Below are 143,266 nucleotides of genomic sequence, written 5' to 3'. Positions count from 1 at the left end.
AGGTCACTGGACACACAGCATTCACAGATTTGCTGCTTCCAAAGAAGCAGATCCACCCTAGCTTGCCAGTTCCACCTCAGGTCACCGCTCCACTTAACTCACAGCACTGAGATACGTTTATAGTCAGACAAAGTAGAAGTGTGTTCAACAAAGGCCAGAGATTCAAGTGAGAGAAAGTTGAAATATTGGAAACGAATGGCTACATATGAAATAAAGCCATACCAGGCATTCTAGAGCCTAGACTTGATTAACAAGATACTCTCATGTCTTCTAGAGTACTGCTCACCTAAAGTCCTTGCAGTGCTTTTGAGCCAGGCTAGCTGTGACCAACCTTTCATGAGACAAGCCTGCTGTCAGTTTGCCTCCTGGGTAAGGAATCAGTGTATCTCTGTACTTCAAGGTATACTGGACCAATCCTTTGGCTTTATTCAGACACAGGCCATCCTCATGCTGCTTGTTTAGTTCTGTAACTTTCCTCGCTCGTAGATTAAGCAGTCTCTCAGTATGCAAACAGGCACACAGTGTGGGGCAGACAGTATCCAATACACAAGTGGCCAGCCAAGAAGATAGGTGTCTGTTACTGCCTACCCGAAAACACAGCTCCAAGGTGTGTCACCTCCAGGTGACCTGCCTTGACTCCAAGGCTTTCAGTGTAGATCCATAACTCCTGCAGTATGATCCATACAGACACCCCACACTGATGATGCCAAGCGGGGGACACTGGCTCTCAGTAGAGACCTCATATGCCATCCTTCGGTGAACCGTTATGCATCTATCCAACCCAGGCGATCCCAGTAAAACGCTTTGCTCCACCTGTGCCCTGTGCCACTCCATTCCATCTCGTCCATCGGTTTCCTTGACCCAGACCTCTCATTTCCCTCCACTCCACACTTCTGTGATCCCCCTCTGCAGTAGCCCTCCCCCAGAGCTGCCTCTCCTCTCACACTGACTATGGTCACTGCCTTCCTATGGCCTCCCCTAATCGCAGCTCGCCAGGCTCCATGGTGTGCACAATGCTGCTCGCCCTCTGCACACAGGCTGGTCTGAAAGCAGGACCCTTCCCCTCACTGCTATACTCAAACAGCCCCTTGATTCCCCATTCGTTTTGTGCCCTCCACATGCACCAGGACCGGACAGGAAAGGTTCTTTATCCTGTAACCATTCTCCTGAGCCGCTCAGGTCACCTCTTATCTTTGCTTTTACCATTCCACTAATGAGCCTTTATCTAAGAGACTCGTGTGGGCTGCACCAGCGCTGAGGCTGAATGAAACAGCTAGTGACTTACAGTCACATTTCTCAATGGCGCAATATGACCTGCACACTTCTCCCAGCAGGGAGGAGTCAGACACCACTTATCTGGTGTCTAAAGGAACTCCAACAACCTGAGCTAGTGCACAGCAAAGCCACTGCAGGAGCCTGGCTTAGGGATGATTTACTCCTGCAAGGAGCTGTGACTTTCTTTTATTTACACAGTTATGCTGCATATTACTCCACAAGGGCAGAGAAGTTGCTGAAGCTAAAATTCCTGTGTGCAAGGTGCTGAGCAGCCTCCACTCCCACTGGTATCAGTGGGAATGAAGGACACTGAGCACCTGGCAAGATTGGGCCTCCAGGCTCATAAAGTGGGATTTCCAAAGCATTTGTCATTGGCCTGTGAGGTCAGCAAGGATGTTACAAGTAGCTGGGTTTTGAGTAACAGTTATAGTAGGCAGGACACAGCCCACGGGTTACCAGCAGTGCTGGATGCCAGATGCCCACCCATCTAACTGGGTTACCATAACTGAGCCCTGGGTCCCCTTCTCTGCACCCTGTGGCTCCCACGTTCAGTTGTACAGCCTGGCCCAGCGGCAGGCTCGGAGGGAAGGAGTCAGTCTCTATTTGAAGGGGGTTGATAATACTGATCTTGTTTCCCTTCTTTCCCCTGAAGTCTGCTCCAGCAGGAGTTCTAAAACCCAGCCACACTCCCCACGGATTGGTTCCAGCCCAGCATCCAAAGGCCGCTGCAGGCAAGATTCCAAATGGAGTTAGGAATAAAATTATCCCACAATCAGCTTTATGATGGCCAGCTGGAATGGGCAGCACACAGGGCCCTGCTGCCTGCCAGGGCAAATGTCCCATGTGCTAACGAGTCAACTTCAATCCCCTCTCGTGCTGAAAACGCTTTCCCTGCTCTGGTTACAAATGACCCCTGAGATCCTCGTAACATGGTTACAGGCACAGCCCACACTTTCTTCCCCTTTGCTTCCTCTGCCCTCTGGGATCAGTTCATGGTTCCCCTTGTGCCAGCACCGCCCTGCGCTTCTAGCCGGCTCTGCACCCATTGACTCCCTGCATGAGCCCTTGCATGGCGGCATTGCTGGGTAAGGCAGGGGCATTCTGACATGGGGCTGGCGGTGGCCACTGCTGGTGCTAGGCCTTTCCGCCAGGGTGGAAAAAATCCCCCCAGCCGTCTCCTTCCCCTGGCGGCCGAACAAAAAGAAAAAAAATCCCAAATCAACAAACCAAAAAGCCAGCTGGCCAGTCAGCAGTATGGCGACCCTGGGAATTGGCATACAGGGCAACCATCCTGTTCCCTCCAAGGCCCTCCTCTCCCCCCGCCCTCCGTCACTCACTACCCCCTCTCTCGTGACTCACCTGCTACCTGCAGAGCCGGGCTGGAAGTAGCTGATGTGGAGCCTGCCCAATCAGGACTCAGCAGGGTGAGTCGATCTGCAAAGTGAGGGGCCAGGGCCGAGGCAACTGGGGCACGGTGGGGATCGGACCCTGTAGTGAGGGGCTGGGGCAATCGGGGCACAGCGTGGGCACCTACCTCTTGGAGCTGGTCTGGAAGCCAGCCACTGCTCTCTGTCACTTGGGTCACTTGCTGGTGGATTCTCTGCAGCTTGAGATCTTCAAACCACAGTTTTGAGGACTTCAATAACTCAATCATGTGTTAGGGGTTGTTATAAAAGTGTATGGGTAGGGTTCTGTGGCCTGCTTTGTGCAGGAGGTCAGACTAGATGATCATATTGGTCCCTTCTGACCTATGAGTCTATGAGTCTATAAAGCAGAGAGAAGCTCCATCCTGTGACTCCAGCCGCAGCTGCTCAGTGGTGGAAGCTGGTTACTGCAGCCAATCAGACTTTAGTGTCTGGTCAGTTGAACTGACTGGACGCTACCAGGTTCCCTTTTTGACTGGACGTTCCGGTTGAAAACCAGACACCTGGCAACCCTAGGTGCACAGTCAGGCTCCCTGTCCCCCTGTAGAATCAGCCAGGGCCTGAGGCGCCCCACGTGCGTACACGTGTGGGCGCTGGGCTCAGTCAGTCCCTTCCCCTGTGGATGGTCAATGTGCACACAGCAACAGAGGACACCCAATGAGCTTTCACAGACAGGAACACGCAGACAGGAAAGCACAAATTGTCAGGGGGCTCTGGGGAGGATGGAGCACCTGAAACAACTCAGCTCGTATTTGGACATTGCCTAGATTTCACATCCCTCTGCCCCCTACAGGCTGTGGCACAGCCCGATTGGTTCCAACGTGTACCAGCTTATGATCTTCCACGTTTAGCACTCACACCACATCGGTGCATTACTGTTATTACTGATCTCTATGCCAGCGGCCCCTAGCGACCCCTACTGAGATCAGGGCCCCTTCGAGCTAAGCTCTGTACAGACAAGTAGGAAGAGATGATCCACTTAATAATCTTTCCAAATGTTGTTTGTACCATTAGCTAACTATTGTAAAGTGGTTTGGATAAAACCTTAATAATAATTAACTTTTTTTTGTTCTACAAATAAAAGCACAATTCATATTTTAATATCAGGAATCTTACCTTTCTAATGCGATGGATGTGCCCTCTCTCCCCTGACACGGCAGCCCCTTAGCTGGGGCTGGGAAGGAGGGAGGTCTCTCCCTCTCTCCCCTGCCGTGGCAGGCCCCGAGCTAGGGCTGGGGAGCAGGGCCGTCTCTCCCCAGCAGCCACAGCCCTGGAGCTGGGGAAAGTTGCCTCTTTCTCTGGCCACCACAGCCCTGCACCTCTCAAATTCCCCCCACCCCCTCTTCTCACCCCACTGCCCTCTCCCACCTACTCCCTACTCCCCCCAAGGCCACCACCTCATCTTACATGTGTATCTCCTCCAGGGTCCAGGCACCTAATTAGGTGGGTGGCCCTTCATTCTCTTGTGTGCGGCCACCCTGGCGCACACCTTAGAGGGAACTTTCCGTGGACCACCTGAATGAAGCTCGCAGACCACAGTTTAAGAACCTCTGTGGTAGATTCAGGCACTGAACCCAGCTGGCCGCAGCCCTAGTCTGGTGTTGTAGCCACAGGACCTGTAGCTGCCTCTCCTTGCCCCCTGAAAGACACACCCTGCAACCTGCCTAGCATTCAGCCTGCCCACTTAGCGCAGTCTCCTTCCTAGGGCTAGGCTCCAGCTCCCTCCAGCTTCTCTGTGCGTGCCATGCCCAATGCCCCTGCTACCCACCTGCAGTTTGCCTGACGGGTGTGCAGTTTGTCAGTTCTTGGTCTCTGGGCCTGAATTTTTACCCAGTCCCAGAGCTGCTGAGTGTGTGAATGAAAAAGAACCAGTGGTCCCCACATCACTCCTTGTCTTAATGAACGTTGCTAAGGCTTGGGCCGAGTGCCAGAGCTAGAGTGTATTGATGGGGACAGATATATAAATATAGGGCAGCACCCTGCATGGAGGTGTGTGTAAAGATTCACTCATGGGTGCAACATCTCTATTGGCTCCCAGATGGGCAGGGCATAAGCTGGGGCCTGTGGGAGTCTCTGAAGGTCCCATGGGAGCCAAGTGATTGTACAGTCATGGCTCAGCAGCCTCTCCAAGGAGGAATGAGTGATTTACACTCTGTCCCCAGGGGTGACCCATTGTTTCCTGATGACAGTAGCCACCACTGGGGCAACTCACCTAGCAGGAAGGTGCGACGCTCCCTGGCAATGAGATCTTCTCCTTGAATCTGTGAGCTGCTGCAACTTCCCTGAAGGAAAGTGAGAGCGGGCAGCAGCTGCTGCATGAGGGGAGCTGGTGCAGCATTGCTCATGGCAGGAGCCAGCTCTTGTTGGGCCTCCAGCCTAACCCCTGGTTCAATGATGCAGAAAGGCATTAATGGAGGTTGTGGGGCTCATGGGAAGTGAACCTCCCGGATTTGCCTGTTAGATTGTCTGTGAGCTGCTCCCAGTCCCATCACGTCCCCTCCCAGACAGATATGCCCCTGTCTCAGCCACAGGGACAGTTGCAGTGGCGGTGTAGCCATTCTGGTCCCAGAATATTGGAGAGAGAAGATGGGGAGATCATATCTTTTATTGGACCAGCTTCTTCAGACCTGCAGAAGAGCTGGGTGTGGCTCAAGATCTGGTCTCTCTCCTCAACAGAAGTTGGTCCAGTACAAGACATCACCTCCCTCACCTCATCTCTTTGGAGAGATTGTCAGACAGAGAAATAATTCTTTGCAAAACTGTGGCTCTCCGGCTTGACCCGCCAGCTAGGACTCTGGAGCCAGAGAGGCTTTGCTGGATGGAGCGCTGCCTATGCCGGCAACCTCCAGATGGGATAACGGCCTCTTGGGGGTTGGCAGAAGTCCCAGGATCAAGGAGTTATTTGCTCCCCCTTTGGGTTCTCAGCTGGGCCCTTCCACATCTCCCTCCTTATTTCCTTAGTTCTGTGCCCCACGCTCCTTCTTGGGTTCACCTCTGGAACCGGTAACCTGCCCCAGGCACACGCCCAGCAGAGACGCACTGAGTGCTCTCCCTCTTTTCCCACCCCCTGAACAAGTGCAGCTTTTCACTAAACTCCAGGGGCTTGCTGACAGCTTGCTGGGCTGAGGAGGCCAGAACTGCCAGCAATATCCCCACCCTGGTTCCCTCCGAGGGGTTCTGGGACATGACGCCTTTTTGTGGCTGAAGCCCCCCCAGCGTGCTGGCCTTGCACATCAGGCTCCTTGCTAGGACACCTGCTACATCCAGGTTTGCTAGCAGGAGCATAAAGCTGCTTGTGAAGAGCCTCCCACCTGGCAGGGCAAGTGCCCTCTGTGCCCTCTCGACATCCCCTTTCCACTACCAGAATGTTGTAAAGGGCTATCAGCATCAGTGAGAATCAGGCCTCCAATTTAATGGTGACCTGCAAACGGTACAAAGCACTGGTGCAGGCCCCTGGTTTGCTGTGGCTTGGTAGAGAAGAGAGGGGGGTTTAAGGGATCTGTTCCTGTTATTTTTTTATTTTAGAACTATCAGGACTATCCTGACACTCTCCCCTGCCTTTGCTGAAGGAATCTTTGGAAGGAGCTTTCCCAGCCCTCCACTGAAGCTGGGGGAGTATGTCTGAGTCTTTCACAAAGCGCTTTTCTCCCCGGCGATTGTCAGGAATTAGAATTAAGGAGCAAGTAGCAAGTTTTAAACTGTGTAACCCAGACAATCACTTATATCTCCTCCCAATTCATCACTTTCACTTCCTTGCTGCTTGTGATGTCACAGTTCCATCAGATTTCCGTTCCCCCGAGAGTCTGCCAGAAAAACAGGGGCGCTCAGCCCTGAATGTATTGTAAGGGTGAGCAGAACCCTCCACCCAACTTTGTATCATTAAACCCCTCCCTTCCAGCCTTCTCTCTTACCCTAACGTAGTAAGAGAGGGCCCCATCCATCCTCCCCTGCCTTTAACACATGCAGAGCCCATCTGAACTGCCCCCAGCCCATGTTTTATCGAAATGGAAAGGCAGCTTTTGTACGGAAAACTCCTGCTTTCCCTTTTTGTCCCCCTACCCCTGGGACTGAAACCATTTGCACTGTAATCCTGGGCTGCTAGGAGGGATCTGCTGATGAACCCAGCCCCTAATCTCCATTACACCCGCAGCGGGCTGCAGAATAGCTCAGGGAAGGTTAAATGATAAACAAATATGGCAGACATGGTAAGAATTTGGCACGTATCTGCAACAAAAGATGAACAACAGCAACTGTGACATTATCTTTATTCACTAAAAATAGCGTCCGGCAAAGTGTTAAAAAAAGCACATTGTGCTGGTTAACCTCTCCCCTGTCTGTTAAAGATCCTTCAAAGCCAGGCTGTGTGGCACTAGGATGCAGCGTCCCCTTTCAAGGGCCGCCAAGTGCTCAGACAATGGAAGTTCAATACAGTGTCGGCAACAATAGGGAAGGAATGAGTAGCTGTCACATGACTCTGCTTGTCTTAAACACCACAGCCTAATATATTCATGTGAGCTTTGCCACGTTCACCTGCCGCACACAAACAGCTACCCCGCAGCACATGTAGATAACCCCACTGACACCCCAGAAATGCCCCTGACACTGGTCACACACACAGAGCACAACAATATGAGCAAATAGTTCCCCAAAGACACTGCCAAGCTCTGCAAAGGCATCTGACGCGGGAGCTGACAGGTGTCTCTTGCTGGGCTGTGCTCCTGATTCCTTCTTTCAAACAGTGACACACACATGGCAGAGAATGCATTCCCCAGCCAAAACACCCAATAAAGGAAAATGCGTATACAGGCAAAAAGAAACAACCCCTGCTTATTCACCCTGCTGCAGGGGATAGATCCTGGCAACGGCCATTTCTCTGAGGGTTCAGCTAACACTGTTATATCATTGTACATTAAAGCAGAAGATATTTGGGCCTCTATGGATTTGGTAATAAATTCATTAGATTGATCACATAACTGATGACATCATGTTTGACTCCAGTTAAATAAAGCCAAAACAATTGTGCTATTTTTGCAGGAGAGGTTTCATATCAATCCACAGGGAGCCGGATCTTTGAGTGGCCAGTAATGCAAAAGACAAACAAAAGCTCCTGCATTCTGAACTTTCCTTTGTGTAAATACTAGCTTGATCGAGGGCACGAAAAGAAACCTATTGTCTCTAAGCTGCATTTCAATGTGAAATGTTCTTGTAAGGCCAGCAATCTTAAACCCCCAATGCATGTGCCTATTGTTTGAAGTGCAGGACAACAATTGGAGGGTGCTCTAATGAGCTAAAGATAGAATGGCAGCTGGTGCTGTCCATTTCCCAGTAACTGAGAATAAAACAATGCCCAAGTATTGTCTGCATTACTGGAGCAATGACATTGGAAACTCTGCCAAAGGAGCAGCTAAAAGATCAATGAAACCTGAGTTATTTATAAACGAGTCAGGTCATTTCTTCCCCAAAGTAATTTTATTTCCTTAGTCTTTTCCATCAGACCTCTTCTGTGACATTAAGAAACAGTGAGCACTGTGGCAAAGTATAAATAGAACGGAGAGGAAGAGAGAGAAAATGGGATTCTGACCAAACACAGAAAGCGTCTTTGCAAACCACAATTTTGTTCAGTGCCTTGTCACTTCCCGATACAGTCTGAGGAAGCTCCTGGCTACCTGCATTCCCACTGCAGGAAGTAGCTGACCATCGGAAATGTGGGCTCTCAGGAGTCTCCCCCAGTCTCTCCCATGCAGCCTGATCATCAGCACAGGGGTGCGGTCACACAGTGGTCAAGTGAGGTTCTAATCAAAGGTCAGAAAGAGAACAAATAACCTACCAGACTCTCAAAGGAGTGTGCCCCCAAGAAGTGACAATGCAGAGTGTGCTGTGCTGTCAAAGGAGCGTGGCTGCCTGCAGTCCTGGGCACTGATTCTCCTCTCATTTACACCAGTGAAACTTCAGGGAGTTACTCCTGACTGACACTAGCTCTCCTGGCTGCAATGATGTAGTCAAGGAAAAGCAATGAAACCCCTCATCCCAGCCATTCACCTCTGTGATTCCTTCCAGGCCAACCTGCAAGTTTCACCCAGCAGCTGAGGGCCGGGGGCATTATTTCTGAGTCACAGTGACTGCTGTAGTCTTGACTCACAGAGCAGTGGCTTCAGGTGTTCTCATTAACAATGGCATCTGGATAGCGGGGACCATGGCCCCCTGTCCCACAAGCCAGGGGACTGGTGAAACCCAGTGCCATGCCAGGACCTGATCCCATCTGAGCAGAAGGGAAAGGGCAAGCAAAAGGCCAGGCCACCATTGCCTAAATGCAATCCTGCGTGCGTCACTATTTCATGTACACCGATCCCAAGCGCTCAGCCAAGTCTGGCATGAGCGGGCGGGGAGGGCAGCAGCTGTGTCATTTGTGCCCATATGAGACTGCGCATGCAAAGCGACCCAGAGAGGCCACACTATGCAAATGTGTCCAGTGTGGGGGCATGTCCTAGAATGGGTGATCTCCCACAAGGGGCAGGACCACTATGCTCAAGCAGGCAGGAGTCAGGCATTACCTGCAGGCTATCTGCAGTGTGGGAAATGCCAAGGATTCTTCTCAGCCTTCACTGCTGGAGACATTCCCCACAGTGAGAACAGGAACAATAAAATAACTCAGGGTCTGCAAAGGTGCCCTAGACACCAAATGGAGCCATGAGATACCAGACAGATGTGCCTGGGCACCACGACATATTGACTGCAGCGTCTGTGTCAGGACCGGCTTTCCTCCCTCTCAGCCAGGGGCAGCTTCAGGCACCAGCACGCCAAGCATGTGCTTGGGGCGGCAAGCCACAGGGGGCTCTCTGCCAGTCACTGCGAGGGCAGCAGGCAGGTTGCCTTCAGCGGCTTGCCTGTGGAGGGTCCTCTGATCCCGCGGCTTTGGTGGACTCCCGCAGACATGCTGCCAAATCTGCAGGACCGGGGACCTCCCACAGGCAAGCTGCCGAAGGCAGCCTGCCTGCCATGCTTGGGGTGGCAAAACACCCTGCTCTCAGCCAGCGAGTTGTGAGTTCAAATCTCCACACCAGGACTGGGCTTGTGCCTAGCATGGCCCCTGATGTGCAGTGCGGGGAGAGCTAACCCTAGATCCTTGCTCCCTGTCTTTTGCTGGCTGTGCTGACATGAGTTAGGGATCCCTAGGAACAAGCCAGCACCCCTTTCAATGCAGCAGGTTCTGCTCCCTTGCCTGGTGTGAGCTATTGACATTTTCTGAGTGTCACAGAATGGCAGAAAAGCAGGGCTGGAAGGGACCTTGACAAGTCATCAAGGCCAGCCCCTGCACTGAGGCAGGACCAAACAGACCCAGACCATCCCTGGCAGGTATTTGTCAATGTTCTTAAAGACCCCCAGTGTGGGCATTCCACAGTCCCCCTTGGAAGCCTGTTCCAGAGCTTAGCTACCCCGAGAATTAGAAAGTTTTTCCTCATATCTCACCTCAATCTCCCTTGCTGCAGATTACGCCCGTTACTTCCTGTCCTGCTGTCAGTGGATGCAGGAGCACAGTTCTCTTTCTCACAGGTCCTACCAGAGCACTGGAGCATGCAGGTTGGGAGTGAAGACTCAGGGCCAAGAAATGTAAAGCCCTGCTCTGGGCAGAGGAAATAAAACACAAAGCCAAGCAGCTGTGCCCAGCCCAGCCCAGCCTTGACCTGGATTGTGTCTCTTTCCGGCTTCTCCATGGAGCTAAGTCCAAGAACCGCCTCAAGTGTTCAAGTGGGGACGGCACCAGGGTGGATCTCCCTGAAGGAACGGTCTCCAGCGGAGAAGTGTGTGAGAACCAGAGCGCTCCATCTGTACTTTGGGGAGCTGCAGGGTGCTGGGTCACTGGGGCTGGTGTGTTTGAGTGGCCCGAGCAGAGAAGAAGATGAGATACGAGAAAGAACAAAAAAGAAATGATGTCCCAGATGGCTGTGTGCAGTGAGAGGGGGAAGGCCTGGCCGTGAGGAGGGGAGTGCCAGTTTCCTCAGAGGTCTCCATGGTGCAGAGGAGACAATGCAATCTCTTTGGAACACAACTGATGCAAGAGTAGAAAAAGGCAGCAAGCCACAACTGTGATGAAGTCCTAACTATAGACTGGAGACAGCCGTGGTCTGGGCCTCAGGCATCTGTGGAGACCTGGGTGCTAATCTGAGCTCTGCCACTGCCTCTGTGTGTGACATGCCTCAGCATCTCCATCTGTATTATGGGGATAGCACTGTTTAAGAAGCTATTACTAGGTGAGATTAATTTGCCCCAAGATCCTGAAGCAGTGACACCAGGTCATATTATCAAGTCCACGTGGCAGCCCCCAGGCTCACTCCTGGGGGAACTGATTGTGTTTCCCACAGACAGGCAAACTGGATCCAAGGACTTGGGCTCAGCCTGATGGCATATGCTGCATGGCAGCATCTCTGAGCCCTTATTCCAGAGCTGGCTTGAGGCTGCTTACACTCTGGAATGGCCAGATGCAGCTGGGAGGACTCCCTGCTCTGGAGCCTGTGTCTTGCCCGGTCACTTATTGAATAATACACGTGACATGACCTAGGCCAGGCGGCTGCAGCTCTAGGTGTGGCCCTTGGATGCACCCCACCTCCTACTTCCTCACTCAGCACAAGCCCCCGCCTCTTTGTATTCTTACCTGCCCACTCCCACCTGGGTCTGGGCACTTCCTGGGGCGCTGGTGCTGCAGGCAAACATAAAGGCAGGATACTGAGTCAGGAAATCAAGGGCCAATAAGCAGGATCAGCCGTGGGGGTGGGGTCAGCCCAGCCCAAGAGCCCCACTGAAGTGCTTTTTGGGGGTGATGTCACAACTGGCTCGACCAGCGGGCTGTTTAACCAGAGCAGGGGCTGAACAAAGACTACCTCTGTGCCCCACTCAGTAGCCCAGCATTGGCATTGCATGCATGATAATCTACAACAACTGTATGTTTTACATGGATGACACCCGGCTGCACTCCTGGAATCTGACACGTGCTGCTATTCAAAATAACTTTGGAGAATGGAGACCTTAGAATAACTGCGGGTCTTCAGAACAACAGTAGCCCCAGCCGCAAGTGTCTGCGGCACAGGCCTTAATTACACTGTCCAGACAGGAGTTTAAGGTGCTTAGCTGCCGTTCCCCAATGAACAAGCGAGGAGCGTTAGCGGCTCGCTTTCATTCTGTATCAGGTTCCTAAAGTAAAGTTGATTGACCCCTGGCCTGAACTTCCCAATCTCCCCCTGATCCCTGGGTGTCTAGCCCAGAGGCAAGGCTTTTCTCCTCATCTAGTCTACTTGAATTAAACACAGTGTAGAAAGGAGAATTCCTTTAGCCCAGTTTAGAGTCCACTGAGAAAATCACACGGGCTAGAGCTGGACCAGAACCTGAGCATCACTGGTTCTGGCCAAAGACTGAGATTAGACCTGCTGCACTATGGGGTAGCTGTCCTAGAAACAGGAAAAAAGTCTCTTCAAACAAGAGACTTGTTTGCATGGCCCAGAATTCTCTTTAGTAAATAGACACCGTCAGCTTGGAATATCATCAGTTATTTAGAAACTGACTTGCACCTGCCTTCGGGTCCCCCTGCTGAGCTTTGGGGTTTCACGAGCACAGTCCTGTATTTTTAAAAATGTTTCCTGCCTCCTGTGCTATGTGACTGCCCCGCCCAAAATTCACCCCAGGAGAATCTGCCTGGCTGTAGGGGAAGTGGTGACGCTGATCATACACCCAGTGCTGACCAAAGCACAGAGTAGCTGGAAAAACCAGAGTAATATAGTCTCTTCCCTCATCTCTCTGAGATATAGCACCAGATCCTCTGCAGGTGCAATTCAAAGCAGCTCCATTTCAGTCATCTTGTAACAGGAGCCAGTAACAAACATTTCAGACAAATGTGATTTTTAAATTCAATTTAACTTCACAATTTCATTCCCTTTGGAAAATGTCTCATGAAACCAACATTTGGCAAACTCCCCCTCCCCCATAAAAATTTCACAAACCCCAAACATGCCTGGCTTCCCCTGCCTAATAGTCACCTTCTGGGATGCGTGGCTTAGCGGCATCAGCTTTTAATGTCTCACAGAATTTCTCTTCCATGTGTTTTTCCTGCCTGTTAAAACTAGGACATTTTCAAGGGCCTCGGTTTTACAGTGGAGGATCATTTGTGCACCTACATTTATGTGTGCAATTAGCATGTTGATGTTTGCAAACTTTGTGCATGTGCATGTGTAAATGGAGGCATGCACGTGAGCATACAAAAAATGCAAACGGACCTTGGGCTTCTCTTCTTTTACAAACCCAGCCCTTACTGCGAGGCCCTCTGGGCCTATGGGGGCTAGCGCTGGGCATGTTTCTGCACTTCATGCTTGAACTGCTTCGTGCTTGACAGTAAAATTAACTATTTAATGAAACAACCCCTCATTCTATTTAGCCAGGGTCTGGAGGTGAGGGTGCTGCTCATGCACTCAGTGCTGTTGCCATGGGAATACCAAGGGCAAGAACAACGTGGGTTTATTACTATTATTCTGCACTCTTCGCAGCACCTAGGGGCCCCACTTAGGATCTGGGCCCCATTGTCCTGGCTCTTATTCAAGCATGATACCCAAGCTATACAGCAAGACAGTTCCTGTCCTCAAGAGCTTACACTTTAATTGATGTAGCACTTCTCCCCTCCCTGCACACCCCCCAGACATCATGAAGCTTTATAAAGTTAACCCATGAATATACATACAATATATGGATCTCTTCTCTCATGACCGAAATGCAGCCACCTCTGGGGTGAGAAGCGGCAGCTAATTAACAGCACACACCACTACCACCTCACACCAGCTAGGATAAGAAAGAAAGGCAATTGCATTCTGCCAGAGTTTGACCTGGGCAGGACTCCAGGGGTAGCACCCCCACAACACTTCTCTGGGAAGTGCCGTGAGATTTGTAATGACCACAGGTGATCTTCAGTTTTACATTTCACCTCTGACAGCACATGCCCCTTTGGCCCTATGCGGAGGCATTGCACCCCACACCTCAGAGGGCCAGGACCTCTTTCCAAGTCCTCAGCACTGTTTCCTACAGCACCAGCTGGCTGGCATCAAAGGACTGTCCCCAACCAACCTTGCTTGGTTTGGGAGCACTGATAGTCTCAGCATCCATGCTGGTGGGCCTGACCGTTCTGCACAAAAATCTTTTATAATCAAGAACTTGGGGCTGATTCTCCTCTCACTCTGTCGTAAATCAGGCATAACTCTGTTGATGTCAATGGAGTGACACCAGCTGGGAAGATCCAAGCCCCTTATCTCTTACTTTCCCTCTGCCCCAGTTCCCATGGTCAGAAGGGGCAGGGATTATGCAAGGTGTATGAACAGAGCAGCCCCTGGACCTGGCTGCATTCCAGGCACTGGCACCTGTCATGCTGTGTTCCTGGAAGGCGGGATTGTGTTTAGGTGCACGTGGGTTTCCTAGAAACCACTGGCCAAGGTTTTGGGGGGCATTAGGGTTTTTCTTTTTTTTTGCAAGAATCCCACCTCCACCATCGCAGCTGCACATTAGCTGGGTCATGATTCAGCCGGCTTGTTGTCAGCCTGGCGCAGCGTTGGGGAGCTAGTGCAGGAATATGTCACCCCAGCCTTGTCTCCCTTGAAGTAGGTACTCTTACTAAATGGAAATATGCCTGATATAGCCCCACTGCAGATTGGGTCTATCTAATCAGCAGCCTTAGCACTTGCTTGCAACGCATTTCATGGCAGCTGATAGCAGCGACATGTTAAGTGTGGGGCTCTTCAGAGAACTGCCGGACGCTTACAGTCATTCTCCTTCCTGCCGCTAATCAGAGATGTCTAATAGGAACTATTTCTCCAGCAGGGATTCGGGAAGCTAGCACTGGCTCAAGGATGTCCTGGGGATTTCACAGGAGAGGTCGTTCTTAATCCCAACAAATGTCAAAGTCTCTCAGACACTAACTCTCCCAGAGGGATCGAAACCTATTTCTGGGCACGTGGCAGCTTAGCCGATGGGAAAACATCTTGTTGAGCAGGGGCCTATCTGGTCTCCTGGCCACTGCCCAGTGAAGCGCTCACTGAGGCTGGCCTCTTGTGGGAGGAGAGGATTGTGGGTCTGGTCATGTTCTGGAAGGAGAGGCCTGTTTGCTCCTTGGGAAGGGGGGGGGGTGAGGGGAAATAGCCCTGTACCATCCCAGTCACTCTACTTCCATCATCATGAACCACAGGCTTAAGCCAGGTGCCAAGCAGCTCCTGGGGGATGGAGGGCCTGTCAGCCAAGATGTAGGGACACCAGACCCTCTGAGGAGAGTCAGGAGAGGTGAGTGAGAAGCAACTACTGTCTCTGGACAGGCTGCTCATCCCAGGGACAAGCCACAATATCACAAGTTCCTCTCCCTCCAGACCTGGAATCAACGTGCCGGATTTCCTTCTGCATTGCCCCACTGTCACTCCACTGCTTTCAGTGACATTGCACCAGGATAAAATGAGAATGCTGCAGCGTCAGCTGCTTCTTTCCCTTCTGACTCCTGCTTCAGCCCTCCCCCCCACAGCCTCAGTGGCAGACCCCTACAAGCCCTCACCCTCCGTGGGCTGCGGGTCAGGCCCTTGATTTTTTAACAAATCCATTTTCACCCTGGAGAGGGAAGAATATTAACTGATGATTGGCTAAAGCAGAGATTCTGTGCTTCAGACCATGCAAAGTGACTAATAATTAATCTTTCGCTCTTTTCATAGACTTCAAGCAGGGGAAACTGAGGCATGGAAACACAAAGTAACTTGCCAAGGTCACTCAACACACTAGTGGCAGAGCCAGGAACAGACCTCAGGTTTCCTGATGCCTAGTGCCAAACGCTAGCCAGTTGGCCACATTGCCTACCTAGAAAGAGGGCTGGACACTCTCCCAGCCAAAACCAGAACGGTGAAGCCACTCTTGGCTAGGGAAGGTAGATTCTTCTTAGTGTGAGCAAACTCTCAAGCGAACAGGTTATTTTAGGTTCCATCGCAGACACCTGGAAGGTGAAAATACCCAGAAAACTTAGGCCATGACTTTTTTTCCACCTCCACTGGGTATATTCTGGTACCAGCAGAGGCCATATATGTATTAGAAAAGCCACTAGCGGTAAAGTCCAGCAAGTGGAAATGGTTATCATTACTAGACCTGCCCATGTCCCAAGTCTGTCCTGCTATCCAGCGGGGCTGAGATCCCAGGATGCAGAACCTGAAGGCTTGGCAATACTCGACTCAAAGCCCCAGTCATAACAGAAGGTGTAAATGAGGAAGCAAATATTTCCCAAAGGTTCAGTGGTAATGCTGCCTGTGCCACGGGGACATTGGGAATACAACCAAAGCCGGCACAGGAGGAAAATAGCATGGAAGAGTTGCAGGATGTGTATGCGAGAGAGAGACAGAAAGACGGGATAGAAGCACTATGTGGGGAATGAGAGCGACAGCATAAGAAAAAGTGATAAGAAAAGAATCTCACACTGAAGAGTCTGAGATGTATTTTCTTTGTGTCCGATTATTAGAGTGCCTTCTGGAGTCTTAGACAGGAGTGTTTGGAGAAGGGGGAGAGAGCTGATAAACGTGCAGTCTATAGATTAATTAAAAAAAAGTCAGTTTCAGTGTGCCTCTTAGCAGACTACAATGGAGGGAGACCAAGAGGAACAGGTCACCTCTGGGATCAAACACCCCACCATATCCAGGCAAGTTATGGGTCTGCTGCCACCAGGCATAGTCCCCTGAGTAGCTTTCTCAGGGGGGTGCACTTGGTGGCCGCAGTGAGTTCTGCAGTGCATTCAGCGGCAAATCAGCCTTACTCCAGTGAGTCCTGGCCTTGGGTTGGGCAAAGTCTGGGCACGGCCCCTGCCACACACGCTCGTAGCCATAAACTCTGGGTTAAAAGAGGTCTGAGTGGGCAGTTCTGCTGGCATTTGCTGCTTGGGAGGCTGCTGCTGTTTGTTGTGCATGTGTCTGGGTCAGGGCCCATGTGCTCATGGACACACGTGGGTAAAAACATCTTGGTATCAGGCAAGAAGTGAAGCTGCTTTGCAAACAATGCCCATCCTCTGACTTGCCAGAAGATGTGTCTGAGTGACAGATGGTGAACAGCAGCCACTGGAGCAGCTGGATTTGCACCCCTGAGTTTTTATGACTGGGGCTAGATTACAAAGAGTGCTGCTTTTCAGGGTTGGCTTTAGGAAGTGCAGGGCCTAATCTGAATATCCGGCGGCGGTCTGGGTCTTCGGCGGCACTTCAGCGGTGGGGGGTCCTTCACTTGCTCCGTGGCACTGAAGGACCCCTCGCCACCGAAATGCCACCGAAGACCCAGACCACCGCCGGGTGAGTAAAAAAAATTAAAAAATTAAAAATGTGCCTAAGGTACGGGGCCCAATTCCGGGGAATCGGGAGAAACAGCCTAAAGCCAGTCCTGCTGCTCTTTGACAGATGGCAATGTCCATGGGCTACCATGGCTATTGCAGAAGGGCCTGGCTTTCAAGGAGCAGGTACGTTTCTCATGTGCTAGTACACACTGGTGGAAACATGCCTGTTCTGGCTTCCTTCTTAAACACCCCAAACCAAAGGTGCTAAAACCAGCCCAGCCCCCTGAAATGCTAAAGGCTGCCCTGCTGACAGCCCAGCAGTGTCTGTATGCCCCCACTCCCCAGCAGTGCAGTGGGCCAGCCTGCCAGCAGACATCCAAGTGTGTGGGCAGCCCAGCAGGGGCCATGTTTCACTGCCAGATCCAGAAACAGACTCTGGCCTGTTCTGAGTTTGGGATCAAATCTAGCAGACAGATGTAGCTCCAGCACTGTGGGTCAAGAAGCCCCATGGTGCAGGGAGAAGCAGACCTGACGGACTGTATCCCTATCTCCATGGCTCAGGGGATGCCAGACTTGGGGAACTGGATCATAAGAAAGGCCATATGGGTCAGACCAACGGTCCGTCTAAGTCCAGTATCTTGTCTCTAACAGTGATCAGTGCCAGATGCTGTTGGAGGTTTAGAGATGTTCAGAGCATGGGATTGCATCCATGACCCTCTTGGCTTATAGCCACTGATGGACCTGTCCTCCATGAATTTATCTAATTCTTTTTTTATACCTTTGGCCTTCACAGCATCCCCTGGCAATGAGTTCCACAGGTTGACTGTGTGTTGTGTGAAAAAATACTTCCTTATATTTGGTTTAAACCTGCTACCTATTAATTATATCGGGTGACCCCTGGTTCTTGTGTTGTGTGAAGGGGTAAGTAACACTTCCTTGTTCACCTTCTCCACACCATTCATGATTTTATAGACCTCTGTCATATCCCTCTTTAATCCTCTCTTTTCTAAGCTGAACAGCCCCAGTCTTTTTCATCCTCCTAGTACGGAAGTTGTTCTATACTCCTAATCATTTTTATTGCCCTTCTTTGCACCTTTTCCAATTCTAATATATCTTTTTTGAGACGGGGTGACTAGAACTGCATGAATTTATACAGAGATATTATGATATTTTCTGTCTTATCTATCCCTTTCCTAACATTCTGTTTGCATTTTTGGCTGCCAATGCACATTGAATGGATGCTTTCAAAGAACTATCCAAAATGACTCCAAGATCTCTTTCTTGAGTGGTAACAGCTAATTTAGACCCCATCATTTTGTATGTATTGTTGGGATTATTTTTTCCAATATGCATTACTTTGAACTTAACAACATTGAATTTCACCTGCCATTTTGTCACTCAGTTTTGTGACATCACTTTGTAACTTTTCAATCAGCGTTGGACTCAACTATTTTGAGTCATTTTGTGTGGTCTGCAAATTGTGCCACCCTACGGTTCACCCCCTTTTCTAGATCATTTGTGAATATGTTGATCATCACAGGTCCCTGTACACTATTATGTATCCCACTATATACCTTTCTCCACTCTGAAAAATGGACCATTTATTTCTACCCTTTGTTTCCTGTTTTTTAACCAGTTACTGATCCATGAGAGGACCTTCCCTCTTATTCCATGACTGCTGAGTGAGGGATCTTGTCAAAAGCCTTCTGAAAGCCCAAGTACACTATATCCACAGGATCACCCTTGTTCAGATGCTTAACTCCCTGAAAGAATCCTAATAGATTGGTGAGGCATGATTTCCCTTTACAAAAGGCATGCCAACTCTTCTCCAACATATCATGTTTACCTATGTGTCTGATGATTTTGTTCTTTTGTTATAGTTCAGATTATGCTTACCGGCCTGTAATTGCCAGGATCACTTCTAGAGCTGGTACAGGGTCTGATTTAAACTATAGGTTACATACTAAAGTTAGTAGTTCTGCAATTTCATATTTGAGCTCCTTCAAGAACTCTTGGGTGATGCCATCTGGTCCTGGTGCCTTATTATGGTCTAATTTGATCTGTTTGTTCCAAAACCCGCTCTAACTGATACCTCAGTCTGGGACAGTTCCTCAGATTTGTTATCTAACAAGAATGGCCCAGGTGTGGGGATCTCCCTCCACATCTGCAGTGAAGACTGATGCAAAGAATTCATGCATCTTCTCTGCCATATCCTTGTATTCCTTTTTTTTTAGCACCTTGATCATTCAATGGTCCCACTGAATTGTTTGGGCGACTTCCTGCTTCTGATGTACTTACTTTTTTTTCCGTTAATTTGTGTGCCCTTAGCTAGCTTCTCTTCAAATTCTTTCTCGGCCTGCTTTATTATACTTTTACACTTGATTTACCAGCATTCATGCTCCTTTCTATTTTCCTCACTAGGATTTGACTTCTAATTATTAAAGGATTCCATTTTGCCTCTGCTGTTTAGCCAAGATGGCATTTTTTTGATCCTCTTTTTGTCTTTCTTTTTATTTAGGGTATACATTTAGTTTGAGCCTCTGTTATGGTGTTTTTAAATAGTTCCCATACAGCTTGCAGGCATTTCACTCTTGTGACTGTTCCTTTTAATTTCCATTTAACTAGCTTCCTCATTTTTGTGTAGTTCCCGTTTTGAAGTTAAACACTACCATGGTGGGTTTCTTTAGTATTTTTCCCCCTGAAAGGATGTTAAATTTAATTACATTAAGGTTACTGTTGCCAAGCAGTTCAGCTCTAGTATCCTCTTGGACCTCCTGTGCGCCACTTAGAACTAAATCCAGAATTGCCTCTCCCCTGGTGGGTTCCAGGACTAGCTTCTCCAAGAAGCAGTTGTTTATGGTGTCTAGAAATTTTATCTCTGCATCACACCCTGAGCGGACACTTACCCAGTCAATATGAGAATAGTTAAAATCACCCATTATTATTGAGGTTTTGCTTTTGTAGCTGTCAGGATCCTAACAAGGACAGTTCTTGGGACCAAGCATCAGAGCAGGATCAGACCTGAGGCTAGAAGTAGCAGCGAAGTTTGTAGTCAGGTTCCAGGCCAGAGTCAATACCAAGGGTCTGAGTCAGGGTCTGGAGGCAAAGTCCAACTCAAGCCAAGGTCAAAGCCAGGGGCAGAAATGGTCATAGCAGCTACACGAGAGCCACACTGGACACTTCCTGGAATGCCCCTTGGGTTTATATAGGGCAGGGGGCCAATCAGGGGTCATGAGGCTGCTGCCTGTCAGACCCCTTGAGGCAGGGCTTCCCATGGTCTGTGTCCACAGTGGGTTGTGGGCTGTAAAATACAAGTTGGTTACAGTGACAGCATATAGCTATTAACTGCCTAGTAGCTTTACAAGTCTGGGGCTCTAGATCTGCTCTATAGCTGCTCTAATCTCCTTTAGTATGTCACTGTTACCAGCGTAGGAGTGGTTGGTGATATATTCCTACTGCTGTTCTCTTATTATTCAAGCATGGAATTTCTGTCCCTAGAGATTCTATGGTATGGTTTGTTCTATCTAAGATTTTTGCCTTATTTGACTCTGTGCTGTTTTAGCACATGGTGCCACTCCCCCACTAGTACAAACTACTCTGCCCTTCCTGTATATTTCGTACCCTGGTATTAAGTGTGTCTGAATGATTATCCTCATTCCGCCAAGTTTCCATGATGCCTGTTATGTCAATATCCTCATTTCATAACAGGCACTCTAGTTCACCCATCATAGTATTTCGATTTCTAGATTTGTATATAAGCATTTGTACGTTTTGTCAATATTCAGTTGCTTCCTTCATGTGTTATATTTAAATAGGATGCTTTTATGTTTGACTGTTCCTCACTGGCTCCTACCTGTACTTTACTAGTTTCTTTCCTATCCTCTTTACTAGGATATAGACTTCCTCCTCTAAGAAATTCATCCCTAAGGGACGTCTGCACGCAGACCATGTGCTCTCCATACCTGTTGGCTTTCCCCCGGCCCTTAGTTTAAAAAATCCTCTGCAAACATGAGTGGAAGGTGAATCTTGGGCTCGGGGAGGCTAGCCCCCAGCGCGGCCCACCCCTTCTGCCTGAGGCCCCACTTCCCTTTCACTGCTGGAGCCCAAAGCCCCCACCATCCCTGGCAGCTCTAGCGCCCCCGGCCCCGAAACACCCCCTCCTGAGCCCTGGAGCTCTAGGCAGGCGGGTGGCATTGCCCCCGCACAAGTCATGGAGTGCTGGGCAGGCAGGTGGTGTGGCGTTTCACTCCAGCCGTGGAGCACCGGGTTGGTGGCACGGCCCCAGGGCCGGAGTGCTGGGCAGGCGGGTGGCATGGTCCCCCCTCCCCAGCCCCAGAGTGCTGGGCAGGCGGTGTGCCCTTTGGCCGTGGAGCACTAGGCGGGTGGGCAGTGTGAGCACTGAGTCCAGCTGCCCAGAGTCCCTGGCCACAGGCTGGTCCCGGCCCCAACCCGGGACTCTGACCATGGGGGAAGAGGCACAGACTGCTGGGAAGCAGGAGGAGGCCTGGGAGCAGAGCATGGGCTGGACCATATAAGGCTATTTGGGGAGGCACAGCCCTCCTGCACCCTGGCCTTTGATACCTGCTGCCCAAGTCTATAAACTTTTTAATTTTACATGCCAGCAATCTGGTTCCATTTTGGTTTAGATTGAGGCCATCATTCCTGCATAGGCTGCTCCGTTTCCAAAAGGTTTCCCAGTTCTTAATAAATCTAAACTCTTCCTCACTATACCGTTGTCTCATCCACGGAGTGAGATCCTGCAGTTCTGTCTGTCTAACTGGCCCTGAGCGTGGAACTGGAAACATTTCAGAGACTGCTACCATGGAGACCCTGAACTTCAGTCTCTTACCTAGCAGCCTAAATTTCACCTCCAGGATCTCTCTCCTACATTTCCCTGTGTCACTGGTACCTACACATACCACAACCACTGGCTCCTCCCAAGTACTCCACATAAGTCTGTCTAGATGTCTTGTGAGATCTGCAGCCTTCTCACCCGGCAAGCCATTCTCCTGATCATCACAACTCCCAGTTCTCTTTATCTCTAATAACCAAATTCCCTATTACTATTACCTGGCTCTTCCTCATCACAGGGATCCCTAAACTGGGGTAGTGGATCCCAATGCCCCATAGCCCAGGGGGATCCCAGACCTCAGCTACTGGTCAGGACCAGCCCTATTATCTCCGTTTGATATGTTTTTCAGGAAGTGCAGTGACTGAGCTGCACTCGTCTATGCAGCTACCCTGTTGCATGTTAAATGTCAAATCTTTGTTTGTTATACGACCACCCAGGCAGCGTCAGGATTGGGACAGCTTCAGTGTTATCAGTTAGACTTGGCCACACAGGACAATCCCAGATCCCAAGACCCCTCTGATATCTGGGACAGTTTGGCTCCAGAAGTCCAGTCGGATTTCACAGCTGGCCGGCATACCTCCAAAGGACTGAGCCAACTCACTGGAGCCCATCACGATCGATGGTTCACAACTGGGTACAGATTTGGAGGCTACAGCCCATCTGCACTGCAGACAGTATCTGGGCACATGGTGCTTTCATTCAACTGGCCTCACTGACGTCCGTGGGGTTGCTACGGTGCAATGGGAGATTTGGTTAATTTTTCTTTAAAATATCACTGAAGGCAACTCTGCTCCAGTAGGAGAAAAGGCTCTCGGGTGTCTAACACTGAGTGTCAAACGTTCCAGAGTCAATTACCTTCCCAGGAACCAACCCGAGCCCTGTGAGAAGAAGGAAAGAGCTAAACCTACTGCTCCAGACGTGTACTCCTTCCTCAGTTCTATGCCCATGGAAATCAGTGAAAGCTGGGCCCAGGGAAAGGCAGAGGGAAAGCCAAGGAAAGAGCTCGGGGCGAGTGTGGCTTTGAGATCAGTGTGGGAGCGGTTGTGCCCACCCAGGCAGTGCTTCTCCTGGCACTGAGGAGTGTGGCGAGACACAGACAATGTCAGGTGAAGGCAGAGGAGAGAGAGAGAGACCTTGCACCTCTGCTCCATGCTGCTCCTCTGCAGATCAGCAAGGCATAGGTTGGCTTGGAGAGCTGTGCTGACTCCCAAGCCTGGAGCCTCCCTCTGCCTTTGTGCTTGCCTGACAATACAGGAGTAAAAATAACCAGCCCGCATTTGCAGTGAGATAAAAGAGAGGTTTGCCTTTTGTGTCTTTCTGGGCAGGAGGAAAGCAGCACCAATGGAGCTGCGTGGATGGGACACATGGGAATTTCTGACATATCTCTTCCCACACTGACCTTGACAGACACAATATAAAGGGGCTTCCCAGCACACCCACAGCCATTCAGTCCTATATCCAAGGTTGGTAATAAAGAGCATGTCTGTGTGCATGCGTCTCTGCGCTACTGACCCGCTTCCCCGCCAGCGGAACAGGACCGGGTACTAACTGGGGGGTGCAGGGAGGGTGGGTCAGAGCAGCCTGACTCTGAGATAGATGGGGCATAGGAAAGAGCATATTTAATGAGGTCTGGGAAATCTGGGAAGTTCCTGGTACCGGCGCTTGTTACAATGTTTGTATCGATGCGGGGTTTCTTAGCTCTGTTGCATGGTATTGTATTGTATGGAGGATAGGAAATAATGCCACAGTATCACTTGTCAGCGCAGCTGCTGTGGCAGCCATCGAGAAGGCACCAGGGAGCTGTCAGGGGTTAATGCTCTCACCCTTTTTTTTCCAGTTCTCCACTCCAATATTTACTTTGGAGCAGGGACCTTTGTATTCTTATGGGGTTTGCAAAAGTGGCACCTGCCTCAGTGGGGCTACAGAACAGGAATTGCGCTGCCAGAGGTGATTGTGAAAAGTCGGCTTCTCTCTGCCGCCTTGGCTGCTGATGGAAATCCACATGTGCAGTGAATAGATTTCAGCAGACTAGGGATCGAAGCTCAGTTTCCACCCACTAAGAGAAACAGCTGAGATGTGCATGCAATATAGATGGCAGGAGTACAGTGTGGTTAGCAGTTACATTGGCAGATCTGGGGCTGTTTATCACTGCTCTTATTCTCCTGGGCCCTCTTAAGTTCATGGCGTATTTGAAAATTGTATCTGCCCTCTGTAAGCAGCCTGTGGATTGGCAATGTCTCTCTGGACTGACTCCTTGTCTCTACTTTCCCCCCTTTTCAGGGCTCACAGGTCTTTGGCTTCTTCTTTCTTTGCTGCTGCCCAGTCTTCTCCCTCCCGGCAGGCAAGATGGCTATGATGGACATGAGCGAGTTTGGGGAAGCTGCTGACTTCCTCCGGAAGAGCTACACAGAGCAGCTCAAGCTTCAAACGATCCCCTTCGATGGTAAGATCAGCAGCACCTTTGAGCCTGGCACATGCTCATCACATGGGCTCTAATGTCCATGGCCTGGTTTGCAGAGTATTCCCAGCTCCATTCCCCATGCTGTGGACCCTGGTAGAGTTTTGTAGCATCATTTTGTCCCATGTGTCTCACACACTCCTGCAGCAGTGTAATCCCCCCACTTGCACCCTGCTCTTGTGCTCACTGGTAATAAATCAGAGGACCAGAATAACTCAGCGTTAGTGAAAGGCGGCAGCTGCTTTTGGCAGTCACCGTGGCTCTCAGTGTGGAGGGTAACAAGGTGGCTGTTTATCTGTGCCAAGGTAAAGTGCCCAGAAGGACTGAGGGAGCCAGCAGTGCCTGTTCCACAGAAACAGATCTCAGCAAAGCCCTCCTCCCGTTTCACTTTGGTGATGAACAGGGATCATCATAGATTTGGGTGACAGATTCTTCACATTATCCTTCCACTCGTTCCATTATCATATCCCATTGCCATTGCTGCACACCTAGAGTGTGCCTGGGATAAAAAAGCCCTGGGATTGTGCCAGGATACATTTGGGAGGTCTAATAAATAAATCAGGGGAAGGGGCAAATTTTGTATTCCCTAAACTGTGTGTTCCACATATCTCCCCAAAAATGCAGCAAACAACAGACCAAAATCAATCTTAGCATTAATTGGGGAAAATTAAACAAGCATCCAGCATGAAAACTCCCAGGAAATCCTTGTCAAATGACCACAAACACTGGAAGGAAAAAACAAACGTCCCTTAATATTGCTAGATTGTGTTCTTACTGCTCTCTGAAGCTAGTGACAAGAGCAAACAGTTCTCTTCACTTCAGACTGAGTTTTCTTCTCTTTTCTTTTGGACCTGAAGGAAAGAAACGAGCTTGGATCCCAGATGACAAGGAAGCCTACCTCGAGATTGAAATCAAAGAAATCTCTGGTGGCAAAGTCACCGTGGAAACCAAAAATAAAGACGTAAGCCAAACAATTCTGATTTTTAAAGTTTGCTTTTTGAAGGATGGCCATAGGAATGGGGGAAAGAAGAACAGAGGAAAGGAATGCATGGGGGAGGTGGGGCATGTATTTGTGAACAGCTTATCTCTGAAACTAGACAAGTTCTTACTTATAGCACTTAAGCATTCAACCTGAGGTCAGTCAGCCCAGTAGTGTAAATGGCTTTTGTTACCCCATAATGTACAATGTGCTATCTGACTTGCCAAACATGCCAGGGCTTCAATAAACCAGCATCAAATGGTCAGTTTCAAAAAAGTCCTCTCTAAACAACAGGCTGCAAGAATGATAGTAGGGCTTTCCCAGCCTGAGTGATCAGCTGGCATCTTAACAGCTGTAACAATAGCCAGCAAGAGAAGTCTGCTCAGTTTGCAAACAGCCAGTTGCTCCCTTGGATGAAATTATTCAGCTAATCTTGAGAGAAAACCATTCAAAGCAGGAAATAAGGGAAACTGGTATAAATCTGGAGTTATTCTGAATTTATACCAGTACTATAGAGAGCAGACTTTGTCTAGAGATCAACATTTTAATGAACTAACTACATTGCTTAGAGCAGTGGTTCCCACACTTTAACAGCCTGCAAACGCCTTTCACTAAATTGTGATATCTTGTGAACCCCCTCCTAAAAATCAGTATTTCCAGGGATTTAAGTTTAAATTCCCTCAGTGTGATGGATGCGTTTGCTTTGCTCTGCATAGGTCTTGGAAGTCCGGAACCACAGCCGGCTACTCCGCTCATGTGGGCAGGGCTCGGGCTGCCCGCCCCAGCTGCCCGGCTTCGCTCTTCCTGGGGCTCAGACTGCCAGCCCCGCGCAGAGCGCTGGGGCTCGGGCTGCTGGCTCCCCTGCTGATGGGGGCAGGGCTCAGGCTGCCAGCCCCAACTGCCCAACCCTGCTTTTCCTGGGGCTTGGGCTACCAGCCCCACATGGAGCACTGGGGTTCAGGCTGCTGGCTCCCCCACTGAGGAGGCCAGGCCTTGGGCTATCAGCCCCACATGAAGTGCTGGGGTTCGGGCTGCCGGCTCCCCCGCTGATGGGGAAAGGGCTTAGGCTGCTTGCCTCAACTGCCTGGCCCCGCTCTTCCTGAGGGCTCGGGGTGTCTGTCCTGCAACTGGGTCCCACCTGCTGCCTCCAGTGCCCGGGGTCCTCTGGCCGCCATTAGTGAAATTTTTCTGGCGAACCTCCTGTAACGTTCTATGAACTCCACTTTGGGAACCACTGGCTTAGAGGGATCACCATAGCATTCAGTGTCACAGTATCTGGGTACCTCAGTTTCATTATAGAGTTTAGATACATATGATTAAGAGGTTGTTAAATTGTTACACATAGAGCCAGATTCTGAACTTTGCTCCACCCACATCAATCCACTGGGCCTGATCTCATTTACACCAGGAGTGAGTCCTCAGAAATCAATTGCATTACACCCATACAGGGTAGCTGGGAGATCAGAATGAGACCCATGGAACTCAATGGAGATACTTCAGTTCTACACTGGTGTAAGATCACAATCTGCTCCAGTCAATTTCTATTTACCAAAATAATATATGGTAAAAATAGTTTCTAGGCTGGATTCTCCACTCTATTAGAACAGTTCTAGGCCAGTGTAACACCACTTCTCAACAGAGTAACACCAGTGTACAACTGGAGTAACTGAATAGAGAGTCATGTCCTATGTACACAGTGAACTATGTATTTCTTTGTTTGCATTGCTATGGTGCCAGTCAATGTAATGGGCAATAGCTTACGTCTGTCAAAATCTCCAACCAGTTGGAAAACAGATTTTCAGTCCCAGGAAAAATTTTGAGATTTCAAAACAACTTTCATTCTGAATTGGAACAAAAAGTCAAAACTCCGAAGTATTTCACAAAATGAAATGCCCTCAAATACCTCAGGTCAACTGAAACATTTTGTTTCAATAAGTTTCATCCAATTTCAACTCCTTTTAATTAAAAAAAATATATAAAATAAAGTAAATTTCAAAACAAAAAGTCATTTCAAAATGAAAAATCAAAATGGGATGTTTTGGTGTTTTCAAAACTTTTGTTTCCATTTTTTTCCAGCAGAAACTTAATCGGAATTGATACAATTTAAACAAACAAACAAACAAAATCCATTTAATTGCAATGGCATTTTCCAACAGAAAACTGTTGTGACAAAATTTCTCCAAGCAAGTCTAGCTAAATCGTATCTAGTCTAAGCCTGCCTAAATTCTGCTTCCGGTTAAACCAGGGTTAGACCATTGAGTATAGTGAGGTTGCTCCAGTATATGCAAGAGTAGGACTATGAAGGGTCCGATTCTGATCTTGAGTACACTAGGTTTACATTAGGGTCATTACATTGACTCTTATGGAGGTAATCCTGATTTACACCAGAATAAATCAGAGGCGAATTAGCCCCATGGTCTTCTTACAAACTAAACTGTGACACACTACCAGGCTGTGAAATCAGGAGATATTATTAGCCCCATTTTATAGCTAGTGAGGCTTAGGCTGTGGCTACGTTAGAGGCACAGCTGTAAGCTCTCCTGTGTACCCGCTCTCCCATCAGCATAATTAACCCCCACCCCAATGAGCGACGGTAGCTATGTCTGCAGGAGAGCATCTCTCAAAGGCATAGCACCGTCTACACCCTTGAGCAACAAACGTTTCCCTACAAAAGTGCTGGTGCAGACAAAGACTGAGGCACAGGGAGGGTAAAAATTACTGACGAAGGGCCACAGAATCTAGGGCAGAGCCTGGATTAGAACCCAGGAGTCCTGAGACCCGGTTCTCTGCTTTAACTACTAGACTCTCACCCTAATTCACCTAAGAGTGGCAATGAAACTCTCTTTTCTTCAAGCCTGAATAACAGTGGCCTGGGTTAAATTCACCTTCTCCCAATCAGGCACAGAGGTGGAATGTGAGGGTACTGTAATTTCAGTACTTAGATGTATAGGCTTAAATAAAGACAGTGACAAGGGATGGTCTGTACATGTCGGCTGTTTCAGGCTACCTGCACCATATTCTTTGAGCTGACACATAAGCGGACTGCCCCAGGGCCCTACTGTCCATGAAAGGAGTAAGGAGGATGACCAGATGTCCAGATTTTATAGAGACAGTCTCGGTTTTTGTGGCCTTTTCTTATATAGGCACCTATTATCCCCCACCACCATCCCGATTTTTCACATTTGCTGTCTGGTCACCCTAGGAGTGAGCACTCAGCACTGACCTGTAGCACTGGATGGAGCAGCAGGGCCATGTGCCAGGGCCCAGGGCAGACCCATGCCCTAGAGCATGCTTTCTCTTCTCCTATTTCTGATCTCTCACAGTGGGTTGCTCAGACAGTGCGATAAGCTTCCTCGAGAGGCAAGAAGGAGTCTGTACCTGGGGGGAGGAATATGGCAATTTTGGCAGGGGGGTCTGGCCAGATGCTTATCACCAGGGTGGCATGGTTGGCAGCTGGGAGGTGTGTCCAGAGGCAGGTGGCACAGGGGAAGGGTTTGGCAGCTGGGGTTTGGACAGCAAGGCTGCTTTTCACAGGGGAAGTGGAGTGGCATGAGAGCTGGCAATGGCTGGTGGAGGAGGGTGAAATGCTGATCACTCCATGGGCCTCCTCTTTCCTGTGCCCAGTGTCCCTCCTGCACCCTCACATTGCTCTGCCCCAGCAGGAGCTGCACACAGTGCCCCGGCCTGTCCTCCATTAGCTGCATGCTCCTCTAGAAGAACCTTGGGGGCGTGGGAAAAGGTGGGGCGGAATCTTTTACTGCTCAGTGTAACAACCAACAAGTCTCATCTCAGCACTGCAGGCTGGGAATCTGATGCTTTATTTAACTGCAGAGTGAGGGAAACTCCCACTGGCTAAATAGGAGGTACAGCAAGGGTGGGGAATGGCTAACCCACTGGGTACCCATGGGTACCTATCATGACCACTTTCTTACAGCTGGGCTGCTGGAGACAAGGTGAGGGAATGGGCCCTGGCAGCTAGGACGACTGGGAAGGGAGCACTGTTCTGAAACATAGCCCCGTGAAAGGACAGTACAGGGCAGCCCCTGTCTGTGCTCTAGGGGAGCCAGTTACACGGCTCCAGGTGGGACTGGGGCTTGGTCTCCTGAGGAGCTAGGTGCTGCTGAAAATCCCTCCCCTGTTTTTTTGATGTGGCAGCCTTGTAAAATCACCCTTTCCTTCCCACTCATCATCTCCAAAGACGGATGCCAATTCCACTCCAGTGACACTGTTAGCTTTGCTGGCTTTGCACGGCTGTCCCTGACCCGCATGGTGCAAGCAGCTCTGTGGCTGCTGCCCAGCAGGAATGGCCTGCAGCTGAGCAGGGCTGGCTGTGCAGGACGAAGGGAGCAGACAGCAGCAACCACCCTGTTTTGTAATGTAGGCTCCCCTGTGCTTTGGCTCTGATGCAGAGGGAGCAGGTCTGCAGAGCCAGATGGGGCCACAGTCACAGGGCGCATTCTCAGTGCAGTGCTGGGGACTCCTCTGGAGTGGAACGAGCTCGCCCCTCAGAGCAGGTTTCCACTACCACTTACGTCACTGAGGGGTGTGAAAAAGACACACACACACACACCACGTGGGACGCATGTTCCAGTGACCTAAGTGCTGTCCACCCTGGCACTACATCGATGGGAGATGCTCTCCCGCCAACAAAGCATCTGTCTCTTGCGGAGGTGCAGTAATTACTTCGATGGGAGAGCACTCTCCTGTCAGCGTAGAGCATCTTCACCAGATGCGCTGCAGTGACCCAGCTGCACTGGTGCAGCCATGCCATAGTAGCACTTCTAGTGCAGACCTGCCCTCGGTCTCCAGCACAATTGTCTCCTGCTGGTGCCCTCTTGTAGCATGAGCTCAGGTGCCCCGCAAATACCCATTGCCTTCTTTCGTTCCATATCCAGATTAGATCATTTGTGTCATTCTCCCCTTGGCAAAGGCCAAGCCCTGCTTTTCCAGTCACCACCTAGGTATTCAGGCACTGCACCTCCTCCCCAGCTTGGGGGCACCTGTGCCCAGCTGAGCAAAGGTGTCTCACTAGCTGCCCTTGGGAGAAAAGCAGGGATGGAGACCGGCCTGGGGGTGAGGGGATGGCATCAGAGATCTGCATTCTCCTTAGACACTGCCAGGGTAGCTAGAATCTGGCCTCAGAGAGTCACAGGAGGGTATGAGGTCCAGACATGAAACTGGGTCAGATGCTGCGTCCCTTTACACTGGAGTGAATCTGGAGTGCTTCCACCAGCAATATTTACCCTAGTGTAAATGAGATCAGAATCAAGCCCTTTGCACGACAGATGGGAGCAAACAGCGCAGTGCCCTGTCAGTGCTAATGGCGACTGCGGGGCCTGGTCCCGGCTGGAATGAACCAAAGACAAACTCAGGCTTCCTTGATTTGCTTCCTCCTTGCAGACCCGGGTTGTCAAGGAGGACGACATCCAGCAGATGAACCCTCCCAAGTTCGATATGATTGAGGACATGGCCATGTTAACGCATCTCAACGAGGCCTCGGTGCTGTACAACCTGAGGCGCCGCTACGCCCACTGGATGATCTACGTAAGTGATGCTGGTACAGGGCATGAGGGTGACACATAGAGCCCTGACCAGCACAATCAGAGGTCAATGCTGATTCAAATGGCACCAACTCAAAACTACCACAGATTTCTCCCCTTGATTGTCCCAGATTACTGGCTATCCCAGCCAGGGTCATGTTGAATCAGGACAGCTATCCCCTGGATTTCTCAAGCCTCAGGAACTCCTCCCATTCAGTATTCCTCGTGACATGGGAATCATATGGATGCATTAGAAATCCCCAGGCAGACTTAGATAGATAGAGGGGTAGATTTATGTGCACTGATTAGACTCACTTGGAAAACATATTAAAGAGAAATAAGCTGATCTTGGGATGCCAGGTGAAGAGACTCACTCACCAGGGAGTCTGCAAAACAAAACACACTTCAGGATGCTTCCCAAAATTCCCAACCCTGGAAGGATTTCTAGATCAGGCTAAAGCTGGCTGCCCTGAGGATGTCCGGAGGAGATGCTAATGGTGGCTTTCCAGGAGGGATATGGAGAAAGGCCAGCTGCCTGGGTGGAGGGGGTGGGGGAGGAATGTCATCATTAAGGTAAGGTAGGTTGGTAGCACAAGGGGATGTCCCTGTTAAGGCCAGTTGCATCCCTGTTCTGTAATAGGCTAAGGAAGCAGCATGGTGCAGACAGGCCAGATCCATTGCGGCATCTTTAGCTCTGAACCCAGTGGCTTTGAAGAGTCTTTGTTCTGCTGCGTTGAGGCAGCTGTGTCCCTCTGCACTCACTTGCCTCCTCTCTGCTCTCAGACCTATTCAGGTTTGTTCTGTGTCACCATAAACCCCTACAAGTGGCTGCCAGTCTACACCGCCCCTGTGGTGGCAGCCTATAAGGGCAAGCGGAGGTCAGAGGTCCCGCCCCACATCTACGCCATTGCAGACAACGCCTACAATGACATGTTGCGCAGTAAGCTTCTATCTTTCCTCCCTCTCCTCCCAGTGCTCACCCCGCAGCGGAGGCCGGATCTTGTTCAGTGGGAGGGGGAATGTAGGGAGGGCATTGTGGCATCACCTCACAAGAAGAAACTAATGCACAGTAGCAGAGATGGGCCTGGAGAAACCCGGCTATTTGTATCCGGACTGGACTCAGAGCGGAAGTTCTGGGCCACTGTTAAAAACACTGATTACAAGCAATACTGATCAGTAACCAATAGCACCTTTTCTCCAACAAAACAGACTCTGGGTGGGCATCAGAGCCTGTATCTCGAGGGATCACCACACATAGCCCTGGCAATTAGCTGGCCTGAATCAGGCTACCCAGCCCCCATAGTGCCATGTAACAATCCCCATAAATTACCTTGGCTGGAGGGTCAGGGTGATGAGGAGAAAGGACACCTACCTAGCAGTGCCGGGGCCGGGGCCGGGGCCAGGGCCTTGGCAGCACAGTGGGCTGGCTCAGGCTTGTGCTGTGGGGCCAGGTCTAGAGGAGGAGTGGAAGATGCAGCAGGATAAAAAGAAACACTCTAGAAATGTCAAGACACCAGGATACTTCTTCCCAGGGGTGCCAGTCCCCTGGAGCCTGAGGGAATGCCCACACCCACAGCCTCATTTGGGACCTTTTGGGCTGGGAAAACTTGGTGTTAATAAGTCAGGTGAACATAGTCACTGGCCCAGCCAGGTGGGGCTGTGGATGAACAGGGAAAACCCAGGCCCATGGAAGCCCTGGAGTGTTCTCAGAATGTTTCAGTCTAATGCTGGCTCTTTCTTTTTCAGATCGTGAGAACCAGTCCATGCTCATCACGTAAGTGACCCCTGCTTCCCTTCATGGGCCATTGTTCCCTGCCTGCCTTGTATGTGTCACTGGGTTAGGCTCCAGGGCCCCATTCTACTGCCCCCCCTCCAGGATACAAGTTGTCTTTAGGGTTCTGGCAGTGGTTTACTCTCCCCTGTCATTTGGACTGACTTGCTGCCTTCCTCCTGTGAGATCTGATGCCCCAGCTGCACCTCCTCACCAGCCATTAGACCACCTGTCCCTCATGAGGTCCCCAGTCAGGCCTCATTAGCTGTCACCCCACCCCCAAACAAGTTTCCTTCATACCCCCACCCATTGGCTGCCAGAGGCCCTCCAGGGCAGCCTGTCTGGTGATAGTGGCAAGGGCTGCTGTTCATAGAATATCAGGGTTGGAAGGGAACTCAGGAGGTCATCTAGTCAACCCCCTGCTTAAAGCAGGACCAATCCCCAGACAGATTTTTGCCCCAGATTGCCCCCTCAAGGATTAAACTCACAACCCTGGGTTTAGGAGGCTAATGCTCAAACCACTGAGCTATCCCTCCCCCCAAGTTCACCCTGCACTTGTTGGAGCTGGCATCACGGAGTATGACTCTCCCAAGCTGGTCCCCTGGAGCAATGTGTTTCCCAGCGCCAGCCCCAGCCCCACGGTGGCCACACACACCGTGGTGCTAGCCCACAGCCTTGTGCCTGGGAGGAACATGCTTGATGCTCCTGAACAGAGGAGGCAGCCAGGCCCAGGAGGGTGATGGGGGAGGGGACAGGCAAGGTTAAGTTCAAGTGACATATAGATGAAGGCTATATAAAGTTCTTTGAAGGGCCCTACCCTGCTGCCAGGAGCCACTGACATTTTTAGCCTCAGCCATGGCCTAATTAGGTAACGCAGGGGCTGAGGCGGGAGATGCTTGGCTCTTGTCCTGCAGCAGCTTCCCCTCCCCCCGCACTCATCCCTGCTCTTTGTGATCTGGGATTACAATAGAAGAGCAGCTAACTCTAGGCATGAAATCACTGCAAGGCCTCGTGAGCCAGTGCCAGCAAGCAGCGCAGACCAGGGCAGCAGGAATTGCCCAGCCCCCGGGTCTCACCTGGATTCCTGGCGCTCCTCTGTAAGTTCATACCAAGCATGTGACAGACCAGGAGGAGCCTGGGGAGGGGGAGACTTCCCCATCTGGCACTGTGTGGACTCACTGGCCATGTCTGCAGTGGTGATTTGCCCCAGTGTCAGCCTCCGGGGGGCTGCCCCAGTGGAGCTGCCCCATTACAGCCCCCTGATGCAGCCGAGCAAAGCCCAGATGGGCAGTGGCGCTGCTTGTGCTGGGTTCACACCAGGGGATGTCACTCACTCCGCTGCAAAGTTCAGCAGCTTTGCCCGTCTGTTCTAGGGGATTGTGCCAGTGCAGCACCACAGGGGCTGAGCCTGGTGGCTGAAACCCCCACATTGCCCCCATGCAGAGTGTTAGCCAATGGGAAGGGATCACAGGCTCCCCAGGGCCAGACAGGGCTGAACCTCTCCCTTGGCGTTTAACTTCTTTTACATGACACTGTAACGGGGGGCTGGGCTGTGGCCTTGGTTTTCTGAGTCTCTGTGTAAAGGTTTTGCCTGACTCTGCCTCATTTTCTTGATCTGTGTATTTCTGTTACCCTAAGCGGAGAATCTGGTGCTGGTAAGACTGTAAACACCAAGCGGGTCATTCAGTACTTTGCCATTGTCGCAGCCCTGGGCGACACGCCGGGCAAGAAAGGAGTAAGACCCTCATTTGAAACACACTTTGGCTGTTTTCTTTTTTTTTCTTATTTTTTTTTTGTAACTTTTTGCATTTGGAAGTGTGTTTGGATCTGGCCCCTCACGGGCTTTGCTTTTCCTTTGACTTTTGAACAAGCAAGGCTTGAAACAACTGATCTTGGGGAAATGGAGTTTTTAAGTGGCTCACCAAACTGATCAGCCACACCGGGGACTTTTGGGCCCACCTTTTCCTTCACTCCAACATATTTTCTTTTTCAGACAGTGCAAAGGGGACAGAACCCCCCCCACCCCCCATTTCCACCCCGTCTCTTTTAAGCCTTGCTTTTTGCCTTTTTCCCCCTTTTCTCTTTTTTGTTCTTTTGTTAATTTTGGTCCCTTTCCATCTTCTGCTTTTTCTTGCTCGTTTTGATTCTTTCTCGCATTTCTTTGGTGTTGGTTATTTTTGAGATTCCCTTGCAATTGCTTATTTCTTCTGGGTACTTGATGCCCCAGCCTGCTTTCCCTTGCAGAAGCAGACTGGTTGTTTCAGGTAGTGGGTAAGCAATTCTCCAGCATTGTTTTCCTTCCCTCTTCCCTGGGTTTGGATTTAACTGTTCCTGCTTTTTGGTGCTTTTCTTCTTTTTCTTGAGCTAATCTATTTAACACATTTTTGGTATATTTTTTGAAATTTAATCCTTCGATTTTTTTGAACTGTTTTAGTAACTAAATTTTAACGCCCTGTTATTTTGATTGATGCTTTCTGTGATTCTGACCTGTCCCTTCTGGAATTCTAAAGGCAGTTTTCTTTCCTTTTTCTAGCAAGCTCCTGCCACTAAAACGGGGGTAAGTGCTACAGGGAATAGGGGCCACTCCTCAAGTGAGAGACCAGGCTTGCTGAGCAGCACCTTGTTAACTCCCTCTAGTGGTGGGCCCCTTTCTGAGTGCCCTTGTGCCAGTGCAAGTTAGGAGTAACTGCGATGATGTCAATGGAATGGTATCATTGTGAAACTGACACGAGATCAGAACCAGGCCCCTGAGGTGACAAGGCAGTAATACAGTTGGGAAATGCTCTTGTGGTTGCTGAGAGGATCCAGGGAGGCTGCGTCTCTCTTCGTAGAGCAGCTTCTCTCTCAGTGGAGCGATCACTATTACCAGGTGTGGATGTGCTGACTCACCCCTGCTGGTCTCTCAGGGAATTAGCTCATTTTCCAGCCCAGAGCACCCTCTACAGGCTGGTGATCTGCCTGTCCTCTGGCCCCATGTCCCTCCCAGGACCCCAGTGCTCTGTTAACCGGGGTGCTGCCCCTGAGCAGTAGCCTTTTTCTCTCAGGGTCTCCCCTCCCCAGGAAACCCCCACCCACTATCCCCACCTCACCTCAGTATCAGGCTACTATCAGTCATAGTCTAGCCACCATGACCTGGAGCAGACTGCAGTATCAACCTACTCATCACTGCCCAGGTTGGGTTTGGACTTGCTGCCATGGCCTACCCCTGGGCTGCCCTCTGCAACCCCCAGTACCAGTTGCCTTGTGCTAGGCCACAACCTGGGCCTTTCCAGGCTGGAGCTCCCCAGCTCTTCTGCCTTTCCCCAGCCCTGCTTCACACAGGTAACCTGTCTCTAGCTCCCTGCAGCCAGGCCTTTCTCTCGCTACAGGCAAAGAGAGAGTGCTCCTGGCTTCCCTGGCCATTTTATACAGGCCAGCTGTGGCCTGATTAGGGTGTGGCCCAGCTGCAGCTACTTCCCCAGTCAGCCCAGCTTTTAGAGCTGCAGCTTTCAAGCTCTCCCAGGCAAGAGTGGGGATTCACCCTGTTATACCAGGATTGAGAGCTATACATTGCAGGGCATTGAGTCAGACTGGGATTTTCTATCCACTGCCCTGGGGATGGAGTTTCTTTAGCTCCCACTTCACTGCAAGCCTGTCCCATTGCCTCAGCAGAAGGGGGGCTGGAAGTTATTGCTAGGCTGTGGCTCTGTGAGAGGCTGCACTGCAAACCAGAAATATCTAAAAAGGGCCAGTCTTGAAGCAGTTACTCAGTGTCTGGTCAGACCGAGCTCTTGCTGACTTCCTCAGGCATTGACCTGACTATAGGCTTCAGTACCAGCCCTTGGGGACCAGCTGGCAGTAGCTGCTTGCTTTGTGGGGGAGGAGGTGCCTCATTTAAATGAGAGTGACTGTTAAATGTTGGGGCCAGAGCACTGAGTGGATTCACCCCAACCTCAGGAGCCTAGTTTCACTCTGTCATGCACATCCCCTGCTTTATATCTGGATAGCTTGACTCTTGAGTTTTAGCAGCAACATGTCCCTAATCCCAGGGGGTAACAGTTTGTTGGTGGTGCTGGGGAAGGGGAGTGAGGAGCTAGGGTGCTGCACAAAGGGTTACATTTACAATGGTAGCAGTACATCGAAAACATCATCGTCCAAAGCCCAAGTGGTTCCGTTATGCAGTGTATAACTCCTGCTCCCATGTTACACTTGCCCAACGGACCAGAGTGCTGAGCTCCAGGGTCCCCCAGTCCAGCTCTGCATGGGAGGGTAAAGTGCTTCTGAATAACAGCATTATGTAAAGAGCCATGTAATCAAAGGGCTGCGAGCCCATGGTGGGCTGCAGGCCATATAGTCAGTAAGGCTGGATGAATCCATCCAGTAGAAGCTGCCCAGAAACCATGCCCATATCTGCCCCTCTCCTCAAGGTTATACGTGAACTAGACAGCTGTTTTCTCTAACCTATCCCTTCAAAGGCAATCTTTGTTGCATCTGCTGCAATATTATCAGCCAGCTATCTTGGATTCAATGTGATCTCAGAGCAACAGAGAGAGGATGAGAGGGGGTTAGTTCATATTCCCAGGTAAGAAACTGTGCTAGCTGGAGTTAAGCAAGCTAATCTGGATCAGTGACCTCAGGAAAATAACCTTCCAAGCACACTGCAGTGGCCAGAACCTTCAGAGTTAAGGTTCCATTCCAACCATGAGGGCACATGCTGTGCACCCTGTATGCTAGGCAGAGGCGTGTCTATGGCCAGGATTGCTGCTAGTTGACACTCAGCCCTGGAAATCACAGTGATTTGCCTAGGGACCCTGATAGCTGAGATGCTTTAAACCCTGTCCCTTTGTGTTTCGTCTGTGGATGAAAACACCTGAAACCATGGCCAGTGCGGCTGAGACATCGGAGGCTATGTAGCCCAGTTGCAGTGAGATAAGGCTTCAGCATTTCTGCTTGCTCAGGGAGCTGAGCCCTGTGGCTAGCAAAAGGTGCAAATGGCTGTCCAAAGTCCAGTGTGGTGTAAGGGGAGTGTGCTGGGCTGGCCAAGCAGGAACTGGTCAGTCTTGGCCATGTGTATAAAGGGAAAGCGGAGGGATATTGCAGAGGGTGCCAGGCAGGGAGGTGTCCCATGGGTAGTGGGTTAATGGTAGCCACAGCTGTGTGCCTAGAATTGCAGTGCCTTGGAAGCATGCAGCACTGGTGTACCATTGTCTCAGGAGTGGGGGCGAAGGATGGCTGGGGACACGTGCAGAGTTTAGGTTATTCGAGGTATTTTCCAAGAGTGGGGTGGGGTTTAAGCAAATTTCCCAGTTTGCTGACTTTAAATTATTGATAGAGATTTAAAACTTGAATTTCACCTTCTAGTTAGCAAAGCGTTTCTCTGGGTGTTTCCTGTGGGGACCATTTTTAACCCATGATGTACATTATCACTGGCTTGGAAGCAACAGGCTGGCTGGTCCTGGGGTGACAAGCGAAATCAGCTCATCGCTAGCCTTCCTTCTCCTAAGCCCCTCATCAAACAAAGCCATCCAGGGCATGTGGGCTGCAGCTTCTCCACTCAGGGGCAGGTAGCACAGCGAGGATGCAGGGGGAGAGGTAGCGCCCTCTGAGCAGTGCTGCCCTCTCATCCTGCAGGGGGCGCCACAGAACATTTCCAGCTTCGGGCAAAGCAGGAACAAAGCCGTGAGCCAGTCTGTTCTCCTGAACCAGTGGGTCCCGACTAGTGCAGTGTCCTAATGAATTCCCCGTGTTCTATAAGCGAGTGTTGCAGTACTTAGCTACCACGCGTGGGGATTGGGAGACCCAATTCACTGCTGTTCTTTGAGAGGAGAGGTGCTAATTAACAATAATTAACAAGGGATACACAGGTCCACGTGCAATGTAAGGCCACATAGTGTGAGAGAGCTGGGAACAGGATACCCAAGTGCCTAGCTCCCAGCACTCTCATCAGTCACTAAAGCAGGCCACATGCTTGGGCTCTGCCCCCAGTGTTTATGGCTCAGTGAGAGTTGATTTCAGGGTCAGAAAAGCCAGAGGGTCTTACTGTAATGAGAGCCCTTGTAAGAAGAGTCTTTGGTGCAACCCAAATACAAAACCCAGTGCTGAGCTTTGGAGTTTCCAGGTGATAGGGTTAGATGAACATTCAAACACTGAGATACACTTGTTTGAAAGGTCGGAGCAGGTGCTGCCATGACCTCTGTCAAGTGGATCTGCTGAGGCTGGAGGATATTAGAAAATGAACTGAAAGCTAGGGACAGCTTTGACTCTGGAGAGCTGGCTGCCTCTGTGACATGCTCTTATGGACAAAACTCAGTGCTAAAGTTCTCGACCCATACCACCACCTGGGGAAGTTGCAACAGTAGCTTAATGTAGTTAGGACTCAGGCGTTTAAAGACACAGTGATGAAAAACGCCAGCACTCTGTCTCCACTGTGGCTTCCGTTGCCAGTGGCTCTGGTGGAGCGGCACCCATGGTGAATTACACATCTTGGTTTCCTGGTGTAGGCAAGGCCCTGCATCCCTTTGGCATGACTAAGGTATCAGGACAGCCTGAGCATTTGGGAGGTTCTGCCTAGGTACACTTGTGATAGTCAGGGTTCTGCTTGGTTGTGTCTGGAGCAGTTGGAACAGTCAGATGATGACTAGCGTAAATGGACTGTAGCTTTATGGAACCATTTGGAAAGCACACCCTCCCCTATAGAGACAGTGACTAAGGCATGATGTTGTGGTACAAAGTTATAATGCCATGGTCTAATTGCTAGGGCACTGGGCTCTGAGTCAGGAAACATGAGTGCTAGTCCCAGCGCTGCTTTTTCAATGACTTCACTGCTCTGTGCCTCAGTTTTCCCTCACATCCCTCTGTCTGTCTTGCTTAGTTTGGCTTTAAGCTCTTGGGGCAGGCACAGTCTCTTCTGTGTGTTTGGACGCTGCCCGGCACACTGGGCTCCTAGATGCTACTGTCAGACAAATGTAATAACAAGAACATGAGTCTGGGGCTGAGGCATTGCTGTCAAGAGGCCATCAGGGAGTTCTGAAGCTCCCCCCAGCCAGCGTCTATAACACTGCACGCCGCACCACAGCTCTTGGGAGAATGGTTCTGACATGTTTAAAGGAAAAATCACCTAGGAATATTACAGAGGGTTGTTACTGTCTCTTCCTGGGCTATTTCCTGGACCCCTTCGCTTCCCAAGGCAGGTTTTCTCAGTGCCACGAGCCCTCCTCTCCAGGCCTTGATGGCTATAGCCCCGTCACACAGACTCCCATGTACCGCTGAGCTATTAGCCTGGATCTTTATAGGGACCACTCACAGCGGACTAGATGGCCACAGAATTCATGGCCTCAAAGCCCAGCTCTGCTTCCCAATGTTAATTAAAAAAAATAAGATGTGCCAGGTAGGAAGGCGCCACCCTGGAGACTAAAGCCTTAAGGGAAGCTAGTGAGAGTAGCAGAGGGTCGAGGGACACAGCACTTTCCCCTACCCTGTGTCCTAATGCCCCTTAGCTGCATCTATAGCAACAGAGCCCACTGTTACTAATGCTACAGGCACAAGCTGACCCATCCTTTGGCTGCATTTTCTAGGGTACCCTCGAGGATCAAATCATTGAGGCCAACCCTGCTATGGAAGCCTTTGGCAACGCCAAAACCCTGCGAAACGATAACTCTTCGCGCTTTGTAAGTATGCTAGCAGGATTTATATTTATAACGCTCAAGTTATCCATACCCATGCCTGTGTGAAGTGGTCACAGATATCCAGAGCTAGCTTTTACATAGGGAGCAAACCATTGTCAGAACTAGCAACTCTCTCTTCTTTAGATGGGTTGGCTGTAGGGCCAAATCCTTTGCTGCTGTAAAGCGATGCCACTTCCTGATGTTAACTGACCAGGCTAGCTCACTGACTTGTGCCATTTAGTTTACACTAGCTGAGGATCTGGCCCTAAAAGGTGAGGCTGGAGTTAGGTGCAGCCCAAGGTCCATCTCAACTTGGATCAGGCTGTGAGTATTGACTGGCAGTGCCAGGAAGGAGCCTGGCACAAAGGGAGAGCAGGGAGAGCTGGAAGTGCCAATGCTGGGAGGTGCCTCAGTGCACCGGTGGTACAGTTTCCCCTTCACTGAACTCTGGCCCTGTGTTTGGCTCAGCCAAACCCCTGGTTCCCATTTATCTCCATAACAATGCGCTGGAGGCAGTGGAGGCCACAGTGGCATTCTTGGTCCTCTCTGGATTCCCCAGTGCACCAGGGGCCTGGGAGTGTCATGGGGGTCTCCTGAGCTTGACCAGCAGTAGCAAGCCATGACTCTGCAGGTAGTTGTGCTGCAGACCCAGCATCACGCAGCTCTGCCCAGGAGCCAGGGGCTGTCAGGGGCCATCTGCAACCATCCTCTGTGTGCTGCACGAGAGCACAGCCACAGGGAGCAAAGCTCAGGGGGATGATCCCTCTGCTGAGCCAAAAGGGACCAGCACAGGCCTGAGAATTTCGCCCAGACACCTTGTATTGAGCCCCAAAGTTATGTGACATTAACGTAAGGCAAAGAAGAGACAGACCCTTAGCCCTCCCCAGCCTCTGAGTTGTAAGAGCTGCCCACCCGGGACAGCAGTGTACCTGCCTCAGTTCCTTTGTCCAGCCTAAGTATTTACCTCCTTCCCTTAGGGCAAGTTCATCCGAATCCATTTTGGCCCCTCAGGGAAACTGGCCTCTGCTGACATTGATATCTGTGAGTAAACAGCCTTGCACACCTGCCAATTCAACATACTCTTTTTCTGCCCTGACACTGGATCAGCACCAGAATAAGGCCAATCTGTTTTTTTTCCTGTTTGTTTCTAGACTTGCTGGAAAAATCCAGAGTGATTTTCCAGCAACCCGGTGAGAGAAGCTACCACATCTACTACCAGATCCTGTCTGGGAAGAAACCCGAGCTCCAAGGTAAGCAGCTTCAAAGCAAACAGCCCAGGGGAAACGACAGTGTAAGCACATCTGACCTGGGCAACCATAGCCCCCGGTGAAGTCACTGTCCCCCAGGGGGAGGAAGCCCAACTAGATCCCTTGGAGGGAGGGTGCTGGGGGCAGAAGAGTCATTACTCAGCTCTGCCCTCTGGGATCTCGTGGAGGGCCCAGAAATGATCCCAACTGGCCTGCCAGGCTCTGCCGTTGAGCCACCTCTCAGGCATTGAGCAGGGCTGGGATCCAGGTGCCGGGTGACAGGAAACCTTTCTGCACTGGAAAGATGCTTGGCAGAGGCCTAGAATGATAAGCTTCTTGGCTGCTGCCTGTTGAGCGTGCTGCTGGATCATGAGAAACACCTTATTAGGCAGGTCTGGAGAGCAACGGAGCAGTAATCTTATCTGGGGGTCACGAGGGCAGGCACCGCCGCTTCTAAATCAGTCTCCAGCCCAGCAGTGTTGCAAAGATAGCAGAAGGGAGCTAGAGCTGCAGAAGAGATGGGCCTTGCGAGGGGTTACCAGGCCTTCTGGAGTCAGACCCACAAGCCAGCTAGAGCTGAGGCAACAGATCAAAATGGGCTGGGAGTCACACCCAGCCATGCTTCTTTCTTCTGCCCTGGGCAATTCCCATCAGAGGCTTTCACCTCAGCCACCCAGCCCTCCCCCTGCCCTGCCCACAGAGACACAGCAAGTGCGCTGCTTAGCAGTGGGAACTGGGCAGTCCAGCAGTACATGCCACAGGGCCAGGGGCCCTTGCTGCAGTGAGGGGGCTGTATCCACAGCCATGCGATGGGCACACTGTGGTGGTAACGAGGCCCTGCGCAATGAGACCAGGGTAGAGAGAGTGGCAGAGCACTGGGGCATTACCAGGACACATGGACCAAAGGCAGAGCAGGGTAGCTTTCCATTGCTCTTTGGCAGCTGCTGCTCAGCAAGCTGCCTGAGATGGCAGCGCACAGCGCAGCTGAGCCTCCCCAGGAGCAGTGGGTTTTGTGGCATGTGCCAGGGCCAGCTTCATGGCGCATGGTGCACTGTGGGCAAGGATCGAGGGAGCCTGGGAGATACCAAACATCCCACTGCACTTAGCCTGTGCCCAAAGCACTGCCCTCCGCCTTCCCTGCTGATCTTCATAGCATGCTCCAAGGGGCAGGGCTCCAGCCTGCCTCCAGCTACTTCCTGATGCCTGGGGTGGCCACCTGGGAGCCTAGCCCTCTGCCAGGTTTGCAGGCCAGAGCTCAGCCAAGGGAGGGCATGTCCCACGGCAGAGCCCTGGCTACACTGGGCCCTAGGGCTCAGTCCTGGAGCTGTGCAGAGCATTAGGCCCCCCGGGTCCTGCGCCAGCCTTTCCAGTGGAGTCTGCTCTGGAACGTAGGTCAGCATGTGGGGGAGCCGAGTGTACCTCATGTCTTTGCTCTCCCTCCTGCTCCCAGATATGCTGCTACTCTCTCTGAACCCCTACGACTACCACTTCTGTTCGCAAGGCGTAACAACGGTGGACAACCTGGACGATGGCGACGAGCTCATGGCTACAGACGTACGTACGGGACCTGTGAGACAGAGCAGGGGGCGAGGCCTGGGTAGAGGGGAGAATGGCTTTATATGCTCCTGGAGAGAAATGGAGCTATGGCCCAGCTTTGCTGAGATACCGCTAAGCTCCACTGATGTTTTATTAATAATCAGCCGGTGCACATCTCCAGCCCCTGTCCCGCAAGGGCCCCTGACGTTTGCAGACATTCACTCCCTGGCAGTGAGAGAGGGCTCATTCTCAGCCCCACTTATAGATTGGAAAGCAAGACACAGCATGGGTCAGAGCCATGCACAGCAGTGTGTGTCGTTCCTATCACTGTGCACCCAGAGGGGGTGAGTCCCATGCAAATGGCCAGTGAGATGCATGGCCACCACAGATGCATGCAGCCCTAGACAGGTAGGTGTGAGCGTCTCATTCTGAAAACCACCGAGCGACTCAGTGACAGAACCAGGAATAGAACCTGGAGTCCTGGCCTCTGATGGGGGGGCTGCTGGTGGGTGCTCAGTACCCACGATTTTCCCCCTGTAGGTGCTCTAGCCCTGGAGCACCCACAGAGTTGGAACCTATGGCTGAGGATACTGGAAGGAACCCCAGTTTTAGGATGAGACAGGTACTAGTAATGGTGGATTCAGTTATTAGAAATATAGATAGTTGGGTTTGTGATGACCAGGAAAAATGCCTAGTGAATTGCCTGCCTGATGCAAAGGTAATGGATCGCCCGAGACAGCTAGACTTATAGGTAGTGCTGGGGAGGAGCCAGTGATCATGTTACATGTAGGTACCAGTGACTTAGGGAAATATAGGAGAGAGATCCTGGAGGCCAAATGTAGGCCGCTAAGTAAGAGATTAAAGACAAGGACTTCATGGTAGCATTCTCTAAAATGTTTCCATTCTACGCACAAGGCCCGTAAGGCACACAGGGTCTCAATGTGTAACCCTTCTGCCCTTCCGAGTTAGCAGCAACAAGGACTGGGTTCAGTATCCAGGGGTTCCGTTTCAATAACACAATGCATAACCGGCTCGAGCCCCCACCCAGTGACCTGGGACACTTACATACCAACCCCCCCCCCGGGCGCCTCTAGGAGGCAATACTTCCCCTCTCGCAAGCACGGAGTCTGAGTGTAGCAAAATCCTTTTAATAAAGGAAGGAAATAATGCGGCGTCCCATTGGAGAAACACCACAAACAGGATTATAACACAAACCATAAACGAAAACCCACCTCCAAGTATGTTTGGCAATGTCCTTTCCCCCTTAGGGTCTTAAGTCCAATCACCCCAAAGTCCAACAATCCAAAAGTTTCTGGTCAGTGCCACCCCAGAATTCAAGAGTTTATCTGCAGAGTTTTACCCCCCACAGCCTGGGTGGAAATGGAGGGGGGAGTCCACACAGGGTGTTAAGGAGCACCTTAGGAGGGCCAGGGCCAACTGCTCTGCCTCTCCGTGGAGTTCTGCTGCAGCCTTCACCACAACCATCTCCACTCCTCCAGCTGTCCCTGCAAACCGCTTCACTCTGCTCACTGTTCCATGGGCTGCTCCAACACACTGCAAACTGCTCCACTCTGCTAGCCACTTAGCGATAGGTCTTCAGGCTCCCCCACTAGTTAACACAGCACTCAGTGATTCTCAGCTCAGCTCTTAGTAGGGGAGCCCTGGTGCTGGTGCACCAGCATCCCAACATGAATTCAGCTCAGTAGTCTCTAGATAGACTCCTAATGGAATCAAAATTAGCTCTACTCTTTAACAGTGGAGAGAGGAGAATGTGCAATTGGTGTTCTAGACCCTCAAAAAGGGGCCCATACCATGCATGCACACCCCAATCCCCAACCTCTCTCAATTCACTGGGAAGTGGAACCCATGTCCCTTGTCTAGCAAGTGTCATTTAATTTATATTGAGACATCTCTGTCATAAAGCAGTCTCGTAGTTCCTCATTCACATAATGAGGTGGCAACACTTTATTTATCCTGCCCCAATACAAAGAAATTGGGGATCCCAGATCTGTCAAAATAACCATCCCAGGCTGCCTTGCTGGGTGTGCCATGCAAATATCTGACTTCCTGAAATTCTTTCCACACTTCCCATAATTCACCACCAGATGTCAGGGTAGAGCTCATCCTGACTCTGCTTACAAATGCATGGATGAGACAGTGGCGTGGTCTCAGTGGGGAGGAGGGATTTAAGTTAATTAGGAACTGGGGAACCTTTTGGGGAAGAATTAGTTTATACAGGAGTGACGGGGCTCCACCCAAACCAAAACTGAACCACTCTTAGCATGTAAAATTAAAAAGGTTGTAGAGGATGTTTTGAACTAAGGGCTGGGGGAAAGCTGGCAGGTGTGGAGAGCACATGGTTTGGGTGGGGACGTCTCTTAGGAATGAAATGGGGAACCCTACGTCCTAGTAAAGTGGATGAGAAAGAAGTTGGTAAAGTACAGGTAGGAGCCAGTGAGGAACAGTCAAGTGTAAAAGAGTCACATTTATATTTAGCTCCCAAAGGCAAGCAACTGAACATTGACAAAATGCACTAGTGCTTATCTACAGCTGCTAGCAGTCTAAATTCTAAGCTGGGTGAACTAAAGCCCCTGGTTTGGAGTCAGCATGGTGATATAACAGACCTCACGGAGGTTTGGTGGAAGGAGGATAATCAATGCAACTTTAAGTGAAACGATGTTTAAGTGAAACGATGTTAAATGAATCCAATTTTCCCATAAGATTTAATGTAAATGCGGGCGGTTAGGTTCCAAGGAAATTTTTTGGGGGCAGACAAAAGGTATATACTGTACAGTACTGTACTTTACTGTGGTGGGGAGGTTCCCCTGGCTTACCGCTGGGGCTCAGGGTAGGGGTGCAGTTAGGGTGTGGGAGGGCGCTCAGGATGGGGGTGCGGGGTCTGGGAGGGAGTTGGGTGCAGGAGGGCGCTCTGGGTGGGGTTGCGGGAGGAGGCTCAGAGCTGGGGCAGGCAGGAGGTACAGAGCACTTACCTGGGGCAGCTTCTGTTTGGTGCAGGGGGTGTGCAGGTGGATCTGCGCAGTGCAGCACTGCCCCCATGGCTGCGATTCTGGGAGCCATGATTCTGGGAGCTTTCCTCCCACCCACAGGCAGGGCCACCCGGAACACAGGGGATTTAGAGGCTGCAGGGTCCTGGGCTAAGGGGGCCCTGGGGCCCTGGCCTGCAGCTCTAAAACCCCTTTCAGAATGCGGCCCTGCAAGCACAGGCCAGAGGACTCAGGAGGAGCAGGGGCAGCAGCACAGCCAGCGGCTGGAAAGAAACAGTGCTTTCCCCTTCAAAGTGCCACTTCTCTCCGGCTGTTTGTTTGGCAGCACTTAGGACTTTCTGGGAGGGAAGGAGAGAGGGAGCGGGAGCAGGGCCGTGCAGCAGATTCAGGAGGCCTGGGGTTTTTGGTGGCGGGGGGCCCCCGCTTTGGCGGTAATTTGGCAGCGGGGGGTCGTTCCGCTCCAGGACCTGCCACCGAATTACTGCCAAAGACCCGGCACTTCAGCGGCGGGTCCCACTTTGGCGGTAATTTGGCGGCGCAGGGTCCTTCCACCGTGGGGCGGTAGGACCCCCCCGCTGCCGAAGACCCGGAACAGAAGAAGCTCCGGGGGCCTGGACCCCGTGAGAGTTTTCCAGGGCCCCTGGAGCAAGTGAAGGACCCTGCTCCAGGGGCTCGAAAAACTCTCATGGGGGCCTCTCTGGGGCCCGGGGCCTGGGGCAAATTGTCCCACTTGCCCCCCCTCTCTGGGCAGCCCTGAGGGGGAGGAGGCAGAGAAGAGGAACTTGAGCAATGCTCCCTTGTAAAGTCAGCCAAATGACGTTATAAGGGAGCATTGCACAACTTTAAACGAGCATGTTCCCTAATGGAGCAGCGAAGTAACTTCGAAACAACATTAAGCGGGAGGACGTTAAGTTAGGAGTTACTGTATATAGGAATGACAGAACTATCCACTCCCAGTCTTTATTCAAGCCTAATTTAATGGTGTCCAGTCTGCAGAACTGGAATTAATTTGCAAACTGGACACCATTAAATTAGACTTGAATAAAGACTGTGAGTGGATAGATCCTTACACAAAGTAAAAACTATTTCCTCATGCTAATTTCCTCCCTTCTGTTACTCACACCTTGTCAACTGTTTGAAATAGGCCATCTTGATTATCACTACAATCTTTTTTCCTCCTGCTGATAACAGCCCACCTTAATTAATTAGTCTCGTTAGAGTTGGTATGGCAACACTCATTTTTTCATGTTCTCTGTGTATGTATATCTTCTGACTGTATTTTCCACTGCATGCATCCGATGAAGTGGGCTGTAGCCCACGAAAGCTTATGCCCAAATAAATGTGTTAGTCTCTAAGGTGCCACAAGAACTCCTGTTCTTTTTGCTGATACAGACTAACATGGCTACCACTCTGAAACCTAACAGAATATTAGGAACTATTAGGAAAGATATAGAAAATAAGACAGAAAATATCCTGATGACATTATATAAACCCATGGTATGGTCACACCTTGAATGCTGTGTCCAGTTCTTGTTGTCCCATCTCAAAAAGGATAAAATGGAACTGGAAAAGGTTCAGAGAAGGCCAACTAAGATGGTCAAGCCTATGGAACGGCTTCCGTACAAGGAGAGACTAAAAGGATTATGGCTGTTTAGCTTAAGAAAGAGATGACTGAGGGGGGATATGATAGAGGTCTATAAAATTGTGAATGGTGTGGAAAAAGTGAATAGAGAAGTATTATTTACCCTTTTACACAATACAAAAACCAGGGGTCACCCAATGAAATTAACAGGAAGCAGGTTTAATACAAACAAGGAAATACTTTTTCACACAATGCACAATTAACTGGTGGAACTCATTGCCACAGAATATTGTGATGGCAAAAGTATAAGTGGGTTCAAAAAAGAACTAAATAAGTTCAGGGAGGTAGGTCCATCAGTGGCTATTGGCCAAGATGCTCAGGGATGCAACCCTATGCATGGGGCAATCTTCAACTTCTGACTGCCAGAAGCCAGGAAGAGGAGACAGGGGCAGATCATTCCAGCTGCCCTGTTCTGTATACTCACCTGAATCTTTGGTACTGGCCACTATTGGAGACAAGATACTGAGCTAGATGGACCACTGGTCTGATGCAGTTTGGCCTCCCTTATGTTCTAAATTAAATTGCTGTGGCTCAGGTTTGTTAAGTAATATAGATGAACGATGAGATAACTGATAAAAGGCAATTTGTGTCGTTGCACCCTAGAAGTTCAAAGCAATGGCACGTGCATTTTCCAGTTCTGGAAAATGTTTTATTTTCTTCTGAACATTTTGACTTTTAATCAGAATAAATGAAAACAAAAATGTTTTGGTTTTGGAAGGGGGGAGTGACTGAAAACGCAACATTTTCAACTGAAAGCAGACATTAATTTGTGTGAAAAAGTTCATTTAAAAATAATTTTGACAGAACTTTTTGGCTCTGCCCTACTCCAAGTGTTCCTGTTGCCAACACTCACAATGATGTCATGAGTCTCGCAGTATTTCGTTTTTCTCTTAAAGCCCCAGCTCCTGGCGTCATGTGATTATGTGACAGTCTGAGTTTTTCTTTCTTTCTTTCTTTCTAGAAGTGAGTTTCTAGCCCTCAAGGTTACACAGAAAATACTGAAAATGTGTCCCAAGGAAAGGCTCCAAAACGAGACACCAAATGAAAATAGCCCCCTGTTTATGGTGTCTAAGTCAATCTCATGATTTCTCAGGGCCCGTCTCCTGATTTTTGATCACTCGGGATAGGCCACACTGCACAAGGGTTGTGTTATGACGGGCCATGTGACCATGCTGAGCCTGCAGCACCTGGGACCACTGGGGAGTTTGGAGGGCCCCTCTGTTCGCTGGTGGGGGTGGGTTTGCTGTGACAATGGCTAGGCTTAACTCGCTTCCTGTCACCCCTCAGCATGCCATGGACATCCTGGGCTTCAGCAATGAAGAGAAGTATGGCTGCTATAAAATAGTGGGCTCTATCATGCACTTCGGCAACATGAAGTTCAAGCAGAAGCAGCGGGAGGAGCAGGCGGAGGCCGAAAACACTGAAAGTGAGTTTGCCACACAGCTGAGTAGGGCTGGGGAAAACTTAGCTGAGCCCAGCAGGCTGCATGAACACCTTCCACTGCTGGACAGAAAATCACAGGGCTGGAGCATTTGAAACAATCCCCGTCAAGTTTCCCATTCATCCACCTGCCATCCCTTCCCTTTCCCATATTCCTCTCCTGTGGCAATGCCTATTGACTAGGGACCATGCCTCCCACAGTGCTCAGAACTCCCCACAGGAGCCCTGCCTCTCTGAGCATCCGTTTGGTGCAGGACACTGGGTCTGCTTCTGTCAAATCAGCTGCACTGTGCAAAGGTTTATTGTTCTCCTTTATTTTATTGTCCTCTCTCTGCACAAGAGGGAAGAGAAAAGGCTGTGCAGGGAACCTTAGCTCAGGCAGTTCCCAATATTTGAGCACAGCACTCAGTGAGTGTGACACAGTTCAGGATACATGCTAGTGCAGCTGCACTGGCAAAGAGAATGTTGATTTAACAGGAAGTGATTCCCCTTCATCGTTAAGATGGAGCAAATCTTCCTATACAGAGATTCTCTGGGTTGGTAATACCTCAGAGAAGCACAGGTGCAAAAATCTCCTGATGCCAAAAACCCCCTACAACTCCACCTGACACACCACACCCTGGAGAACACAATACAGACACTGCCCACTGGGGAGGTGAGCAGACTACAGAGCATTTTCAGGTTAGTGAAAGCCAGCAGAGGACAGCATCATCAGCCCGAGAAGCATATATTTTGTCTTGAGTATGCCTATCACCTGGCTGCTTCCTTATGGTTTGATGATGTGTTGCAGGTGCTGACAAGGCCTCCTACCTCATGGGAATCAGCTCAGCTGATCTCATCAAAGGGCTGCTCCACCCCAGAGTGAAAGTAGGAAATGAGTATGTGACAAAAGGTCAGAATGTGGAACAGGTGAGTGTGCTGGGACTGTAGTCTCCTGCCTGCATTGTTACCTGGAATCCCTTGGCTTTGTGCTCTACAGGAGATCGATGGCTTTGGGTGGCATTCCCAGTGCAGGGCCTTTAGCTCTGGAGTTCACCCTTCTGGTAGCCCCACAAAATCTGAGTTTGGGTGCTCCAAGTTCATGGTGTAAGCTGAGCCTGCTGTTGCTGTCTTTTAGCAGCTGTCTCGGTTAGTCATTGCTAGTGTGACGTGAAAGCAGGAGTGTGCTGGGCTGATGGCTGGATATTTTTGGCCATTGCATTTTACAGTGATGGGCCAAGACTGGAATTTCAATTTGAACCCCTTTGATTTGTGGAGGGTGTGGGTTCAAATCCTTGGACACTGTGGTTTGGCCTAGGTTGGACCCAAACACAAGAGGGGCCTAATTTCTGTGGTTCTTGCTTCAGCTGTAGTCCCAATCTCATGAGATGTTGGCTCAAGATGGTGGAAACCTCCCCAGGACAGCAGATCTTGTGAGATTCCCACTGTTGAGAGCAGGAAGGTTGCAAGCGCAGCTCATGAGGTTTCAGCACCCTCAGCCTCACACCCAAAACTCAGCCTGGATTGCACACCAGCCTGGGAGTCACATTTCTGATCATTCCTATCTGAGTCGTGGGCCTATGTTCCATCTTCAGAAATGACTTAGGCACTTGGGAGCCTGGGGGTCATAAATTCCATGGGACACAGGCTCCTAAGTCACTGGGGCACTTTTGAAAATGTGACCCCAGCACATCCCTAACAGGCTGCCCCAGCCTGGAGCTGCAGGTACACTTAGTCAGGAGAGGAGGGCACAAGGTAAATGTCTGCCTGAACACAAACACACAGACTAATTCAGTGGCTGAAATGTGAACAGCCCTTGGTGGGAGCAGCAATTCCCTCGGCTCTGGCTGGCTATTCCCCTTCCTGCTCTGAGAGTAACGGCTCTTCACTGCCTCAGGCTGGGTGTAGACAGAACAAAACCAATAGGGAGCAAGTCCTGATGTGACGAGCCCTCTCTGGATTGCATTGGCAGGTGGTGTATGCAGTCGGGGCCTTGGCCAAAGCCACCTACGATCGCATGTTCAAGTGGTTGGTGACTCGTATCAACAAAACCCTGGACACCAGGCTGGCCAGGCAGTTCTTCATCGGAGTACTGGACATCGCAGGCTTTGAGATCTTTGAGGTGGGTTGCAGGGGTGGTGTGTATTAAACAGACTCAGTGCCATAGACACACATGCAGCTTTCTCGTGGCTTCTGGCAGTTCTGCCATGAAGATATGGGTGGCTATGGAGAATGGAGCTCATGCGTCAATTCATTAACCCAGAATACTGTACACCCAGCACAGCCCCTGGGAATTGCTCTGCTGTTGCTGAGGACCAGAATGCCAATTCAGTCCCAGCTGAGTTCCTTTCCACCTGTTCTGGAATGGGATCCCAGCTGGGTCTGTCCACATGGGCTAGGTGGAATCGGTGATGGACTGGGACCAGTGGATGCTCCCTTTTGCTGACAGAGGTTTGGTTTGTGCCTGCAGTATAACAGCTTTGAGCAGCTGTGCATCAACTTCACCAATGAAAAACTGCAACAGTTTTTCAACCACCACATGTTTGTCCTGGAGCAAGAAGAATACAAGAAAGAAGGCATCGAATGGGTCTTCATCGACTTTGGCCTGGACCTGCAGGCCTGCATTGACCTGATTGAGAAGGTAAAGCATGAAGCATGGAGATGGGGTCAGTGACTCTGCCAGCCTGCTTGGGTGACTGTGTTAGACTGGAGTGGGCTGAGCATACTGTGTGGCTGCACAGGGCTCTGATAATCCCAGTTCGTTACCAAGCATCCAGCTGAGCAATACCGTTGGGTGGATCGTTTTATTACAGGGGTAGGATAGATGGCTGCCACCAAACTGAGCTGTAGGGTAAGCGTTCTAAATGGCTTGCTGAGCCCTCAGCGAGTTCTGGATTTCACCCTGGCCCTGATTGCTTGAGAGGGAAATGAAAAACAAGTCCGGGGGAGCGGGATGGCCTATGGGAGCAGGGGAAAATCTAGCTTGTGCCTTGGAAAATCCCTCTCAACTTTTACTGATTAGGGAAACTGCAGAAGGCAGTGGGCTGGAGGTAATGCCGGGGCGGGGCGGGGCGGGGGAGGGGGGACTTTCCACAATAGAGTTTATCCTGCCAGTTGAGATGTAGGGAGGGAATGATGAGGAAATGCTGTCACAAGGTGGTGATAGTTTGCCCTGAGGCACATTCTCCCAGCATCTCTCTGCAGAGGCCTGAATGACGACTCTCCCTCGGCATGTCCCCAGCCAGTAGTGCAGAGCAAGTCCCTGTGCAATTCAGGTGCTAGGATGGCTGCATTTGTGCCAGGGATTGGTCGGGAGCTGGAATAGGGTGGGGGCCTGTCCTGTCCTTTCCCCACTATGCCGAACTCTGAGAGGTTCACGGGTATCCTTTCCTGCAGCCGTTGGGAATCCTCTCCATCCTGGAGGAGGAGTGCATGTTCCCGAAAGCCTCTGACATGTCCTTCAAGGCCAAGCTGTATGACAACCACATTGGGAAGTCACCTAACTTCCAGAAGCCAAGGCCAGACAAGAAGCGCAAATACGAGGCACACTTTGAGCTGGTGCACTATGCAGGAGTGGTACGTCTCCCGCCAAGCCCTTCTCTTTCCCAGGCCTCTTGGGGTCTCCGTGCTGGGCTGCTGACCTGACCTGCTTCTCTTTGTCCTGTGGCGACAGGTACCCTACAACATCATTGGCTGGCTGGATAAGAATAAAGACCCCCTGAATGAGACAGTGGTGGGTGTCTTCCAGAAATCACAGAACAAGCTCTTGAACAGCTTATATGAGAATTACGTGAGCTCCTCCTCAGGTGAGCCGTGGTCCTGCTCCACTTTGCCCCCCCCCACACACACACCATGACCTTACCTGGGAACACCTCCCAAGCTGCCCAGAACTGCTCTCTGCCGGCACCAGCAGGCCTGCAGAGTGCGGTGGCTCTGACAGAAGGCCATCACCAAGGGTGGAGTATGGTTTTGTGGGGCCCTGGGCAGAGCAAGTGGGGGCCCCTCCCCACCCCTTCTGCCTGCAGTCTCCCCAGCCCATGCTCCTGCCAGGGAAATAGGATTGGAGCATGGGGGCACCCATTTTTCTGGGGCTGCCAATTGGCCAGAGCCCCTGGGCACAGGCCTCGTTGGCCCAGTGGCTAATCTGCCAGGCTCTGCTCACCAAGAGACCTGGGGTGCCGCGCTGCATGGATTCCTGGGAGGCCTGGATTCAACTCTCATGCACAGTCTCTCGCTTCCTGGGCAATGGGGTGCTGCAGCTTAGTCCTGGGGAGCCCAGCAGGGGATTGTGTCGTGGGAGTGAAGGGGAATCCCAACAGGGAAAGCTGGGCAAAGCCAGAGGGGAGCAGCAGTTTACCCTGGTCTGCAGGTGTGGTCCAGGCTAAGTGTTGCCATTTCCCCCTCTATAGAGACCTGGCGCCCGGTGCTAGTGGGATTGCTAAGATTGGCATGATGGGGAATTCTGCCCATGCCAGGACTCACTCACCTTCCACTCCCCAATGAGGAGAGAGACAGGGGACTCACGCACAGCTCCGCCCCTCCGTTAATGTGCTCACTGATCCTACACACATTTCCACTCTCCCTCCAATGTCCAGGCTCACACGCTCGTAGGCCTTCTGCCACCGTCTCAGCCCAACACAGACCCCCTCTGCCTCCCGCCCCATACACCCACTTCTTCCCCCTCACACACCCATTCTTCCTCATCGCACACCCCTTACTTCCACACACCAATTCCTTCCTCCTCGCACACCCCTTCTTCCCTGCTTGCACACCCCTTCCTCCCACCTCACACACCCATTCTTCCTCCTTGCAAACCCCATCCTCCCACACACCATCGGTCCTCCTCACACACCCCTTCTTCCCCCTTGCACACCCCTTCCTCCCACATCACACACTCACCTCACACACCCATTCTTCCGACTTGCACACCCTTTACTCCCAGCCACCAAGTCCTTCCCCCTTGCACACCCATTCTTCCCCCTTGCACACCCCTTCCTCCTGCCTCACACACCCATTCTTCCTCCTTGCATACCCCTTCCTCCCACCCACCAAGTCCTTCCTACTTGCACACCCCTTCTTCCCCCTTACACACCTTCTTTCCCCCTTGCACATGCCTTACTCCCACCTCACACACCCACCTCCCGCCTCACACACCCATTCTGCCCTTCTCACAAATCATCTTTTCTCCTCACACATCCATTCTTCCCCCCATGGACACCTACCTCACACACCCCTTTTTTCTCCCTTGCACACCCCTTCCTCACACCTCCCCCTGCCTCACACACTCTCAAGCCCAGAGCTGGCCTGTGGTTCATCTAGCAGCACCAGCATGGGACCCAGAGTCTTCCAAGTGCAGCAGACACAACAGACCACAAAAGAATACTTCGCTGGTGTAATGAATTTACCATTTCCCTCCAACAGATGAGCCACCAAAGGCAGGGGTCAAGGAGAAGCGTAAGAAGGCGGCTTCCTTCCAAACGGTGTCCCAGCTGCATAAGGTAAGAGCGAGACCCACACCCAGGACTGGAGGGTGAAGACTTTCCTCCAAGAATCCATCCCAGCCCCTCACCCAGCCCAGGGGCATCTCCCTCACAAGCCTCTGATGCTGTAAGAGATACGAGGACCCTACAGGGTTGGTGTTTCTTGCTGCATGGGCGCGACAGGTCCTCAGCCCTAGAGCAGGTGCTAGCTGTGCCGGGTCGCGAACAGTCTCAGCCCCCAGCTGCTAGCTCCTCTCCACGCTGCACTCGCTCAGCTAAGGACCCGTGGTCCCAGACGGAGAAAAAATACCCCCCTTTTAGGTGGGGCTTGTGCCGCTGCTGAGCCTGCGATGGCTTTGCTGCCCGGCACCCGGCAGCGTCTCCGCCTTTGGGAGAGCGGCAGTTAAGACTTGCAGTGATGTTTAGATAATGTATTACATGAACATCACTTTAAGTCTGTGCTACCTCTCTCCTCACTCTGGACTGCAGGAAGGACAGCCCTTGGCAGAAGACAATGAAGGTGGATCTTACGGGGCTCTGAACAGAGGCGGATTATGGAGCCGCCCTGCAGCTCTCCTGCCTTGGGAGCTGGCTAGAGCAGATTGCTAGCTCAGTGCACCGCAGGGCTCTGAACCCCTTCACAGCACTCACTCCCAGGGTGTCTCTGTCCAGGCGGGGGCTGAGGCAGCCAGGGGGATAGCTGAGAACCAGACCAGACTGGCGTTCATAAGCTGAAAGCTAGATCCTGCAGGAAGAGTCTTGTCCTGCAATGACAGGGGAGCAGCAGCTGTGCCAGTCTCCACTGGCTCCAACGTCAGATGGGCTGGGGGTGCTTTCAGAGCTGAGGGCCCAGGTTCAACCCACTGGCCTCCTTCCTTGTGCAATGGGAAGGCCTCTTTGTCTTAGAGTCATGCTGCTGTGAGTGGGTCAGTCTAGCTGCTGCAGGGTGTCTGCTACCGAGAGCAGGGGGCTGCCTGAGCTTGTGGCCTAGGAGAGGGGGTAGCTTGGCATGGCACAAGGAAAGGCAGGGCTTCAGGGTGGCTTGGGCTGTTGCTCAAAGGGAAAGGAAGTCCCATGCATCACCCACATCCTGAGTGAGACAGGGGCAGGGGGAATGTCTTCCCCCCAAGGCTGTGCCCTGTCCTAGCACTTTTTACAAGGAGCGTGGCTGGTGCGGGGGATGCCTATGTGGCTGGCTCTCGTCTCCAGACTCCTGGGGTCAAATCCATCCCCAAGCTACAAATGAAATCGTGCTTGGGAGCCCCTACTGTGCATGGCAAACCCCTGTGGAGAATGGCACCACCCAGTGCTGAGCCCCCCTGCAGGCTGCAGGCCCCCAGCACCCAGCGATCTCACTATGGAAGCTGGGCTTGGGTGTTGTTCCCACAGCCTTGGGAAGGTACAAAGCCCCCTGAGGAGACATTCCCAGGAAATGAAGCAGGCCAGGGCGAAGGGGCATTGGCAGAAGAGGGCTGCGGGAGCCCAGGGCTGGGCTAGCAGGGCACTGCTGGTGGCATTGAGGGGCATGAGCAGGAGCTTGCCCAGCCTCTGTGCACACTGGGCCTGGCTCAGCTCTTCTCTGTCACCAACCCTAAATTCACTTCTAAGAACAAGAGCATCTGGTTCCTTGCCCCGCTCCACAGCGCTGGCACTTGTGACACCCAGCACCACTGCCGGCCCCAGCCCCTGTCTGAGAGGGGGGCAGGCCCTGCTCTGAGCTCAGACTGGTGCTGGCATCTAGCCGGGGGCTCAGCCCAAGCAATGGGACAGCAGGGTGGGGACTTTTATACTGAGAACTGATGATAGGGCAGGGGGATGCGAGGCAAGTGGCAACACTCGGCAGGGCCGAGGCAGCGTGTCCTGCCTCACCGTCGTATCTGCCCTACAGGAGAACCTCAACAAGCTGATGACCAACCTGCGTGCCACCCAGCCTCACTTCGTCCGCTGCATCATCCCCAATGAGACCAAGACCCCAGGTATGCAGCTGCAGGGCTGGGGCTGAACTGGAATGGGCTGGTCGGGGACCAGGGCTGATAGGACAGCACTCAGATTAATGGCAGCCCATCATTATCTCCTCTGGTCTGCTTGTGCAGGGATCCCCCCTGTTCCCACCAGATCTCTGAGAATCCTATCCCCCATCTCTAGTCACTGATTCCCAGCTAAGGAGGCCTGACAGGTGTCTCTCCTGGCCTATGAATTCCAGTTCTTGTCAGGAAGGGTCAGGGGAAGCACTCCCCTCCAGCTGCACCATGTGCCCTAGGGCTGCCCAGAGGGGCCACAGTAGAGCTCCCTGTCCACATGGGCCCCATGGATGCAAAAGTGACAAGGACCTTTACAAGGGTCTAAACCTAGAAGCAAGAGGGTTGCTCCTCAGGAGCTGTGGGTAAAACACCTGCACATTGTGGATGCTGGTCCGACACCTCCTAGAGTCTCCTGGCAGGAGCAGCAGAGATTGAAGGCAAATCCTTCCCTAGCTACGCTGTGAGCCTGTGTTCTGCCATTGCGTGGGAGACACACATAGCACGGGCCACCCTCAGAGAGCAGAGGGGGCCCAGGCCACAGCACTGGGTTTCAGTCCAGGCCAGCGAGTGGGGTAATCCTGTTATTAAAACAGGGGTCATGTGCAAAATCCACATCCAGCTGGAGGCTCCGCTTTCAGCTCCCCAACCCCGCTGGCCATGGGGTTTGGTTTAGGTCCCAGCCTGGCCGACATGGGCCACGCTGGCCATGGGGTTTGGTTTAGGCCCCAGCCTGGCTGACGTGGGCCCCGCTGGTCATGGGGTTTGGTTCAGACCCCAGCCTGGCCGACGTGGGCCCTGCTGACACAACCCCGTCTGCTTTCTCTCCTCTGCAGGAGCCATGGACGCCTTCCTGGTGCTGCACCAGCTGCGCTGCAATGGCGTGCTGGAGGGCATTCGCATCTGCCGCAAAGGCTTCCCCAACAGGATCCTCTATGCTGACTTCAAGCAGCGGTAATGCCTCCCCTCTCTCTCCCCTGGCTGCTGGGGACTAGCTCAGGCAGGGGGCAGATTGCCCCAGGCTCCACTCCACTCCCCAGCACATGGGGGTTCATCTAAACCCAGCACATACGTTGCTCGCCCTCTGCCACTAGGCTCTGCTGCGCATGGTGCCTTCATCCTGCTTCCCAGGGCAAAGCCATCCAAGATTCCTTGATGCACCTGGGCTAATGTGGATACAGCAGGGTCTTGTGCAGCCGTCCCCCAAATGATGGTGATTGGAGTGAGAGGCCGGAGCCTGAGGCAGAGGCTGAATATCAGTCAGGGGTGAATGAGGCTCGCCCCATCAGATGCACAGAGCCCAGTCAATTCCTTCCCTGCCTCTGTGATCCCAGCTCGGAGCTGGGTGGAAGTGTTGGCCCAGGCACAATCGGCCGCCTGCTGGCCTGGCTCTGATCCTGGCAGTTCAGCCCCCTGGTGCTTGTATCCTGCAGATCTCAGCACAGAGGAGGCAGCTCTGAGCTGGCCAGGCGTGCTGGGTACTGGTGCACAAGCCAAGACACAACCTGTGGCATAGTGCTGCCGGTGTCCAGCAAGGCCACAGCACATGTCGCACAGATGTGTTCCTGGCTGGGTCCCTCCATGCGTGGAGTAAGAGGAAGCTACCGGCTCGGTGCTATGGCCCCTCTTCTGTGTCTCTGCAGCTATCGGATCCTGAATCCTGCTGCCATTCCTGATGACAAGTTTGTGGACAGCAGAAAGGCCACAGAGAAGCTGCTGAATTCCCTGGAGTTGGACCACTCCCAGTACAAGTTTGGTCACACCAAGGTGAGAGGGGAGGGCAGCTGGGCTCAGGCAGGCAGGGAGGGAGCTGGAGCTGAGGCTGGGTGGTCTGCCCTGAGGATGGGACTCCTCCTTAGAGACCTGCAGGGAGGGGAGAAGTGAGAGCTCCCAGTGCTCGCCTCCAGCTCCAGCTCACTCTGCTCTCCCCAGGGCTCATCGCCTCCAGAGCTCTTGCTCCAAACCACCCCCAGCGCTGTCTGGACTAGGCCCTCCTGCTGCAGGCCACTGCCCTGCCTGCCTGCTCTTCCATACCAGGGAGGAGGCAGAGGCAGGGGTGGGGTGGCTCAGCGTGGCAGCTGGAGATGGGTAGCTAGGGAAGGGCAGAGAGGCAGGCAGGAAGGAGGGTCCAGCAAGGACTCCCTTTCCCCAGGCTCCCATCACCCCAGTGCATGTTGTGTATCTGAGTCGCTGACTCAGAGCTCCCCTAGACCCTGCCCTAGCAATCGGGGCACATGTCACGAGTGGGCTGTGGTGCAGTAGCACTGTGAATCCACACCAGACAGCGCGAATGACACACACTCCGGCATCTAGGGGTCTGCCCTCCGAATCGCTGCAGCACCTGAGCATGTACCGCAGCCACAGAGAAACATGGTGCCCTCTGCAGGGCAAAGAGAATGCAGTGGCTGCTTCAGGTATCTCTCCTGAGCAGGCAGCAGCTGCCCTGAGCCCCTCTGTGGTGCCACTGAATCCCATGCAGCTGATGGCTGCTCAGAGAGTTCAGGTGCCCGTTAGTCCCATAAGCTCCGCTCCTATTCCCCTGCTTGCAGGTGTTTTTCAAAGCTGGTTTGCTGGGCCATTTGGAGGAGATGCGAGACGAGCGCCTGGCCAAGATCCTGACGATGCTGCAGGCCAGAATCCGTGGGCGGCTGATGCGCATTGAGTATCAGAAGATCATCAGCCGGAGGTAGAGCAGCTAGAGGGGCGGCCTGCCCTACTAGCACCGCTCACCCTTTGCCATCCAATCAGAGCAGGAAGGGATGTACCTTCCACCATGCCCAGTTGGTCAGACAAGCCCAGGGGTGGAGCTGAACGGAATTCCAATGAAACCTTTGCCAATCAATCAAAATGGAACCATTTTGTGGCGATGGTTTAATGTTGCTGAAGTTCCAGCAGAGCCCTGCCTGGTTTCGGTGCAGCTCGCCCGCCCCACTCCTGGGCAGCCAAGATCCTAGAAGTTCTGGCTCCCAAGCTCATGGCTCTGGGGCAGCTCCGCCCAGCAGCCTGCCTGCAGCTCCATTCCCTTTTAAGGAGAATTTCATTCCAAATCAGAATGAAACCAAATTCTGAAATATCACATTCTTCCATGGGACAGAATGCCCTTTTCCCCCTGCCTTGCTCCACCCAGGGGGTTGCTTCTCCCATTGCTGTACAGGTAGCAGTGCCATCCATGGCCCTTATTACTCCTGGCGAGGGAATGGAGACTGTACAAGGCAGATCAGTTTCCTCTCCGGGCCACTCAGGCTGAGCGGGGGTGGATTCTCCAGGCGGCAGGCAAGGGAAGCATCCCAGCAACTCAGGAGAAGCGCATTCATGTCAGCTATATTGCCAAAGGAGTATTTTTCCATGGCTTGCAAAGTGGGGCTGAGAGGGGCCTGGCAGCAGGAGACAAAAAGCCATGTCCTCATATTTGGGAAGTCTCCTACAGTCACTGTGGAGGGCTCAAGAGGGATGCACTGGGATAGAAACCCCTGGGAGGGTCAATGCATTCCAGGTCGTGGACCAGACCTGAGGCCATTGTTGACCCTTCTGGTGCTGTACATAAGCACCATGGAATGGATGGGCAGTCATGGCAATTGCTGCCGCCAGGGCCAGATTCCCCAAGGAGCTCAACGCCTGACATGCACCTGACATGCTGAGCCGTTGTGAAAACCTGTCCCTGCACGTGCTAGCTAAGGAGAAGGGGTTTGTGGGGTGGGAGCCAGCAGGGAGTCCCTGAGCATCATAGTTTGACTGAGCCTGCCCTTCTCGTGCTCAGGGAAGCGCTCTACACCATCCAGTGGAACATCCGCGCTTTCAATGCTGTCAAGAACTGGTCCTGGATGAAGCTTTTCTTCAAGATCAAGCCTCTGCTCCGGTCGGCGCAGACTGAGAAGGAGATAGCCACCTTGAAAGAGGAGTTCCAGAAGCTGAAGGAAGCTCTGGAGAAGTCAGAGGCTAAGAGGAAGGAGTTAGAAGAGAAACAAATTACCATGATCCAGGAGAAGAATGACTTGTCTCTCCAACTTCAAGCTGTAAGCCCCATGTACAGCTCCTTGGCAGGGGAGATGTGGGTGCAGGTGGTGAGAGTGGGGTAGGCATGGGCATACCCCGCCAGACAGGTCAAATGTAATACCACAAGCCAGAACTGTCATTTAGATGGGGACTACTAGCCTTCTGGCCCCTTGCACCCCAGAGGGCTCAGAAAAGGGCCTGACACTGTGGACAGGATGGTTCAAAGGAGTAAAGCTCAGGAATCGAGAATTTCTAGGTCACTGCTCAGTCTGGTCTAGGCAGCGATGGTCCAGTGTCATCTGCTGACCATTCAGCGGCTGGCATGAAATGAGATGCAAGGCCTTAGTCCAGTGCTGAGCAAATGCCCATCTCACAAAAAGTCCCTTCATAAGGGAAACCCTTGTGTCAGGGCAGAGAGAGGAATGAATGGGCCGCTCTGCGAAGGTGACCCCACCAGCACAGGCTGCAGAATGTGGGAGGGAAGCGTGAATGTCTGCTGGCCAAGCTGTACTTGCTCCCTGGAGTGCAGTCTCCAGGACTGTCAGTCCAGCACCTCCCTACACCTGAAGCAGAAGGACCAGCACAGGGCTGGCTCCAGGGGTTTTGCCGCCCCAAGCAGCCAAAAAAAAAAAAGCCGCAATCACGATCTGTGGCAATTCAGCAGGAGGTCCTTCGCTCCGAGTGGGAGTGAGGGACCCTCCACCGAATTGCCGCCGAATACTTGAAAGTGCCGCCCCGCTCTGGAGTGGCCTCCCCAAGCACCTGCTTGATAAGCTGGTGCCTGGAGCTGGCCCTGGACCAGCATCAGCTTCAGCAGCTCTCCCATTCCCCTTTGGCCCTAAGGGATGGGAAGAGAAAGGATGGGAACATGCCAGAAAGAAACAGAAGCTTCCTTCCATCTGCCTGAATGGCTTGTGCTTGTTCTCTACATTAAGTGAAGGGCATCAGCAGCTAATGTCCAGGAGAATGAGGGTGTAGTGGTCTCCTCTTCCAGGGGCTAGGACCCCTGCCTGGCTGGTAATATTTCCTGGGGGAAGTGGATGAGCATGTGTTTCCTTGTGCACTCTCTCAGGAACAAGACAACCTAGCTGATGCAGAAGAGCGCTGTGACCTGCTGATCAAGACCAAGATCCAGCTGGAGGCCAAAGTGAAAGAGCTGACGGAGCGTCTGGAGGATGAGGAGGAGATGAACGCGGACTTGACCTCCAAGAAACGCAAGCTGGAGGACGAATGTGCTGAGCTGAAGAAGGACATTGATGACTTAGAGATCACGCTGGCCAAGGTGGAGAAAGAGAAGCATGCCACAGAGAACAAGGTAACCAGCACTGCATGTGAGAGGGGTCACTGTGCAACTGCTGCTGCCAGTTACTGGGGGCTCCACAGAGCTCTGTGGCAAAATGCAGCTGGGCTCTGTAGAACGTAGTAGCTGAAAGAGCAAAAACCTCTCTGGCTCCAGAGCATGGCACAGTCTATGCAGCAATAAACGAAGCTGGAGGTAATGCCACGATTTTACGCCTGCAAAAACTGCCTTCAGTTTTGCCTGATGTAGCTGGTGAAAGCCTTGGAATGAGAAGCAAGCCCCTGACAGACTTGCAAGAGCAATGGGGCTAAAGGCAGTAATGGTGACAGTGACGGTGAGGATGCTGATGGCGAAGAGGGCAGTGGTGGTGATGGCAGTGGTTGTGATGGTGGTGGAGATGTTGGTGGTGCCTAGGGCAGCCCTCACTGGAAATGCCAAGGTCAGGGCAGGCTGCAAAAGAGAGAGCAGATACTACCAAAGACTGGTGGGTAACACTGAAGTACGTTCACCGGTCACAAAGTGTGCTTCTGATTCCCCACCCTGGTTATCAAGAAGCTTAAAAAAAAGGAAACCACCCAGCCCCCTGTATTGCATTCCAGTTCTCTGGCTAACAATCGGCACCTAGATCCAGTACAGTGAGAAGTTATTTTAAAAACTCTGCTCACTATACAAAATGTTCTTCTGAACCCCAAAGGGCCAGCCACATTGCCAAGTCAGTATTAGTTTAGCTCTTACCCAAAATACCATGTTGCCAGCCAATCCTTTAGTATCTAAAACTAAGGGTTTATTGTAAGGAAAAAAGAAAGAAAAAGACTAGATTTATTAAACGTAAAGCCGTCAGATACATATAGAGACTTCAGAGTCCATATATCAGGTTCTTAGCAGTATTGGTGAGTTTGCTGGCTTGAAAGTCCCCCTGGAACATCCACAGCTTGGATAGGTCATTCAGGCTTCAGTTTGTAGAAAAGTTACCCCAGTGGGAAGCAGGCCTGAAGACAAAATGGAGATGTTGCAGTTGCCTTTTATATTCTTTTGCCACGAGGCTTGTATTTTCTGTGGCCCATACACAAGCTTCATAGCACATGGAAAAGCTTTAGAGGTCTTTGTCCATAGGTCTGCCCTTACATGGCTTGCTGACTCATCAAGTGTATTCCCTGGCGTTTTCAGTTGGTTTATTGTACAGCTAATGTCCCTTGATGGGCCATCAAGCTGGCCTAGCTCCGATGCCAATCTGTCTGGGGGTGTCAGCCAGAAACACAGCACAAGATTGGAAATACAGATATACCCTACATATCTATAGCTCACAAAACAAAGGTGCTACAAACATACAAACAAGATGATCATGTCTGGCAAATTGTAACATTTTTGTAGTTACTTTCCACAGCATATCTAGCGTGATTCATTGCAATGTTAGGATACTGGTATCCATAATATCATTAAGTGCCTCCCATATTCCACACAGCATCACACAAGGTAGTGGAGTCATGGTGATGGTGATGGTGGTGGGGCTGGTGGTGATGAGGGCAGTGATGGTGAGGATGGTGAAGATGGCAGTGATGGTGATAGAGATGAAGGCAGTGGTGGTGACGTGGTGGTTTAGCTCTCCTCTGCCTCCACTCCACAACTCCTGAGGAGTTAAGCTTTCTTCTTGCTCTGCCGGCCTAGGTTAAAAACCTGATTGAAGAAATGGCAGCTCTGGATGAGATCATCGCCAAGCTGACCAAGGAGAAGAAAGCGCTGCAGGAGGCGCATCAGCAGGCCTTAGATGACCTGCAGGCTGAAGAGGACAAAGTCAACACACTGACGAAGGCCAAAGTCAAACTGGAACAGCAAGTGGATGATGTGAGTAAAACATGAATGCAAAAACCAGTGACAGCAATCTCATTGTATGTATGGGCAGTGTGCCACCAGGGGAACCACCCCAATCTATGTATGGGCAGTGTGCCACCAGGGGAACCGCCCTGACCCAGGATGGGCCCTGTGCCCCCAGCGCCCTGACGCTGGGATGGGCCATGTGACTCCAGGGGAACTGCCTTGACACAGGGATGGGCCATGTTCCCCCAGGGGAACCACTCTGACTCAGGGATGGGCCGTGTGCCCCCAAGGGAACCACCCCAATTCAGAGGAGATATGTTAGATGCCATGCTAGGTTTCTGCCAGCAGTGGCGAAAGAATGTCTCATCAGAGGCAGGAGGAAGTGGAGAAGCAGAAGATGTCAGGAGCACTGGAGGGAGTATTTCCCTTCCGAATTTACATTTCTTCCTTCTCTCCAGCTGGAAAGTTCCCTGGAGCAGGAGAAGAAGATCCGAATGGACCTAGAGCGAGCGAAGCGCAAGCTGGAAGGGGATCTGAAGTTGACCCAGGAGTCTGTGATGGATCTGGAGAACGACAAGCAGCAACTGGAGGAGAAACTCAAAAAGTGAGCACCAACAGTGCCCGGGGAAATACCCTGCAGCCACCCCCAGCAGGCGCCGCTCCCTCCACCTGCTTCCTCCTGCACTGAGCAGGCCTGTGGGTGCAGTGGGCTGGAATTCTCACTTCTTGGGGCTGTTTCCAGACTAGAAATTGATGTTATCCTTTGTAGCATCTAGTGTCCCCAGCCGTGCTCAGAACCCACTGCACTGGGCACTGCCCAGAGACCCAGGGAGAGGGTCTAACCAGAGGATGCAGTGACTTACCCAGAGGAGCCTGTGGCAGAGGCAGGAACAGAGGCAGATCCCCATCTCGTGGTCCAGAACTCTACCCACCCAATCAAACTGCTTCACAGCACGTCAGGCTTTGGGGAGAAAAGCACTCAAAGCTTTAAGAGAAGCTGCTGTGCTGAGCTGTCACCTGCAGCCCCCAGGGGCTACAAATGTAACTGGCAAGTCGGCAGGGTTGATATCACCTGCCGCATCCCAATCCATGGATGGGCCGTGTGCCCCCAGGGGAACCGCCCCGAGGCAGAGATGGGGCATGTGCCCCCAGGGGAACCGCCCCGAGGCCGGGATGGGCCGTGTGCCCCCAGGGAAAGCGCCCCGAGGCAGAGATGGGCCGTGTGCCCCCAGGGGAACCGCCCCGAGGCCAGGATGGGCCGTGTGCCCCCAGGGGAACCGCCCCGAGGCAGAGATGGGTCGTGTGCCCCCAGGGGAACTGCCCCGAGGCCAGGATGGGCCGTGTGGCCCCAGGGGAACCCGATGTAGAGGGGTTGGCTTAGGTGCTCTGCTGGAGTTTCTGAACAGTATAGGTTGCAAGTACAGGACATTCCTCCTTTGGTACAGGACAAAGCACGAATCACTAGCTTGCAGGGAAATCTCCTGCAGTGGCCCTGGGAGACAGGCTAGGAGGGGCCCGGCAGCTGTTCTCTGCCTAAGCTCAGGCCTGTGTCTTGGTTCTGTGCAGGAAAGAGTTTGAGACAAGCCAGCTGAATTCAAGGATTGAAGATGAGCAAGTGCTTGGGGCCCAGCTGCAGAAGAAGATCAAAGAGCTCCAGGTAAAGGAGTGTTGTGCAGACCGCACAGGCCTACAGCGAACAGCCACGGGGCTGGGGAGGAGAGTGCCCCAGGGCTGACAGAGAATCTTGTCCCTGAGTGGGCAGAGCACTGCCTGCCTCCCTGGGCCTGCCACCTCCTCTGGAGAGCTGTGCAGAGAGGGCTCTGCTTTCCACCATCCCTTCCTGCCAGGTCGTCCATGCTAGTGTGTCTCCCCTACCCCTCTCTCCAGCCTTAGGGGCTCGATCCCAGTTCAGCTGGGCATGTTTCAGATCGAATGGAGCCAGCTGTCTTCCCCAGATGCTCCTTACATGCCGACCCTGTGGGGGGCCTTGTTACCCCAACCATGAGAGAGGTATTCTTGTTAGCAGCACTCTGAGCACTGATCTCACTGAGCTGCCTGGGGAAAGCCAAGCCAGTGTAGTGAGGCTGGTGTGCTCTGGACCAATCCCAGGCAGGATCTGTAGGGCAGGCAGGTTAAATGGTGTTGGATTTGCGGATTTTTTAATTAAAAACTCAAAGACAAGCTCCTGGCCTTTCAGCCAGGAGGGAGCTAGCCCTTTGCCTGCACTCCAGAACCTCAAATCCAGCCCCTCAAGCCCTGATGTCACAGTTTGGGCCCCTCTCACAAAGGGCCAAACCAGAACCCCAGGGCCGGATCGCCCTACTGTGGGAATGGGGCTGGGCTTGGAATCCTGGTTCACAGCTGGACACAGATTGGGTGGCCCAGACCCAACTCTCCAAAGGCTTTAGGGGTGATTGTGTTAGCAGAATCAGTGTTGGGATTGCAGTGGGGGCGTTAGCCCAGCCCGGGAGCCTGGGGCGCTGGCCCCCTGTCCCAGTGGGGTGGCTTGGTGCTGCATTGAGGCTTTCACTCCAGCTGGGATGTCGAGGACGCTGATGCTGCCAGCGTTTTGCCTGGCCCCATAGCACCTGCCACACTTTGTCCCCTGCCAGGCCCGCATTGAGGAGCTGGAGGAGGAGCTGGAGGCAGAGCGAGCGGCGAGGGCCAAGGTGGAGAAGCAGCGTGCAGAAGTGGCGCGGGAGCTGGAGGAGCTGAGCGAGCGGCTGGAGGAGGCGGGCGGCGCGACGGCTGTCCAGCTGGAGATGAACAAGAAACGGGAGGCAGAGTTCCTGAAGCTGCGCAGGGACCTGGAGGAAGCGACGCTGCAACACGAGTCGACGGCTGCGGCCCTGCGCAAGAAACACGCCGACACCGTGGCCGAGCTGGGCGAGCAGATTGACAACCTGCAGAGGGTCAAGCAGAAGCTGGAGAAGGAGAAGAGTGAGATGAAGATGGAGGTGGATGACCTGTCATCGAACCTTGAGTATCTCACCAAGAACAAGGTGAGGAGTTGGGGAGCTGTGAGCAGGGCTGCCCCCTGCTGGGTGGAACCAGACCTGCTTAGGGGTGGGGGTTAGGGTGCCCGAGAGCGGCTGGAGCCTGAGGCAGGCTCTAAGTTCTAACATGGCAAGTGCAGATGGTTTGCTCAGTTCTGATGTTCGCTTGGCCAAGTCACTAACCTCCTTGCCTCCAGCTACAAGTGGGGATAACAATGCCTACTTGCTCCATGCTGCTAAGATCAGAGCAAAGGCTGGAGCCGTTGGCGTTGAATGCCCAAGATGCTGCATGTCTGCAGAACAACAGCTGAGCTGTCTGTATTGAAGGCAGCTGCAGGTCCTGTTCCGACCGAGGGGGACATGCGAGGGTCCCCTACTGGCAGGGCTCTGTGTGACAGGCTAATGGGAATCCTGTTAGCATCACTCAGCTGGGTCAGAGAAGGGTGGATTCCCAGTCTCAAACCATAGCCTAGGGGGCAGGACAGTTCCTGGGGTGGTGTGTTCAGCAGCTGAGCCTGTTTGGAAGAACAAAGTTGTCTAGGTCAGGGCTGTCAATGTGACGCTGCCCTGGCTGCTCGCTACAGGCAAATGCAGAGAAGCTGTGCCGAACGTATGAAGACCAGCTGAGTGAGGCCAAGTCCAAAGTGGATGAGCTGCAGCGCCAGCTGGCCGATGTGAGCACCCAGCGCAGCCGGCTGCAGACTGAGAATGGTAGGTTCGGGACTGGCTGAGAGGGGCCCAGAGGCTGGGCTTGCTAAAATGGGGGACTGGGATCAGCCACTTGCAGTTTGTCCTGCCTCTCGGAGAAGTCAGTGCGCTCTTCTGGCAAAGCAGTGCCCCTGAGGAGCTGAGCAGCTGCAGAATGTACCCGCCGGCCCCACTCCGGGCGGGCAGCATGGCAGAACAGCGGAGGCAGTGACAGGAGAGGACTAGCGTCAGCATCAGTGTGACTATGGAATGTGCCATGCCCTCAATTGTTAACAGCAGGAAGCTACCTGCTGGCAGAATTCCCCCTCTGCCCCAGCAGTGCAGCTGCTGCCTTTGGGTCCAGGCTGGAGACCCGGCAAGGCTGGATTCTGCCCAGATTCTCCTGGGATCTGTGCTGAAAGGGCTGAGTGCATCAGGGAGCTGAGACATTAAGTTGAGGTCCCTGCTGCCCAAGTGAGAGGTAAAGAGCACCTGGCATGAGGGATAATAGGCCCATCGCCCAGGCCAACACCCCTCACACCGGCAAGCCACGTTCTGCTACCCTAGACCGTGTGGGGACCATGCAGGGCCCAGACTAGCTGCCAGCTCCTCTCAGCCTGGCTGAGATCCAACTCATTGCTCGGGGGATGGGAAGTGCAATTTTGACTGACTCCGAGCTAGTGCTGGGCCATAACTGCAAGGCTGGTTCCAGACTCCTCTAGCTCTGTGGGAGCTCAGAGATGGGCCCAGGCCTATTGCTGTGAGCGAGCGCATCACCTTGGGGCCCCTGGAACCGTAGGCAGTTGGGGGTCAGTTCTGCGCCACATCAGTCAGGGGTCCCAGGGAGCTGAAGGACACGAGCACGTGGCCTTGCACGGCTTCCATTTGGCCAGCTCCATTCCGGTTGTTTGGCTTTGTCTGCACTAGGGGAGCTAAGCCGGCTGCTGGAGGAAAAGGAGTCCTTTATAAACCAGCTGAGCCGTGGCAAGACTTCATTTACCCAGTCTATTGAGGAACTCAAGAGGCAGCTGGAAGAAGAGACCAAGGTAAGGCTGTGTGAGGGAGACGACTGGCTCTCTGGGGCCTCTCTCCTGTGGGAGGGAGGTTTGCTGGCCAGCCAGGAAGGGAGCTGGGGAGCCCAGCAATGTGGTTTTGCACCTGAGTCCCTAGAAAAGGATGGAAAATCACAGAATCGTAGCAGATGAGGGTTGGAAGAGTCCTCAGGAGGTCATCTAGTCCAGCCCCCTGCTCAAAGCAGGACCAACCCCAATTAAATCATCCCAGCCAGGGCTTTGTCAAGCCTGACCTTAAAAACCTCTAAGGATGGAGATTCCACCACCTCCCTAGGTAACCCATTCCAGTGCTTCACCACCCTTCTAAGGAAAGTTTTTCGTAATAGCCAACCTAGACCTCCCCCACTGCAACTTGAGACCATTGCTCCTTGTTCTGTCATCTGCCACTACTGAGAACAGCCGAGCTCCATCCTCTTTGGAACCCCCTTCAGGTAGTTGAAGGCTGCTATCTGTAGATTGCCACGTATTCGCAGGGGCAAAAGAAAATGCAGGCCTGTTATTTACCAGGCTGCACGTGGCAACAGACTATATAATGTAAGAGCATGCAAGGAGAGTCATGGGGTCACGAGGCAGACTGCATGACACACACACAACTAAAATCAATCAATTTTAAAATTTATTGGGGATAGTTAAACAAAGGGGTAAGAGGCAGCTTATGATTAGCTAATAGAAGTTACAAAACCTAAAACACACAATGCCTAAAATATCTACTAACAATATTTACAAACAAAATGCCAGCATTTAGTAATAACTGATACTTACAATAAAACCAACACATCACGACCGGCAAACGTAGAAGCTCTATTGAAACACGTGAGCTGAGAAGAGGCTTTGAGGTGATCAGGCTCGTTACGGCATACACGGCATACACGGGATACACGGGACACGTTTCTCCTCTCTCTGCCTGCACATGGCAGGGCACCCTAAAGTACTCACTATGACATCACAGAAGTGTCATAGGGGACGGGCCCAAAACTGTGTGTGTTCGCCTCTGATTGGCACAAGCAATGTTTACACCAAATAGGGGAGCAGGTGCCAAAAAGTCTGGCTTTGCCCCAAAAGGTGAGGTAATGCAATATTGTTGTAGAATGGGTCCAACACTGAATGACAAAAGAAAGGCCAGGCAATACCGGTCTGGGCAAGTACTACAGGATGCAGACAGGAACTTATTCAACACTATCAAATCCTCTCACTCTTCTCTTCTGCAGACTAAACAAGCCCAATTCCCTCAGCCTCTCTTCATAAGTCACATGCCCCAGCCCCCTAATCATTTTCATTGCCCTCTGCTGGACTCTGTCCAATTTGTCCACATCCTTTCTGTAGTGTGTGACAGAGTTCCTAGGAGTGGGTGTCATATGGGAAAGTCCGGATGTGCGTAGGGGGGGGTCTGGGGGCAATGTGACTTGGGAATTGTCCCTCAATGACTGAGATTGCAAATAGTCCAGAGGTGGCCTCACCAGTGCCGAATAGAGGGGAACAATCACTTCCCTCGATCTGCTGGCAATGCTCCTACTAATGCAGCCCAATATGCCGTTAACTTTCTTGGCAACAAGGGCACATTGTTGACTCATATCCAGCTTCTCATCCACTGTAATCCCCAGGTCCTTTTCTGCAGAACTGCCGCTTAGCCAGTCAGTCTCCAGCCTGTAGCAGTGCCTTGGGATTCTTCCATCCTTCCATTCCACTCTGCACTTGTCCTTGTTGAACCTCATCAGATTTCTTTTGGCCCAATCCTTTAATTTGTCTAGGTCACTCTGGACCCTATTCCTACCCTCCAGCATATCTACCTCTTCCTGCATCTTCGTGTCATCCGTGAACTTGCTGAGGGGTGCAATCCATCCCATCATCCAGATCATTAATGAACATGTTGAACAAAATCATCCCCAGGACCGACCCCTAGGGCACTTCGCTTGATACTGGCCACCAACTAGACATCGAGCTGTTGATCACTATCTGTTGAGCCCAACGATCTAGCCAGCTTTCTATCCATCAAACTGCCAGTTATTGGCCAGACCGACACTGGGCCTGGCTATGCTCAGGGGCACCCATCCCAGCCAAGCCCAGCAAGGAACTGAAGCCACTGCTCTGAGCAGGAAAAACATGCCTTGGAGGGTAGCTGTGCGGGGGGGGCCTTGGCCAGCACAGACCCTGGGAATGGGACCCTGCACCTGGTGCTGGGGTTGGATCTAAGGTGACCAGACAGCACATGTGAAAAAGCAGGACGGGGGTGGGGGGTAATAGGAGCCTATATAAGAAAAAGACCCCAAAATCAGGACTATCCCTATAAAATTGGGACATCTGGTCACCCTAGTTGGCTCCATCCCTGATCAGTCATGAGCAGTAGCTCAGCCCAGGCAGTGGCTTTCTGGGGCCTTGTGTGAAGAGAGCTGGTGGATGTTGGTCTGCTGCCCAGCAGGCTGCTCTCTGCACACCCCCACATGCACCCCTGCCACTGCACAACTTGGGGTCAGTCTCAGCAAAGTGGCCAGGGAGGCTGAATTCTCTTCTGCTAGGCTGCCTCTGCAGGGCCAGTTTGTGGCACACAGGAGAGGAGACCAGCACTGCTGCTGCTGCTGTGTGACATACTCTGCACAGGAAGCATCAGCTCCCAGGCCAGCAATCCAGCATCCTTCACCAGAGCTAGACTCCCCGCGCTAAAGGAGGCACTGCCCCAGCCGGGTCCCGGCCTTGGACAGCACTGGCTCAGTGTGAAGGCTGATTCCCACTCCAGGCCTGGGGAGAGCCCGCTGCCCATCTCAGCTCTCCTGCCTTTCCCTTTGCAGTCCAAAAATGCCTTGGCTCATGCTCTGCAAGCCTCACGCCATGACTGTGACCTGCTGCGGGAGCAGTACGAGGAGGAGGTGGAGGCCAAGGGGGAGCTCCAGAGGACCCTGTCGAAAGCCAATGCTGAGGTGGCTCAGTGGAGAACTAAGTACGAGACAGATGCCATTCAGAGGACAGAGGAGCTGGAGGAAGCCAAGTAAGTTCCAGCAAGGTTCATGCACTGGGCACCGGCTGCTCCATCCTCTTGCTGGGGCTGTTTGGTGGCAGATCTCCAGGGTGGCAGCAGGTTTCTGCAAAGGGATAGGGCACCTCCTGAGCTGACACTCCCACGTATAGCTGCAGAGACACCTCTGCATTCACACAGAGACGCAGCCTGGCTCAGCAAACGCCCGCATGCTGGACCCGGCCAAGGGATATGTTCCCTGTTGGCACTGAGCGTGAGAACAGGGTTCTCTCTGCCCCAAGCTGCCAACCACCAGTTCTGCCCAGGGACTGCCCTGAACATCCAGCATGTTGCTCAGTGGGGGCTTGCATGGGGATCTGTATATCAGCCAACATGTCTATGAGTGCACACACAGCCATGCGCCAAATGGGTTTGCATGGGGGCCAGCAGCTGTCCAAGGAGTGGAGGTACGCTTATGGAAGAACATAAGAGTGGTCATATGGGGTCAGACCAAAGGTCCATCTAGCGCAGTATCTTGTCTTCTGACAATGCCAAGTGCCCCAGAAGGAATGAACAGAACAGGTAATCATCAAGTGATCCACCCCCCAGTGCCCATTCACAGCTCTGGCAAACAGAGGGTAGGGACACCATCCCTGTCCATCCTGCTAATAGCCATTGATGGACCTATCCTCCATGAATTTATCTAGTTCTTTTTTGAACCCTGTTATGGTTTTGGCCTTCACAACATCCTCTGGCAAGGAGTTCCACAGATTGACTGCATGTTATGTGAAGAAATACTTCCTGTTTGTTTGTTTCAAACCTCCTATCTATTAAATTCATTGGGTGACCACTAGTTCTTGTGTGTAAGTAAGTGGGGGAATGGTTCCACTAGTGTGGGGAACTTTCCTGGCTTATACGCTACCCTGGTGGAATTGGCTAGTGAAAGGATCTGAGTCCTCGCTCCCACTCCCTTTACCCATAGAGGGAGGACTCCACTTTGTCTCTCCTGTGTGGCAGAGTCCCGCTCTGGAGCACAGGGACATCACAAACAGCCATCTCTGGAAAGGAAGGGAAATTCACAGTCTGTCCCTTGCATGTTCCAGGCCCTGGCCGTGCTGCAGGGATGCCGCAGGTTGGACACTTGCTCTGGTGGTGGCCACATGCCCTCAGGCTGTAGGTGGCAGGACCTTTCTTCCCAGTGTCGCACCCTCCCACCTCCCCCCGTCGGGGTTACGATCTTCCTCCCAGTGCATCCTGCAAGGCCTCTTGGCTGGGGGCGTCTCCCTGCGCTGGGCCCAGTGCCCAGGCTCCCCCTCTCTCTCCCCAGCCACTCACTGCACTTGGCTTTGGACGGCTCCAGCTCCACTCTGCCCCAGCGCTGTTGCTGCTACTGCTGCTGCTGCTCTGCCTCCAGCTTCCTGGGCTGCTCCTCCGGCCCCTCCGGCTCTGAGCAGCGTGGTCCTGCTCCCCAGCTCAACTTGGGCTCCTGCTCTCTCCTTAGCTCTGCCCCATTCTGGCCCAGGCAGCTCCAGCTCACATGGAGGACAGCCCCCCCCAGCCTCCTGACTCCCTCATTGGCCTGCCTTCCCTGTCAATCAGGCTGACCAGGAGCATTGGCCTCTTCCCATTGGCCCTGGGGACTGTCAGTCTCCGGGTCCTGATTTCTCATCAGCCCTTCTGCCTTCTTTTGATACTGGGAGAGGGCCAACCCAACCCCCACTGAGTTTAATGAGAGGCCAGCAGCCCCCTTACGTCTGGGCCTAAAACTCCTTCCTTCCTTCCTCTCCGGGTCAGGACAGGAGAATCCAGAGGATGGGCTTGAGCCCAAGTCCATTGAGGTCAATGGCAAGATTCCTCGGGCTTGGAATCAGGCCCCTGTTGATTGAATTGGCTTGAGGCGCTCGCCTGCTGGGCTCTGTGTCCACGTGTGGGAGCTGCTGTGCCCAGCCTCTAGCTCACCCTCTAACGCTGGTTGGCAGGAAGAAGCTGGCCATCCGGCTGCAGGAGGCAGAGGAGGCCGTGGAGGCAGCGCATGCCAAGTGCTCCTCTCTGGAGAAGACCAAGCACCGGCTGCAGACGGAGATCGAGGACCTGTCCATTGACCTGGAGAGAGCTAACTCTGCGGCCGCCGCGCTGGACAAGAAGCAGCGCAACTTTGATCGGATCCTGGCCGAATGGAAGCAGAAGTATGAGGAGACCCAGGCAGAGCTGGAGGCCTCGCAGAAAGAGTCACGCAGCCTGAGCACGGAGCTCTTCAAACTCAAGAATGCCTACGAGGAGTCCCTGGACAACCTGGAAACCCTCAAACGCGAGAACAAGAACCTCCAAGGTACAGCTGGGCTGCGGCCCCCAGCTCTGTGTCCCTGGGGCCGGGCGGAGCCAGGCTCCGGCCCCCAGCTCCATCTCTATGGAGCTGGGCACAGCTGGGCTCTGGCCCTCAGCTCTACCACTCTGCCTGTCTCTGGGGCTGGGCACAGCCGGGCTCCAGCCCCCAGCTACGTGTCCCTGGGGCCAGGCACAGCCGGGCTCCAGCCCCCAGCTCTACCACTCTGCCTATCCCTGGGGCTGGGCACAGCTAGGCTCCAGCCCCCAGCTCTACCACTCTGCCTATCCCTGGGGCTGGGCAATGTTTGTGGCTCAGTGTAGAGCACTGCGCTAGTAGCACTGCAAGGCAGGAAGCTTGTGCTATGAAACCCTGGGATAGTCACTTGTGTTGCGGGCTAGATTTGCCTTCCAGGCAGGGATTTGACCCAGCGTGGCCCTCGGTCAGGGTGTGAATTTGGCCCTGTCTGGCCCTCAGCTGGAGTGCGAGTTTGGCCCTGCCTGGCCCTCGACCGGGGTGCGTTTGGCACTGTGTGGCAGTTTGCACCACCCCAGGCCGGGCTGCTGGACTTGGGGGGCCCCAGACCCTGTCCCGCCGGCTGCTAGTCTGAAGTTGGTAGTTGTTCCGCGAAGCTGCATTTTGTCCAAGGCAGCATGGGGGCGCCACCAGGCCAGCACTGTGCCCCTGCCTGTGGAGCACAGCCATGTCTCTGGGCCTAGCCAGTGTGGGATTTTGGAGGGGCAGAGAGAGAGCCCCTGCCCAGCTGCAAGTGCCCAAACAGCCCACTTGAGGGCATGGGGCTGCAGGTGGTGCTGGAAGGGGTCCGAATCCACATCCCACAACTGTGAGTCTGGGCGGTTGCCATTTGCCAGGCAGGCCCAGGATGGAGGGAGGGGGGTTGAAGCCAGGGGCTTTGCTTGACAGTCGTGGGAAAGCCAGAGATTAGGGGAACGCGGGCCCTGCATGCTCACGCTCTGTCCTCCTGCCCAGAGGAGATCGCCGACCTGACGGACCAGATCAGCCTGAGCGGCAAGACCATTCACGAGCTGGAGAAGGTGAAGAAGACCCTGGAGAGTGAGAAGACCGATATCCAGGCAGCGCTGGAGGAGGCTGAGGTGGGTCTGGGCCGCCCTGAGGAAAGGGATGGGGCTCATGCTAACGGATGCCCCATTCCATGGCCTTGCACGTTGCAATGCCCTGTGCAGCCCCCTCCCTGTGGTGCCCCAGGGCTGGGGATCTGAACTCTTCTGGGTGCCGTCAACCTGTCAGAAATGCTCTCCAAGCCACTGCTGCCCCGGCACCCCTTCACCCACATTACTTTTGGGCAGTCATCAGACACTCCCCAAACAACCACCCCTGCCCAGGGCGATGGCTGCCACCTGCCCAGAGGTCTCTAGCGTCGCAGGAGCTATGAGGCAAGACTCCTGGGCTCTGTCCCTGCTCCGGCACCAACGTGTTCTGTGACCTTGGGCAAGTCACCACATTTACCCCTTGGGTTCCCCATTTGCCAGTGGTGGGTTGTGAGGATCCCAGTGAGCCCATTGCTTGCAGTACAGCTGACAGCTGCTGTTCTCAGTGACCGAGGGCGTGGCCGGCCAGTGCCAGTGCTGGGCGAGGGTTACCACCTCTGACCCAGCAACTCTGCCCCTCGGTCTCTTGGCCCTGCTGTGCCCAGCACAGGTCTCTCGGTACAGCTATGTTTTCAAAGGGGAGGCAGGGCCAAATCCAGCTAGGAGAAGGACCCCACAGTGCATAACACTAATGCCCATCTGCTACTGCCTGTAGGGGGCGCTGGAGCATGAGGAGAGCAAGACTCTGCGGATCCAGCTCGAACTGTCCCAGATCAAGGCTGATGTGGAGAGGAAACTGGCCGAGAAGGACGAGGAATTTGAGAACCTCAGGTAGGGAGGCCCTGGGGCTGGGGGCAGGAGTCCTGGCAGCACCTGCCTGTGCCCACCTCCCATTGCTATCTCACCCATGGGCGTGGCTTGGCAGAGCTCTCTGCAGAGCTGGCACAACCCCAGGGTAAAGGCAAAGGCCAGGGGTCCAGGCTGCCTCTGGGGGTGACCCCCAACAGTAAGCGCTCAGCACTAGTGGTGGATTAACCCCTCTCCTTGTGCAGGCGTAACCACCAGCGAGCCATGGACTCCATGCAGGCCACACTGGATGCAGAGGCCAAGGCCAGGAATGAGGCCATCCGGCTGAGGAAGAAGATGGAGGGCGACCTGAACGAGATGGAGATCCAGCTGAGCCATGCCAACCGCCAGGCTGCCGAGTCCCAGAAACTTGTCCGGCAGCTCCAGGCCCAAATCAAGGTGAGTTGCGGCCCCACATAGGGGGCAGGGCTCCAGCTGCTGTGCTGGGCGGGGGTGATTACCGCGCTAGGGAGCTGTCCTAGCCCCCAGCTGAAGGCAGGGGCAGGGCCAGCTGGTGCACCAGCTGGCCCTGCCCTGCCCTGCCCACTGCCACCCAGAAGCTGATGGCCCCAGACCTGCATCCAGCCCCCCTCTGGGTGGATTAGGCCCCGTCCATCTCCCTCCCACCTTGACTGTGTGTGTGGCTGCTACGGGCAGGACTTGCAGATCGAGCTGGACGACACCCTGCGCCACAACGATGACCTGAAGGAGCAGGCAGCAGCCCTGGAAAGGCGCAACAACCTGTTGCTGGCTGAGGTGGAGGAGCTGCGGGCAGCGCTGGAGCAGGCTGAGCGGGGCAGGAAGCTGGCTGAGCAGGAACTGCTGGAGGCCACCGAGAGAGTCAACCTGCTGCACTCTCAGGTGAGCGGGAGCCTGCGCAGGCCCAGCCCATAAGGCAGGGGGGCACACACAGGGTGGTTTGCTGGGCCCCTTCACCCCACACAGCACGGCACCCTGGGCCACTGAGCTGCGAGTGCCAAGTTCCAGGCCCTTCCACACTGCAAGGACAGAGACTTCAGAGATGACTGGAACCAGCCAGGGCCCTGCCACTGCCTGGCCCAGTCTGGGCCTGTCCTGTGGGAACAGCCGTGTGCCACCCACCCCCACATGAACAGTCCACCCTGCCTCTGTGCAAACAGCCCCGGCCCTGGCCTGGTCCCATCCCACGTGAATAACCCGGCCCTGTTGCTGCTTCAGAACACAGGCCTGATTAACCACAAGAAGAAGATGGAGGCGGACCTCGCCCAGCTGAGCTCGGAGGTGGAGGAGGCCGTGCAGGAGTGTCGCAATGCTGAGGAGAAGGCCAAGAAAGCCATCACCGACGTAAGGGAGCAGGGGGGTGGTAGCCACAGGCTCAGCAAGCAGGCAGAGTCTTCAGGGACTGGGGCTGGGCCTGGGCGGTCATGCACACTGGTGCTGCCACTCCAGGGGAAGCAGGCCAGTATTCATAGAGTCCATGGCCAGAAGGGACCACTGTGATCCCCTAGTCTGAGCTCCTGTAGAACAGGCCAGGGACCGGCCCCACAACAATCCCTAGAGCAGAACATCTAGAAAAATACCCAGTTCTGATTCAAAAGCTGCCTGTGCTGGAGCTTCCCCCAGGGCCCTTGGTAAGTTGTTCCAGGGGGTAATCTTCCTCCCTGGTAAACACTTACACCATATTTCCAGCCTGAATGGGTCTCGCTTCAACTCCCAGCTACTGGAGCCTGTTAGACCTTCCTCTGCTAGACTGAAGAGTCCAGTATTAAATACCGGTTCCCTATTCAGGTACTTGCAGACTGTGATCAAGTCACCCCTGAACCGTCTCTGTTAAGCTAAGTTGATTGAGCCCCATGAGGCTCTCACAATAAGACAGCAGCTCACATTGTTCGGGGCTCACTGCTGCCCTCTGTGTAGAACCTGGCGGGAGGGGTGTCATGGATCAGCAGCCGGCATGGGATGGACAACGAACCTGCATCCCTCTCCCATGCTCCTGCCAGCGGCACTGACTGATTGCACAAGGCCCAGCCCAGGCATTGACAGACCCCACCTCCCTTTGGTCCCCTCAGGCAGCCATGATGGCGGAGGAGCTGAAGAAAGAGCAGGACACCAGCGCGCACCTGGAGCGGATGAAGAAGAACATGGAGCAGACCATCAAGGACCTGCAGATGCGCCTGGATGAGGCTGAGCAGATCGCCCTGAAAGGGGGCAAGAAGCAGATCCAGAAACTGGAGGCCAGAGTAAGTGCTGGCAGGGGTCCCAAGTGCAGACTAGGCTCAGGTGGGGTCTCCTCCCCCAGCTCCCAGGCCAGGGCCTGGTCCTCTCAGCTCAGCCTGATCTGGGCAGCTAGGAGCCCAGAGCCGACCACTCTGCTTCTGCCCACAGGTGCGCGAGCTGGAGGGGGAGCTGGACATCGAGCAGAAGAAGAACGTCGAGACTCAGAAAGGCATTCGCAAGTACGAGAGGAGGGTCAAAGAGCTGACATACCAGGTACAGCCCTGCAGGGCTCCCCCCAACCCCCACAGCCAGTTCCTTGCCTGCCCCTACTCCCACACCAGACTCCTGATGTTGTCCCCCCTTCCCCCAGTCCAGGCTCCCAGCCTCACCTGCCTGCCCCCACCAGGTGCCAAGCCTCAGCCTCTGCCTGCAGGAAGCCCCAGTCCCTGGGCACAGCACACGTCACCTGCAAGAAAACCCCTAGCCTCTCCCAACCCTCCCGGGGCAACATGGGGCTCCTGGCCTAGTCCCCTCCCCACAATCCCTCCTGACTTCTGCTGCGCCAGGGTAGGAAGCAGTAGCTGAGCAGCCATAAGTGAGCCTGGACTATGTGGGGAGGGGGTGGGGTCTGTGGCAGTGGATCTTCACTGTGGATCCATGGGGAGGGGAGATCAGCCAGTAAGGGAAAGTGGGGGAGGGGAAGCTGTGGCCGGGCCAGGGGCAGGCAGCAGCCTGGCCAGGAGGCAGGGACTGATGACTCACTAGTGGGCCTGGCTGGGCTCTTTCAGACTGAGGAGGACAGGAAGAACCTGGCACGGATGCAGGACCTGATTGACAAACTGCAGAGCAAGGTCAAGAGCTACAAGCGCCAGTTCGAGGAGGCGGTAAGTGCCAGGCTGAGATCCCACACCCCGGCCCTCCTAGGCAGGACAAACCTGGCCCCCTCTCCTGCCAAGGCTCAGCCTGCTCCTGAAGAGCCTGGGCTTCCCCATAGCCCAGCACTGGGACCAGAACAAGCCCAGGCCCAAGCCAGCTGGGATCCTTGCCACTCTGGTACGGAGCCCTCCTTGCAGCAGAGGTGTGAACATGCTGGCAGGGCAGGACAAGACAATTGTACCAGCCCTGCCCAGCCTGTGGCTGGGGCCTGGGCTGGGATCCCAGTACCGCCCCTTGCTGAGGAAGGAGATGTACAACGCTGCTCAGGAATTGAGGGGCTGGGAATTCAGGCCAGGACCCCTGCCTCAAAGCAGAGGGTGCTGCTGACACCTCAGTCCAGGCCACAGCTCATCCTTGGAGAGTCCTGACCCCCTTTGCACTGCTGGGCGCAGGAGCAACAGGCCAACTCCAACCTGGTGAAGTACCGCAAGGTGCAGCACGAGCTGGACGACGCTGAGGAGCGGGCCGACATCGCTGAGACGCAGGTGAACAAGCTGCGCTCCCGCACCAGGGACGTCATCACCTCCAAGGTAAGGTGCCAGCTGCAGGGCCTGGCTCTGCTGGGGAATGGGGGCTCAGCAAGGCCTGAACTAGGGTCCTGAGGGGGCACAGGAGAGAGCACAGAGAAGCTGCCTGGGGCTACCGCCCAGTCCATGTTTGCACCAGCCCCATGGGCAGCAAGTCCCATGGCTGCAGGCTTATCAAATGGGCCCACAGACCCCCCCTCTTCCCTCAATTGCCAGGCCCCTTGGGGCCAGGCCAAGACCAGCCAGGAGGAGCGGCTGCATCAGACCAGGTCCAGGCATGGGAACAGCAGCCACTCCAGGGAGTGCGCCATGTTCTGCGACTCAGATAGGTGCCTGGCAGAGGGTGCGCTGCTGGCAGGACAGTTGCACCCTGCGCCACCCCAGTAAAGTGTCCCTGAGTCCATGTTTCTTTTCTGTTGCCAGCATGAGGAGTAGGAACCGCAGCACCTGCCCTGCTGCCATCACACCAGCTGTTGTGTGTTAGGTGCAACTGGCTGCAACAGTCATTGCATCTCTGTGCTGAGTGAATAAACAGCTTCCAAAGAACACAGGCTTCTTGCTGTCTGTGGGGCGGGAGGGCAGCCCAAGTGTGGCTCCGTGCACAGGGGCTTGCATCAACCCAAGAACAGTTGGCACCAGGCCTGCAAGAGGAATGTGCCAAGAGCCAGCAGCGAGGCGAACTGAGGCAGGGAGTTTGCTACCAGCTAGGACCTAGTTACCCTTTGGGATTAGTCCCAGAGGAGGCGGTGGGAAGCTGCCTGAGAGCACACATGGCTGTGCAGGGAGCAGCCCAATGGAAGATGTGGGAGCAAAGGGATGGGACCATGGAGAGTTTGGTATTAACCATTAACTCTGGTTTAGAATCGCACAGGCCAGGCCAGCTCCAGTACCCAGGTGGCAAACAAGCCCCAGCTGTCATTTAGCCCCTATGAGCAGCACTGGCTGGGAAGTCCCAACCCTCAGCAGAACAGGCCCAGCTTTGGCAGCAGCTCAGCAAACTACGCTGGCTCCCCAGCACGGTGCTTCAGCCCTGCTCCTGCTCGAGGGGGACACGAAGCAGGGAGGAGAGAGATCAGTTACTAGAGCAGGCCCCTAGAGGAGCCAAACAAGTGGCTATTTCAGTGCAGCACCAGGTCCATTGTTGGAAGAGCTCCTGTTACCCCCGCCCCAAGGCTGTCTTCATCAGGACATAGCAAGGCAGCAACTGGGGCAACGTTCTAATATCTTAAATGTGTGAGCCAGGTTCACGTCCCAAGACTGCTTTTTGCAGCAAGCATGGCCTGACTCACTGTCCTCAGGGCGAGGGAACAATCCTGAGTGGCACTGGAGCGAAAGGGGGATGCAGGGCTGCTGAGGTTCCCAGGATGCAATTCTAGAGTCAGATCAGATACTGAAGGGGAAGCTACTGCAGACCGTGCTCCCATTCTCCAGCTGCAAGGACTGGGGAGACGCTACTGAACAGGCCCTTTTCCTGGGGCTGCATGCACAAATCAATGCAGAGTAAGGGGGCGGCTACGCTGCAATAAAACACCCATAACTGGCCTGCGGCAGCTGATGCAAGCTCACATTGCTATTAAACTGCAGTGGAGACATTCGGGCTCAGGGATCCTGCTGCCGCTCGGACTCAGAGCCTGGGCTCTAGCCTGAGCCAGAAGGTCTGATACAGGCCAGCCATGGGCGCGATATTACAGTGTAGACAGGTCCTAAGAAGGCAGGGCTTTGGTCTCCCTTTCTCTGCTCTGCAGGGCAGTTCCCAAGGAGGCAGCACTCAAGGGCATTTAAAACCCTGGCGAAACAGAGGGTGACAGAAGAGCACTGCTAGGCTCAGCCACTTTTCATATTCTCCTGTGCCTGGAACAGCCTTCCCCTCCTCAGGGCTCACCGAGCAGCTGGTCTCACTTCTCCCCCCACCCCACCCATCTTTGCTCAGCCTCTCCCCGCAGCCACCTGGCCACTGCGGCAGACAACGTTCCAAGATAGCCGTGGCTCAGAAACGCTTTCTTGTCCATAGCCACTGGCAGTTGTTTAGACAGTGAGCTTTCTGGGGTCACCAGCCTGGGCCTTGCAGGTGTGCAAGGCAATGGGTAGGCTTATGGTGCTGTATACAAGTGAGGTCACTGCATGAGGCCCTACCCCCCAGTGGTTCAGAAATGGGGTACACTGAACTGCCTGCAGACTGCCTGGACCTGGTTTGGGTAACCTGCACACAGCCAAACTGTGCAGGGGATGAGCCAAACTGAGGTTAGGATCCGGTCAAAAAAGTGTTCAAATCTCAAGCACTCACCCACCATCCAGCACGGAGTTTAGACTTCAGCCGAGAGAACACCCAAGGCAGGGACGAACGCCAGAGCAAGTAGAAAGCCAGCGAGCCCATAGGCATTTGGAGAGGACCCCAACCTACGAGGGAGCGTGACACTCACGCAGGGATGGGGCACAGATCCTGTCACCACAGTGGGCAAGAAAGACATCTCTCCACCCATTTCTTTTAAAATAGAGTTCTTTAATAGTTTCCATTTAATACGCTTGTTTGCAGTTAGTAAATTGGCAACAATCTGGGCAGCAAAAACCTCAGCAATGCATTTGGGATAGTGCAGAATTCCAGGAACATTAACCAGCTGGGATCCCACCACCACCCCCAACGGTCCCAATGGAGCTGCTGAAAACCACACTAATGACAGCAGCAACATCAGCGAGCTCTCTGGTCCATCACGTTAACACTCCTGCCCTCGCACCATTCCCCCGAGACATTTTCATTGAGTAACAGGTTGCTACCACAGTAGGAATGAAGGACCGAGCCACCTCTGGTCACTTGCAGGGTAGGTTTATACGAGTGGCTAATGTGAATGTAGTTCCATGGAAGCCAAGAGAGTGTGAGTGCGAGCTTTAACCCCAGCCTATTTGGTGCCTTAAAACAAAGCTAAAAAATTGTTAGAAACGCTCAGTTTATGAAGGATCCTCTGCCCTTTAACATAAATCAGTCAGAGCCTTCCCTCCAGGGAGACCAGACCAGCTCAGCTCCTTCATGGGAGGAGAGACTGCTTCCTGCGCACCTGTCCGAACCAAGGCAGTTCAGTCAGAACCAGGTGATGAAAGAGCCCTGGCTCCAAGATCAGTCCCTGGAGCTGCTAAAATACATGAAGACAGGGATGTCTAAAACAAAGGCAAACAGCTTGGCCCCTACCTGCAAGTTCCAGAAATACACAGATTAAGTTAAGAGCAAAATATATTCTCTGCAGATTTATAGCATCAATCTTTGGATGCAACAATTAGCTGAATTAGGGAAAAGGCATTCTTGTAACTTAAAAAGCCTTTTCATCTGAAGCATTTATTTTTAAGTGTACATCTGTTACAGTTAAGAATAAGCAAAGATTCACCAAACCCACAAATATCCCAAGAAAAACAAAACAAACAAACAAAAAAAAAAAAAGGACAGATGGAAAAGAAATTTGCTCCTGAGGGAAAGCTGCTGAAGAGAGTTGCAGCTGCCATGACAAAAGGTTCTCCCGCTGTGTCTACTCGTTTCGGAGGAATGGCATTTGCTGGAGCTGTGCGTTTAAGTAAAATCTCCCTAGGGGAAGGAAATCCCTCAGGGGCAAGACATTAATAGCTCCTTATAAACTTGGTTAAAGCTCCAGTTGGATGCACTGGCTCAGCAGTTCTGGAACTTGTTGACCCCTTGCTGCTGACTCTGTTTTATCAGTCAGTCTGAATGTGACCCACATGGGACGGACACCAAAGTGTGGATTAAGACCAGCCTGGGCACTGCAGCATTCACTCAGGTCTAACAGTGTAGCCATTTCAAAGACGACTCCAATTACAAACAGGTCACTCTTCAGAATCAAGTTTTTCAGACGGGTCAATCCAATGTCAGAGGCTGACCATCTGTCCTGCACGTTCAAACCCTGCTTCAGGGATCCAAAGATTTGTATTCCCTTTGCTGGCAAAGGTCCTACACATTAAAACAACCACTGCGTGTCTGTACCCAGACTGGCTACACTGTAGTTGCTCTCCTTTCCTTCTGGCTACAGATCAAGGCTTGGGGAAGGAGGTACTGGTCACAGAAGGGGAGGACACTGCAAGTCAGAGATACCCTCCCTCACACTCACTGCAATATGTTTGAAGGATGTTTCCCAGTAGCTGTCTGAGCTACCAAATATTAGTGTAAACTTAACATATAAATAATTAAAATTCACATGTACAGTTTGGGGGAAGAATAGGAAAATGGGTCTCAACGTAAGCCACAGAGGCATGAGATCTGCTTTAAATGCAGTGGCTCAACACCACTTCGGCACTGCACTGACTTATTTCATTCCAAGAAATCTTGGGCCACATCCAGCTCCTGGCCTTTGAACGACCTCGTCTGATGCTGTTGATTAGGAATCCCAAGCTCAGGCAAAGCAGTCAGATTTTTGCCAAACCTGTTTTTAAAACGTACTTTAAAAAGTTATTTTGACCAAAGGTCTTTTGTTCCCAACATCTAGCAGTGTTACTGTGATTAAAACTACTACTCTAGGAAAAACCTGACATCTCCGAGTAAATATTGCACTTCAAAATTAATGTTGGTAGGTGGATTCAAGGTACTGAAGACTGCAAGCTTAGACTCCGGTGTTAGGTTTCCAGGCACAGCTGGTTAGCACTAGCTGTGTTCAAGAAATGGAGAACCTTGCAGCAAAAGCAGTGCTCCTGAAGGCAATTTTAAAACCAGATTAGTAACCCAAGAAGGGACAAGCCACAAGTTTAAAAATCAGTAAATTTTAATTTGTTAATGCCTGGTCAAAGCTAGTCCCCAGACTGCAATTTCCCATCACTGAAAGTTGCTGCTCTCTGCAGCACTGTATAACCCCTTCCGACAGGAAGGAGCTGCTGGAGGAGAGCAGGCGCAGAGGTTACCTCCTAATGGAACAGTAGACAGATGTGGGCTAAACAGATTTATCACCCAACAATCCAAAAGTGGATGGTAAAAAGGTGAACAGAGCTACAGCATCCAGGAATTCAAAACCACACACAATCTAACCCACCTTGATCCCCACACCTCAGCACACCCAACCCTGAAAAGACTGCTCCTAGTAGATGTGTGGGGGGCATCTGCATGCGTTTGGCCTGTCAGGCCTTAGTTTGAATGGCCTGGGGCCTTTCCTGTGCTTTTTAACCTGCTAATTCGGGTGGCCACAAGAAGCTACAACTAATGTGGAGTACCCTTGTCTAGCCATGCTACACTGGGGGTGCCAGAAAAAAAAAAGGTTAGTTTTTGCAGGTGATTATTTTTATCCCAAAACAACTGGAAGCTCCGTCCCTGAACGTGTCGCCTAGATAGCTTACAAAGTCCCGTCCGTCAGAGATCAGAGGTGGGGTGAAGAGTCTTTAACAAAGCAGTAACATCCATGGTTCCAAGCCTGCAAATGCATACACACGCACACACTATGCAACGTATCCCTGAAAATCCACCATCTGCCAGATACCCTCCAAGCGCTGTCCATTTGAAGCCAGTCTGAAGAATCACTCCTCAGTAAAATCTCTGTCAATGTCCATATACGCCTCATCAATATAGCTAACTATGGCACAGGGTGATGTCCGGTCGGGACTAAGCAGTATAGATACAGTCTCTTTCCAGTAAGTAAAACTAATACATGAACTCTGTGGAGAGAGAGAGAGAAAGAAAGAAAGTCTAATTAAATGACAGGCTGCAAATAACCCTGAAGTTCATTAGTGTGAACCTGAGTTGCCCCCAAAATATGAGCTATGAACATGAACCAGATCTCCCTTCTCCTGTGCACCAAGCAGAGAGAAACCTGAAAGTCATCTTACATTCAGGTCTGATTTTCTCATCAGGCCAACATCACAACCGTCAGTTTACCATTACTCCTATTTGGCTTTAGGAAAGCTTTCCCACACAATGGAAACGTATCCAGCACAAATTAGATGATGCTTGTCTGTACAGGTTTCAGAGTAGCAGCCGTGTTAGTCTGTATCTGCAAAAAGAACAGGAGTACTTGTGGCACCTTAGAGACTCAAATACATTTGTTTATTTGAGTCTCTAAGGTGCCACAAGTACTCCTGTTCTTGTCTGTACAGAAGACAGCCTGCACCAATAAATATCTGGATAAAAGATTAATATTGGAAGCAGAAGAACCCCAAACCACAAGGCTCTTCCTTTCTTGTTGTCCCACAGCGGAGACAATATTTATAAACAGAACTAACTCCTCCTCTTCCAACCAGACAATGGTAAAGGGGATCCAGCCGAGGAAAGCGGAGAAGGTGCAACAGTCCCTCTACATCTGCCTTGTGAGATGGATGGCAAGGGGAGCCAACTCCACTGCCACAGACCTACTACAGGAGGAGGCACTAAGGTGCGGAGTAGGGATCCCTGCAGAGCATGCTGTCAATAGAGAGACCCATTAAGATGAACCTACCCTTCTAGGCTTTAGCAGGCCAGCAGTGCACCTTCTAGTCCAGGTGTAGGCAGGAAGGGGAAAACCACAGGGGCCAGAGTGAGATGGACAAGCCTGAGCATGGCAGCTATCTCAGGGTGTGGTGCATGACTGGCAGTGAGTATCACGGAGCGAAGATTAATTTGACAGGACAGAGGGGTTACCGCATAAGGAAGAGGTCTCCATGCGACAGGCCACAGAGCTGCATGCAAAGCACAGAACAAGGCAACAGGACTCTCCCAGGCTGCAGGAGCAGCCGACATGTGGCCCCAGTACTCTCAGGTCTGAAGCACAGTCTCGTCTCCTAGGGCCTGTTTGCTCACAACAGGTAGCAAGCACCTACCACTGCTGGGGCACAGCTCCACTCCCACTCCCTGGCAGGTCTGCAGCAGGGTAGGTGGGCATAAGGCAGAGGTGTCAGATGGTACTCAACAGCCCACACAGGAAAGCCACGTAGGACTGAGGTGATGGCACAGTCACCTTATGCAGAGAGCAAGCCAGGGGATGGGGGAGGGCACAGGGTGGGGCACTGTTTCTGCCAAGGACTTGACAGCTGTGAGGAAAAGCGAGTTATGCTGCCATGCGCACAGTGGAGCACATGGCTTCCCTCACACAGTGAACAGGACCAATCTGGAGAACTTTGTTTCAGTTCACATGCCAGATTTTTGCCTGGTCTACAGCAATGGGCACGCTCTCCTGTGGTATCCGAGTTAGGCAGCTTGAGGCAGTCTGCACGGGTGATAACCAGTTATATGGTTCAACCCCAGGCCCAACTGGAGCTGAGACACCGTCTCCCTCTACCTGAACAGCTGCGTATGCACAGCGCAGGCACTGGATTAAGTGCACATTTTCATTAACTTCATGGAACTGTCAGTTCCTTCATATGGCAGACAAGGCACCGAGAGAGCAACGCAATGGTTATGGAAGACAATACCGTACTCTCATGTAGACCTCTCTCAGCTGGTGCCTACATGAGAAGGATCAGGCATGCCAATGTGTCAGTGTCAAGAGACAGGATGGACAGACAGCCATGTGCCAAGCTGAAGTGGAACACAACAATGGCAGAGTGATGCGCTGTGGCAGTTTCAGAGATGTGCCAGCATCTCTAGCAAGACACAATGAGAAGCAGTCGTGTATTAACTGCACAAGCAGATAAGACAATGCAATGTCTGTGCATTGCAAGGAGCTTGTAGCCCTAAGAATTAATCTGCTTGTTTGTATAAATGTATCTTTTCTTATAAATTTGAGTATTTGATGTAATAGGTTCATAGATTTATATTAAAAATAAGTTAAGCTGTAATGCAAGAGACCTACAGGCCCAAACCCTGTATGTTAAGCTAAGGCAAAGTTAGTACATTTTGGGACCCTGACCCAGAAAAGTAAAAATAGATAAAAACACCCATGCAGGTGTCTAGAGACCTTTTGCCTAAACCAACAGACAATGAAAGGCAGCAAAGGGAATTTTTCAAAGTGATACCCACAGACCTAACAAGTACACAAGTGCATACATGCTTGTCATCCATATGCACATACATATTAGCCTATGGGGTAAGTGTACCCTAACATTCGTGGGGGGGAAGGATGAAATTTGGGCATAAGAGGAAGGATTTCCAACCAAAAAGGTGATTGCCTCCCAAATGACGAGATGAATCTACCCACCCATCTACTCTTCATTGTCGTCTCCTTCAACGAAGTATTGATGTTACCCACCTACGACGGCTATTAACTATTAACAGGCCGTACTTTGTTTCTTTTAAAACTTTTACTTTTTAAGGGAACTAGGCTAAGCTTGGTTTCCCTAAGCTTTATTTCAGTTTAAGGGTCATTGAGTTAAGTTAAAGAGAAAACAGCTTTAACAGCTCTGCATTAGCTTCCTCTGCTAAGAGGTGTGAAAATGGAACCGCCAGAGGCGTGGTCCCTTATCTTCCAACACTGGGTTATTAAAACAAGTGTGAGTATTAACCAAAGTTTGGAATACATAATATTGTATCATCATATGTATCTCTAGAATAACAGTAATACAATTGTAACTCTGTAATTCTAACTGTTTTACCATTTGTTTACTATTTCATAGATTTTAATAAAAAGGTCTTTATGACTATATCTGTCTCAGTGTAAGCTTCCTGTCATACCCTTGAAGGTCCTTTTATAAAGTCTGTGAAGCCTGATTCAGGACAAATTTATCTTCTGATCAAAACAAACGGACGATTAATATCCATATTAATAAATTAAAATTAAACAAACATTAAATTAAGTGGATAAATTAAATCAACATTAACAACATACCCTGAATCAGGCTACAAGCTCCATTGTGCACTGAGTGATCTATAGGCTAGAAGACTGGTTTTAGCCTGTAATTAACTCCAACGGGGAATGCCAAGCAGAAGTAAAGATCAGAAACTTCTCAAATAAATCACAAGTCTGCACCTTGCATGCAGGATAAACTCAGCTCCTGTCCATAACTGCATCCTTCCACTGTCTCTCCCTCTTCCATTTTATGGAGTCCAAGTGCCTCACCATACCATCCCGGGCCCTTCTAGCTATGTCCCTTCCCAGCCCAGGCACATGGCTTTAGTTGTCTCACCTAAGGAACACAGGCTACTACCCACGCTTGCTAGCCTGCTCCTAGGATAACAAGTGTTTGAGAGGGGACTCGGGAGTGGGGCTCTGCTTACCTGAGTTAATGTACAGAAACCTACATTGATGGATTCTGTAGGGAAACCAACACAGTGGCAGGTTGCAGGCTGCTGACCCAGATTCTTTCTGGCGCCTCACACCCATACCAGGCACTTCAGTGGCTAGATGCAACAGCCAACTTACTACTAGACAAATAATTGCATAGGTAAGGACATTTATTTCTTAAGCATCCATTAAGATGGATTATATGTAAATATTATACCATCAATAGTGGAAGTGAATTAGTGTTATATATTTTACACAAACCAGGGGAAAAGAACATAAAGGCTGCTAGGTCAAACACTCAGGTTAGGAAAGGTTTCCTGGGAAACCCTAATTCAGCCCTCTCCTGCATGTGTGTTAGGATACAGATGGGTGGGAGAGGGGGGTCTCTTATTGGACCAGGTTCTGGTGGTGAGAGAGACAAGCCTTCAAACTATACAAAGCTCTTCCTCAGGGCTGGGGAAAGCACTCAGGGTACATCTACACTAGAAGTGCTGCACTTCTGGTGCAGATGCTCTGAGTCGTCAGCTTCACGACTCCACCTCCGGCGAGTGGCGGTAATCATGTTGGTGGGAGAAGCTCTCCTGCCCACACAGCGCCTACACTGGCAATTAGCTTGGTGTAACTCATGTTGCTCAGGGTGTGAATTATTCACACCCCTGTGTGACGCAAGTCATACTGAAGGAAGTTCTAATTAGACAAGGTCACAGCTAAATACAAGATTAAATGGACCGTTTAGTAGAAGTCATTTAGCATATATTCTAAGGGACCATTCAAGGTGATACAGACTAATTGCAGTTTGACTCACAGGATTCCATTCAGTGCACAGGAGGGACAGTGCACGCTGAATGAAGGGATTCCATCTTCTGATTTCTCATTGTTCAAGGTGGGGCCCAGGCCTTACTGGGCACTATTCAAGCCCAGCTCTGAAGACAGAATTATTAATTTCCTCGTGGGCTTTCTTATGGCACTCATCACTATAGAACTGAGTGTCTCAAACAATTCATTTTTATAAAAACAGTCATCTGAGAGGGTGCTATTGTAATACAGAAGATAAATATCCCATTGTACAGATGGGGAAGAGAGACATAGATTAAGGTCAAAATTCTCCAATTGTGGATGCCCAATTAGAGACATGGAGGACCTGATTTTTCAGAGTGCTCAGCACTGTATAGCACTTAACATAGTCAAACAGCTCCCAGCGACTGCAGCTGCAAGTGCCCAGCACTCCTGCAAATCAGGCACCAGCGTTTCAAGTTGGGCACCCAGGAAATGAAGATCACAGTTAGTGAGATTCCTGTGACACGTTTAAGTGACATGCCCAGCACCACACAGGAACTCAATGGCAGAGGCAGAGAGAATACAATTCCCACCACTTTACCATGAGATTGGCCTTGCTCTTTCTGCAGTGCTCAGCCTCATTCACCACACACCTTCTGTGACTCAAGGGCCTCTTGGTGCCAAGTGGCATGGGCCACAGGAGTGCACAAGGCTTATACGGATCCTCTGGGGTCTGGTATTTACATACAAGTTTAACAAAAAGGGCATGTATGGTTTGTGCTGAAAGCCTGTCACAGCGATCATCTTAAATCACTGCAATGTATTATATAGAAAATTATGCTCTTAAAACCGGGCAGTTAATGGCAGCTCACCCAGAGGTAACACGCCTTAAGACAGGTTCCACCACACAGGGGGTGGGAGACATTTATCTCCCTGACTGACCATTGCACATCTTCCAGTGGGAGTCTATTTGCATGTGAGGAGAAGAAATTAACAGTGTTGGGGATGACAATGCTGTTTACAGGTGGCCCAGTGTACCTAGAGGTGCAGAAAGATGCCTTGGCACCCTCTCTCAGGGGAGGCAAGCTGCCAGTAGGCTGGATGTATGAAAGGAGGGTCCCAGCCATCCAGATTGAAAAACCTGTGAAAAGGACTTTAGGTAAGCAGGACCTTGTTAGACAAGAGGGCATCTCTGTCAGTTTTAAGCTCTAGAAGGTGTGTTATTTTACTGTACATGTAACTCTGATCCTAGCATTTCTGTTTGTTATACTTTGACTCACTGTTGTTTATTAAACAAACAGATTTGTTTATAAAGAAAGCAAGTGTCAGGGCTGCATGTGAAGTGGTGTGGTGTCCTAAGGTGTAACTAGTAAGCCGGGCTGTACGGTTCCTTTGGGAACAGCGGGTCTGGTAATTCTGTGAGCATCCAGTGGAACAGGGGCTGGACACCGCATGGGGATGGTTGAACTACTCAGGAGCTGGAGTGCGCCTGTTGCTTACCTGCACAAGGACAGCAGAGCCTGCTTAGGCTGAGGGGGGGGAGTGCTTGTGTTGCCTGTTGCTGGTGGAGACAGGGGCTGACTGTTGGCAGGCACAGACAACACTTCCCCAGGCTAAAGGCAGGTGGCAGCAAGGTGCCTCACAGCCCTGGGCACCCCCAGAATGCATCACACCTTCCCACATCTGCCACAAATGAAGCAGGATCCCATAGACAACAGCCTCTTTCACTACACAACCCTGACTCATCCCCAGAAGAGGTCCTGCCTCTATGCTGAATGAGGCAGGGGGCCAGTGGGGGGGAAAAATAGTATGTGATCACATACTGAAAGAGTATCAATGCATATGCACAAGAGGGCCATGTAAAGGTTGGACCAACAACCTTCACCCTGGCTTCTCCCATCTTTTGAGTGCTTGACTTCGCAACTTCATTTTTAAGCTTTTATGTGAATAATTTCCTACAATTTTTTTTTTTTTTTTTTTTTTAAAGAAAACCAAACACCAAAATTTCTTCATGTGTCATCATACTGACATCCCTAGAGTTCATCAGCAGGGCTGGAGCCTTTAGATCCCCGCCCAGAGCTCTGCTGTTGAAGGACAGAGTAACTGGGAGCAGGAGTAGTTTGTGGACCAGCACTTGGCAAGTGGGTTCATAGACATTTGCTGACAGCAGAGGGATGGAGAGACTCGGGAACCTTGGGTTCCAAGCTAGGCAGTGGAAGGGAGTGTGCTCTAGAACAGAGGTTCTCAGACTTTTGTATTGGTGACCCCTTTCACATACCAAGCCTCTGAGTGTGACACCTCTCCCCGCCGCCACCATAGATTAAAAACACCTTTTTATATACTTAACAGCATTATAAATGTTGGAGTGTGGTCTGGGGTGGAGGCTGACAGCTCGCAACCCCCCCATGTAATAACCTTGCGACCCCCTGAGGGGTCCTGACCCCCAGTTTGAGAACCCCATTGTAGAATATCCCTTCTTGCCCAGTCCTCTTCAAGCTGTCCCAGTCCTGTCTCTTCCTCCACCCCGGCTCCTTGTCCTAAGCCAGTTCCAGTCTCAACTCCTGAGGCTTCTCAGACCTGTTCCCAGTCTCCTTGCTGAGCCAGTCCTAGCTTCAACCCTCTGTTCTCCATCCCAGCGTCGTCATCCCCTTGTCCCCAGCCAGTCCCAGTTTCCTCTGTCCCCTGGCTCCCCATCCAGTCTGTCTCCCTCCTCCCATACACCCTGGCTTCCAGTTGTGCCCCCAACCCATGTTTCCCCATCCCCACCTCCCTCATCCAATTTCATTATTCTCACACACCCTCCTTGTTCCAGTCTCTGCCCATCTCGTCTGGGTCTTTTTCCCCCATTCATACACGTGGCTTTGCATCTGATCAGTCTCCGCCCCCAGGTTCAGAGACCCAGACACCCTCCCAGCTCCCCCCGTCTTAACCAGCTGCCAATCGCAATTTCCCAGTTGGGGTTGGCCCTGCTTTGAGTAGGGGGTTGGACTAGATGACCTCTTGAGGTCCCTTCCAACCCAGATATTCCATGATTCCCCCTCACCGCTAGACTCCTTGCCATCATCTATTTCCACCCACTCTCACCTGTCCAACTAGGTCCTCTGCATTCTCGTCAGGCAGCCTCCACCCCCTAACTACCTGGGCACAAGAGTGGGGTCACTTGGAGCACCAGAGAAGAAAGGTTTCCTCCCTGCTTTCAGTTCAGATGCCTGGAACTGGCAGGGTTCACAGCAGCAAGGAACTGCAAATGCGGGGGAAGTCTTGCAGGATTATAGCTGCTACAATCTACAGTCTCTATTCAGCAAGTGTGAACTGATTTTTTTTCCCAAAAACATATCAGATTTTGGTGCATTTTCACAGAAATGGAAAAAGATATATCCCTGACACAAAGACCAGCCTACTGCTAAACTTCAAGTCCCTGCTCTAAAGCATGGATGCCCTAAGCTTTTGAGAGGAAAAGGGTCATTGGGACTTTAACATGAGGAAAAAAATTCCCCTAGGCTCATTCTCAGAAATGGCTAAAGTCCTCCCAAAGAAATCAGCCTGAGACAGACACTTGGCATGGAAAATTTCAGCCAAACAGTTAAAAGTCTGTCAAAAAAGTTACGAGTCACCAGAAAAAAGGATCTTATAATAGGAAGTGTTGAGCAACTTGCCACCATGCTGCCAATAACACTAATTTACATCCATGATATATGCTGTTTACATTTGTATCTCATCCGATCAAGTAACCCAGATGGTCAGATTTTTATCTATTTATAGCCTGCCATTCCCAATTTCTCTCTTATTAACTTGAAGGAAGCGTGGACGTTGGGTTAGATACTACAGAGGATGTTTGCTTGTTAAGTCCCCCATTGGATATTTTACTTCCTTTTCATGGAGATTAGGGCTGTTGATTAATTGCAGTTAACTCACATGATTACCAAAAAAAACACGATTTAAAAAATTAATCGCGATTAATCACACAGTTTTAATTGCACTGTTAAACAGAATATCAATTGAAATTTATTAAATATTTTGGACGTTTGTCTACATTTTCATATATAATATAGTGTGTTGTCATTTAAATCAAAAATGTATTATTTGTATTACAAATATTTGCACTGTAAAAATGATAAAATAATATTTCAGTTTACTTCATACAAGTATTGTAGTGCAATCTGTCATGAAAATGCAACTTACAAAAGTAGATTTTTTTTTTGTTACATAACTGCACTGAAAAAAACAATGTAAAACTTCAGAGCCTAGAAGTCCACTCAGTCCTACTTCCTATTCAGCCAATCACCAAGACAAACAAGTTTGTTTATATATACAGGAGATAATGCTCCTGCTTCTTATTTACGTCACCAGAAAGTGAGAACAGATGTTTGCATGGCACTTTTGTAGCCGGCATTGCAAGGTATTTACATGCCAGATATGCTGAACATTCATATGCCCCTTCATGCTTCGGCCACCATTCCAGAGGACATGCTTCCATGCTGATGATGTTCATTAAAAAAATAAATGCGTTAATTAAATTTGTGACTGAACTCCTTGGGAGAGAACTGTATGTCCCCTGCTCTGTTTTACCTGCCATATATTTCATGTTATAGCAGTCTCAGATGATGACCCAGCACATGTTGTTCATTTTAAGAACACTTTCACAGCAGATTTGACAAAACATAAAGAAGATACAAATATGAGATTTCTAAAGATAGCTACAGCACTCGACCCAAGGTTTAAGAATCTGAAGTGCCTTCCAAAATCTAAGAGGGACGAGGTGTGGAGCATGTTTTCAGAAATCTTAAAAGAGCAACACTCCGATGAGGAAACTACAGAACCTGAACCACCAAAAAAGAAAAATCAACCTTCTGTTGGTGGCATCTGACTCAGATAATGAAAAAGAACATACATCAGTCTGCATTGCTTTGGATTGTTATCGAGCAGAACCCATCATCAGCATGGACACATATCCCCTGGAATGGTGGTTGAAGCATGAAAGGACATATGAATCTTTAGCACATCTGTCACATGAATATCTTGCGAGGCCTGCTACAACAGTGCCACAAGAACGCCAGTTCTCACTTTCAGGTGATATTATGAACAAGAAGCGGACAGCATTATCTCCTGCAAATGTAAACAAACTTGTTTTTCTGAGTGATTGGCTGAACAAGAAGTAGGTCTGAGTGGACTTGTTAAGCTCTAAAAATTTTAGACTTTTATTTTCGAATGCCTTTTTTGTACATAGTTCTACATTTGTAAGTTCAGCTTTCATGATAAAGAGATGGCAATACATTTCTTGTATTAGGTGAATTGAAAAATACTATTTCTTTTGTTTTTTGACAGAGCAAATACTTGTAATCAAAAATATAAAGTGAGCATTGTACACTTTGTAATTGAAATCAATATACTGGAAAACGTAGAAAATGTCCAAAAATATTAAAATAAATGGTATTCTTTTATTAACAGTGCAATTATTTTTTTTTAATAGTTTGAGAGCCCTAACGGAGATATCTATGGATCTTGGGTTGGGTCAAAGCTGATAAACAAATGCTGAATTTTATGACTTGTTTTGAACGCTCCTCAAACGTCTCTATTATAGAGGAGTTTAGCTTGTGTACATGCTTTAAAAGAATCATTTACACATAGTACTTAGGAAGAATATAAATGACATTGATGGCATGGAGGTTGAGAAGTGAGCTGTCGTACAAAGGGGCAGGGAAGCTAACATGAGACTATGGACAGGAATTGAGCACAAGGAAAATTAAAGCTTAATTTAATATTAGACTAAATATCAGGAAGACTTTGGACACCTAAAGTGGTTGAACCAACCCAGCATTTGATCCAATTAATACAGGATTTTCTATAAGTAAAGCTATTGAGATGAGGCTAGTCCCTTCAGGACTGTCCAAGCTACCAATGACTACTGCCACCAAGGTGCACAGGACAATTCAGCTTTTTCTCCAGCCAGGGCACATTACCTGGTACAGATACAAAGGGGCAAGGAAAAGTTCCATTTAGACTATTAACGGATCAGGACTTACAAGCCACCGAAAAGGAGCATCATTTACTTTTAGTGTTAGGATTATATGGGTTAACATTCTAACACTGAGATATTGACAAGTTAGAGGGAGTTAAGAGAAGAGCACCACCAACAGATTAATGAGTAGGAAGGGCTGTGTTAGAGTGAAAGCTTAAGAGAGCTGTATTTGAATCACTTGGCTATCTGTGGGGCAAGCATGACCATGTGGGACAGAGAGGTGCATTAGCATAAGTTATGGAAAAGCTGGCCTGAAGAGTATGAAAAGCTTCCTGACATTGAAATCTATGAAAACTGCACAATGGCTCCTCACATACACACACCCCTTCCTGCCCCCGCCAAGGAAAGTGGCAAAAGCCCATTGCTTGTGACATTTATGGCAGAGCTCTAGAACACTACACTTTCTAGGGACCGATTCTGCACTGCGTCCTCAAGAACCTGGCCAGAGTGCCTAAGAGGTCTTTGCCATCTCTGATCTGATCAGAGGCTAGAACAGATCCAAGCCCTACAGTTGCCACACACTCTTCTGATCATGTGCACCCTGGCACTGAATTGCTAAGACACTATAAAAGCACTTTAGGAAGTTCCATTTCCTTAATTCCCTCAAAACTTCTCATTTCTCCATTTGTGCAAGCTGGCCCACTAAGACTACCATGGTTCTCCCCTAGGGCAGCAGGAGATCAAACACATACATTTTCTAAGCAGGTGCTGTCTTTGTCCTTGTTGAGGTAATGCTGTTGCCAGAATCGCAGGAGACTATGAAAGTTGTTCAGGATGAACCCTGGGTATTTTTCCGTATATTCCATCTCTTGCAGTGTGTGCAGGTAGAAGGGTAGCTTGTCTTTCCTTCGGGCCAGCATTAAGATAACTAAGCTTGTGTTCAAACAACTGACATTTTCCTAAAATAAAGGAGACATGGGAAATCAAGTTACAGAAAAATGCAGAGATCAAGTATTCCATTAAATGAACATACAGAATTCATTTAGGGTCCAAATCTATCCAAGATAAATGTTTCTAACTCCTAGTGCACAGTGAAGACAAGCACGTCTTGAAAAGAAGTCAGACCGCCAAACCTATTATTACACATCATGAATGATTACAGTGATCATATTTTAATGTCAGCTCTTTACCTGTGTGAGTGTCTGTACATGAATTATATTAATGAGGCGGAAAAGGAAGGACATTCTCATGGACATCTGAGACATGTAGGATAACAGGCGGCACTCGGACAAGACTTCTGCAACTACAGGGAAGACAACCAGATTATTAGATTTGCAGAGTTTAGATAGACTAAGAATGACGGTTTCATTCTTAAAATCTGGATGTAAGGGGAAGACAGTAATTCCTGAACCTAATGCAAGACCAGGCATCGTATCCAGAGCTGCAGACAGGTTGTGCTTCTCTCTGAACAGAGACAAGGGAGACCTCTGGTTGAAAAAGATGGAGATGTCCTGAGGACAGATTGTCTTCAGCCACAGAATTCTTTTACTGCAGGTTGATCTGCAGCTGAAGGCCATCCCAGCTGACAACGTGGGCAGTACAGCAAAAGAACTGGTGCTCACACCCAGGAAGCACATGAGCTAAGTCATGCATCTGAGACACACACTCCTACTAAGGGTTTTAAAGCCTGATTGCAATCTCTCAAAGAGCTGCCACGTCTTCCTTTACCTTTAATATCAGACTGGTTCTCAAATCGGTCCAGAGACAATGTAATGCAGCGAACCAACATGTTTGAGTCAACCAGTGAACTGTTGATCTGATTCAAAAAGATCTGAAACTAAAGACAGACATTTTAGTGCTATGTTTGCAAAAGTGATACACTCTATAGTGGTAGGCACTTGTGGAGCAGAGTTTCATACACTTTGAGAGCATTTTATGTGACTAACAAGCCGGATATTACCCTTGGCATGAACAGTAATTAGGATTAGCTGCCCATTGCAGGTAGGTCTGCAGACAAGGCCCTGTGGTGAGTACAATTATGTGACCACACAAATGGCCTTTGGAAAAGTTACTGCATAACTGTGCTCATAATTTGAGCTTTTGTTTTAAAGGACTAAGTCTCTAGCCACATTGCTTGCAGCGATGTCATGTCACGTTCTCAACAAGTGTTGTGCATTCAAGTCTGTAGACTACCTCAAACAGTACCTCAGAAGTACAAATGCCCCGTTCATTTCAGAGGTAACCATGAGCCCCCAATCCCCAAATCATAAATTGCTCCTGCCCAGAAAAAGGAAAGAGGCAAATTAACCCATGCATATCACAGGACTTCACCTAGTATTTGGCACAGAGCAGGGTGGGGGTGGGGGTTGGTTGGTTTGTTTTTTAAAAGAGATTTACCTTCTCATCTGTGTTGATATATTTGTTGAACCTCTTGAAAGCATCAATGTTGAATTTCATCAGTTCTCCCAGTAGATCAAAGTAACTCTGAAGCACATCCCGTGATTTGCACTCACTGTCAACAATGCAGTAGAGAATATGCTGGCAAGAAAGGAAAGCGTGTTACCACCACATTTTAGCCTAAATCACCAGTAAACTCAGATTCAAATGCTTGTGATCCAATTACTGCTTAAAGTTTAAAAAGAATGAAATGTGGATAAAATAGGTAAATCAGGTAATTCTTCGCATAGCACCCACAAATGGAGTATCTAAGATCTGAATCTAAGGCAGATATAAACCACATAGAATCTGGATACTGTAAGTACCTGTACCAGTTCCCAGAGTTAGATTTAACCAAACTTAATGATCATGTACAACAACGTTTCAGGTTCCCATAAATATAGATTTACCAAATGCAATCACTCTCTTAAAAGTTTATCTTGTTGAAACCAGAGCTAAACCTCTCAAAGGTGTTGCATTAGGTATAAGATTTGCTTACTGCTGCAGTGAATTCTAGCACTCATTTTTTAAGCTTCCTGGATTTTCTTAAAAATTAAACCCACCAATTCCCATGGAGATACACGCTAAGCTTGTTATAGTGCATTTGTGCCAGAACAGATATCTAGGTTGTTACCTCTAAGAGTCCTCTCTTTAGCAGGAACATCTGGTCTGCATAGGAAGTGGCACCTCGTAGAAAACTCTCAACTGCCCTTGCTTGCCAGAACCTGAGACAAATATAAATGAAGTTTTACTAATTCAACAAGGCTGTAAGTCATTGGGGAAAGTTACTTTACCACATACATGTCTCAGGCTAAACTAAGTTTCCCTGTCCATTTAGTTTCAACGTGAAAGTGAAGCGGTGTAAAGCAATTCCATAGAATAGTCACTATTCCACTCACACTACCAGAGAAACCAAATCAGAACATTTTAAGTCTTCTCACAATGGATAATAAAATACTTCAGCTATCATGAACTCTGAAGACTAGCAAGTCTTCCCACCCCACCAAAAAACCACATACATCAATCAATGTAAATGAAACCCACCTGAAAGAGGACTCGGCTGGTTCCTTCTTCATGACCTGTAGTAGCCTGGTTAACAAACCTCTTTTTCCATCGCAGACTAGACTTCTAAAGAATGTGGGGGGAATATTACAAATATGAGTGGAAGGATGGCCAAAGCAGGTCACTATAGAATGTACTTCTGGAGATTAAGATAGATTCTACTCAAAGCTTAATATGAAGAGTCCAGTATTACACAGCAATGTCATACATGAGCATTTCACATTGCCTACAAGAACTGATGACAACAGCTCCTACATAGCTCTGATGCTGCAATCTGCAAGACCTGCAGCATAACTGGCTTTCAAGGAAGTTTCAAACAAAGCATTTTTGTTGAAACCTTACCAAATGCAAAAGAAATATGAGCACTGATCAGAAGGAGCAGCAGGCCTGACAGTTTTGAGTGAGAATGGAGGGGGCTGGGTCTCACTACACATTTACAGAAAGGAGAGAGTTTGGTTCAGCAAGCACAACATTTTTGTATCAGAATTCAGACCGAGGCAGCGGCCTAAATAAGTTAATAGTCTCCACAGGAAAAACCCATCAAACTGAAGCACACAAACATTAACAGCACCTTGACACAACTTGGAGATGTATTTACGCAAGAGGTATATGCAGACATGCTGCCAGAAAAACGGTGTTTATTCAGAAAAGGTGTGCCAGCTGAAAACAATAAGAGCAGAAAATGGAATGATTCTGGCCACGTACTTAGACCATGAGCCAAGTAGGTGTAGGGCAAGATAGTTTAGGGTGGGGATTCACTTTTCTACTGTTCAGAAAGATAGGCAGCATGCCTGCTCAGTTGGTCCATGCTGGTCACTGCCTGTGTACCAGCCAGCTGAGGTGCTGGATGCAGCCTGAAGCCTGCAGAACAGAGCTTTTCACAAAGGAGGGCACTGGCTGCGGGATAGATGGCTCCCCTTACTAGTGCTATCAGAAAATAGAGGTGGTTGCTCTGCAAATTACACTGGATGGAAGGGGTTATCTGTGGCCTCGCCCCCTCCTCCTTCTAGCACACGTACAACACAGGGCAGCATTTCCCTCTGAATGGTTGAAGCAGGGCCAGAACAGCAGCAGTGCTCAGGAAGAGAGGGTTTGGTCAACACCTGTGGTGGTTTCTCACCAACATTGCAGATAACAAGGAAGTTGGCAACAATTAAGAAGTGGGAAATCCCATTGTGTGCCAGAGATTCCTTTTCAAAGCCAATGGCACCTTTCCACTCACACCAGCAACGTGGTATGACCCAAATACGTTTGTTGGCTTTGTCTTCCGAGACCTGCAGAGGGAGTAAACTGGATTCTTTTGTCTAGCACACAAAGAGAACTGTTTATCAAGGGCTTGTCTTCAGAAGTCATACTGATTTAACTAGATCAGTACCACAGAACACCTTAGTGGGGCCACTCAAATGGGTTTACATATGATATGTCGTCAATTTAGCTTAATTTGGTTATTAGCCACTTCTAAATCAAACCTCTTTGGCAGGTACTCATATATTCTAAATCAGTTTAGTGAAATAATCAGTTTAGTGAAATTGGCGTAATGTGTGTGTAAGCCAGGCCTAAATCCCAACTGCAAAATATTACCGGTGGCTATTCATGAGCTAGAAAGATTCCAGTTTGCTTCACAACAGTCAATTTGTGAGGCTGGCAGTTAGAAAAGCATATAACATGGAGATCATGGACACAAACATCAAACTCCATAATGCCATTGTCACAGCCTCTTTTTAGAGTACAAAGTGCATTTTAAGATGTCAGCAAGTCATTACTATGAAAATAGGGGTAGCTATTTCTTCCTTTGAAGGATCTGGTTCTTCACCTGGCAATGCAATGGCCTTATAGAGCAACACTATTTGATACTGATGGGGCAATTTCACCTAGCTTCTTTCACATGTGATATATGGAAAATGCGTTTCTTTACATTTCCCTAATTTCCTAGTGGTTCTGCTAGTGCAACTTATTGCTGAAGATACGGGAATGAGGCTTCATGGAGGATTTCAAACAGAGCAGATAAAATAAAACCTCTAGCGTAAGTACTTAACGAATGTTCAGAGTTTAAGAGTGCTTGAAATAACAGGCTACAAAACCTATAGCGTCCTCCCTACCTGTCTGTGTTGACAACTGCGTCTACTTCAGGGATGTTGGCTTTGAGGGAGATTGCACTCAGTTCATTAAGTTCTTGGCTGTTTAACAGAAGATACTTGTTCCTGAAAAAAAATCATTGAGAGAAAAAAGGAAAAATTAGGCTGAGCACATCCATTTGTTTCCTTCATTCATGATTTATATAATGTTGCCAGTTATACGTACTGCATCTGCAATCCACAACTCCAAGCCAAACAAGACAGTGTGGCTAAGTTATTTGTGAAACCGGAAAGATGGAAACAGACATTTATTGATCCAGCCCACTAACAGGCTGTTGCCCTGCCTAAGAGTGCATGCTATCACATTGCCAGTCCTCCCGAAGTTCAGTCCCTGTCACTAAGCATTAAAAAAAGCATGCCAGGCTTCTTACACTTGTCTTTTTCATTATACCATAACCATCCAAAAAAGATAGAACACAACAAGGATAGCCTTTCAGCACTTACAAAAAAGAGGTATTGCACCTACAATAATTGCTATTTAATCTGTTGGAAGCTATGACATTAACTTTCAAAAATACAAAATGGCAGCTGAACAGATTTCAGCAAATTCAGACAGCACAGCCTTCCAAGAATTCCTCAAAAAGTCTCTATGCTGCCTATAAACAGTTGCCCAATAATATGAAGATTAACTAGTAACATTAAATTATATAAGACACTCAAATTTTCCAGTACTTGGTTACAATTTACTTGACTATGTTATTATCCTATTCCTGGAGAGTGCCAAAAGACATCAGGAAACAAACTAGAAAACAGGGACGGGTATAGCAATGTAAAGAACTCACACACTAAAATATTTAGCCAAGTAACTACATAAAAGAGAAAGTGTTCTTCCAATGTCATTCAAAAAAACCTGAATTGCCCATTCACCATTTTCGAGAGAGCAAAAAATCATACATATACTTTACTCTGCAATATTCACTATGAAAGAAAATTTTGTTTTTGATCTAACAGAAATGCACTACAAGAACTATTCTTTCAACATACTCGTTTTTTCTGTAAATCATAACTTTAGTCTGGTTTAGTTGCAAGTGGCCAACAGAATGATTTTTTTTTTAACTACAAACATAGCCTCCTGGCCTTCATTATCAGGAATGTCTAGCTATTTTCTAGGCCACACCAATTCCACGCACCAGTCAGTCAAGGTGACTTCCAAGACTACAGTAATAGACTCAGATTCATAGACTCTAGGTCTGGAAGGGACCTCGAGAGGCCATTGAGTCCAGTCCCCTGCCCTCATGGCAGGACCAAATACTGTCTAGACCATCCCGGATAGACATTTATCTAACCTACTCTTAAATATCTCCAGAGATGGAGATTCCACAACCTCCCTAGGCAGTTTAGGGTGGTTAAACACTGGAATGACAGTTAGGAACTTTTTCCTAATGTCCAACCTAAACCTCCCTTGCTGCAGTTTAAGCCCATTGCTTCTTGTTCTATCCTTAGAGGCTAAGATGCACAAGTTTTCTCCCACCTCCTTATGACATCCTTTTAGATATCTGAAAACTGCTATCACGTCCTCTCTCAGTCTTCTCTTTTCCAAACTAAAACCCAATTCTTTCAGCCTTCCTTCATAGGTCATGTTCTCTAGACCTTTAATCATTCTTGTTGCTCTTCTCTGGACCCTCTCCAATTTCTCCACATCTTTCTTGAAATGCGGTGCCCAGAACTGGACACAATACTCCAGTTGAGGCCTAACCAGCGCAGAGTAGAGCGGAAGAATGACTTCTCGTGTCTTGTTTACAACACACCTGTTAATGCATCCCAGAATCACGTTTGCTTTTTTTGCAACAGTATCACACTGTTGACTCATATTTAGCTTGTGGTCCACTATGACCCCTAGATCTCTTTCTGCCATACTCCTTCCTAGACAGTCTCTTCCCATTCTGTATGTGTGAAACTGATTGTTCTTTCTTAAATAAAGCACTTTGCATTTGTCTTTATTAAACTTCATTCTGTTTACCTCAGACCATTTCTCCAATTTGTCCAGATCATTTTGAATTATGACCCTGTCCTCCAAAGCAGTTGCAATCCCTCCCAGTTTGGTATCATCTGCAAACTTAATAAGCGTTACTTTCTATGCCAATATTTAAGTTGTTGATCATCTCACTAAAAGTATTGTTCAGCATCTGCCAGCACTTCTCCCCTACTTTAAGATGCTGGAGCAAGACAAAATACAAAATGTTCCTCAGATGCCTTATTACTTTTAACACCTTACCCTGCTGATTAGCATCAGCTGGAGTTGCCACATGGTATCTGTTTCCTTCCAGGTTGACAGATTTCTGCAATGGAATTCTAACACCTCTCGCTATTAAAAGGGAATTCTCTGAATCCTTAGCCCAGTAACTCAGGGATTTAGTTGAATCCTCTCTCCCTGTACCAGTGAGTTCAAGCACTCTTTAGTCTCTTGCTTTCATTGGGTTTTCAGGTAACTCAAGTTTACCAGTCATTTTACATGCCTTAACAGAGATTTTACTTTACTATTACTTAATTTTAATAATCCATTTTCTTAAGCATTTCTGTTTTAGATTCTACACTTTCCATTCAGTTTCAGTGGATTCCAATTTTCATGATATAAAGATGTTCAACTTTTAGATGTTTAACTTTATTATTTTTGTTTCAACCACACTTGAGGTTTTTATAGTGATCGCTTTAATATGGACAGCATCTGAGGAGACTTACTGTACCATCCGGGAGTTGTTGCTGGGCTAATAGTGGCTGCAGAGGGAAAGTTTTTGATGGACTGAGATACAGATCTAGGTCCCAATTTTCACGGTATGAGATCTCTCAGTTTTGACCTGGCCATAGCAGAACAAGGTAAATGTGATACTTATAGAATAAGAACTGGTATAAGAGGTATAAGGTTCAGAGACGGGCTACTAGAATGATCTGAGGAATGGAAAACCTGTCTTATGAAACGAGACTCAAAGAGCTTGGCTTGTTTAGACTAACCAAAAGAAGGTTGAGGGGGGATATGATGGCTCTTTATAAATATATCAGAGAATATTAGGGAGGGGAGGGGAATTATTTAGCTTAGTACTAATGCGGACACAGAACCTCATTTTGGCACTGACCTTTGATTATCAGCAGGTAAGTATGCCAGTGGTCTGTGATGGGATGCCGATCTGCGCCTACTACAGATGAATTCTTCTGGTCTGGCTGGTGATGTTCTTGCCCACATGCTCAGGGTTAACTGATCGCCATATTTGGAGTCGGGAAGGAATTTTTTCACCTTCCTCTGCAGCATGTGGCATGGGTCACTTGCCGGAGGATTTTCTGCAGCCTGAGGTCTTCAAACCACAATTTGAGGACTTCAATAACTCAGACATAGGTTAGGGGTTTGTTATAGAAGTGTATGGGTGAGATTGTGTGGCCTGCATTGTGCAGGAGGTCAGACTAGATGATCATAATGGTCCCTTCTGACCTTAAAGTCTATGAGTCTAAGAGCATTATTTACTATCTAGACCAGAAGCTTCTGAGAGTACAAGAGAACAGAATCCAGGTTCCCTCCACCTACCCCATTTTGACTTTTTGAGATGAGATGTGTTCCCTTTCATTCTGAGCAACGTGTGCATGCTCTTAAGATAGTTTTGGTATTTTTTTTAAATCCTTGCATTTTGTTCCCTGAAACATTATAAACAAGTCAGAACCCAGTGCTATAGGTGTAATTTAGATTGCTCTTTGAAATGGAAATTACCTGCACTGTGTCTAGAAGTGACCATTTTATTTATCATTGTCAGAAAGCACTTCCGCCTTAGTTTTTATTAGAGCTCTACACCAGGAAGCACTTCCTTTCCCAGTCCCTATTGTCCGGAGATTATGAAGTTGCCCACAGAAAATTACATTACAAATTACAGATTGACATTTTTCATGCAGTGGGATGTTTGTTGAAAAGGTGTCAGAACGTAATTAGGAAATTATCAGATAAAGGCATGTGTGACAGAACACTTCTTAAGTTAAGTTAGTTTTCTCCATGTAGGTGTAGTTTGGCCTTTCCTGTACATTCTAATAATCTATATTTGTTGGGTTTGGTAATTTCATGTAGCTATGCCACTTGTCCCATAATTATGTGGGTTGGAGCCCTTAAGCATCCAATCTAAAATCTTACGCATTTTATAAAGTGTAGCTAAAATATACATAGTAAATGACATTTGATGGGTCTGACACAATCCAGAGAAAATATCCTTCTGAGCTAGTCAGATAGGATGGTTACATTAATACCTCATGGCTGGAACTGAAGTGCTGGCATCAAAGATAATGCCTACAGTTAGATACAAATAAATGTCACGACACCAAGAATACAAAAAAAAAAATCTTCAAAGAACAGAACACCTGGATTCTGCACGTTATAACCCAGAGCAAAAACACACACTAGCAAAACATGTGCAGTTTCCTCAAGCTGTACCACAAAGAAATATTTGTATCATGCCATACCTCTCGCAGAAAGCAAAGCCAGCGCTCCAGGGGGGTGGGGCTGCACATTCTGGTGGATCAAAGCAAGTTCAATATAACATGGTCTCACCTATAACACGATATGATTTTTTGGCTCCCAAGGACAGTGTTATATTGAGGTAGAGGTGTACTAGAATATTGAGACCACCTTCTTACCTTTTGGAAGGAAAAATTGCATACTTGGTACCTGAGATAGCGTTTACAGGATGGTACATAATAGTTTTATCAATTTAAGCTACTGGAAGAAATTTAGGATGATTAAATACAATTCCCCAAGCCTGAGTTTTATCAGGACTAAATTGTCACTTGTGAAAGGTTCCATGGGATCCTTAATGATCACAAGTTGCCTAGACCTTGATTTTGCTATTTAAAAAGATCTGCAGCAAAACCCCTGTACTACAGTACTACATTGGCTCAGTACTCACTCTGAGGGAGGAGAGCCACCTACTTTCACACTGTTTCATTTACCAAAAAAAAAAGTCTGTTTATATCAGTAGCGGGACATTTAAATATAATAGATCAGGGTAAGGCATCTAAATACATTTGAGGGTGCTCAATAATTTAGTTAAAAAGGAACACACACCACTAAATACAATTTATCGTAAGCTTATTTTCCCCATACTTACTCGTGATGATCACTAAAACTTTGAAGAAGCCTCAAAAACTGTATCTTTAAAGTAATGTCCTACAAAAAACAGAAGGGTGAAAAAATTTTTTAAAACACGTATTGTACATATTACAACATCATCACTAATGATAAGCAGAGAAGAAACAGGTATCTCAGACTAAGCTGGAGTTGGAAATCTTTCAAGACTGAAAAAGCATTTACAACATTCTGAGTGTGACAAGCAGTTGGAATAAGGAAGGAACGAACTTCATCATGAGTTTCCCAAAACAGAAGAGAATGGAAAGGGTGATGGGATGTGTGCAATTTAACAAAGCTACGTTTATTTAAAATAAATAAAAACATACATGCTAAGTTTATCTCCAAGTTTCCAGGTATAAAGCAATGCTTCTTACCTGGTATCAAGGCTCTCAAAATCAATGCAACTCTAAGGAAAAAAAAATTTACTACAACTATAGTATCTAAATTACCATGCCAAAATGTGAAATTAGAGTACTCACTGGACTACAGTCACAATTTTGGTTATGCCCATGCAGAACAAGGGCTGATGCCGAATGTTTCCTCCAGATCAGTTTGTCAAACAGGTTATTAAGGCCAGGAATCAATTTGAATTCTGCTATCAGTTTGTGAACCTGCACAAGAAAGAAACGGAAAATATTGAACTTGTCTGGTTGTTTCTGGAGCCTTCATAAAGAGGAAAAGGGCAGTTTAGAACACAGATGGGTATAGCTACATCATCTCGTGTTAGCAGAGACACAGAAATGCTTTACTGAACGTGGGTTTTACTCCACACAAAAGTAGTGGTGAATCCCAAGGAGAAGACCCCACTGAACAGAAACATTTGATCCAGTTTCTTTGGAGACAGCCTAAACTGATGCTTGAATTTATGGAGGTTCCTCTGAAGAAGAATGAACTAGGGGAAACAGCGTACTCTGGAAGAGGAAATTTAGCACACTGAAGGTAAAGGGAGACCTAACTATCTCTCTATTCTAAAGTTCTTCCTGTAACATGTTAGGTCCAGTTCCCTAGTGTCTTTTCTGCTGATCCTAGGTCAGGCCACTGATTCTAGGGTGGCTCTTTGCAGGCAGGAATGGAAAATGCCACAGGCACTATTTTCAAGTGTCCTAGCATGTGATACTAGGTGCTATGGAGAATGTTGTCCTGCAGCACTAGCAGGGAACTGACCAGTAACGCACAAGCAGCACATGCTTTAGTCAGCAAACCAGTATGTTTTTCCTAATGCTTTCCACACTCCACCCTCCTTTTTAAAAAAAAAAAAGAAAATGCAGATCACCATCTCTCAAGCACGCCTCTCTGCCTGCCAAGGCCCAGATGTGGGACACCATGTGACAAACCCAGAATGAGGGAGTTAGTCAGTCATGCAGGAAATTTATGCTGTGAGATTTCTTCCTTCTGAGTAAAGGACTTCAATTAACAGATTCAGGATTCTCCATTTTTGATGTAAGTGATTTGGAGCAGGGGAGAGAAGGCCAAGTGTGCATGGAATGTTGGGAGCTTTGGGACTAAAATGAGCAATGCCCCTGGAGATGAAATGAAAGTCAGTTCTATTCACGAGCCTGACTAGGACAGTCTTGTTCCTTTGTGCCCTCCCCTACTAATGCCAGGCTCCCTCTGGACTCTCATCACCAACTCTAGTAGATTGTTCACAATCTTTAATAAAACTGGTAACTAAAATACTGGATGATGCAAATTATAACCTTACAAAAGTATTAAAATAGGTTGACAGGTATACAGGGCAAGGGCTATATTATAAATACAGCAGAGTTGAGACAGTGTAGGTTATGAGTTCCAGGAAGTAGACATATTTTATTTTTGTTTTTTTTAAAGTCAGTCCATCTCATTTGCCCCATCTTTTCTCAAAACAGTTCAGCTGTTTAGATTAACCCAAGCAGCAGGTCATTCCATGTTTCTTAATTATATTTGGATCAATCATTTTCATAGCTGGCATTCTGTTTATGAGTCATAGTACTGAAATCCACAGACTGCTGCAGTCACATTTTGACATGATCTCAGTAAATTGGGACATTTCCCTAACAGGGAATGAGGGATCCTGTTTTTGCATCTGTTTTCTAGCACCACACATGAAGTCTACCTCAGCAGTCCCAGAAAGTGGAATCCTCCCAACATTTTATTTGCACTCTGTTCAACATTTCAGCCAGCCTTTTACCTACTCCCATCTCCGCCTTGAGATGCTCCCACACACCAAGAGCCTCCTGCACAGAGCAAGGGACTCTCCCAATCATTTCCGGAGACGCTTCATGTAAGCTGACAATACCTGCCAGCAGAAAATACTTTGGATGCGCTAGCCCCTCACAGTGGCCAGTATGGCACCACTGCAGCAGGGTGAACTATAAAATGCAGACCATACATGAGAAAGGAGCAGCTCCCTTTTGTCTCCACCAGTGTTCATCGTTTAAACAGGAATCAGATTCTGTCATACCCAGTGCCTTTGTGTCCTGTGACAACCAACACATCCCTAGACACTTTCCTGCCTTCTTAGTGTTAGCCTGCTGAACTGTAAGACCTAGCGGAGCTAACCTTTGCATGCTATAACACCCATAAACCACAAGGGCTGACTTCTAATTTCACTGTCCCTCCTAGAGGCCCCATTTGAACATAGCTATATAGTTCAGTTTAATGCCAGAACAAATCCTATTTTACACTACATACTTCAAATCCTCTTTGGCATCTTCCCACTGCTGCTCAAGATTGTGAAGACAATTTAATGCTCATTTCCAGTTCTCGAGCTCATTATGCTAAACCTCGTCACACTTCCTCTTAACATGTACAGCTTGGCTCCCCAAGAAAGGAGCAGGTAGAAAAGCAGAGTCTCTTTCACCACTTAAGTAGAACCATGTAATACAACCTAAAGAAATATGTGAAGTGAGTACATGAGGGTGGTTTATGTTTATGAGTCATAGTACTGAACAGAGTACAGTAACATAAACATAGTACATAAACAGAGGTTATAATTACAAGGCATTAAAAGCCAGGAAATGCAGTAAAGAGCCACTTCTCTACTAGGGTGTGATCATCCCAAGGTAGCAGTGAAGTGTGGTGACCTTCACTGCTAGCACTACAGAGAAAAATTGAATAGTGTACAACATAACCAGGAAGAGAATTTAGAGAGAAGCTTCAGTACTAGAGAATTTAGTTTATTAGAATGTTCCCTTCCTGAAAAATTAAATGCCTGTTCACATTTTCTCATAAACGATCCAAAAAGAGTTTTGTAACCTCCTGACAATAGTGTAATTCTGCACGGAATTTCTGAAGCAAGATCTTTGGTTGCCCAAACTGGAACACTTGGCTGCAAGGATTAAAGGTCACAAACCTATGACCTTTAATCCTTGCAGCCTGGCAACTGCTGATCTACATGGTGGTTACCATGGCAGAAAGAGCAGAGGGAGAACACATTGTTTTCCTGCTGGTATTTCTTAGCATAGAGGAATTATAAAGTAGTATTTCCTTACAATGTGTCTTGATTTCAGAGGAACGCTTGCTTCTCAGACAGCCATGCTCAACAAACATAGTATTCAAATGGACACCTGTATGCAGCAAAGTTTGCACCTTATGATAGCGAAAGGAGTTGGGGTGGGATAGAATTGGAGGCAGCTTTTTGCAGCACATTCATGTATACTATTATCCTTGCAATGGCAAAAGGCAGAAATGAAGTCTTTGAACTACACAATACCCCTTCAAAAATTCAAAGAGCCTTTCACAGAGTCCATGATTTTCTTGATGCCATAACCCCAGCCTGGATGATGGATGGATGGATAGATAAAGTTTCACCCTCTCTGTATATCCTTGAACTATGAACTCCATGCAACAGGGACTGTGCTTTGCCCAGAAAGCAGTTAAGTGTACAACCGATACTACCATGAACAATTCTTCTGTTCATTTTCATGTTCTTTTGTATCCATACGTAGGTTTATAAAGTACCGGTTATTTGTGACCATAGGAGTGTGCTTAAAATGCATATTTGTTTGTAGAACTTTCTCTAAATAAAAGAAGTGTTTACAAACCTCACCATGTGGACCAGAAGTAAAGGAACTCTATATAGGAAAGTACCGAGTAGTTTCTAATCACTGACTCCAATAGAGCTTCACTAAACAAAAACTTGAAGCACATGGTGGTGGGTTCAGGTAGGCTAAACTGAAAGCTTGGATTTAAAGAGACAATGGCTATTCCATGCACACATGACCATTTAGGTAGACACTCACCTGATTCCTCTGTCTCCCCATCAGCAATACACAGAGAACATACAACACCTCCAGCTTGTACATGATCTCATGCATGATCTTCATGGACTGTGGAAGCTGAGTTCTTGTTGAGGTGTTGGCTAATCCACTTTCATCTGAAGATTCTAAATGAGAGATCAGAGACATGATGAGCCTGAGGTGGAAAAGATTGGTTACTGCTTTATGTAACAGCAAATACTGCAATACTGCAAACGTATGACCAGCACATTTGCTTGAAGATCTTCCTAGCAAAACTGAAAATGTACCATGAGACTGAAATAAGCAATTCCAAGTTATCTGAGAAACACTTTTCTCACTATGGGAGATACACCATTGAGGTTTATATTAGGACAGTGTTAGGATCCTTACCTCAAATATATATATACTTTTTTTTAAATAGCTCACTTTCTGATAACGAGCCAAACAGCATTTCATACACGAAACTAATGGATTACAAATGTGAAACTCTTAATGATTATGTCATTTCTTTTTCCATAGCTCTCTTCTTTGTACACAGGAAGTCATGAATTAGGGGTGTGATTTTCAAAAATGCTCAGTTTTGGCTTAACTCTCCTCTATCTATCTCCAGAGAGGGTTACAGGTAGGCCAGTGCTGAATGCTTCTGAAAATACTGAATGCTTCTGAAAATCTATTCTGTAAGTATAATGTTGAAGGACAGAGCTAAGAACGTAACATGTTTGGGATGCAATGAAAGCCACAATTTGGAATTATTTAGATCACAAAACTGACACGCTTTAAATAAAACAGGCTAGGATTTAAAGTTAGACCCATCATGGTGACTTAAGGAGGTGCAAGTCCTGCTGTCCCCATACTTCATTTTTGTGAACCGGTTAAACATGCATGAATGCTGGGAGGCATGCAGCCAGAGTCAGAGAGATGTTCACATTGCCCAGAAGAGGAAGTTGCAGCCCTTATTCTGACGATCACAGAGGATCCAAGATCCAGAGCTCTGCAAAATGTGTGCACTCCTTTTCTGAGAGAGTTCTCTTTTATAGTAGCAACCTTTCTCCACTTTACACTAAACCAAAATTGTGCACACCTACCGAGATAGCACACTGCTCAGAGACAGCTACTTAATTTTGTTTTAGTATATTTGCAGGATTTTTAATAAGAGTTTTTGCCACAATTCTGATCAAGTCGGATCAAGATGACAGTTGCTTCTACGTATCTTCAGAAGCTATGTAAAATTTGGGGATCTAGAAAACAACCTTATAAAGGTCTACTACACTAAGGAGAGTATGTTTTGGGGAGAGTATTTCACCTCGTGTTATACAAGTGGTCAAACTAAGATGATCAGAATGGTTTCTTCTGACCTTATAATCTATGTATTCCCATAGTGAAGGGAGTGTATGCCATTTTCATGCCAATACTTCAGGGCTTACATAACATCTTTAACAAACATAAAAAGGGGGAAGGAATGCAAGCAAAAATAGAGAAAGAATGGGTTAAAGAATCTTTCAATAAATTAGATGTATTCAAGTCAGCAGGGCCTGATGAAACTCATCCTAGGATACTAAAGGACCTGGCTGAGCAATCATGAAACCATTAGCCATTGTCTTTGAGAGAACACATGGAGGACAGGTGAGGTTCCAGAGGGCTGCTGAAGGACAAACACAGTATCTATCTTTAAAAAGGGGGAAATGGAGGGCCTAGGGAACTACAGACCACTCAGCCTAAGTTTGATCCCTGGAAAGACAATGGAACAGCTTATTGAACAATCAGTTTATAACTGTATTATCCTGTGCTTACAAAGAAAAGCCATCATGGATCTGTCAAAAACAAACCATGCCAGACCACTCTAATTTCCTCTTTGACAGAGTTACTGGCCTAATAAATGGTGGGAAGCAGGAGACATGAAATATCTTGAGTTTAGAAAGGCTTTTGATACAGTACCCTATGACACTCATAAGCAAGCTAGTGAAACGTCGGTCTAGATGAAATTACTGTACACAGGGCTGGCTCCAGGGGTTTTGCCACCCCAAGCAGCCCCAAAAAAAAAAAAGCTGTGATCACAATCTCCAGCAATTCAGCGGGAGGTCCTTCGCTCCAAGCGGGAGTGAGGGACCCGCCGCCAAATACCTGAAAGTGCCGCCCGGCTCCGGAATGGCCGCTCCAAGCACCTGCCTGATAAGCTGATGCCTGGAGCTGGCCCTGACTGTACATTGGGTGCACAAATGATTGAAAGACTGTACTCAGAGTAATTATAAATGGTTTGCTTAAAACTGGGATAGTGTATCTAGTGGAGTTCCATGGGGGTCAGTCCTTGCTCTGGTACAGTCAGTATTTTCACTAATGACTTGGATAAGGGAGTGGAAAGTATGCTTATAAAATTTTCAGATTACACCAAACTGGGAGAGGTTGCAAGCACTTTGGACCACAAGATTACAATTCAAAACAACTTTGATAAATTGGAGGATTGGTCTGAAATCAACAAGATGAAATTCTATATTAAATGCAAAGTACTACATTTAGGAAGTTGGGGGGGGAATCAAATGCACATGTACAGAATAGGGAGTAACTGGCTGGGTGGTAGCACTGCTGGATCACAAATTGAATGAGAGTCAACAAAGTGATGCAGCTGCAAAACGAGAATATCATACTGAGGTGTATTAACAGGAGCGTTGTATGTAAGACATGACAGGTAACGGTCCTGTCTACATGGCACTGGTGAGGCTTCAGCTGGAGTACTGTGCCCAATTCTGGGTGCCACACTGTAGGAAAGATGCAGACAAATTGGAGAGCGAGTCCAGAAGAAAGCAATAAAAAAAAAAAAAAAAAAAAAAAAAATATGATAAAAGGTCTAAAAAACCTGACCTGTAAAAAAACATTATAAAACCCGGGCATGTTTAGTCTTCAGAAAAGACTATTGATGATGACAGTCTTCAAATATGTTAAAGGCTGTTACACAGAGAATGGGGACCAATTGTTTTCTGTGCCCACTGAATGTAGCCCAAGTATTAATGGCCTTAATCTGCAGCAAGGGTGATTGAGGCGAGATATTAGGAAAAGCTTTCTAACTACAAGGATAGTTAAGCTCTGGAACAGGCTTCCAAGGAAAGAATGACGGAATCCCCATCATTGGAGATCTGGTTGGACAAACTTGTCAGGGACAGTTGAGGTTTACTGGGCCCTGTCTCAGCACAGGGGGTTGAACTTGATGACCTCTCCAGGTCCCTTCCAGCCCTACACTGGTATGGTTCTAAGTCTTCTTAATTCAGCCGGAAATAGCAGCTAAGTAATTTGTTGGAACAATTAACAGTTTATCCAAAAATTATTACCATTGTGTGAAAAGGAATCACTGAGTTGCCTGAGCATGGAGATGATGTAAGAATGCTTGGATTCTAATCCCAATGCTACAGCCAATTTGCTGTAGATTTGAACAAATGGCTTAACTTGTGCCTCAGTTTCCCCCCTCAATATAAAATGGAAAAAAATCCCTCTCAAAAGAGGTAGGAGTTTATGAGGGCTGTAAGCATAACACTATATAAGGAGCTCTTTGGACAGCTGAAATGTAAACTCTGCAACAGGATATATTGATTAGTACAAAAATCCACTCACCACTTTGCAGTAAAAATAGACAGATCTAAGCATACTGTGCTCAACATGGTTTTTGAGTTTTTTTGGAAGGTAGAATGGGGAAGAGAGAAGTGAAACCCAGCTATTCTACAAGCCATAAAGCAAAATTATAGATTAGTAAACAACAACAGATACCTGTGCTGCTCTGCTCTGCCTCCTCATTTGCTACTCGCATCAGGGCATCGAGAACAAGTGCATTGTCCAGCCAGGTGTACCACTCTTCTAACTCCTGCAGGAAATTTGAAGTACCCGTTGTTTCTGATACTTTCCTTGTTGCCAGTTTGCATAATCGCTCAACAAAGCCTGGAATATTCAGGAGCGTAGCTACAACAGGAAAACAAAACAAGTCAACAACCAACAAAAGACTCCATGCCAGACGGCAAATTCACTTTTCAAAATGTTCCTATCAAAGTATACAATAGTGTACTCAAAAGGTATTCTGTACAGCTCACAGGATCCAAATATTGCATTTTTTGATGAGCACTCAACAGCAGCAAGAGAGATCCTAGATAGTTAGGCACGACAGGTTGTTAAAAAAAAATCAATTTTTAAAAAACCATTGATTTTTTTTTTAAGCCTAGAATGTCTGCTAAATCAGCATGAAGCGATGGAAACAGCTACGAGCATGGTTGAGAGCTCTTCTTGTTCAGAATATCATCAAGTTGCGTTATCACTGAGGTTCAGCCTGTAACTGTCCCATTTAAGTTCTCAGCCATTTTGACTATGAATTACACCCATGAGACAGCAAGGGCTTTCAGCTACTAATTTCAAAATTATCAGAGGCTTATAATTTGAGTTTAAGGCCTAAACTTACTATAAACTACTTTCTTAAATGATTTTAATAAGTGAATAAAGTCTGCCATGTCAAGAGTCCTAGTCCACTATGATATCAGAAGTAACTCAACCAAACATCACCCTTACTCAACAGCTAATTAGCGGGCAACAATTTCACCGGTTGTATGCGGAAGATTGCATAGATGATGAATTACCTGGCCCACTGCTACAGTTCTTCAAAACCATCCACGGGACTACAACCAGTACATACAATAGCCTCAAAATGCCCTTTGCCTCACTGGAGCAGTCAGTCCTCATTTGCCACCTGCACAAAATCTACACAAAACTCTCCCCGGACAACACAAATACAACCACCCACACACCACCACAATCAGCACGTAGAATAACCCAACCATAACTCTGAACATCTGCTAAGTCGGCGTGAAGTGATGGAAACAGCTACCTGTATGCTTGAGAACTCTGTTTAAAATATCACCAGATTCCATCATCACTGGGATTTGCAGTCTGTTACTGTCCAATTTTTAAGTTCACCACCTTTTTTTAAACAACAAAAACACCCACACACCCCTTTACAGATTACATCTGTGCAACAGCACAGGTTTTCATCTACTAGTTTAAAATTAAACTTAAGTTACGATAACCTATGTTATGGCCTAACCTTACTATAACCTATTAAAATAATTTAAACAAAACACAAACATCCACATCAATACATCTGCTACTGAAGTTTTAAAGAGAGGCAGACCACTGAACTGGTGGAAGTAATTGGATAAGGACCTCGAACCAGAGTTTGTTGAAGTGTTAAATTGGCTTTAACAGTAGTTGCCTCTTCTGCGGAAGCAAAGTTAATTATATTTTCATTTCAATTTATTCAACTAACTCCGTTCAATGACCAGCTCATTCAAAGTTAAACTGATTGGGAGTTGAAAAAGCAGGAAAGCTTGTTTTCTTTCTCCAATATATTAAAAGAAACTGAATGAGGGAGCATGGTATCTACTAGTTCAAAAATCATGAAGGACATGGTGATCAAACAATCAGTACAATTCACAACTACAGATAATACTTCCTTTGTTTAATAAATCAATTAGTTTTAAATGCACGTTTTAACAACTTTTTTCCCTTATATGTATAGGACATTTAAGTAGCTTTATTTAATCAATAAAACAATGTTGCATATTTTTAATTGAATTCCAATTTCCATCCAAATAGAGCTTGAAACAAGTAAAAAAAAACCATAATAAGAAAAGCATCATTCACCATTTTCTAACATAACAAGGAAATGTAAAAATTAAGAATCTTTATAACTGCTTAAATAAATCTACAGATATAATGTATCCTTCTGGTTGGCAAAAAAGTACCAGATTTAGCATAGAGACTATATTTAGTTGAAAATCAACGTGTTTTAATGATTGCCAACCAATGGAGAATCAACTAAAGGAAAGTAACTAAAAAGCAGAAAAAAAAGATCAAAATCAATTATTTAAATCAAGGTTCCCTGCTTGCTGGTTTAAATCATGATTAAAATCGATAATTTACATCCTTTCCCACCCAGGGTGGATTACTGTTGATGAATTACATATTGGATTTGTTTTTGTTGATTCATATGTCAACTTTGAATAAAAGCTGCACTTTGCCCTCAGTGTAGGACACATAGTATCAGGTCTTGTCAAATAAAATAGAGCTGTTAGATATAATCCTACACTACATCTTCATCCTTGCACCCTCAAAAGCCAAGGCCCTTAGTTCAAGTACCACCATTTTGAGTGGCTGCAATTCCATCATCAGCTCATGTCAGCCATGGAATTCTGAACTTAGAAAAAGAAAACCTAAGTTAAAATTTTATTTGAAAAACAATATTGTAGGTTTATACATTTACACCCTGACCCTGCAAACATGCAAATGGCTCACTTCAAGCATGTGTGGAGAGACAACTGAAATACTCAGATTTAAGCATTTGCAGGATCAGGAATATATTCAGTTAGTTTGCTTAAACAGCCTGAAGATTTGCACATTCACATTAATGTATTAGATGTCCTTGGATCTTCAGCCATAATGGCTTATTTGCCGTAGAATAGCCATTTGTCACCATCCAGTGGCCACCACTCATGCATACATACACTTTACAAAAAGATTCTGAAAAGGTCACTCTGCTGCCCACAGCCAGTGCAGAATGCAGCAGCATGATTCTTGAGAGGTGTGAGGAGAATCTTTTTGGCCCGCCCATTGCTTCACTCTGAATTTGCTACTTGTAGATGTGGGCTAAGTTGAACATTTAGATATTGACACTGAAGCCCCTAAATAGACTGGATCCTAATTACAAGAGCTTCCAGGAATGTCTATATACAAAAGCCCCAGACTGCTCATATTTCAAAGTGTTTCAGTACAGCAAAAAGTGAAACCAGTTCGCCTTCCCTTTGCTGGCATTTTAACTGATTGCATTGTATGATAAAGCCTAGAAGGCTTACAACAAAGTAGCAGCTTAAGATAACATTCAAGATACAAGTCAGAAGTACTCAAGGCAATAAGAAAGCTCACATAATGGTCTGAAGTTCAAAAATGCTGAGCACCTGCAGCTACCAATGCCTCCCAAAAGGGCATCATCAGGTGTTCAAGCACCTCTGGAAAAAAAAATTACAAACCATCAGGGACTTTAAATGTAAGCAAGTTCTATATACAAATATCTCAGCTATTTGTTTAATTCAGTATACTTAACAAACAAGTCATTATTATACCAAAAAACTGCGGTCAAAACGTGACCCAAGATTTAGTCTATTATGATTTGAAACTCCTTAAAATATTTAATCCTCAACATTCAGTTTTATTCCAAAAATGCCAACTCAATCTGAAAAGCCGCACACGTGTTGCTTCAGGATTTCCAGCAAGAATTTAAGATTAGACAGATTCCGAAGTTTTGCCCAATACAATTTCTAGTTCAGACTTTGGTCTGGACTGTTCTCTTACAATGGTTCTCAACTTCTGATATCTAATGTAAAAGGGTTCTCCTGAAACTCTAAGGAAAAAGAGGCATTCTATTTAGATCACACCAGTGTCTTCATAAACATGACTACATGCAGGCTAGAAATCTTAAGTCCACAATAGTGATAAATCCACATGTAGCTCTTATATAGCCCTTCACAAGCACAGCTCACTTGGAAACTGTGACAGAGGTCAATGAGTTGGCTCACAGTCACAAACCAAGTTAGTTCAGGGACAGACAGAACCTCGGTCTGCTTCCGAGCCTAATGCTCTAATGCACCATGCTACCTCCTCATCAGTACCTATGAAATAGACTGAGAGTCTCCCTCCCAGGGAAGTTGTATTTTCCTCCACACTGGCATAGCAAATCGTAGGTGACTGTGGCCAAACTGGCATTAAACATTTTTTTCCTTAGTGAGAGAGAAAAAGAAGACTGACATATTGCTCTACAGCAAGATACTGAATAAACCCACCTGACACCACTGTAAATGCTTCCCTGGATAATAGACAAGCACTGGCTACACCTATGGTACTGAGACATTATAGCCTGTCACAGCATCAAAACATCTTCCCTCCACCGCAACCATCAACACCTACTCAACTAACTTCTAGGGTGCATGTGAATCTATGAAGATTATAATCAAACTAAACTGTTCTTTTTTGTTGATGATGATCGTTTTGGTAAAAACCTCCATGGAATGCAGAATTAAAAGAATAAGCATAAATGCGGAAGGCTTACAACATCACAATAAAGAAGCCTCAGACTCTTGACAAGATGAAGACAAGGTTTACTACTTCCTTTCTGATTCCTCTGGACTTGTGTTTAGAATGCAACACTCTAATAACTCGGACATATTACCTTGATTAACTTCCGCTCGAGAAGGACACAAATTTTTTTTCTGCTGTGCGTTTTTAGCCAGAAGTGTGTGTTTGTCATCACTCCCTGTGTCAAGCTCTGAAATTGTGACTGCAAGGATCCTACAGAAATTGGCAAGTTGCTGTTGATCAAAACTGGATACTAGACTTGCAAGATTGGGAATATCTTCTAATTGTATCATTTCCTATAGAAGACAAAACAATGCATTGATTGTTTGATGTAATAAACCAACAGTCTTCTCACCAAAATCAACGTTAACAGAGGGAACATATAAAAATTAAAGAGCCTTCCCCATCAGGATTAAATTGTTTTAAAATTTAGTCAGAGATAAGGGTAGATGGGTAGCAGAAGTTCCTCAGAGTCTGAAAGGGGCTGTGAATCCCAACCTAAGGATAAGATCCCACGTGTTCACCAATTTATGAGAGAACATCAATCTCAAATCTTTTTTTTAAAGTAAAAACAGAATTGTGAAAAAATAAGCATTAAGCCAATTTTAGCTATTCTGAAGTTTCGGTATTTTGTTGGTTTGTATTCCCAAATTTATTGAAGTTAAATGCATCTATAGACGGACTGCACTGTCAGATATTTTTAAATTATAGTTTAATCTGTGATAAAGGAAGATTCTGAAAAGTAACCAGAAGGAAGGATCAGACAAGCGTCTAAGCATCCTTCAGAAAAGGTAAACATCAAAATATATATCTTAATTAGTCAGGAAAAAAACTAACCCTATAACTCCAAAACCCTATCTAGAAGGCAGAAATTAGCTGGACACCGAAGTCCAATTACTGTATTTCACCACTGCAGAAATATTAGCAGAGGAAAGGGAATAATTAGTATGCAGCAGTGACACCCTCTAAGAAGGGATACTGCCATATTATTCAGGGCTATCATTTAGAATTTATTAAAAAAGTACTACAGACATTTTTAAAAACTGAGCTGTTTTGAAATTAGCAGGACTCAGTGCATGAGAACCAAGGAGTAAAACTGACAAAACTGTATTTTCATTGTTCAACATATCATCTTGCTGTTTCAACTTTAATACAACTTTTTCTTAACACAAGGAAGCTTGGCCACCAATATTTTAAATATTACATCCCTTTAAGGCAGAACTGTTGTTCTAATACCCAGTTACATTGCACGAAGTCCAGAACATTACATTAGAGCAGACTAAAAGCCACCACGACTGACAACTTCTAGAAAAAAAGCCGCCTTTCAGGTCAATTTGGAAAAAAGTTTAGTCTGACATATGCATTCTTCAGTACTTAGTGATGAGAATGAAATTCCCAAGGTTAAGACAGAAGTACATCTACTTTACAAATGCAACAGTGTCAAGAGATGAATTTACATTGGTCCCTGACCTGATTATAGCACATAGTGTAGATGAGACCTTAAATGTATCCTGCCCAAGGTTTTACAATGGTTATATGTCTCCAACAACATTTTATTTGTAATACTAAACAACATGGTAACAAATGGCAAATTTTCTCCAATGCATGTTCACAAAAAAACACCACCACACTATTAACATAACTGACTTTTCCCTTCTAGCACACAACCCTGAACAGTTACCTGAACAGTTATGCAACCACGATTATAGGAAACATCCACAGACCTTTTTAACTCCTAGGATATCTTCAATAAGCGTTGCTGTTTGCAGAAATGTTTTTTTGTTTGTCATCAATGTAAACAGGAACAACACAAAATCATTTCTTTCTGCCAATCGTTTAGTGACTCCTTCAGTCTAGAAGAAAAGCGAGGAATGGTTAAATACACCCAACAATGGCAGGTGGCTGCACTCGCAAATCAGATGTGATAATCATACATAGCAAGCCAGTTTCACAAACACACTCTTGGTTACCTATTCAGCAAGTCCTAGAAGTTGGTGACAAGCTGTCCAGGGAGATGAACAATTCAGCTAATCCTCATGGGGCCTGCTGAAACTACAGGTCCCAGAATGAAAAACTCCATTTTGACTTGAATTGTTTGCCTACTTGGAACAAGATTAAATGTTGCACAGCTGGACCCTGCGTTGCCTGTAGGCTTTAGCTCTCTGTTGGATCTGATAACAGTTGCATTAATCTCTATTTTAGGGAAATTAGATGTGGCCCTCAGTCTCTTGCCTAACTGCTAACATACTTCTCAGTTGAACAGAGTTTGCTCAAAGTTTCCACTGACTTCAATGGGGCCAGGATTTCACCCTGATCACTGGTTGGAGTAAGGCTGCTCTTGGGTTTAATTCAGTATTTTTTATTCCAAAAACCTTACCCCAAATGCCCGAAAAGTGGTTTGTTCAGAGTTCAGCAAAACTGACCATGTACTAGTGGCCACAGCATAGAAACAAGAGGTCATCAAGTCCAGGCCCTTATGCTGAGGCAAGATCAAGTAAACCTTGACCATCCCTGTCAGGTATTTGTACAAACTGTTCTTAAAAACCTCTATTAATATGGTATTGAGCAAATGATATCAGCATAGATATCATACCTAGATATAAAGGGAATTAATCCAGAACAGCACCAAGACATTACACAGTTTTACAATCCTGAAGCAACCCTCCATTCAAATCCATCCCAATAATCCAGAGAGGGCACTACAATTGAAATGAGTTAAGTCAGCCAGCAGCTATTCCATGGATTGCAAATGTGATCATTTTTAGATCAAATGCAGCTATCAGAAACTACCTCTATTTTCCCCCTTAGCAGATCAAATAACGAATGCTCAAACATTAGCCCTTGCCACTTTTACAGGGTCTCTGTATTGTTTAGAGAACACTGTGTACTAACACTTTTGTAATGTTAAGAGAAAGTCAGTTTCCCTAAAATGGCTCCAACCCAGAAATTACATGCAGCATTTCATGAAAAACTACTGTATTTTAAACGTGCTCTCAGACTTGTGATCATTTATCCACTAAAGGGTTATGACTAACTACACAGTACTGAAAATACATTACTTACTGACAGTGTTTTAGTCATCAGATATGCACTTTAGGCCTCAATTTGAGCCAAGTTCTCTGTAGATTTCTAACCAACAGCCCTTCCTCTGCACTCAGGCTCCAGTGATTGACAAAGGATATTCTGCATATGAATTGTTTGCAGGATCAGGCCCCTAACACTCTTGGTTGACTAGGCCATTGAATGGCGCACAGGCAGAGATGCTCAAATTAAGAGGTGGGCACACATTTTTCTAATTTTGATATTTCTGTTTTAAAGTACAAGAGCTGAAAATCTCTCTCAGATGGGAACATGAATATGTAGACAAATGCCCACAATAGTGTGTCTGAATTACTGGGCACTCAGCTACTGCAGTGGTGCATTATAGAAAGGCCCTATAAATAAAACACTACTTAGACAAAACGCCCAAACACAGAGAGTGGCTGAATATAGTAGGTCCAGATATGTAACCAGACTTCGGAAAATGTTGCAAATTAGAGTTGCATTATGTCTTTAAATTATGTTTTAAAGCAAATATGCTTTCATTTCTAGGGTACGTGCAGCCAATGCCGAAGTGTGGAACATGTTTGTTTGCCAAGAAGAGGAACATACATATTTTTAAAAAGGTAATACTTACACATATGCAAGTGTTGTACAATATGCTTAAGCAGTCCTTGATCAGGTCGTCACTTACTATAAAACAAAAATAAGACACCAATTCATTACACAATTTCCAGAACACTTAATTTCTATGTTATTATCACTGAACATTGTGTATGACATTTTATATATTCAATTAAACAGCCTGAAATTGATATGCAAAAAAATTAAAGCTGCAGTTAGCAAGCAGTTAGAAATGATTAATGAGATACCCGACCAGTACAGTCCAAGAGATTTAATGGCCTGAGGACATGTTATAGAGCATGCTAATTCTGAGCTAAGTCCAACAAACATCAATCTTCTAGTCTTTCCCTCCTTGGATTAACCACCAACAACTAACATGGTTTCAAAGAGAACGCATTTTCCCAGCGTAAACGAAACCTTTGACAGATTTTATCTTGATATTTCACCTGTAAATCTCAGTTTCTTCACTTGAGAAGTGAGGAGGATATCACAATAATACTCCTTCTCAGAGATACTTCAAGGGCCACAGTGTCAGGTAGACATGGAAGATGAAAAATACAAATATTGAGCCTACTGAGCTGCTTCAGCAGACAAAATGCTATTCTGAAGCAACTAGTTAGTTCACTTTGGCACACTCCCTTTATTATATAGTTAGGAAATTACTATTCATTACATGTCTGGAAAAATATGATTTGCTTCACTGACTCACTCAACAGCTCTGTACTCTAGGGACAACATTCTGGAGGGATTGAACAAGAGCTATACAGCCACCAGTAACTTCAGTGGAAGTTTCTAACATTTGTTGACCTGCCAATGCCTGGAAACCAAATTTATGCATCAGAAAAAATACAGACACTAAAACTATGCCTTAGACACATACTGACTATAATTCACCCCCTCAAATTAGCACTACAGAGAATGACTGACAGTTTTCCTATTTCAGGAAAAGTGAATCATTTGTTTAGTAAAGAAAAGGTGAAAGATATAAATAAATGGAGGAGGAAACGAGCAAAGATACTGAAAAACGGCTATTTAATCTTAAACCGCATCTACTTACTTTTCTGTTTTTTTTTCTGTGTAATAAGAGTTGGTCTCATAAGAATTTCCACTAGAAGCTGTAAAAATAAGAGAATGAACTGAAGCGTAGAGTCATTTTAACAGACAGACAATCAAAAAGCCACCCAAGACCCATGTTTTTTATCATCTCTAAATAGCAAGCCCCAAATCAATCCAATTTCCTAAAGAGCTATAAATAACAGCGAGAGTGAATCACTACAAACATGGCCGCCTCAATGTACTTCCTTTCTGGTTGCATGAAATATCACATGGCCTGCTGTTAAGCTATTGATCTTGTTTTGGAGAAAGTCAGGCACTGCAAATGCACTTGTAGCGCTGCACACATTCATACACACTGAATTTTCCCAAGAATAAAATAGCAGAGATAGCATATGGCACTATGGGATCCCACTACTGGTTGGTCCTTCGGAACTGAAGTTATAAACATATTAAATGAAGTATTTCAAACTTACTGAAGTGTTTTGTGAACCAAGTGCCCTTTTCCACCCCCAAACAAGATTCCTTTAACAGCTATTCAAGGTAACAGATTGCAGTAATGCCTAGCCCACCAGATTTTAACATCACTTCAATTCTACAGGCAATCACCCCCAGCCATTGCTCTTACAACTGGAAGCAAAAAGAATTTTAGATAAAAAAAGGTTTTCCTTGACTGATGATAGTTAGAGCAAGTTGATTCTCCTCCTCAACAGTGAACAAAGGTAACTAACAGGAGAGATTTGGAGGGAGTGTAGAGAAGGAGCATGAAAGGCTTTCCTTTCAGGTTCAGCACTTGAGATTTCAAACTGCTTAGTGATGCAACAGTGGTGGTGACCTGCTACTCATGTGCCATGTTCTCTATCTTGCCTGAAGAGGGATTTCCTGTGCATGAAGTTCAAGATGATAGCTGTGCTGGAGGAGAAAATTCTTGGATTGGAATGGGAAGTAGAGATGTTACTGAGAATCAGGAAAGCTGAGTAGATCCCTAGTCAACTAGCTTCACAAAACATCAGTACTCCAGGTCCTGAAAGAATACTATTTAGGGGGAGGGTGGGGGGAAAATGTGCCATCAGAGCCCCTATTTCCCTTATACTCCTAGCTGAGGTGACCACCACCAGCAAGGCCGTTTTCATTGACGGGTACATAAGAAAATAGGTAGCCATGGGTTCAAAGGGAGTTCTAGTCAGGCTTTTCATATTAGGTTTAGGTCCCATGGTGGGGTGGGATGTCAGGGTTGGGAGAAAAAAGATTTACTATACCCCTGAGGAATCATTTTGTGATTGGATGTGATAGCAATGAGTATCTCTCTACTTGCTGGTAAAGGCTGCGATAGCTGCTAGGTGGACCTTGAGTGAACTGAGAGAGAGTCCCAATTTTATACTAAAAAGAGAATCAGCACATAGCCTAGAAACTTCAAAAGAGTAGCAGATGTCAAAGAAATTTGTTGGGAATTACACCACGTCTGAAACCTGGACCACTTTTGCAGGTAGAATACAGAGTGTTGTGGATTTTTTACTGCATAGTAATACCCCTTGTACCTCATCTGAGCAGGAGCTTTCTATGTGTTGGAAGAGTCAAGCCTTGAGGCAGAGAATCCTCAGGTTGGAACGCAGAGTGCATTCTTTGTTTGGCGACAGGAGGTATGGAGTGGACTGAAGCAAGGAAAGGCATACAGAAGATCCCTGTCCCACAGAAGAAGTCCCATCCCTGCTTTTGAGAAATGGTCATGGACATTTCTTCTACACTAAGTGGTGAATAGGTTTGGGGTCTGTCTCCCTCCCACCTCCTGGATAGGTCATGGCTTTATCTCCCATTCATGGTCATGTGGGAACTTGCAACTGAGACTGTCTGCTATAGAGTTCTGCATTCTTGGAAGGCAGGCTGCTGATAGTGTGATGTGGGAAATGCACCAGTTCCATAACCTTAGTGCTTTTGCACAAAGGGAGAGTGACCTGGCTCCTCCTTGTCAATATATGTAATACATGCATACTGTGTTGTCTGTTAAGACTTGTGTGTTCCCTTGATCAGTGGGAGGAATTCCTGACCGCCCTGAGCTCGAGGAGGTTGATGTAGGAGGACATCTCCATAGACGACCATTTGCCTTGTGTTGTAAGGTTTAGATGCAGAAGGCTGAGGGTATGCTGAGAAGCCTCTTGATAATGGGTATCAGAGAGCATGAGAGGAGTGGTGGGAGATGGACCTCCTCTGGCTCACTGTCTGATTTGCTACTATACAGTGGCAGGGTACCGGAGAGGATTCCTGCACTTGGAGAAGACTTGGTACCAAAGTCCTGGTGCTGACAAGAGGAGACTCTGGTATATCAGATACCCTGACGTCTCCTGAGTGCTGGAATTCCAATGGAATTGAGTGCGGACTGATCCGGTGCTGTTGGTGGTACGGAGGGAGCCGGGCATCTTGCCTGCACCGAATGCTCCAGTGCTTGCTCACTGATGATGGTGCTGAAGGTACAGTGCATACTGGCAGTGTCTTCTTACTGGTGTACTCTCTGCTCCTGTCTTTTGTCAATTGGTACTGTTGGCCTGGTGCCTGTGTCCATCAGGTCTCTGAGTGCGTCTGTGGCACCTCCCACTCCAGACACTCATGTCCTATGGGTACCATGCCTTCTGGGTGACTCCTGGCATGGACCCAGGGAAGGTTGGCGGGCTGCCTCCACCATGATGATCTTCTGTCTCAATTCCCTATCCTTTTGAGACCTGGGTTTATTAAGTTGTTGATAGAGACCACACTTGTGCAGAATGTGGTCTTCCCACGAGGCAGCATATGCAGCGAGAGTGTTAGATATAGATATATGAGAGAGAGAGCACGCTACTTATCTCATAGAACTGGAAGGGACCCTGAATCCAGCCCCCTTCACTAGCAGGACCAAGCACTGATTTTGCCGCAGATCCCTAAGTGGCCCCCTCAAGGACTGAACTCACAACCCTGGGTTTAGCAGGCCAATGCTTAAACCACTGAGCTATCCCTCCCCTCACAGGGATGGGCTCCTTGCAAGAAAGGAACTTCTTGAAGCCTGGTGAGCTGGGCAAACCCTGTCAGAAAAATGGGTCCCCAAAAAACACGGGGCAGGGGAGAATAAAGGGTTTTTCCATTTTCAAAGAGAAAATAAAGAGAAAAAACCACAATTAAGACTGAAGGAGATTAACTACTAAAAATGCCAAAGAAGTTAACGATCACAAGCAAACTGCTAATGGCTCTGTCTCTAGGCAGGGACAACTGAGAAGGAACTAAGAGGGTTGGCTCCCATGTGCTGGTTAGCCTTGTGGAGGGGCAAAAGGAGGACAGTGCACATGCAGGTCTAAGGGAGAACTTTAGTAGTAGTGTCCGATCAGTTGCACAGGATACAAGCACACCTACAGTGGAGCATCCATAGAGACACTGTTCAAAGAACTTCTGGCCTCAATCCCCAATTCTGCCCCCACTTCCCTACCACATAGCACAGAGATCCTTGGACAGAAGGCACTCAAGGAGTGCCCAATATCATTTGATTAGTTTGGGGAAAAAAATGTTTTGCAGAACTTTAAGCATACAGAGTATTGTTAGCATTTTCTTTTTTAAATACTTCTTTTCACATTACATAAGTTATGTATGTAATCAGAAACTGATTCTTTAACTTAATCTGATATCTGTTTATCATTTCCAAGAATTTAGTTATTTTCTTAAACCCCACGGAAATATCAGGCAGCAATGTAAAAGAATATCATCTTTCTTATGTGCCCAAGATACTGAACAGAAACTCACCAAGTCTTTTTATACCACATGGAAAAGAAAGTTCCTTGCTTTTGAACATGTAATATCTTGGAAAGCACTTGCAAACCAAACAAAGCAGATGTACTCTTGTGGTGATTCTCTTACGAAATCTCTTATGACAGTACAACCAAAGCATCTAACCATACGTGATTTGCATTTATAGTCCCTCCAAATTGTTTGATTTAAAGATACTTCTCCCGTTTACTCTCGCTAAAAGCCTCAGAGGTTTCTTGACTATAGCCATGTTTAAAAAAAATCCTAAACACTTACATCTACTCCTCCAAACAAATCAAACGTGTACGTGTTTGGGAAAGTGGATTCTTGAGCAGCTTTTCTATCTTCTGTGACAAATGCCATGGCCTCCATTGAGAGAAGTGGAGAAATTTCCTGAGAAGAGAGGAAAGAACAAAACAAAACAAAAATACACAATCACATTCAGTCAACACGTTAGCAACGTACAATTTCTGTAACTGCCCTAGAAATAACTGGATGATCAACTGATCCCTAACAGTGATGACATGTATTTTTACTTACTCCACTTTACAGATAGGCATTACTCCATATGCTGAATTTCAAGGACTGAAACTATGACTGCATGAAGTCAAGTTTCTTAACATGCAACAGTCGAAGAGATTGGCTTCCAAGAAACAGGGTGGTATTTCAATAGCGTCAGTGAGTATATATTACCTTGAGGATGCTTTGGCACTGAGAGAAGTCGCTGTTCGGATGGCTGTTCTCATACAGTTTCTGCAACAGCAGGGGAATTCCATTCCATTTTGCTTGTTTATCCCTTTCCTTTAACAAAGCCTCTGTGATCTACGACAAAGGAGAACACCATTGCCTTTCGGACTAACATTTGCTTACCCCTTCCCCATACTACATGCCACCATCAGGTGACCTTATGACTCACCATCGCTATGCTCCCAAATCTGGTGAGCTCTCGCTTATTTTACTCCATGTTAAACCACTGAATGTTTCCATACAACACAAAGGAATAATTGAAGGGGTTCTCCAATTTTAACATAAGTGAACCATAAAAAGGAGGAAAAAAGAATCTGTATTTGGGTACCAAATAAGATTAGTCCAGCACAGAGCGAGAGAACATCCGTATCAGAATACCCAATAGCAGAGATTAGCATTTTTGCCTCAAACCACTGGTCCAGGACCAGCATCTGAATAATCTTACTCGTCCTGAAAGGGTGAGTACTGGTTTGCCAAGGTGTTGTAGGCATTACAGGATGAGAGATCTTTCAGCAGGAGTGTCCCTTAGTATATTAAATATTTCTTTCCACAATTATGATATTGTCTATAGAGTATCTCAGTAGTTCCATTAAATTCAGTAAGTTCATATTTCTCTGTGACATTAGTAAAGCTTTGAGTCATATGTTGTTGCTGCCAGCATCATGAGCAGCTCCTGTTTCCTCTTTCAAGAATTACACTCCAGTGCAGTGGAGAGAAGGTTGGAGTTAAAATAAAATTAGACAGAAAGGCTCTACCAACAAGTAACAAGGAAGAATACCTACACTCCCCAAAAGTCCTCACCACTTCTTTGGCTGAAGTGATCCACACTTCCTCAAACTTCGGAAGTTCCCTCCAAAATGATGTACCAATACTGCTTTGAGTATTGTACTTGATAGACTTGGCTCAATAGGTGAGAGGATCAACAGCCAGTGAGATCAATAGGAAAGAAGGTTAGTGACTTGGGAGGCTGCTTGAAACAGTGAAGCTAAATTCTTGCTGCTGGAAGGTCCTGTTTGTACAAGTTTTTTTTGGTCGTCTGAAATCTGGTATCATAAGGCTCTCCTTGATCGTGGATACAAACTACTGTTTCTAATGTCAGAAGCAACACAGGACAGATAGCTTTGCAGATATCTACAGCAAAAGATTCATAGTGAAGATGTAAAACCACTGAAGTTTTCTGGAACTACAAGCCGTTTTCTAGTCATCAGGTAACAAAAGTGACAAAAAACAATCCAATGAAAAAATTTAATAATCTTTTAAGCACAGCTGGCATTTAATCAGTTACCATATAGCCTTTGGTTCACTCTCTCCCCAAAAGACTTCAGGAGAACATGAGCTACTCAATGCTAGAGTCATTAACACTTAGAGCTGAAATTTCAAGCTGCTTTTACAAACTAAAGAAGAGGCTGCTAAATTTATGCTGAAATTCAAGAGGGGGAGAGGGAGGATTCAGGTAAACAGAGTCCTGCGTGGATACAAAAATGTGGATCCGCAACAGTCTTTTACCTTAATCCGCATCTGCGCCCACAGCAGCAAGCTGTCTCAAGGGCTAGCAACAGAGGGGGGTGGGGGAGCGGGGTTTGAAGAGAAGAGGCATCACAAGGGTGGGGACTGGGAATAAGTGACCGCGCAGAGGCAGGGTCTCGAGGAAACGGACCGCACGGAGGGAAGGGGCATCGCATCACATGCTTTTCCTGGGAGCTCGAGAGTGATGGCACATGGTGGCAGCAGCACCACAGTGTTACATCACAGTGGGGCAGAGAGGTCAGACATTGTTCCCCTGCCCTCTCCAATTCTTATGGCTGGGAGCGGGCCCTGCTGCTCAGGAGCTGGTGTGCCAGGCCTGGGACTGGGAGCATGGCCAGTGCTGCTGGGCCAGGCCATGGTGGGGACGCTGGTGCTGCCAGAAAGTAGAGCCCCGAGTGGTTGTATCCACATCTGATCCACTATCTGCAAAAATGGTCCGCTGAGATAGAAAACAATGATAGTTCTATCTAGTTTAAATTTCTCTCATGGCCTCTATCCCAGGTGATGCTCAAAATGCCTTAAAACCATTGTTACAGTAAGTTCCTGGCATTAGTTCATGACTGAAGATACCTCTACCTCGATATAACGCTGCCCTCGGGAGCCAAAAAATCTTACCACGTTATAGGTGAAACCGCGTTATATCGAACTTGCTTTGATCCACCCGAGTGCACAGCTCCGACCCCCCGGAGCACCGCTTTACATTATATCCGAATTCACGTTACATTGGGTTGCGTTGTATCAGGGTAGAGGTGTATTTAGACTGATACATTTAAAGACATCAAAAGCTCTAGGCACCTTTGGCCTATGTTTAACATACATGCTCCAACTAATACCCAAAACAGTAAACCAGCATCCTTTCCAAAACCAGTGAGCCAAGATACCCACAACCACCCTGTGCCCAAAAGATGGCCCTCAGCACACCCCTGCCTCTCCAAAAGCTGAGGAAGAAAGATTGACTTTGCAGCGAGCCCAGGTTAATACAGTTTGGCTGTTATGGACTGGTTTACTGACAGCAGGGCCATTGGAAAATGAATTTCAAAGCCAGAGGCCGCTCAGGTCATTCTGGCAGCAATCGTTCAAAGTCGCTAGTCCACACATCATAAAGTGGTAGGCCAATCAAAGCAATGCCCTACGTTCAACTCAATGGCATTTCTGTTTCTATGCAATACAATAACTTTGGGATTAATCAGATGTACTTTTCAAAAGTTTCAGGCATGAAAAGGGCAGAACTGTTGATTTTGATGGAAAAAAGACAAAACCAGAAAAGTCTATTGCCACAAAAACGAGGAGTTCTGATTTTCACTAACACCAATAACAATAGGGTTCTGACCAGAGAGAGAGGGGCCTGGCTATAGTGGGGGAGAGAGCCCAGCTGGCTGTACAACTTGGCCTATATAAGCAATTACGTATTCAACCCTCCAGTAAATTACAGTGCTTTTCACGACCCATTTGAACACTGTGGTGGAGTCTCAGATTCTAAGCTGCTGTATAAATGAACATAACAATATCCTATACCTCCACCCACATGCGGCTCTTTGTTTAGTGAACCAACATGCTCCTGTCCACATTCTGCAAGACTGAGCATTAACTGCACGTCAAGGAGTAGACAAAAGGGCCTCCTTATGAAATCAAATTCATTCAAGGGACATAAGCGTCTTTTCTTAGTAGTTCCTTTCTGCTGGTTATGGTAGGAGGGACTACACTAAAAGGCTGGATAGTGTTGATTGGTATGGTACCAACCTTGTCAACTAACCATTGTAGGAAAGCCTAAAGAGCGTTGTAACCTGCTGCACTTGAATCAATTTACACTATTGTCTAGCAGTTAGTCCAAAATAGAAAAGTGCTGTCAAAAATTGAGGCTTATTTAAAGATCTTAATCTCAGCAAACCAGAAATGGAAGGGGTTGGGGAGGGGGGAGAATTGGAGATAGACTTTCCAGATTAAGGAGAAATTAAAAGAAATGGTTATGAAGATTCTGAATGCAGTTTGATGCAGATTCCAGTAGGGATGCATAGCAGCAGAGAAAATACAAGTCTTCCCCAGGATGGACAACTTCCTGAGTGGATGGAGTGCGGAGGGGAAGTTCTTGGCAGGCTGAGAGAGGTGGGGTTTTTTTGTTTTTTTTTGACAGGGGTAGTGCCCCAAAATTAGACACACCAAGAAAAAAAAGCAAAGATCTCCTGATTTAAATTACAAAGATGGAGGAATGTCAACAGTGTTTAGGTATCTCACAAACTAGGACCTGAAGAGCGGGGGGGGGGAATGGATGCTGAAAAGCATATATAAACTGCATCAAATACTCCTGCAGCAAGGGTACAGATTTACACTCACTGTGCAAAATCTTCTACAGATTCTCATTTCTAAGTATCTCAATTCCAGGAGGAGTATATGCCACAACAAAGAGCACTTGCTGGAGAGTCCGGGATGGAAAGAATCTTTATTCAACTCAATACTCACCAGCTGTTTGTTTTTAAGAGAGTTTCCTGAGCCCTCTTGCCATTACCAAGAAAGAACTAGTCATAAGAGAGTAGGAAGCAAAGCTTCCTAGAACCTGGAAGTGGAGGACTCAGTATCATCCACCGCAATGGGGGCTGCAGGAAGCAGCATGGGCCGAGGGTTGTGCTGGCCACCCTTTCCGCAGCCCCCATTGGCCTGGAGTGGCAAACCGCAGCAAGTAGGAGCCGTGATCAGCCAAACCTGCGGATGCGGCAGGTAAACAAACCGGCCCGAACCACCAGGGGCTTTCCCTGAACAAGCAGCGGACCAACTTTGAGACGCACTGCCCTAAACAGCCCCATCCTTGACACTACAGGAATATTCCTACTGATACCCTTGCCAAATTTCAAGTCTCTGTTACAAAGTCAGAGCTTCTCAACAAAATGGTTGTAAGATGTTTTTCCCTAACCTCATTATGAGAAAAAAGCTTAACTGTTTTTGCTGAAGTTTCCAACAAAATTCAGCCTGAAGCAGACATCTGGCACAGAAAATTTCAGCCCAAACATTTTAAGTTTGGCTAAGTTTAAGCAACTGAAAACATGGTCTTACAATGGAAAAGGCTGGGCAACCTTAACTAGAGGTGTCGCTACCAGCATGACCAATAATACATTAGATAGGAAGAACAGTACAAAACTAAGCAGCTAATTCCTGAGACTTTCTGAAACTTTGAGGGTTGGAAGCTACACGCCGGCAAATTTGTTAATACAAAGGTTTCAGCTCAAAAGGTATGCTGATCTCACAACACTGTTGTCGGGCAGAGGCTTAGCCTGTGTAAGGTAATTACAACCAGGTAATTGTCACTCAAATACTTCCTGAACCTCCCTTCCCAGCTGTCTACAATCTAAGGCCAAATCTATGCTAAGGAATTATGTCAACTCAGCCACATCCCTGAGCAACGTAATTACGTCATCCTAACTCCTGGCGCAGACAGTGCTATGTTGACAGAAGAAGTTTTCCATCAACCTAGCTACCACCTCTCAGGGAGGCAGATTAGCTATGGTGACAGAAGAACCTCTCCCATCGTTGTAATGCATGTCTACAGTGCAACACCGCTGCTGTGCCACCTTATACAGGTATAAGGCCTGATCTACACTACACAGTTGACATAAGGAAGCTTATGTTGGCCTATGTCAGTGTACACGCTACAACCTTGCTCCCGCCGAAGTAAGTGCCCTAGTACACTGGCAGGCATAGGGCTTATGTTGGTGTAGTTAGGGTGAAACAGTGTCAACATAAACACTGCATTACTTACATTGGCTGTTGGCAAGAAAGCCAAAATTGACAAGAAAGCACTGCTGCCCAGCTCCGGCTGCTGCCAGGTCTTCGCTCCGATGCCACCCAGACTCCCAGCTTGGGCTGCACCTCCCTGCCATCTGGGTCCCGGCTTGGAGCCCTGCTGCCCTGCCCTCCCCTCCAGGTTCCTGGTTTGGAGCCCTTCCCCCCTGGACTGCATCAAGATTCCAGTCAGTTCCCTGTTGGGAGTACGGCAGCTAGCTGGACTCAGGGTGCCTGGGCCAGCCCCCACAGAGGGTGGGGAGGGAGCACCACCTAGATTCACTCTGCCTTCTGGTCCTGGTTGCAGCCCTAGCTCCAGCCCCAACAGTGGCCCTAGGCTTCCAGCCACAGCCGCCAGCTCCTGGCCCCAGGCAAGCTGGGGGGGAGGGCGGACCAGATAATGGGGGGGAGGGGGGCGCGTGACCAAAAAAGTTTGGGAACCATTGCCCTAGACTGGGGTGAGCAAACTTTTTGGTCTGAGGGCCGCATCAGGTTTCTGAAGTTGTATGGAGGGCCAGTTAAGGGAGGCTATGCCTCCCCAAACAGCCATACATGGCCTGGCTCCGGACCTCTATCTGACCCCTCTCCCCCCTTCTCACCTCCTGACGGCCACCGCGTGACCCCTGCCCCATCCAACCCCACCCTTTCCTGACTGCCCCCCCTGGGGACCCCTGCCCCATCCAACCATCCCTTCTCCCTGATTCCACCACCTCCCTAGGTAACCCATTCCAGTGCTTCACCACCCTTCTAAGGAAAAAGTTTTTCCTAATATCTAACCTAAACCTCCCCCACTGCAACATGAAGCCATTACTCTCATCTGGTACTACTGACAAAAGTCTAGATTCATCCTCTTTGGAACCCCCTTTCAGGTAGTTGAAAGCAACTATCAAATCTCCCCTCATTCTTCTCTTCTGCAGACTAAAGAATCCAAGTTCCCTCAGCCTCTCCTCATAAAAGTCATGTGCTCCAGCCCCCTAATCATTTTTGTTGCCCTTCGCTGGACTCTTTCCAATTTTTCATTCCTTATTGGGCCCAAAACTAGGCAACAGTACTCCAGATGAGGCCTCACCAATGTCGAATAGAGGGGAATGATCACATCCCTGATCTGCTGGCAATGCCCTACTTATAGAGCCAAATGCCGAGCCCTCTTGGCAACAAGGGCACACGTTGACTCATTATCCAGCTCTTCTCGTCCACTGTAATCTAGGTCCTTTTCTGCAGAACTGCAGGACTCTTCACTTGTCCTTATTGAACTTCCTCAGGTTTCTTTTGGCCCATTCCTCTAATATGTCTAGGTCCCTCTGTATCCTATCCCTACCCTCCAGTATATCTACCACTCTTCTAAGTTTACTGTCATCTGCAAACTTGCTGAGAGTGCAGTCCACGCCATCCTCCAGATCATTAATGAGAATATTGAACAAAACAGGCCCCAAGACATACCCTTGAGGCACTCCGCTTGATACCGGCTGCCAACTAGACATGGAGTCGTTGATCACTACCCACTGAGCCCGATGAGCTAGCCAGCTTTCTATCCACCTTACAGTCCATTCATCCAGCCCATACTTCTTTAACTTGCCGGCAAGAATACTGTGGGAGACCATATCAAAAGCTTTGCTAAAGTCAAGGAATAACACATCCACCGCTTACCCCTCATCCACATCCACAGACCCAGTGATCTTCTCATAGAAGGCAATTAGGTTAGTCAGGCATGATTTGCTCTTGATGAATCCATGCTGACTGTTCCTGTTCACTTTCTTCTCCTCTAAGTGCTTCAGAATTGATTCCTTGAGGACCTTCTCCTCCTTTTCCATCAGAGAATGCTGATTTGCCAGAAGTGAAATACTGGTTTCTCTGCTCCAAGCTGGAATTTTGGTCACCATCTGAGATACCCACCCCAAAACAGCTACTAGTCCTGTGGTTAAGGCATTCACCTAAGATGTGGGAGACCCAGATATAAGACCAGTCTCTGAATCAGGCAAAACAGGGACCTGAACCTGGGTCTCCCACATCCCAGGTTAGGGACTTAACCACGGGCCTATGGCTATTCAAGGGCAGGAGTCCCTTGTTTTTCCACATAAATTCCAAGAGATGTCGGTTTCACTCTGATGCATAATACCGAGGTTCCATCATTTCACTTTGTTTCACAAATCAGAACTTTTGCTTTTCACCTTGCTCTGTTGTCAGCATCTGATTTAGGCTTGAGATCCTTTGAGCGGAGACCTTGTCTCCATCTGTATGCACAGTACAGTGCCAAGCACATTGACAGCACTTCCATAACATGCTCTTCAGACAAAACTAAATCTTATCAAGCTGAACTGAAGCTCCTGAGATAGAAAAAAATTCCATCTCTAATTAGAAATCCAATAGGCATTCGCTCCTGTAGTGTACCCCCCTTCCCGTCCCCTTCCCACAAGCAGTAGGGCTCTTTTCTCATTGAAGTTCTTAACCCAAGGTAAGAAGCCTGTTCAAGAAGCTTACATTTCATGGCTTTCAAGCTTTAGTTAACTAGTGTTTCAGAGCTTTGTGAGAGCAACTTCCAAGAAGCCTTACACGAGTGGATAACTAGCACAGAAGTAAGCTAAGAAGAAAAGAGTTTCAACATGTCTGAGGGAGAAATTTGAAAACAGTAACCTAAAACGGAACATTACACATTGAACAATGACAAGAGCTCACTTTCCTTTGAAGGGACGAACTTTATTTTAAAAAATACATTAGGCCTGTACACTGTAATTGCTTGGCAGAAGTCCAATGGACCTCAATGTAACCTATTTTTAAAAGCAGCAACGAAAGCTCATGCTCCAATACGTCTGTTAGTCTATAAGGTGCCACAGAACTCTTTCCTGCTTTTACAGATCCAGACTAACAAGGCTACCCCTCTGATACTATTTTTAAAAGTTATAATCTGATTGTGAATTTGTTACTGAAAGGAGGAACTGAAGCAGACAGTTCAGTTTACATCCGAGAATCACATACTTGGTCAAGTTCAGCACAGCAGCGTGAAAGAAGAATATTTTCACCATGAATGAAGAACACTTCCAAGTGTAACTGGCATGTCTGAACTAAGTGCTAGGGCAGCTATGCCAGAAATCAAGAGTTTGAGATACTGGTTGGATGCTCCATGACATCAATGAAACAAGTTATTTTCTTTAATAAAATGGTGACAGACACTGGTAATAAAGTTTGTTAGTGCCAATTATAATTAAATATTTGTAATTACAATTCAGTTTACATATGGTACGACAAAGTATACTTCTCAGTATGGCTAACGATGTTAGGCCCCAAACTACTTATGTCTGAGAATACTTAGTGTTACTATAAAGTGTGGAAGATACTGTAAAGCCCTCTCTATGGCAACAGTCTACAGTTGTCAACAACTAGCAGGTGTTAGGAACACAAGCGAGAACACTACCTTCTCCAAACTCTTATCTCCCTTTATAGTTACTGTCAGAAGGTCCCATCCACCACTGATCTCTGTTAAGGAATGGGTTTTTGTTTTGGTTGTTAACCTCTACGGGGTTGGCCCTGTGAACCCCGAAAAGCTTTGCCACAAAAAGCTTATGCCCAAATAAATCTGTTAGTCTTTAAGGCAGGGGTGGACAAACTTTTTGGGCCGAGGGCCACATTTGGGTGGGGGAATTGTATAAAGGGCCAGGGCAGGGGGTTGGGGTGCGGGAGGGAGTGTGGGAGGTGGTGCGGTGTGCAGGAAGGGGCTCAGGGCAAGGGATTGGGGCAGAGGAGGGGTGTATAAGGAGACTCAGGTTGGCACACACTAGGCTGAAAAATTCAAAATGGTCAGCTTTTATTGCCAGCTAGCTGTATATCGTTCTATATACCATGCCTAAACAAATATTAGCTCTGTGTTTCCAGACAGTATAAAACTGAAAGCATGAAGTACAGCTTCATTTGAAAGCTAGCAAGCAGAATATATTTAAAGATTGTAGTTAAAACACAGAGCTATAAAATAGCTCAGTCATCCAGCCCACCCAAGATTGTTCACCATCATTTCTGTAGAGATCATTCCAAAACCTGATAACTCAGTCACGAAGCTTTTCCCCACTATTCCGTCTAAATAAATCTATTCCTATGTTTTAATTTCTAACTTATGTTCAGCACCTTGTGTGCTTTGAAAACAGGCATTTTAAGAACAAAGATATTTCTTTTTAATTTCATCCCATTCTTCCTATTTATAATACCTCAAAGACTATCACTAGTACTTGCAGCTTTCAGATGATCTGAAACAGGCCAACTCTAAAATATTTACTTAAAATCAAGCCCTTGATCAGCTTTGTTCCTCTTCTCAGCACTCACTCCAATTTGCTAATGCATTGTTAAAGTGCCCAGAAATGGATGCTGTATTCCAGGTGCAATCTGTCATATGAGGGGATTATCCTGTCCTCTGCTCTGTGACGGGGGCTACTGTGTTTGCACTCAAAACTGTACTTTCTTTGCTAGTATATTTATCTGATTGCCTGTCTGATATCATGCTGAAGTCTCTTTCAGCCATTCTTGCTTCCCATGTTCTTCCCTTTCAGCGAATCTTTGCAGATTATCCCTCAGCATCCCATGTGCATTAACTTGCATTCCCTCTATACGGAATCTCATTGTTATTTCCTATCCCTGCTTTATCATCTCTAGTTCCCAAAACATGGGCACCTAACCAGTGGTGAGCTGGGGCTAGTTCACACCGGTTCGCAGGAACCAGTTGTTAAATTTAGAAGCCTTTTTAGAACCGGTTGTTCCAGGACAAATGGCTCTAAAAAAAGCTTTTGATTTAACAAAGGCTTGGGCAGCTGTCCACCCGGCCTCAGCTCACGCCCCCTCCTCCTCTGAATGCTCCACCCTCCTTCTCCCGCCCCTCCCCTGCTTCCCACGAATCAAATGTTTGCGGGAAGCCTGAAACAAGGAGCAGGCAGGTAAGCTGGACGGAGGGGAGGGACGCGAGGAGGGCTCCAGAGAGGCACGGCACCCGGGGCCCAGCCCGGCTCCAACTGGCCCCAGCCGGGCGCCCCAGCCCGGTCCCAGCCAAGCACTCCCGGCTCGGGCTGGTCCCAGCTGAGTGGTTCCGACCTGGCTCAGCTCGAGCCTGCGGCACTGGTCCTGGCGCTGGCCGAGCGGACCCAGCCCCAGGCAGTGTGGTAAGGGGGCAGGGAGAAGGGAGGTGGTGTTGGAAGAGGGCAGGGGAGTTTGGTGGGTTGTAGGGAGGTGGCTAGGGGTCGGGGCGGTCAGAGGGCAGGGAACAGGGGGATTGAATGGAGGCAAGGGTCTCGGAGGGGCAGTCAGGAAAGAGCAGGGGTTGGATGAGGTGGTGGGGGGCAGTCAGGGACAGAGAGAAGGGGTGGTTGGATGGGTCAGAGGTCCTGGGAGGCCATCAAGAATGAGAGGAGGGGTTGGATGGGGCGGCAGGGGGCAGTCAGGGGACAGGGAAGGGGGGTGGATGGGTCAGGGGTCCTCGGAGGGGTGTCAAGGAACAGGGGGGGTTGGATGGGGCACGACCCTCCGGGGGGGGCACGACCCCCTCATGAGGTGAGGAGGGAACCTGTTAATATTTTGGCAGCTCATCACTGCACCTAAGCATTCTTTAACCATTGCAACTTGCATTGGAGAGAATATCCTTAGGCCACGATCCTGAAACTATAGCACTTGTATATATAACAAAAACAAAGTTAGTGTGGTGATGACGTATCAAACAGACTGGAAGCCCTTTAGAAAGGCCAAGTCTCCCACTTTCAGTATTTCACCTATCAGTTTTTTAACAGCGTCTTCTACAAATTTAAGAGAAGAATGTACAGCTGATGGTACTAACAAACAAAATTAAGGTTGTTTGATTTTCTTTAAAAATTCCACATTTAAAAATAAGGAAACAAACTTTTTGAAGTTTTTTTTTTTTTAAAACTTGATACATTCTAAGCATTTTATTTGGGGGAAAAAGGTAATGTTGACATCTGTGCAACTAACCGTTTAAATCTTTTACTGAGATCAACAGATTTATCTGGGCATAAGCTTTCATGGGTAAAAAACCCTCACTTCTTCCCCACAAAAGCTTATGCCCAAATAAATCTGTTAGTCTTTAAGGTGCCACCAGACTTCTTGCTGTTTTTGCGGATACAGAGTAACACAGCTACCCTCTGACTCGGTAGACTAGTGTTCCTTAGCAAGCACTCACTGGAAGACTGCCAGAGGAGTGCTATTCATTATTTTAGGGAGTGCCCAGTCAACTGAGATGACGAATTTACTTGTAGTTTTCCAATCACTAACAACGACAATGTCAACTTGGCTGCTTTATCTCAATACAACGTTCTCTGCAGAAAGAACTATAATTCGACTAAAAGGGTAAACAAGACCGCCCACTTCAATTTACCACCAGAGATGGTAACAAATATTAAATCAGGATTACGCAGTAATTTTCAGAGGAGTTTTAAGTGAACAGGGATGAACTGCTTGTCCATAAATAATGGTGAAATGTCTCAATTACAGCAGAGATTGTTTTATTGACAATGATATAACTGGGACTCCAGTAGGGCAGCTCAATGTATGAGTGTATTAAACCTGCAAGAGACTTTCCAAATTCTGTTAAGATTACATGTAATACATCTTTCGGTTTTTTAAATATCAGAGGGGTAGCCATGTTAGTCTGTATCCACAAAAACAGCGAGGAGTCTGGTGGCACCTTAGTCTTTAAGCTGCCACCGGACTCATCGGTCTTTTAAAGAGTTATATGCTTATAGCACTCTTAATTTTTACTATTACTTGAGAGCAAGCATAATCTAGTGGATAGGGCACCGGACTAAGATTCAGGAGACTAGGGCCCTATTCCCAGCTCTGATACTAACCTACTGAATGATTGTTAGCAAGTGACTTCACCTCTCTGGGCCTGTTTCCCCATCCACCCTTTGTCTGCCATGTCGATTTAAACTAATCTCTTCAAAGAAGGGACTGCCTTTTACTATGTGTTTGTACAGGTACTACCATAACACAATGCTATTTTTTCTTTCAAAAGTTACTTTACTTTAGAAAAGACTGAAAAACACCTGTCTCTCATGTGCTTGTATGCAGAATTGCCTGCGTGCCTCATACTATTGCATGTCAGATTCAAGATGGTGGCTTCTTACTTTTAATTATACAAAAGATTCTTTTAAAATGTTAGCAATGTATTTTTTACATTTACCTATACCAAAAGTGTCACATTGTGCTGCAGTTTTCATTATTAAAAGCAGCTCAGTGCCTGAACATTTTAGGAGATTTCTCTTTTGCTGGATTGCCAATCACAGTTGTCCCTGAGCTGATGCTAACCGACTATCACTGAAGAGTCTGCCTTTCAGGATGAATAATGGATCCAATATTCCAGCTGCTCCTCACATAGAAAACCCACTAAAGACAATGGGGTTTTGTGTGCACAGTAGCTATAGAATATTGCCCTTAATTACGGTAGCTTTCAGTATTGAGCCGACTGTGATAGTTTGCAGAAAAGGCCCCTGATGTTTAGACATTCTAATGCTCAGACCGAAGCTAGTATGTTTTCTCTAAAGAAAACAACCCCACCCATTGGTTAGTTTACCTTTCAGTCCCTGACTGTTCTTTCACAGACAGTGAAATTGGAAAGTTTATTGCCTTGAAACTTCTTCTTGTGCCTTTGTCACAAACTAGATGTTTGACCAGAACTGTGCACAAGTGATGGCTCTTTCCGTCACTGCAGCGAGGTCCTCCTTCATAGGAGCTCCCCAAAGAGTCAGCAAACAAGCAGGTACTCCATAGTCTGCATCTCACTGGACTCATATATATGTGTGTCATTAGAGTAGCCCCATTTGATTATATTAGTCTTTGATCTGCCTGCTTGCATGCACAGGCAGTTCAGGCATCGCCTCGTTGACAAGTCTGTATCGGCCTCTCCGGGAATGTCCTCCTAGGGTTCTAGATCTATTTCAGCCCACCCAACTCCACGTAGGCTTTCATTCCATAACCACAGTCATGCCTTGCGCTGGCATATCCAAAGGCACTACACTGGCTATAAAACTCTTTTGTGATTTAAAGCATTTGATTGCTCCTGGGTGATCATATAATGTAAGCCTTGGATTTTCCATTTGCCGTGATCTTTTCCTTTGGCTTGCTATCCTCCTCCTGATATCAGGTAGTGCAATGCCAGCCTGTACCAGTTATCCTTTGGTGTTGGCTTTAGACATCCTGTTATTCCATGACAACTCTCATTCAGAACAGGGACTAATTCCTTAGCATGGATGGATCATTCCCACACTGGACATGCATACTCTGCTATGGATTAGCACAATACAACAGCAGTGGTTCACAAAGTAACTGGATTTGTGCCTCACTTTGAGGTGACCAACTTTTGGAAGAAGTTGTTACTGGCACCTTGAAACTGACTAAAGTTTTCCCTTTTTACTCACTTTTATGCATACTAAATAAAGTAGTAGTATAAGAGTACTAACATCCAGCACTTATTTCAGAGCACGGTATAGCCATCAGGCATGCTCTCCCTTCTGCCATACATAAGCACATCCCCAGGCTTCCTGTGCCCACAATCCTGAAGAGGCAGCAATCTACCAACAGCAACTGCACTGGGGCCCAGCCAGGTCCCTTAACCACCAGGAAGAGCAGCCTGAAGAAGCAGCTGTCAGAGGCCTCCGGCTACAGCCAAGACAGACTACAAGGGAGTCGCAGCTGCTCCTCTGTCTGTAGCCTGATCCCTCCCTTTTGCATGAACTTGTGTGAGGCTGTTGATTTGCAACAGTAATTGTGTTTTTTGAGTGGGTGATGTGGATGTGAAGAAACTTCCCTTTTTTAAAGGGCCAATACTTGAATGGGATTGAAAAGACTGTTTAGAAGAAAAAAATCTTAGGTGACGCTGGGGTAGAGGAGAGAAGAGATCTGTACAGAGTGTTGATAATATGTAGTGGTGAGATCCATATGTATATTTGTAAAGAATTAAACATTTTCTTTCAGAGTGAGGAATTTGGTAAGTGGATAAGAATGACACTGTCAATTGGGAGACTTTATTCCCAGTAGCAGCTGATCACATGGCATGGATAGAGGATAGACTCCTTTTGAACCTCATTCAAACTGTTTCAGTTAGATCTTGGCAGTCCTGCAGGGTTTGAGACCAATTTGATAGCCTGCTCTCAGAGACTGCTGAGGGAACATAAATGTATTGCCAACAGACCACTGTGAATGACCTGGTTGGACTTTCCGATGACATTGTTTCCATCATTATTGAGAGAGGCCCCTAGGCAACCTCTCTCCTGGTTTCACCCACACATCACACCACTGTTTACAGATGATTTGCACCAGATGAAGGAAGAGGAGAGCCTGTTAGAACACTGATAGGGGAGTCATGTTTTAAGTTTGATGAATTACAACAAAATGTTCCCAGTGTTATGCCATGACTGTACAGAAGGCAAATAAAGGTCTATTGGCAGATGCTATGGTGGAGGAAAAGATGCATACAGTGGAAATGTTCTGATGGGTTGATAATTTATCCGGGTTCCTTTACTTTATTAGCACCCACTTTTTCTTCAAGAAAAAAATTCTTCATAGCAAGAAAATCTGTTTCAAACTGAGGCAAGACCTGAGAAGACAAACACAGGGTCTATTCTGTTTGAGCTTCTGGCACTACTTTGCTCTGTGTTTCTATTCTAGGACCTTACTAATGCAGCACAGCAGACTGACCTAGACTCTCACTGGTGATTGGTGCCTGCCCGCATGAGGGCTAACTGGCTGAACTTCAATCCAGATAAGATAGAGATAATGTCAGTAGATATGAGAAGTAGCCAGGAAGAACTGGAAGGAATTAGATCAGTAGACTTGCTGAGAAAATGTGACCACCATTTGTTATAGGATGTCCATAGTTCAGGGGTCTTGCCAGACCCCAACTGCTGCTAGATATTCAGGTGCCAGGTGCAGCCAGACGAGCTTTTCCATCTGTTCCCAGTAAGTCTAGAACAACTGTACCTTCCACATGCAGATCTTGCAACATTTATCTGGGCCTTTGTCATTTATCTTTGGGCCTTTTAGACTAGGCCTCTACATTGTTTCTTATGCAGGACTGGATCTTGAGATTGCTCAGAAACTGAAGCCAGTGCTGAATACAGGACTCCATTTACTAATTAGAGCTAATACGAGACGCTCAAGGAAGGTTACTGACTGCCTCTCAGTGTCTAGATGGAATCAGAGGTGTTGGTTTTGGCCTATATAGCTCTAAATGGTTTAGGTAACCAGGTCCTGAGAGACTGTCTGTCCCCTTGCTGTACTGCCTCACCCACAATCAGTGGAGGCAGCTGACATGGAGCTTCTCTGCTATGAACAGGAAAGAATGTCCCCTGTGCCATTATCCTTGACTTTAAAATTCATCTCCGCCCTCAGGATGCCAGAGCCCAGCTCAGTTAGCCTTCCATATACCTGCAAAGCCAACCATCTCTCTCAGGCATCTAGGAGTGGATGAGCTGAGGCTCTGGGGAGGGGAGGGAAGGATAATTGAGAAGCCTGC

The 143,266-nt window shown here is 48.4% G+C and overlaps 2 protein-coding genes across 2 annotated transcripts; one reads left to right on the top strand and one right to left on the bottom strand.

The window, feature by feature from the left end:
• The first annotated feature begins 23,250 nt into the window (after nt 1–23,250).
• MYH7B (myosin heavy chain 7B) lies at nt 23,251–79,849 on the top strand. The gene is made up of 43 exons (XM_032789306.2): nt 23,251–23,319; nt 24,137–24,299; nt 25,172–25,275; nt 30,694–30,837; nt 31,617–31,773; nt 32,580–32,607; nt 34,243–34,339; nt 35,138–35,161; nt 40,158–40,250; nt 41,225–41,288; nt 41,399–41,497; nt 42,945–43,048; nt 48,965–49,103; nt 49,908–50,026; nt 51,069–51,218; nt 51,567–51,737; nt 52,493–52,672; nt 52,770–52,902; nt 54,518–54,594; nt 56,465–56,552; nt 57,431–57,548; nt 58,238–58,361; nt 59,144–59,280; nt 60,352–60,607; nt 61,660–61,902; nt 63,553–63,729; nt 64,161–64,306; nt 65,269–65,359; nt 66,315–66,704; nt 67,283–67,409; nt 68,313–68,431; nt 71,242–71,438; nt 73,385–73,734; nt 74,719–74,843; nt 75,514–75,629; nt 75,851–76,043; nt 76,302–76,505; nt 76,842–76,967; nt 77,693–77,863; nt 78,009–78,113; nt 78,629–78,724; nt 79,169–79,306; nt 79,727–79,849. Exons 2-43 carry the CDS (start codon nt 24,203–24,205, stop codon nt 79,736–79,738), a joined length of 5,829 nt encoding a protein of 1,942 aa, XP_032645197.2. The 5' UTR covers nt 23,251–23,319; nt 24,137–24,202; the 3' UTR covers nt 79,739–79,849.
• Nucleotides 79,850–81,782: 1,933 nt separating this feature from the next.
• TRPC4AP (transient receptor potential cation channel subfamily C member 4 associated protein) lies at nt 81,783–127,502 on the bottom strand. The gene is made up of 18 exons (XM_032789307.2): nt 127,420–127,502; nt 127,003–127,119; nt 122,969–123,026; nt 121,925–121,980; nt 119,973–120,101; nt 118,343–118,544; nt 113,848–114,036; nt 110,098–110,240; nt 106,357–106,488; nt 105,858–105,916; nt 100,747–100,848; nt 98,630–98,713; nt 98,220–98,310; nt 97,547–97,687; nt 96,878–96,986; nt 96,340–96,452; nt 95,902–96,108; nt 81,783–84,937 (listed from the first exon to the last, which is right to left on the bottom strand). The coding sequence occupies exons 2-18, from the start codon at nt 127,096–127,098 to the stop codon at nt 84,800–84,802; spliced, it is 2,049 nt and encodes a 682-aa protein (XP_032645198.1). The 5' UTR covers nt 127,099–127,119; nt 127,420–127,502; the 3' UTR covers nt 81,783–84,799.
• Between the last annotated feature and the right edge of the window lie 15,764 nt (nt 127,503–143,266).

Source organism: Chelonoidis abingdonii, chromosome 14 (genome assembly GCF_003597395.2).
Source record: "Chelonoidis abingdonii isolate Lonesome George chromosome 14, CheloAbing_2.0, whole genome shotgun sequence".
Classification (NCBI taxonomy): domain Eukaryota; kingdom Metazoa; phylum Chordata; order Testudines; family Testudinidae; genus Chelonoidis; species Chelonoidis abingdonii.
Note: the sequence above shows the minus strand (reverse complement) of the source record. Positions and strands in the feature narration are given on the sequence as shown.

Coding starts and splice junctions, on each gene's coding strand:
- MYH7B (XM_032789306.2), top strand. CDS start 24,203: ATGGCTATGATGGACATGAGCGAGTTTGGGGAAGCTGCTGACTTCCTC. Junction 24,300..25,171: donor TCAAACGATCCCCTTCGATG/GTAAGATCAGCA, acceptor TTGGACCTGAAG/GAAAGAAACGAGCTTGGATC. Junction 31,774..32,579: donor CTACAATGACATGTTGCGCA/GTAAGCTTCTAT, acceptor TTTCTTTTTCAG/ATCGTGAGAACCAGTCCATG.
- TRPC4AP (XM_032789307.2), bottom strand. CDS start 127,098: ATGGAGGCCATGGCATTTGTCACAGAAGATAGAAAAGCTGCTCAAGAA. Junction 106,489..110,097: donor TGGGGAGACAGAGGAATCAG/GTGAGTGTCTAC, acceptor TTTCTTGTGCAG/GTTCACAAACTGATAGCAGA. Junction 84,938..95,901: donor ACAGCACCTGCTTAGAAAAT/GTATGTGTTTGA, acceptor CTCTCTCCACAG/AGTTCATGTATTAGTTTTAC.